Source organism: Macaca thibetana, chromosome 6 (genome assembly GCF_024542745.1).
Source record: "Macaca thibetana thibetana isolate TM-01 chromosome 6, ASM2454274v1, whole genome shotgun sequence".
NCBI classification, from domain to species: Eukaryota; Metazoa; Chordata; class Mammalia; order Primates; family Cercopithecidae; genus Macaca; species Macaca thibetana.
This window is the reverse complement of record NC_065583.1, coordinates 265,123-407,286: the sequence shown is the minus strand read 5'-3', so window position 1 is coordinate 407,286 and position 142,164 is coordinate 265,123. Positions and strand designations below refer to the sequence as shown.

Here is a 142,164-nt window from a genome sequence, read left to right as displayed (position 1 = left end):
AAAAAAAAAAAAAAAAAAAATTGTGTCTTAACTGTGCACTTATCAATATTTACTATAAAATGGGGGAAGGGGATGATGATAAAAGTTAGCAGAGGAGGGCCGGGCACGGTAGCTCATGCCTGTAATCCCAGCACTTTGGGAGGCCCAGGTGGTGGATCTCCTGAGATCAGGAGTTCGAGACCAGCCTGGCCAACATGGCGAAACCCCGTCTCTACTAAAAATACAAAAATTAGCTAGGCATAGTGGTGCATGCCTGTAATCCCAACTACTAGATGTGCTGAGGCAGGAAGATCGCTTGAACCTGGGAAACAGGTTGCAGTGAGCCGAGATCATGCCATTGTACTTTTGCCAGGGCAACAGAATGAGACACCATCTCAAAAAAAAAAAAAAAAGTTAACAGAGGAATGGAAGATTCTCTCTTTTCCTCAGCTTCAGTGTACTAAGACCCAGAAGCATAGGACATAAGTTTTTTCCATGGGATAATTTAGTTATTACTTTGGGTGAAAACATGGTGATAGGATTTGTCCTTAAAGTCAGACTAGTGTAACAGAGGTAGCAGTGATTTATGGTTAGATTTGTGTCTTAACTGTACACTTACCAATATTTGCTATAAAATGGGGGCAGGGGGTGATAATAATATCTACTATATGAAGCCTATAGGACAGTGTTCTGTGTGTTTTGACTGCAACTCAAAGTAAGCATATTTTTAGACTAAGTATACACATGTATATATATAACTTAAAAGTTTCATAAAGCAATACTTACCCTTACTATGTCCATGTGTTCTAATATTTTCTCTTATTTCATTTTGAGGTAATGCTAGGCGTGACCCATTTATTTTATTTTAAGACCCACTAATTGGTCAAAAAACTCAATTTGAAAACCACTGCTATAAGGAGAACAAGAGGAAATACATTTTATAAACTATAAAGCACTACTAAGATGTGAGAAACTGCTGCTGAATATCCAGGTCAACCTTTATGGGCCTGAAGACAACCTCTCTTTCGTTTGGGCACTGCCAGGAGTCAAATTTACCTAGACTTTTGGTAAGGAAGATGGTACTCATTGTCATTGAGACAATTATCTAATGCTTAGAAGTCAAGACTAGAAAGCAAGGCATTAACCATATCAGCACCCAAACAAGGGAAGACAAGTTACAAGAAAGCCAAGTAAAACAGTAAACATTTGTTTAGTGCTTTATGGTTAACATATGTGATCTCTTTTAATCCTTATAATCCTAGGGAAAAAGTGAAGCTCAAGGAGGTTGACACCTGTCCAAGACTAGACAGTAAGTGGCAAAGCCAGGTCACCTGATCCTAAATCCCACAATCCTTCCACTATGATAAAATACCAGGAAAGAAAAGTGATCAGGATATGAGGCACATTCTGATCCATCAAAGATGCTTTGCCTTGCTCTAGAAGGAAAACAGATCCTACTCAAGGTAGGATGCAATCCCAGACTTTCAGAGGAGGGTGTGGCCAGTTGCTACCAGTAGTCTAGGACTCACACCTGGCATTTCTTTCTACCAATATATCTATTTTGACACTGTTTGTGCTGAGGTCCCAAATGTCTATTATCTCCAAGTACTGTGGCTTTCTATTCCTATCTGTACCTGTCCCAGGGACTTGGTCAAGGACTCACATTAGAGAGAAATGAAGTACTGGGTATCTGTTACTCGTGTCCCGCGTACTTAGGTAGACAAGACAGTATTAGCAGTAGTGGTCCGCTTCCAGTGACCATCATATTATTTGTTCAGCTTCCTCTGGGGAAGCCAATCTGCCCCAGCCTTCATGGTTTTGTGTCTCTTTTTTTTACCCATATGACCATCTCTCTTCACTGTGTCTCCCTCATCAAATAAAGAGTTTAGCAACTAAGTAGCTGAGGAGGTGGGAAAGAATGCTACACATTCCCCAGCTCTCCTAGTTACCTTTCCACTCCCTTCAGCCCCCCACATTCCCTCATTTCTCTCACCTGGTACTCCTGAACCACCTCCTCCAAAGGCACCACACTGTGCTGTTTGTGGCTCCTGGATTCTCGGCACACCACACAGATGGCCTCTTTGTCCACCTCACAGAAGAGTTTCAGGGCTTCCTGATGTTTGAAGCACATGCCCTGATCATTACTCCGGTTCCCCCGACAAGGAGTGGGGCACATCTGGCAAATTATCTGGACCATGTTGGCCAGCTGCAAGTTGGGACGAAAGCTGCGACGTGTGAAGCTCTTTCGGCACTGGGGGCAGGTGAACTGCCCTGGAAGGGGCGAGGAAGGAGGCGGGTGGATGTCAGGATACAGCTCTTCATCTTCGTCCTCATCGTATGCTTCCAGTATTTCTTCTTCTCGGTAGACATCAATTCTCAGGTCAGGTCTCCAGCCTCCTAGGTAATAGTCCTGATTTTCCTCTTCTTCTTCCTCCTGGTCCCACATATGGTCTACGTTGTCCCAATTAGTTATACCACTGTCACCGAGCCAGAGTTCACCGTCCTCTTGGTCTTGGAACAACTCTTCGTCAGCATTCCCTCGATACAACACCTCTCGAATGGAGCCGTCCCATCCATCCACGGCCCCCACCGCTTCGCCGTCCTCCTCCTCCTCCCATTCATCTTCCTCCTCGTTCTGGTCCTCCTCGTCCTTCTTACCCCACAGCTGGGTCACACACCCTCGGCAGAAGTTGTGCCCACAGCTGATGGACACGGGGTCCTTGAAGTAATCCAAGCAGATGGCACACACCGCTTCCTCCTGAAGGGTCTGCATGGGGCTGGGAGTAGGGGCATAACCAGCCATCTTAATGCCTGCGGCAGGTGTAGTTACCTCAGCTTGGAGCTGCGGAGCGGGGACGCGCCTGCAGGCCTGCTCCAGACTACTCTGGAGAGCCGAGGCAGTCCTCAACCTTGCTCTTCCTTCTCGGCCCCGCAGGGCAGCTTTGATCCCCTCTCTCAGGGTTCGAACGCCCAGATCCAGACTCAGCCTCTCTCTGGGATCGGTGGGGACAGACCAGGCTGCAGCGCCCAGCTGCTCGGTCCAGTCACGTCTCTCGCTACCCTCAGGGTGTGCCCTACACTGCGGCGTCCGCCTCAGACGCAGCAGCCAGCTACCCGGCCCGAGGCGACGCAAAAGGACGTCTCGCTCACGCACACGCTCGGGAGAGACGCTCTAGGCTGGCGGAGGACCACGTCTCTATGGTGTGCCAGGAGCCGCGCCGGCCGGGAGTTGGGTGAGCTGGGGGGCGCCCGGGCCGCACCGCCCGCCCTAGCTGGGCTAGTGCTGCACATTCCAGCCAGCCCCCTCCCCAAGACCCCATTCCCAATCCCCTTCTCAGCTCCCTCGGGCCGGCAGAGCGGCTCTCATCAGGTCAGCGGCGGACGCCGGGAAGCGGCCCGGCTTGGGAGAGGTAGTTTGGTTGGTTGGCTGGTTCTGGATGGGGGGTCAACCCTCGAGGGGGACTGGGTCTCCGAGCTGTTGTCCGGCCTGAGCGGGAGCCCCGGGAAGTTTAGAGGGAAGGGGGATAAATCTCTCCGGGAAGCCCCGCCCGGGCCGGGGCCGAGTTGGTCCACGGCGGTGGGGAAGCTTCGGACACCACCCTGGTGCTGTCCCCTGTCCCGCCGTCCGCGCTTGGGGTGCCTTGGTGGGGATCCGGGCGCCCAGTGCCGCCCGCTGTCTTCCCGCAGTCGTCGGGCTGCAGCTCCACGCAGGCCTCGGACCCAGCCTACCGGCGCCCGGGCCTGTTTCCGCTTGCGGGGCCGCGGCTGCGCAGTATTGCGGCGTCTCCCAGCAAAGCTGCGCCCCGGGCGTGGGTCCCCTGAGGGGTCCGGGGCTTAAGTTCCCTTCGGTTCTGCCGCCTGCCTCGGGGTAGGGGTTCCGCGTTCCAGCCCTGAGCTCTGTGAGCTCGGCCGGGAGGGGGCTGGATTTGGGACCACACTTCCTCACCGCCGTGGTTTAGACTTGGAGAGCGGCTGGCCCCTCCTTCCTGTCCCGGTGTCCTCCACTGTCTGTTATGCCCTTTATTCCTGCCTGGGGAGGGAGGGCTGGGGGCGCCGTCTGGGTCTGTTTTCCACCCCAGCGGGGCCCTAGGGCAGTGTCATTTAGACCCCACTCTGTCACCTTTCCTGGAGAGGGGCCCTGATCCAGGGCTGAGAGATTTTTTTGAGATGGAGTTTGGCTGTCGCCCAGGCTGGAGTGCAGTGGCGTGATCTCAGCTCACTGCAAGCTCCGCCTCCCGGGTTCACGCTGTTCTCCTGCCTCAGCCTCCCGAGTAGCTGGGACTACAGGCGCCGCCACCACGCCCTGCTAATTTTTTTGTATGTTTAGTAGAAACGGGATTTCACCGTGTTAGCCAGGATGGTCTCGATCTCCTGACGTCGTGATCTGCCCGCCTCGGCCTCCCACAGTGCGGGCTGAGAGATCTTACAGTGTGAGGGGGAATGAGGCCTTGAAAGGCTTCTCAGGGGTTGTCTCCTTCTGTCTTCTGTCCCTCCAGGTAGGGACAGAACCAGGTCAGGCCTGGACTTGCAGTCCCGGAGAACAGAGGATGGAGATGGGGGCTGGTGCTCATGGGCTCTGTGTATGCCTTCTGTGTGGCCTGGTTCTGTGTATAAATGTTCCACCCCAGTGCTGAGGGCCAAGACACCCCCTTGGCTTTGGTGCTGGGGGCATCCTGGGGCAAGGAGTGTAGGCAGAACTCCTCAACGTTGGAGATTTGGGGAAATTGTGTCCCCTCCCTTTTAGACTCCTGTAGCCCCCTGCAGTGGCAAGATCTCAGCCCACGGCAATCTCCACCTCCTGGGCTCAAGCAATCCTCCCACTTCAGCCTCTGGAATAGCTGGGAACACAGGCATGCACTACCACTCCAGGCTAATTTCTTTAGTTTCTGTAGAGACCGGGTTTCGTCATGTTGCCCAGGCTGAAGCGCCATGGCTATAGTCACAATTATTGCACACTACCACCTCAAACTCCTGGGCTCAAGTGACCCTCCTGCCTCAGCCTGCAGAGTCGCTGGGACTACAGGCATGCACCACCATGCTTGACTTAACCATTCTTTTTTAGATTTTTTTTTTTTTGAGACAGGGTCTTGCTCTGTTGCCCAGGCCAAATGCAGTATTGTGATCATGGCTCATTGCACCCTTGATCCCTGGGCTCAGGTGAACCTCCTGCCTCAGCCTCCCAAGTAGCTGGAACTACAGGTGTGCATTACCACATTGGGCTAATTTTTATTTTATTTTTTTGTAGAGATGAGGTCCCGCTATGTTGCCCAGGCTAGTCTTGAACTCCTAGTTTAAGCAGTCCTATCTCAGCCTCACAAAGTGCGGGAATTACAGACCTGAGCCACTATGCTCAGCCCCATACAAGGTTTTTTGTTTTTTTTTTTACCTGCCCTTCAGTGAGAAGTACATTGCACATACTGATCCAATACAGACCTGCATATATATAACAGAAACAAAATTTCTGCAAACTCTTCTTTCCCTTATGACATCCAAGGCACTCTGATATTTTATTTCAGTAAAATGCTGTTGAAGACCCACGGACGTGACTGCACCCCTCACTAACTGGTCACTGGTTTGGGGAGGAACACCAATGTCCCAGTGGAACCTTGAGAACACCTTGGAGTCCTCCTCTTCCTCTCTGGACCTGAGCCAAACTGTGAGTGGCACAGGGCAAGGACCATATGTATTCTGTTCATTGTTGCATACTCAGTTCATTGACCACAGTGCCAAGCACACAGTGAGCACTCCCTGTGTATCTGCTAAGTAAATCAACGAACAAACCCAACACATTTCAGCCAAGTCCTGCTGATTTGTTTCTCCTCCGTTCCAGCCTTACTTCTGCCAGCCTTACTTACTTCCAGCCTCACCCCCATCAGCTTCAGACTGGATAAAAGGAAACCATTTCTCTAAAGGATCACTTGCCCTCTCACTTCAGGCCATCCTGCAGCCACCAGAACCTTCCACATGAAATGAAAGGCTTACCACTTCATAAGCTTTAAGGAAATTCTTGGCCAGGTGCAGTGGCTCACTCCTGTAATCCCAGTGCTTTAAGAGGCCAAGATGGGAGAATTGCTTGAGCCAGGTGTTTGACGCCAGCCTGGGCAACATAGTGAGACCCTGTCTCTAAAAAAAAAGAAAAAAACAATTGGCTGGGTGCGGTGGCTCACGCCTGTAATCCTAGCAATTTTGGAGGCTGAGGCGGGTGGATCACTTGAGGTCAGGAGTTCGAGACTAGCCTGGCCAACATGGTGAAACCCCGTCGCTCCTAAAGATACAAAAATTAGCCAGGTGGGGCGGCAGGTGCCTGTAATCCCAGCTACTTGGGAGGCTGAGGAGGAAGAATTGCTTAAACCTGGGAGGTGGAGGTTGCAGTAAGCCAAGATCGTGCTACTGCATGCACTCCAGACTGGGCAACAGAGTGAGACTCCATCTCAAAAATAACAAAAATAAATAAATAGCCGGGCGTGGTGGCTCACGCCTGTAATCCCAGCACTTTGGGAGGCCGAGGCGGGCGGATCACAAGGTCAGGAGATCGAGACCACGGTGAAACCCCGTCTCTACTAAAAATACAAAAAATTAGCCGGGCGCGGTTGTGGGCGCCTGTAGTCCCAGCTACTCGGGAGGCTGAGGCAGGAGAATGGCGTGAACCCGGGAGGCGGAGCTTGCAGTGAGCCGAGATCGCGCCACTGCACTCCAGCCTGGGCGACAGAGCGAGACTCCGTCTCAAAAAAAAAAATAAATAAAAAAATAAAAATAAAATTTTTTTTAAATTACCTGGGTGTGACGGTGTGTGCTTGTAGTTCCAGCTACTTGGGAGGCTGAATTGGGAGGATCATTTGAGCCCAGGAGGTCAAGGCTGCAGTAAGCAGTGATCGTGCCACTGCCCTCGGCCTGGGCAACAGAGCAAGACGCAATCTTTAAAAAAAAAAAAAAATCCTGGCCAGGTGCAGTGGCTCATGCTTGTAATCCCAGCACTTTGGGAGGCCGTGGTGGGTGGATCACGAGGTCAGGAGATCGAGACCATCCTGGCCAACATGGTGAAACCCTGTCTCTACTAAAAATACAAAAAATTAGCCGGGCACGGTTGTGGGCACCTGTAGTCCCAGCTACTCGGGAGGCTGAGGCAGGAGAATGGCGTGAACCCGGGAGGCGGAGCTTGCAGTGAGCCAAGATCGCGCCACTGCACTCCAGCCTGGGCGACAGAGCAAGACTCCGTCTCAAAAAAAAAAAAAAAAAAAAAATTAAAAAAAATAAATAAATAAATAAAAATTTTTTAAAAATTACCTGGGTGTGACGGTGTGTGCTTGTAGTTCCAGCTACTTGGGAGGCTGAATTGTGAGGATCATTTGAGCCCAGGAGGTCAAGGCTGCAGTAAGCAGTGATCGTGCCACTGCCCTCGGCCTGGGCAACAGAGCAAGACGCAATCTTTAAAAAAAAAAAAAAAAAAATCCTGGCCAGGTGCAGTGGCTCATGCTTGTAATCCCAGCACTTTGGGAGGCCGAGGCGGGTGGATCACGAGGTCAGGAGATCGAGACCATCCTGGCCAACATGGTGAAACCCTGTCTCTACTAAAAATACAAAAAATTAGCCAGGCGTGGTGGCGGGCGCCTGTAGTCCCAGTTACTTGGGAAGCTGAGGCAGGAAAATGGCGTGAACCCGGGAGGCGAAGCTTGTAGTGAGCTGAGATTGCATCACTGCATTCCAGCCTGGGCAACAGAGAGAGACTCCGTCTCAAAAAAAAAAAAAAAAAAAAAAAGCCAGGGGGAAGTCCCAACCCTGGGCTTGTCTTCTTTCTCCTCTTTGTGGAGAAGCTCACAGATCCGGGTGCAGCAGAAGTGTGACTGCAGCCCAGGCTGCCTCCCTGCGTCTTCTTACCTTCTCCTTGCCCTGCACTGCCACACCAGCGAACGGTAAGATCCACAGGAGCCACACAGCTTCCCCGCAAGGCAAACAGCTGGGGTCAGGGGTCAACCTGCCAGCTGCCCACGCCAAGGGGACAGCTGCCACACCTCACACTGGCCTGGGGCACCATCTTCTACTTGCCTGAGTCCTGCTAACCCTTCCCTCCCGGAGCAGCCTTTGGCCTGACTTCTTGTCCCCAAGGGTGGTCAGACACATGAGGCTGAGAGTGCCAGTCCCTCCCATTGCCAAGGGCACCGCTGTCCAACCTTGCCGTGTCTGTGCCTTCACTGGACTCTGAGCTCCTGGCAACTGCATGTAACTTCACCTGTTTCTTGTAATCGGATTTCCTTTGGAGGCGAGCCCAGAGTCCTGCCCATGGAACCACAAAATCCATTTGAGAACCCAAGGGACCCCAGAACATCTCCACAAGCCCCTGACAACCTGGACAACTGACAACTCCTCCTCCTGCCATCCCCAAGGTGGCCTCCCCGCCACAGAACTCCGTGTTCCTTGCATGACTGTCCTTTCTGTTCAGCCTGGGCTCTGCAGAGTGCATCACCCAGCCCCTCACTCCCACCCCGGCCTTCGCACATGCTGGTCTAAGTCGTCTGTGCCTGCAGACATTAAGGTGGAGGAACGTGATTCCACCAGCACCCCACAGCCTGTGAGGAGGTGAACCCAGGGATTGTGTGTCTAAGTCCACGGAGGGATGAACAGGCCCAGGAAGCAGGAAAATCCTCCTGCCCAGGCCTTGCTCCCACCCCCACTGTCTCCCTGCGTGGCACCTTCTGGTCAGTCAGCTCAGCCAAACACAGGCATTCTGGGCCCGGCTGGACTAGCCTGGACACCTGCCTCTCCCTTGGCTCCTTCCTCAGCCGCTCCTGTGACGGGACAGACGGTGAGCCTAGAGTGCGTGCCAAGGATGTGAGTGTAGCCTCTGGTGTGCATGCCACAGTCTCGGGAGTAGGCCAAGCAGCAGGCACGTGATGAGGGCTCTGAGCACCCTCAGGCGCAGAGAAGCAGCTTACAGATCCGGCAGGTCAGGGTGGCAGCTTGGCAGGACTTCTTCCTCCAGATCACAGACAGTGGGAAAAGCAGCCTCCACCCCACAGGTCACTGGCTTTGTGTCCTGACGCTCCTGGGAATGGATTCCCTCCCTTGACCCAGACCCAGGCGGCCTCACCTCAGCCCCAGGGATTCCCGCTGAGGGAGGCCAGGGCATGTCCCGCGTTGCAGAAGTGCTGAGTCAGATTTCTAGGCTTCAGGCAGCCCTGAGATCCACCCCACTTGGCACACACCTCTCCTGCTGACCTCTCTGGAGTTGGTCTCAAACCACCAGCTGCTAGCCTTCCCTTGAACCCAGCTGAGAGCCGTGCCGAGGGACTAAGGGGTCCTTGGAGCAGGCCCTTAGAGCCTACCTGGTGCTCAGGCCTCAGGTACCTCCTGTTCCAGAGATAGAATGTTCTGGAAAGAGCAGCTGCAGCGGGTGCACTCAGGGCTGGCTTTCCTCAGCAGTGTTGCTGCCACTGCATTTCTCAGGACTCTAATTTCAGAAATCGCATCCGTGGAAACTCACACCAGTCATCTTATGCTGGAGAAGCCTGCACAAGAGTCTACCTGTGATGGTTCAATTCCAGGTCATGGTGGGGAGATGAGCCCTTGCACACAGCCTGGGGACCGTTTGTCAGAGGTGCAGAGAGGCTGTGCAGCATGGCGGAGTCACACGGACATTGGCAAATCACAGCCAAGGGCCACCTCTGGCCCTCAGCTTCTTTCTGTAAGGCCCAAGAACTAAGAACAGTTCTTAAATTTCAAAAGTGTTGTAACAAAAGAAAACGAGGAATTGTAAACAAAACAAAAAGGAAGATGTGGACAGAGACCATATCAGGCCAGAAAAGTCTAAAATCTTTAGTATCTGACACTTGACAGAAGTTTGCTCACCCCAGGCTAGGAGGCTGGAGCAGAGGCCCCCTGAGTGCCTCTGATGTGGAGATTGAGCCTTATGTCTGTCGTCTTGTGCTGGGACATGGGTTGGTGACCCCAACGTGATCGCAGTTGTCATCCTGCATTCCCTCCCTCCCTTGTGCCAGCAAGTAGATGCACACTGGGGTTATTAATGAGTGCTGCTGTTCTGGTACAGGAGTCCCCCCTACTCCTCGGGAGATGTAGTCCATGACGCCAGCTGATGCCTGAAACCTAAGATGACACGGAACCCGAGGGCAATCGATCGAAATACGTTTCTGTTCATGTCCCCGCTCATACATGGAATCCCTTTTCCATCTGAACTGGGCACTTGCCATGTACTGTGGCATCACTTTGGCTGTTAGAGGCGTGGTAGCAAAACTAACACAAAGCCCTTTTTTCTTTATAATTTGAAGGACAGAAGGTCTGTTCTTACTGTAGATTTTTGCAACCTCAATATACAATTTTTTTCTTATTGAGAACATTCCCCTTTTCACTTAAAGGAGTACTTTATGGCTTCTCTTTGGCACACCCGAATTGCTAGCATCCCTACTGTGTGCGTTGGGGTATTATTAAATAAAATAAGGGTGACTTGAGCGGCGTTCTGCCGTATGCAGTTTGATAGCTGAGATGGCTGCTGAGTGACCACGGCAGGGAGGGTGGACAGTGTGGAGACCCCGGACACAGGGATGGAGCAGCATGGCGCCTCAGACCCCGGACACAGGGGTGGAGCAGCACGGCGCCTCAGACCCCGGACACAGGGATGGAGCAGCACGGCGCCTCAGACCCCGGACACAGGGGTGGAGCAGCATGGCGCCAGATGCCACACACCTCAAGATGGAGCGCCCTGTACAACTCAGGAACTGCTTTTTTATGGGATTTTCCATTTAACATTTTCGGACTTCAGTTGTTCCCGGGTAACTGAAACCTCAGAAAAGGAAACCAGATAAGGGGAAAGGCTGCTGTGCTGATTTTCCTCTCGAGACCCTGCATTGGGGGCTGGAAACAGATAAAGCAGCATTTCCTATCCTCAGATTGCTTATGGTTCCTGGGGGAATGGATGCAGTTGTCACACAGCTTGTCATGCAACGGACACAGTAATTCATGCCAAGATTAGTGTGAGGGGCATTCAGGAGTTACAAGCATCCTCCCCAGTCAGGTGGGTGTGGGGATAGGCTTTTCTGCAGAGCACCGAGGCTAACCATCATTCCATGCACCTTAGCGCCACTGCCATCCCACTTCTCCCATCTACATATATCTTTAAAATCAGCTCTGCTGGGCCGGGCGCGGTGGCTCACGCCTGTAATCCCAGCACTTTGGGAGGCCGAGGCGGGCAGATCACAAGGTCAGGAGATCAAGACCATCCTGGCTAACAGAGTGAAACCCCGTCTTTACTAAAAATACAAAAAATTAGCCAGGCGTGGTGGCGGCACCTGTGGTCCCAGCTACTCAGGAGGCTGAGGCGGGAGAATGGTGTGAACCCAGGAGGCAGAGCTTACAGTGAGTTGAGATCACACCACTGCACTCCAGCCTGGGCGACAGAGCGAGATTCTGTCAAAAACAAAAACAAAAAATCAAGTGAAGAGACAACCAGCAGAATAGGAGGAAATATTTGTGAAGTATTTATTCAACAAAGGATTTGTATCCAGAATACACAAGGAACTCAAACAGTGCAACAGAAACAAACCCCAAATAATCGGATTTTAAAACAGGCAAAGGAGCCGAATACACATCTCTCAAAAGAAGACATACCAGTAACCAATACGTATGTGAAAAAATGCTTAACCTCACTAATCATTAGGAAAATGCAAATTAAAATCACAATGAGATATCATTTTATCCCAGTTAGAACAACTATTATCAAAAAGACTTTCAGAAAATGACAGATGATGGTGAGGATGCAAAGAAGGGAGCTTTCATACACTGTCGGAGGGAAGGTAAATTAGTGCAGCTGCTATGGAAAACACTATCGAGGTTCCTCAAAAAACTAAAAACAGAGCTACAGTATGATCCAGCAATCCCACTACTGAAGACTTATCCACAGGAAAAAAAAAAAAAACTCTGTTTATTGTAGCACTATTCCAAACAGCCAAGATACGGAATCTACCTAAGTCCACACCAACAGATAAATGGTTAAAGAAAATATCATACATACACCCACCGGAAAACTATTTTATGCTATAAAAAGAATGGTGTCCTGTCATTCACAGTGACATGGACGAGCTTGGAGGACACCTTGTTAAGCGACATAAGCCAGGGACAGGAAGATAAATGCCACATGTTGTCACTCCTACGTGGGAGCTAAAATAGTTGATCTCATAGAAACAGTAGAATAGTGGTTACCAGAGGCTAGGAAGGATGGGTGGGTGGGGAGATAGCCAGAGGTTGGCTCACAGACACAAAAATACAGCTAGACAGGAGGAGTAAGTTCAAGTGTCCTGCACCACTGTAAGATGAGTGTAATTAACCCTAATTTAATGTATATTGTCAAATAACTAGGGGGGAGATTCTGAATGTTCTCAACACAAAGCAATGGTAAATGGGTGTCAGATGTGCTAATTACACTGACTGGATCATTACACATTGCATGCACGAATTGAAACATCACATGTACCTCATACACATGTACAATTATTAGGCGTTAATCTAAAAATAATAAGAAAACTGAAAAAAAAAAAAAAGAAAGAAAACAAAAAGAGGGAGGCGGAGGGAGACTCCATGACTGTCCGAGGGAAGGTGTAGTGCTGGGGAGATCCTGCCACTGCCCTGCAGAAGGAGGGACCCTGATCCCAGGAGTGCCACTGTGGCGCTGGCAAAGGCCAGGAGAGAGGGCTCCTTCCCAGCTCCGGAGGGAGTGCCCGTACCTTGGTTTCTGCTTAGGGGAACCCGCCTTGAACTTCTGATCCCCAGCACTGTGGGAGAATCAGCGTGTGGTGGTTTAAGCCAGCATGCTATGGTCATCTGTCACAGCAGCGGTGTGAAATGACCATGCATCCTACTGACCAAGGCCTGCTGCATCCTGCGAGTCCCAGGGCCACTTCAAACCTGTGAGCGCTGCAGGCCCTCCCTGAGCCAGGCAGGGAGGAGGAGGCCTGGTCTGGGAGGAAAGGCGGCCTCAGAGCTTGTGAGCCCACTATCTCTGGGCCACCACCGAGACAGAGGCCCAGGGGATGGAGAATGGCACAGGCACCCTGGTGCACCCTCCATGAAGCAGAGGTGGTAAAGGCACGCACATGCTTTCCCCAGGTGTGGGGAAGGCAGGAGGGAGCAGGTAACCCCAGGTTAGGCCAGGTGAGAAGGGGACAACACACACCCAGTTGTTCCATAGCTCACACCTGGGGACCACAGGGTGAGCTACACCCACCTAATTTTCATTTTTTAAATTTTAAAAAATAATTTTTTCTTTGAGACAGGGTCTTGCTCTGTGCCCAGGCTGGAGTGCAGCAGTGTGGTTTCAGCTCACTGCAACCTCCGCCTCTCAGGTTCAAGCAGTTCTCCTGCCTCAACCTCCACAGTAACTGAGAGTACAAGCGCCCATCACCATACCCAGCTAATTTTTAGTAGAGATGGGGTTTCACCCTGTTGACCAGGCTGGTCTTGAACTCCTGATCTCAAATGATCTGCCCACCTCAGCCTCCCAAAGTGCTGGGATTACAGGCGTGAGCCACTGCATTGCCCACCTAGCTAATTTTTAAATAATTTTTTCAGTTTTTAATTAATTTTTTTTTTACATTTTTGAATTAACTTTTTAAAAAAGTTTTAAACTAAGTAAACATAAAAAAATCTTCTTTCATTTTCCAACAAATTCCATTAATTTATATTTCAAGTTTCCACTTCTTAGATGAAAAAATAATCTAGTCAAACTTTGGGATTTCTCAGGCACCTCAGGTTTGAAAGTCACCTTCTGTGTTACCCACCTCTCCCCTTGCCTTCCATCCTGAGCTCCAGGGCTACAATGAGAATAGTGGATCCTTCTCACTGCTGGTTGGGGCCTGCTCTGTCATGACCACGGATCCTGGGTCCATGCTGTCCTTGGCAGGAAGTGCCAAGGGAGGGACCCTCTCAGCTGCTGGAGTCAATCTGTGGCACTCTGTGAGGCTGGACACGAGGCACCCCTGCTGGCTCACTCTCTGAGCTGCTTACTAAAGCTGTCAAGCAGGAAGTCTGGAGATGCTGGCTACATATTTTGAGAAGCCCTGTGCAAAATACAAATGCAGAAGCCCTCGGTGAGAAAAGCAGTGGGAAAAGTTCAGTTATACATACTCGACTATAAATATTTTTCTTGTAAAATATGTTATTATTTATAAAACATAATAGTACTGATAGGGCCGGGCACGGTGGCTCACGCCTGTAATCCCAGTACTTTGGGAGGCCGAGGCAGGCGGATCACCTGAGGTCAGGAGTTTGAGACCAGCCTGGCCAACATGGTGAAACCCCGTCTCTACTAAAAATATAAAAATTAGCTGCGCGTGGTGGCAGGCACCTGTCATCTTCTTCTCAGACACCCAACTGCCGGCTCCCGAGCCGGGGCAGCTCCCCGTCAACTTTTCACCGCCCCCCACCCAGCCCCAAATCCCTGATCTAACCCCAATCCGCGATCCAGCCCCCAATCCGCGATCCAGCCCAGTCCACCACAGCCTTCAGCAGCCTCCGACCTCTCAGACCCAGGGAGCCTCGCAAAGCCATTAGGCGCGCGCCTGCACCGCGGGGCCGCCCGGCTCCCAGAAGCCGCTCCCAGGAGGTGCGCGCCGGCAGGTGGGGCTGCAGCCCGGGGCAGGCGCCGCTGGGCTCGCGGGTTCTCCTGCGCTCCTCCGGGCAGCCCGAGGACCACAGGCGCAGGATCGCAGGCGCGCAGCCCGCCCGGCCTCAGGAGGACGGCCTGTCTGGCCGTGCGGCCCCACTTAATCTTAACAGCAAATAAAACTCAACAGTGTGCTGTGGTATATTCTACAATGATTCTACACAATTGTAGATTGCATTAGAATAAAACTTTTAAAAATTATTTTCTTGGCAACAAATGGACACTCGAAATTTTATTTAATTATTATTATACTTTTTAAACAGAGTTTCACTCTTGTTACCCAGGCTGGAGTGCGATGGCGCGATTTCGGGTCACTGCAACTTCCGCCTCCCAGGTACAAGTGATTCCCCCTGTCTCAGGCTCCCAAGTAGTTCGGATTACAGGCATGCGCCACCACACCCGGATGTATATATATATATACACATTTTTTTTTTTTGTATTTAGTAGAGACAGGGTTTCATCATGTTAGGCTAGTCGCATACTCCTGACCTCAGGTGATCCACCCGCCTTGGCCTCCCAAAATGCTGGGATTACAAGCGTGAGCCACTGCGCCCGAGGAAAATTTTATTTTTTAATAATGCCAAGTGATTTCATTTTAAATTAAACTGCACCATAAATTGGATTATTGTCCTGCACGTAGTACCTTGCTCTTCAAACAAAAACATTTTTTAAAGACCAAATATATTGCATACTTTTTTTAAAAAAGCTCTGGCTGGGTCATTGGCTTAGGCCTGTAATCCCAACACTTTGGGGAAGCTGAGGGAGGAGGATTGTTTGAACCCAGCAGTTTGAGACTGGCGTGGGAAACACAGTGAGACCCTGGCTCTACAATAACCTTTCTGTAAAAGTTAGCCAGGTGTGGTGGTGCACAGCCGTAGTCCCAGACACTTGGGAGGCTGAGGCGGGAGGATAGCTTGAGCCTGGGAGGTTGAGGCTGCAGTGAGCTATGACTGCTCTCCAGCCTGGGTAACAGCAAGAACCTGTCTCAAAAAAAATGTTCTTACTGTTTAAGAAATTATGAATGACATTTATTTTATGTTAAACCAGTGTATTTTATCTACAAAAGGAGTAAGAGATAATAATAGAAAAATTGGCACATAAAGGAACAAAAATGCTAAAAAAATTAAAATTTACCAATAATCCTATCACCTAAATTTATAATTCTTAATAGAATTAAATGTAGGATTTTAAAATAAATTGCTTTCAATTTACTTAAACATACAGATTATTTTTAGACCCTCTTCAGGCATCCCTCGTTGAGTAAGTTCCATGATTTACAGGCCTACTCTCTCTATTGTTAAATATTTTATTGCTTCCAATGAATAACTTTTTTTTTGAGACGGAGTCTCACTTTGTCGCCCAGGCTGGAGTGCAGTGGCGAAATCTCTGCTCACTGCAAGCTCCGCCTCCTGGGTTCACGCCATTTTCCTGCCTCAGCCTCCCGAGTAGCTGGGACTACAGGCGCCTGCTACCATGTCCAGCTAATTTTTTGTATTTTTAGTAGAGACGGGGTTTCACCGTGTTAGCTAGGATGGTCTCCATCTCCTGACCTCGTGATCTGCCCGCCCCGGCCTCCCAAAGTGCTGGGATTATAGGCGTGAGCCACCACGCCTGGTCAAATAACATTTTTTATAAACATTTTCACAGAAACATAATTTGGGCACATTGAGACATGTTTTCTTTTCAAAAAGTCCTACCACTTTAATTACTGTATAAAAAGATATTAGTGAATTTTCACACATATTGACTAACGTCCTACAAAATGTTGAATCAATTTATATTTTCAGTACCAATCAGCAAATTAATGTCCATTATGCTTTCCCTTCACCAAAACTGACACTTATATTTTATTTTGCTAGACAAAAATACATACTATTTTAATTTGCATAAGTGTAATAAAAAGATTAAATTTTTTTCAGATGTATCATAGGGCATCATTTTTTCTTGAGTCTGGTGGGTGCTTAGTTCCTTTAAAGCACTAATCACGTATACATTAATTTTATGTGCGAAACAGTCATTAAATACAATTGGAAATATGGAAAAATAAATAGCTATATTAAGAAAAAAACAAATAGAGCTTCTGGAATTGCAAAATTCACTAACAGAATTTCAAACCACAGTTGGAATCTTTAACAATAAACTAGACCAAGCAGAAGAAATAATTTTAGAGTTTGAAAACTGGTCTTTCAAAGTAACCCAGTCAGACAAAAATAAAAGAAAAAAGAACTGAAAAACAAAGCCCTTAAGAAATATGGGATTATGTAAAGTCACCAAACTTACAACTTATTGGCATTCCTACAACAGAAGAATAAAAAGTAACCAACTAGGAAAGTATATTTAAGGGAATAATTTAGGAAAAGTTCTCTAGTCTTGCTAGAAAGGTTGACATTCAGATATAAGAAATTCAGAGAACACCTGTGGGATAGTAAACAAGAAGCCCATTCCTAAGGCATACACAGTCATTAGAATAGCCTTGGTCAATGCAAAAGAAAATATATTAAAGGCAGCTCAAATAAAGGGCCAAATTACCTATAAAGTAAATTAGATTAACAATGGACTTCTCAGCAGAACCCCTGCAATCTAGAAAAGATTGGGGCCTAGCTTTAGCCTTCTTTTTTCTTTTTTTTTTTTGAGACGGAGTCTCACTCTGTCGCCCGGGCTGGAGTACAGTGGCCGGATCTCAGCTCACTGCAAGCTCCGCCTCCCGGGTTTACGTCATTCTTCTGCCTCAGCCTCCCGAGTAGCTGGGACTACAGGCGCCCGCCACCTCGCCCGGCTAGTTTTTTTGTATTTTTAGTAGAGACGGGGTTTCACCATGTTAGCCAGGATGGTCTCGATCTCCTGACCTCGTGATCCGCCCGTCTCGGCCTCCCAAAGTGCTGGGATTACAGGCTTGAGCCACCGCGCCCGGCCGCTTTAGCCTTCTTAAAGAAAAAAACAATGCCATCCAATAATTTCTTTTTTTTTTTTTGAGACAGAGTCTCACTTTGTTGTGGGGAAAAGACAGAGAGCTCAGCCTGTTACTGTGTCTATATAGAAAGAAGTAGACATAAGAGACTCCATTTTGTTCTGTATTTGAGATGCTGTTAATCTGTGACCCTACCGCCAACCTTGTCCTTGCAAGAGACATGTGCTGTGGTGACTCAAGGTGTAATGGATTTTGGGCTGTGCAGGATGTGCTTTGTTAAACAAGTGCCTGAAGGCAGTATGCTGGTTAAAAGTCATCACCAGTCTCTTAATCTCAAGTACCCAGGGACACGTACACTGCCAAAGGTCGCAGGGACCTCTGCCTAGGAAAGCTAGGTATTGTCCAAGGTTTCTCCCCATGTGATAGTCTGAAATATGGCCTCGTGGGAAGGGAAAGACCTGATCGTCCCCCAGCCTGACACCCGTGAAGGGTCTGTGCTGAGGAGGACTAGTGTAAGAGGAAAGAAGCCTCTTGGCAGTTGAGATAGAGAGAAAAGCATCTGTCTCCTGCCCGTCCCTGGGCAATGGAACATCTTGGTGTAAAACCCGATTGTATGTTGTTTACTGAGAAAGGAGAAAACCACCTTAGGGCGAAAGGTGGGACTTGCTAGCACAGTGCTGCTCTTTATGCACTAAAAAGGTTTATGAAGATGTTTGCATATGCATATCAAGGCACAGCACTTTTCCTTAAACTTGTGTCACAGAGATCTTTATTCATGTGTCTTACTGCTGACCTCCCTACGATGATCCTATTGTCCTGTCACTTCCCTTTTTCTAAGATGGTAAAGATAATTATCAATAAATACTAAGGGAACTCAGAGACTGGTGCACCGTGGGTTCTCTGTATGCTGAGCACCGGTCCCCTGGGCCCACTCTTTCTTTCTCTATACTTTGTCTCTGTGTCTCATTTCTTTTCTCAAGTCTCTCATTCCACCTAACGAGAAACGCCCACAGGTGTGGAGGGGCAGGCCACCCCTTCACTTTGTCACCCAGGCTGGAGTGCAGTGGCATGATCTCAGCTCACTGCAACCTCCACTTCCTGGTTCAAGCAATTTTCTTGCCTCAGCCTCCCCAGTAGCTGGGATTATAGGCACCCGCCACCAGGCCTGGCAAATTTTGGTATTTTTAATAGAGATGGAGTTTCTCCATGTTGGCCAGGCTGGTCTCGAACTCCTGACCTCAGGTGATTTGCCTGCCTCAGCCTCCCAAAGTGCTAGGATTACAGGCATGAGCCAATGCACCCAGCCATGCAAGAATTTCATAACCTGCCAGACTGAGCTTCATAAACAAAGGAAAATAAAGTATTTCCAGACAAGAAAATACTAAGGGAAGTCATTACCACCAGACTGACTCTAAAAGAAATGTTTAAAGGAGTTCCACTAGTGAAAATAAAAGAATGATACTTGCTACCATAAAAACATACATGAATACAAAAGGTACAGAACCTATAAAGTAATTAAACAATTGAGACTACAATGCAACAAGGCTATAAAAGGAAGAAAACCTAACATATCAATATTTAGCTTGAATGTAAATGGCTGAAATGCTCCACTTAAAAGACACAGAGTGGCAAACTGGATTAAAAAAACAAGACATTTCTGCTGCCTTTGAGATCCATCTCATGTGTAATGACACCAATAGGCTCAAAGTAAATGGATGGAAAAAGATTCATCACATAAATGAAAAACAAAAAAGAGGTATTGCTATTCTTGTATCAAATAAAGCAGACATTAAACCAACAACAGTAAAAATAAGAATACAAAGAAGGGCATTATATAATGATAAATGTTCAATTCAACAAGAAGACTTAACTGTCTTAAATATATATGCAGCTAACATTGGAACACCCAGATTTTTAAAATAAGTATTACTAGACCTAAGAAAAAGAGATACACAGCTGTACACTAACAGTGGAGGACTTCAACACCCCACTGACAGCATTAAGCAGATTATTAGTTGGGCAGATCATTAGGCAGAAAACTAACAATGAAACTGTGGACTCAAATTGGACTCTTGACCAAACAGTACTAATAGACATCTACAGAATACTCCACCCAGAAACCATAAAATATACATTTTTCTCTTTTGCACATGGAACATTCTCTAAAACTGACCACATGCTCAGTCATAAAATAAGCCTCAATAAATGTTTTAAAATCACAACTATATTATCTTTTCAGACCATTGTGGAATAAAATTAGAAGTCAATATCAAGAACTCTCAGAACCACAGAGGTACATGGAAACTAAACAATCTGCTCCTGAATGACTTTTGTGTAAATAACAGAATTAAGGCAGAAATTTAAAAAAAATTCCTGAAACAAATGAAAATGGAAACACAACATACCAAAATGTCTGGGATACACAAAAACAATGTTAAGAGGAGAGTTTTATAACACTAAATGCCTACATAAAAAAGACAGAAAGATCTCAAATTAACAAGCTAAAATAGCCAAACACACTAGAAAAGAACAAACCAAACCCAAATCTAGACGAAGAAAGGAAGTAACAAAGGTTAGAGAAGAAGTTAATGAAATTGGGACCAAAAAAACCGTACAAGGAATCAGCAAAATTAAAAAGTCGGTTCTTTGCAAGGATACATAAAATTGATAGATTGCTAGTTAGATTATGCAAGAAAAAAGAAGATTCAAATAAGCACAATCAAAAACGACAAATGAGACATTACAAAGGATACCACCAACCTAAAAAAAGATCCCCAGAGACTGCTATGAATATCTGTGTGTGCATAAACTAGAAAACCTAGAGAAAATGGATAAATCCTGGAAACACACAAACTTCCAAGACTGAATCAGAAAGAAACCAAAAGTCCACTAGGGCAGTGCCAACAGGAAATGTGGGATTGAAGCCTCCACAGAGTCCCCACTGGGGCACTACCTACTGGAGCTGTGGGAATGGGGCTGCCAGCTCCAGATCCCTGAATGGCAGAGCTATGGGAATCTTCCATCCTGAACCTAGAAATACACAGGCACTCAACTCTGACCCAAGAGAGCAGCCATGGTGACTGCACACTGCAAAGCCAGAGGCAGAGCCGCGTAAGGTCTTGGGAACCCACCCCTTGCACGAGTGTGCCCTGGATGTGGGACATGAAGTCAACAATTATTTTGGGGCTTTAAGGTTTAATGTCTGCCCTACTGGGTTTCAGATTCGCCTGAGACCTGTTGCCCCTTTCTTTTGCCCAACTTCTCCATTTGGGAATGGGAATATTTACCCAACACCTGTACTGCATTGAATATTGGAAGCAAATAACTTGGTTTTGATCTTATAGGCTCATAGGTGGAGGAACCTACCTTGAAGCTCAGATGAGATTTCAGACTTTTGAGTTGATGCTGAAACAACTTGAGATTTTTGGGGACTATTGGGGGAGGGTAATTATATTTTGCAATATGAGAAGAACATGAGATTTGGGGGTCATGGGGTGAAATGACACTGTTTGGACGTGTTTACCCTCCAAATCTCTTGTTGAATGTGATCTCAAATGTTGGTGGTGGGCCTAGTGGAAGGTGTTGAATCATGGGGGTGGATCCTTCATAAGTTGCTTAGCTCCATCCCCTTGGTGATGAGCAAGTCCTTGCTCTGTTGTTTCACATGAAAGCTGGTTGTTTAAAACAACCTGCCATGTTCCCCTTCTTGCTCTTGATTTCTCTCCTGACGTATGATACAGTGGCCCTCCCTTTGCCTTCCTCCGTGATTGGATGCTTTCTGAGGTCTCATCCAAAGCTGAGCAGGTGCTGGTCCCATGCTTCTACTGCCTGCACAACTATAAACCAAATAATTTTTCTCTATAAATTAAAAAAAATCTGAACAGATCAGTAGTTAATTATGAAATTGAATTTGTAACACAAATATTTATCAAGCAGAAGCCCAGGACTAGATGAATTCACAGCTGAATTTTACCAAACATACAAAAAAAATAGATGGTATCAATCTTACAGCAACTATTCTAAAACATTGAGGAGAAGGGATTCCTCTCTAACTCCTTCTACAAAACCAGTATCATCCTGACACTAAAATCTAGCAAGGAAACAACAGCAACAACAAAAACTACAGGCCAATATCTGATGAACATAGATGCAAATATCCTCAGCGAAATGCTAGCAAACCAAATCCATCAGCATATCAAAAATATAATTCATCATGATTACATAGGTTTTATTCCTGGGATGCAAGGACTATTTACCATATGCGAATCAATAAATGTGATTTACCACATAAACAGAATTTAAAACAAAAATCATATGATCATCTCAATAGATGCAGAAAAAACATTCAATAAAACTCAACATCCTTGCCAGGTGCGGTGGCTTACACCTGTAATCCCAGCACTTTGGAAGGCAGAGGTGGGAGAATCAACAGAGGTCAGGACCAGCCTGACCAACATGGAGAAACCCCATTTCCACTAAAAATGCAAAATTAGCAGGGCATCATGGTATATGCCTGTAATCCCAGCTACTCAGGAGGCTGAGGCAAAAGAATGGCTTGAACCCGGGAGGTGGAGGTTGCAGTGAGCCCAGATCACACCACTGCACTCCAGCCTGGGCAACAGAGCAAGACTCCATCTAAAAAACGAAACAAAACAAAACAAAACACAGCAAAACAAAATCTGAAATCATATCAACTATTTTTTTCTGACCAAAGTGAAAGAGTATTAAAAAATCAGTACAGGAGGAATTTTTTTCCTGACTGCCTTTGGCTCCCTCCCTCTCTCTGTCACCACCTTTTTCTTCCTCCATCTACCCCAAAACTTTTTCCCCACCATTTTTTCCCCATTGTCTTTTTGCAAAGCCTTCTATACTCTCCCGCTCACTACCGTTTTCCTGACCCATCTACCCAAAAACTTCTCCCCACGGTCTTTTCTCCCTCGCCCTGGCCACTTTTTCCCCCCTCCTGCTCTCATCACCCTCTTTTGCTCCTCCACCTTCCCAAAATCATTTCCCCCATCTTTTCCCAAAGCCTTCTCCCCACTCCTGCTGTTCGCCACCCTTTCCCCCTCCATCTACCCAAAAACTGTTTCCCCATCGTCTTTTTTTCCCTTCCTCCTTGTCACCCTCTTTCCCTTCTCCATCTACCCAAAAACATTTCCCCGCCGTCTTTTCACAAAGTCTCCTCCCTACTCCTGCTCACCACCCTCTTTTACCCATCTACCTCCCCAATTTTTGCCCACTGTCTTTTCACAAAGCCTTCCCTGCTTCCCGCTCGCCCTCTTCTTTCCTCTACCTTGCTTGCCATCCTCTTTTTGCCCTCCATCTACCCCAAACTATTTTCCCCATCGCCTTTTTTCCAACCCTCTTTCCCCACTCCCTCTGGCCACTCTCTATTCTCCTCCCATTTGCCACCCTCTTTCCCCCTTCTATCTACCTAAACACTTCTTACCCACTATCTTTTCTTTCTGCACTTTCTTTTCTGCCCATTGTCTTCTTGCAAAACCTTTTCTCCTTCCCGCTCGCCACCCTCTTTATCCTTCTGCTGTCCATTCTCTTCCTCCTCCATCTACCTAAAAGCTTCTCTCTTTCTTTTCACAGAACCTTCTCTCCCTCCCTCTCTGCACCCTCTTTTCTCTTCCCACTTGTCAACCTTTTCCCCCCTCCATCTACTCAAAATATTTTTACCCACTGTCTTTTTTCCCTTTCTTTTCTCCCAACCGTATTTTTGCAAACCTTCTCTTTCTCCTGCTCACCCCTGTTCCCTCATCACCACCCTTTCTTTCCCCCTTCCATCTACCCAAAAACTTTTTCCCCACTCTTTCCGTGAAACCTCTCTCCCTCCTGTCACCACCTTATTTTTCCCCCTCCATCTACCCCCCAATTTTTTTTCCCACCATCTTTTCCTCACCATCTTTAAGCAATGCCTTCTCCTGCTTCCCTCTACCCCTCCATCTATCCGAAAACTATTTTCCCCTTCCTACCGCTCCAGCCACACTGCAGTCTCTGTCGCCACCAACCACAGCAAGGCGAGCCGCGGTGCCGCAGACTACAGTCTCCAGCATGTGGCAGGGGATAGCCCTCGTCCTGGTCCTCTAAGCCGGGCATGAAGCAGCTCGGTGAGCAGACACAGAAGAGCCTGGAATGGCCTGACTCCTCTTCAGCACCATTTATATACTGAAGTTACGCATATGAGGTTTCTGGACTACACATTCCAGGATTGGATAAGAGAAAGCCCGGAGGCCTACCGGGATTGCACTTTATTATCATGTTCTGATTGGATAGAGCAAGTCTTAGGACAACCAATCAGAGTATGAAAATAAAGTCCAGCCCAGCGCGGTGGCTCAAGCCTGTAATCCCAGCACTTTGGGAGGCCAAGGCGGGGGGATCACGAGGTCAGGAGATAGAGACCATCCTGGCTAACACGGTGAAACCCCGTCTCTACTAAAAATACAAAAAAAAGAAATTAGCCAGGCGTGGTGGTGGTCGCCTGTAGTCCCAGCTACTCCGGAGGCTGAGGTGGGAGAATGGCCTGAACCTGGGAAACGGAGCTTGCAGTGAGCCGAGATCCCGCCACTGGGGGCGACAGAGCAAGACTCCGTCTCAAAAAAAAAAAAAAAAAGTCCAATCAGAGAAGACCTAGAGGTTTCTCTCACCCCATCAGAACACGTAGCCCAGAAGCCCTGCGCATAACCCCACGTGCATGCTCAGGGGGCCTCCCGCCAGTTTAGCCTCTCCTGTATCTCCCGCCGAGCTGCTGTGTTCCCGGCTTAGAGGACCAGGAGGAGGGGGAGCTGGAGGCTGGAGTCTGCAACACCGCCGCTCGTCTTGCTCGGGATGGTGGTGGCAACAGAGATGGCAGCGTGGCTGGAGCGTTAGGAGGGCGGCCAGAGTGTTAGCGCGGCCTGAGCAGTAGGAGGAGGGCCAGAGCGGTAGGAGGGGGCCGGAGCAGTAAGATGGCAGCCGGAGCAGCAGGAGGGGCCGGAGCTTTTTGATGGCGGCGAGGGGTAGGAGCGGGGCGGAGGGGTTTGATGGCGGCCGGAGCAGCAGGAGGGGGCCCGGAGCGGTTTGATGGCGGCCTGAGGGGTAGGAGGGGCCCGGAGCTTTTTGATGGCGGCCTGAGGTGCAGGAGGCGGCGGAGCGGTTTGATGGCGGCCCGAGGGGTAGGAGGGGGCCGGAGCGGTTTGATGGCGGCCCGAGGGGTAGGAGGCGGCGGAGCGGTTTGATGGCGGCCCGAGGGGCACGAGGGGGCGGAGCGGTTTGATGGCGGCCCGAGGGGCACGAGGGGGCGGAGCGGTTTGATGGCGGCCCGAGGGGTAGGAGGGGCCGGAGCGGTTTGATGGCGGCCCGAGGGGTAGGAGGGGGCGGAGGGGTTTGATGGCGGCCCGAGGGGTAGGAGGGGGCGGAGGCGTTTGATGGCGGCCCGAGGGGTAGGAGGGGGCGGAGGCGTTTGATGGCGGCCCGAGGGGTAGGAGGGGGCGGAGGCGTTTGATGGCGGCCTGAGGTGCAGGAGGCTGTGGAGGGGTTTGATGGCGGCCTGAGGGGTAGGAGGCGGCGGAGGGGTTTGATGGCGGCCTGAGGGGTAGGAGGCGGCGGAGGCGTTTGATGGCGGCCTGAGGGGTTTGATGGTGGCCTGAAGGGTAGTAGGGGGCGGAGTGGTTTGATGGCAGCTGGAGCAGCAGGAGGGGGCGGAGCGGTTTGATGGCGGCCGGAGCAGCAGGAGGGGGCGAGGGGTTTGATGGCGGCCTGAGGGGCAGGAGGGGTCCCGAAGCTGTTTGATGGCGGCCTGAGGGGCAGGAGGGGTCCCGAAGCTGTTTGATGGCGGCCTGAGGGGCAGGAGGGGTCCCGAAGCTGTTTGATGGCGGTCGAAGGGGTCGGAGGGGGCGGAGCGGTTTGACGGCGGCCTGATGGGTAGGAGCGCGGCCTGAGCTTCAGGAGGAGGTCCAGAGCCATAGTGAGGGGCCGGAGCAGTAGGAGGGTGGCTGGCAGCGGGAGCTGCTGTTGATCCGCTAGAGGTTTAGGAGAAGGTGGGGCCCGTGCCCGATGCTGGCGGCTGAAGCCTTGGCCACTGCGGCTCGCCTGGCTGCGGTTGGTGGTGGCGACCGAGACAGCAGCCCTGTTAGCGTGGTAGAAAGGCGCAGGGTAGGTGCGCTCTTTGCTGCTGCACTGCCCGCTTGCGGGGTGGTGGGGAGCAGGTTTGGTGTGCTTTTGGGGCTGCACTGCCTGCTGTGGGGGGCTGGTGGGTGGCGCTATCAGGCGTTGCATCAGGCTGGCGGTGGGGCAGGTTGGCTGTGCTTAGGGTCTACATTGCCTGAGGTGGGGGGGTTGGAGGCAGGTTGTGTCCACTGCCAGCGGCTCGGGGCGCGGGTTAGGGCATTATTAGCTGCTGCACTGGCTGATGCAGGGGGCGGGTTGGGTGAGCTATCCTGGGCTACAATGCCAGCAGCCATGCCGACTGGCAGGCAGTTGGGGGTGCTTTAGGGGAACTGTCAAATGCTGCACTGCTCCTGGGGGAAAGGGGAAAGTGGGGTGAGGGGTTGGTTGCGTGCACTAACCCGGGCGTTGACTGCCCGCGACAGGAGCAGGCTGGGGTGCTATCTGGGACTGTGTTGCTTGTGGTCGGGGCGTGGGGCGGGTTTGGTGGGGCTCTATTTGGTGCTGCAACGCCGGTGGCAGGGATGGGTTGTGGACACTATCAAGTGTTACACTGCCGGGTTCAGAAGAGTGGTTTGGGGGCGCTCTCAGGGTTACGCTGCCTGCAGCAGTCTCTGGGTGTGTTGTGGGCACAATGTGGGGGCTACGCTTGTTGGGCGGGGCAGGTTAGGGGTACTATCAGGGGGGCTGCTCTGCTGCTGCCAGCCGCGGGTTGTGGAGGTGGCCACGACAGTGGTGGCCTCTGAGGAAGGGCCCGGGCCGTTCTCCTCTTCCCGGACTCAAGGCTCTAGAGGGTGAACTTCTGCTCATGTTGGAGCGCAGAGGGCACACAGAGTTTTCGCAGCAATGCCCTGAACACTGCAGGGCCCACACACCCACCATGATTCCCCGACCCTTGCCCTCTTGCTCCGTGTTGTGGAGACCATTTGGGAGCCCCAGTCATGGGGTAGTAGGCACCACGGGGTCTCAGGGCCCTGTGGGTGGAGGAGTCAGGAATGGGAACTGGTACTTTGTTGGGCAGGACTGGCTGGGTCTGAGTTTCCGCTATTTTTGCTCCCCAAGGAGCCCCGGGCACTGTGGTGTCTCCAGTCCCCACCCCAGGTCAGGCGGCCAGCTTGGTCCAGGAGGAGAGGCTGGACTTTGGAGGGTGGGTGTGAGTGCCTTCGCTGAGACTGGCCCCTGCCACCCAGTGGCCAGCATGACAACGTGAGGCTCTGACACTGCCACTTTCTGCATCCCGTTGTAGATTTTTCTGGCTTTGCCTGCCCAGCTGCTCCAAGCCAGGCTGGTGAAGGAGGAGTCTCCTGTGGCGAGCTGGAGGTTGGAGCCTGAAGATGGCACAGCTCTGCAATTCATCTGTGGTTGTGGCGGTGACGGTGATGGAGACTGCAGCTCAACAGGAGCAGGAGGAGGATACCCATGGAGGCCAGGTGGTAGGAACCTTGGAGGGTGGACGGGTGCATAGAGCGTGACAGCAGAGCTGATTCCGTTGGCATTGGCGCTAATGGTGGCAACAGCAGCAAGTCTAGGGGCCAGGAAGGGGGAGTAGGAGAACTTTGGGGCCCAGCCTGGCCTGGAGTGGGTAAGAAGCTGCCGGTTCTGTACCCCAGGCCTCAGTGACAGTGGTGGAGGTGCAGCCAGGGCAAGGAGTCCTTCCCCTTCTCCTGCGGTCTGTGGAGGGTGCCCTCCTGCTGGTCTGAGCCAGGTGTGAGTGCCAGCATTGTCTCATTCTTAACAGAATTTAGGGGGCGACTATTTGTGTATTTTTTTGTTTTTTGTTGTGATAACCCTTAAGGGACAAAAGGCTGCTTTGGCTGGGTTTCGGTGTGGTGGGATCCCCCATGTCAGACAAAGGGTGCTTTCCTGGCAAGGTGTGTGTTGGAGGGAGTTCCCCAAAGGGAAGAAAGGGAACCTTCCAGGAGGGTGGCTGCTGTGGCAGATTCCCTGCTTCTGGGCACCCTTTGGGTCACCTGGTTTTCCCTGTGGAAGAGGCGAGGCTTAGACCGGCATCACTTGTACGGTCCAAGAGGCACCGTGGCTGGGCCAGTTGATTTGACCTTGCTGCTGCTTCAGCCCACCTGCCCGTGGTGTCACCTTGGGAAAGTGGAACCTCAGGCCACAGGGGCAGAGGCTTCTCTGGCAGGCTGATTGCTGTAGTGGATTCTGTTCTGCCTGCTGCTCAGAAGGGCTTCTATGGCCAGGAACTGATGCTGGGACTCTCCTGTTGGTGTCCTGCTACCTCCGTGTTGTCTCTGGGTTCTCAGGGACTCTCAGATCTGTGAGGACAAAAAGGTTTCCTGGCTAGTTTGCGTGGTGTGGTTGGGATCCCTTTTGCTACATGCCCCTCAAACACCCTAGTGCCTCTGGGGGAAAAGGGAATTTTAGATTTAATGGAGAATGTGTCTATGTTGGCTGCTTATTGTTAGCAAACTTCTGAACAATTCTAAGGTCATGGCAGAATGGTCGCCTCTTGTTGAGTAGACTCCAGCTCCATTGGAGAAGAGACGAGCTTACCTGGGCTGTGTTTTCTTGCTAGCTTGAGGGTTGGAAACACTAGGTTTTTGTCTCCTTTTCCAGTTGAGTTAGGGAAGTGCCATGCATTATCACGAAACAATTCCTTCAGTTCTGAAGTCCTTAGACTGTCATCTTATTAGCACTGTCCAGCATTCTCCTTTCAGTGAGATAATAAGGGAAGGTTCCTACTCTAAAGGGAAACGGAATGGTATTTTTATATTGTATGACAAGAAATACATAATAATTCTGAAAAATTTAGTCATTCTTCTTTTAAATTTAGAAACCCCTTGTTTATATTTATAATATTTAAAACTATTAAAAATTAAGATGTCATAATTAAGATAATCTTTTAATGTTTTATATGAATTAGCATTTAGCAGACGACCATAACAAATTATTTGAATTATGTGACATTAATTGCCAATTCAGATTTCTTTCTGATTATTACAAATCTGTTTGTAAAATTTTATTTTGTCATTTATTAAATTTTTGTATAATTAGTTGCTACATTGCAGGTATAGGAACTTCTAATATTAAGCGTGATTACAAATACTTCAGTTTTCATGTCTTTTTATTAATAGTCTAAACTTATGAAATGCTTTGTGCATTAGTATTGGTAACTTTTTTTAGTATGAATTATCATTTGAAAAATGTTAACAACATAGCTTTCCCATGTTATTTATCTTTTTGAGGTAGAGTCTCACTCTGTCGCCCAGGCTGGAGTACAGTGGCATGACCTCGGCTCACGGCAACCTCTGCCTCCTGGGTTCAAGTGATTTCTCCTTCCTCAGCCTCCTGAGTAGCTGGGATTACAGGCATGGGGCACCACAACTGTCTAATTTTTGTGTTTTTGGTAAAGAAGCGGTTTCACCACATTGGTCATGCTGTTCTCGAAGTCCTGACCTCAGGTGATCCACTTGCCTTGGCCTCCCAAAGTGCTGGGATTGCAGGCGTGAGCCACCACGCCCAGCCTATTTTAGATACAGGGTCTTCCTCTGTTGACCAGGTTGAAGTGCAGTGGTGTAGTCATAGCTCACTGCAGGCTCAAACGATCCTCTTGCCATGGCCTCCCAAAATGCTGGGATTATAGGCATGGGCCACTGCGCCTGGCCTGAATTGTAATAATTTTACAGTTTGCCTCAAACGAGGGCTGACATCTGGGCAAGGTCTGCCGGGGGCCTCCCCCATGCAGGCAGTCTCTGTGCTGTGCCCTCCACCAGCGCTGAGGGCCACTTGTCCACAGGCACCCCTCTCCTTTCCCCTGTGGGGAAGGCCAGAAGTGACTTTTGAGGTGACCTGAGGGACTTTGTCTGGAAAAGGGTGTGAAGCTGAAGCTGATGGCCTCAGTGCCCAAAGGGGAACACTTCACACTGGCGTTTGGAAGCCACAGGCCTGACAGTGGGTCCTGGTCTTGGGGGTCTCAGTCACCTGGCCACCCATTCCCCCCTCACCTAGCAGGCTGCCCACACCCCCTTCTATCTGTCTGTGCTCAGCCAATCAGGCAAGCCAAGGTTATAGCCCTCCCTGCCCTGGGCCCTGGCTCCATGAAGCACCATGGGCCTTGGAAGACCTCCCCAATTCATCCTGTCTCCCCAGTATCTTCCGCCAAGGCAGAAGTTTCCCTGGGCGCCTGCTCTGGCCGCTTCCTTGGCACAGTTTATAGCTGTGCCTGACACAGCCCACCTACCTGGCTTCTGTCCGAAACCTGCAGCCAGGCCATGTGACAGCCGCTGCCTGTGCCCAAACATTCATCCAGCCCCACCCAGGAGAGCCAGACAGGCACTCACACACCCTCACCCACACATCCTCACCTGCCTGGCCCTGCCGCGCCCCCACCCCACCCTCCCTCTAAACCTACTGGGGCAGCAGCTTCCCCTACATTCCTCTTGCTCCACCTCCTAGAGCTGGTTCACACACAGATTCCCATGCCCTTGGCAGGTTGGTCATGGCCCTGGCAGTTCTGAGGACAGGATGGGTACAGGACTGTGTGCACCATAGAAAGGTCAGGGAGTGCAGCCTCCTACTCTATGCCAGCTGCCAACCCCTGGAGCTTTCTAGGCTGATGGGGACAAAGAATGCACCAGAGGGGATAGTGACCATTGTCCCCGGGTTAGTCCACCATGGGACTGATGGGAGGTTCACAGATGTACTGAGTGCCCTGTTGCATTGGTCCTCAGGGGCAGGTGCTGAGATGGAGTTAGGAGAGCAAAGGAAGGGAGCTGGGCATGGTGCCTCATGCCTGTAAATCCTAGCACTTGGGGAGGCCCAGGTGGGAGGATTTCTTGAGGCCAAGAGTTTGAGACCAACCTGGGCAACACAGCAAGACCCTGTCTCTACAAAAAAAATTAAAAATTAGCCAGGCGTGGTGGCTCTATTCCCAGCTACTCGGGAGGCTGAGGTAGGAGGAACAGTTGAGCCTAGGAGTTGTCAATAGAAATCAAGTGTTGGGATATTGAGAATAGCATTATAATGAGGGTCCAGAGTATGTTATTAATACTAATGGTATAATTTTGAGCTTCTGATATATACACAAGCATATGTATAGCTACACCAGGGATTGTGCTCAAGATTTGACTTATATTAGCTTGTTTAAGCCTCTTCCACACACTGTTTGAGGCAGGTACTATTATTACTGTTTTATGGATGACAAAACTGAGAAGCAGAAAATTTAGGAAACTTGCCCAAGATCACACAGCAAAGAAGCAGACACCAGAACCAGAGCCCTCGGCTCACAGACTTCATTGCCTTCGCTCCTAGGCTCTCTGTTACTCTGACCATCTCTCAGCCAGGAAGTCACTCCCTATGGTTAAATATTTCTATTCTCAAAACATGTGAGAGAGGGAGCCTTGAGATTTGTTACCTAAGCCCTAAGGGTTTCTCCTGCCATTTCAGAGAGAGAGAAGCTTTTCTTTGCCCCTGAACTGTGACAAAGAAAACAGGAGGAAACAGCCATCAGAAGAGTAAAAATCTCTTATCTTCGCAAATAATAATTCACTCTAACTGAGCTCTTTTGCGTACAGCACTGGGAAAAGACCTTGTTTTTTATTCTATCAACTTCCCCATTTAACAATTTATTGAGAACCTGTTGTGTACCCGATGCACTGCTGGCGTTGGGCATGTAAAAATCAGTGTAGCGTGGTCTTTTCTCCAAGCAACTCAATCTACTGCTTGGTTCTCTTTTCTGGATCATTTTAATTATGCTTCTCCTTTAAGCAAAGGACAGAGAAGTAGCACTGAGTCAGATTTTTGCCACTAGTCTTATACAGGTGACCTATTTTTCTTAATGCTCCCCACACATGGGATCTGAGCCAGCTGAGCCCAGAAACCTCCCAGGTGGAGAACGTAGTGTGGCACTTCAGCACATGAGACTGTGCAGGAGTCGATAAAACTGGCATGTTAGCCACAGAAACCCTGCCAAGCGTTTGGGAATAGAAGGGGTGGACAGCAGCCCACCTGCTTTTCCTAATCTCATGGATATCAGGCACCAGGCAGCCTTGCGCCTGGAATGGAGACATCTCAGGTAGGGGTTGTCACTGTTCCAAGCTCCCCTTTGATGCCATTTTGATCCTGGGTGTAGAGTTGCCACATGGAGAGCGAAACCACCAGAATATGTAAGTGAGAAAGGAATGGAAAGATGGACAGATGCCTAGATAGATACATAGATACTTTGCTGAAGTCTGGGACAGTGGAATGTAGGAAGAGAACCTCAGATAGGGAGAGAACAGTAGGTTGATTGTGGTAAAGGGAAGGCTTCACTGTGTTATTCAATATACTTGTTGAATTGTTTAAACAATATGTATATCTTTATAATTAAAAGAGAATTTGGGGCCGGGCATGGTGGCTCACACCTGTAATCTCAGCACTTTGGGAGGCCGAGGTGGGCGGATCACAAGGTCAGAAGTTTGAGACCAGCCTGGCCAACATGGTGAAACACCATCTCTACTAAAAATACAAAAAATGGGCCAGGTGCGGTGGCTCAAGCCTGTAATCCCAGCACTTTCGGAGGCCGAGACGGGCAGATCACAAGGTCAGGAGATCGAGACCATCCTGGCTAACACGGTGAAACCCCGTCTCTACTTAAAAAATACAAAAAACTAGCCAGGCGTGGTGGTGGGCACCTGTAATCCCAGCTACCCGGGAGGCTGAGGCAGGAGAATGGCATGAACCCGGGAGGCAGAGCTTGCAGTGAGCTGCGATCGCGCCACTGCACTCCAGCCTGGGCGACAGAGCGAGACTCCATCTCAAAAACAAAATAAAACAAACAAACAAAAAACTAAAAAAGAGAGTTTGGGCTTTAGAATAAGACTGGAGTGTGAAGCCTAGCTTCCGCTATTTCTGAGAGCTATGTGACTGTGGGCAGATTGTTTCGGATCTCTAAACCCTCAATTCCCTTGTTTATGAAATGGAGGTCATGGGGATTGAATGAGATTAAGTCCTGTATAAAATGCTGAAGGAGCTGTCAATAACATCAGCTCTTTGTTATTATTAATAGCATTAGGCGAGGCTGAGAGTCAGCTACAGAGGAGACCTCTGTGGGCAGAAGAGAACCACAGAGGAGGTAGCTAGTAGCAGTAGAGCCGAGCAAGGAATGGGTTCCATTTAATGCGGTGTCAAGTGCCCCCTTGTTAGGGAGATGCACCTCCCTCCCTTCTCCACCTGCCAGCACTTGTTTTCTCCTCGGGAAACACCCAGGATGGCAAGCTTTGTATATGGTAAGGTGGCTAAGAGCATGAGCCCTGGCTTCATTAGTTTTCCATTCTAGCTGTGCCACTTACTTGCTCTTAGGTTCCTCACCTGTAGTATGGGAATGGTAATTGTATCTACCTCAAGAGTTGTTTCACCAATTAAGTGAGTTAATACATGGGAAAGGCTCAGAAGAGCCTGGCACAGAGCAAGTGATTTATAAATATGAGTTTATATTGTATACTCTGATTCTAGAGTAATCCTAAGACTTTCGAAGACCCTGAACACTTCCTTTTGGAGATTTCACCCAACATTTTATCAAACATACTGAAAGTCACCCACATTTCATGTTAATTATTATTATTATTTGCTGTAGTATGTTTAAAAGAGGTTTTAATGATTTTGCTTGTGGAAGTGGTTGACTGTGACTAACTCATAGCTATGAGGCCTTAGCAATCGCTGGACATGTTTGAAATCCCTTTCAAAGTGAGTAATTCTAAGGAACAAATTGTTTTTAAGTGTAATACAATTTTTATGAACATCAAACTTAACAATTAATGATGTTTACATAACTTTCCATTATGTAGACATTTAATTAAACTTTTTTTTTTTTTTTTTTTTTTGAGACGGAGTCTTGCTCTGTCGCCCAGGCTGGAGTGCAGTGGCTGGATCTCAGCTCACTGCAAGCTCCGCCTCCTGGGTTCACGCCATTCTCCTGCCTCAGCCTCCCGAGTAGCTGGGACTGCAGGCGCCCGCCACCTCGCCCGGCCAGTTTTTTGTATTTTTTTAGTAGAGACGGGGTTTCACCGTGTTAGCCAGGATGGTCTCGATCTCCTGACCTCGTGATCCACCCACCTCAGCCTCCCAAAGTGCTGGAATTACAGGCGTGAGCCACTGCGCCCGGCTTAATTAAACTTTTATCTATTTCGATTTTTCAGTTTTCTCTTTTTGTATTTTGAAGCCAAAAAAAAAAAAAAATGTGTTTCAGACGTCAGGTAAGGGAATAGATGAAAGCGGTCAGCCAGGGACCAGAAAGCCCTCTCAGCCAGCCTCCTGAAGCTGTGGTTCGGCAGAACCAGGCAGCACCTGGGTGCAGAAGGGACCTGTAACCTTATCCACCCCTGTTCTTCAATCTTATGAATGGAATAACTCATGTCCAAGAAGGGGAGTGACTTGCCCAGAAGATAGTGTAATTTGATTCTGAAATGCAGAGTCCTGAGCCCTTTCATACTTGTTGTCGTTTGTTTGTTTTACATGTTCCAAGATGATATTCAAGGAGTGGCTCTCAAAGCCCAGGGCAGTGACCTCATGAGAGATGAAGGTAGCTGATGTGGGAAGGCTCGTACAGGTCCCCCTGGGCTGCACGTCTGTGTAACTCAATGACCAAATCGACAGTGACTTGAACCCGCAGCCAGGGGCGTGTGGGTGAAGTACGAGCAGACATTTCCACCAGCTGTTAAAACCTAGCAGGGGCATTAGGAATCAATCGCAGACTGTGCCTCCTGTGACTTGGCAAACCTCCATGAGGAAGGTTCAAGGGAGGGGAAGAGCAGTCACAGGTCTCCACCAGCCAAGAGCAAATCCGAGCAGAGAGCTAAGCACTTTTGTGCCCTCTGGAGCAAGGCAACCCCATAACCTTGCAGAGATTTGGGAATGATGGAAGCTGAGGAGCTACATGGCCATGTCAGGAGGATGAAGAGATCGCCAGGCAGCTGCCATCAAGTTAGGATTCAGAGTGGTCCTGGAGGAGAAGGGGAGATGCCTCTGCCCAGGACCACACAGGACAGAAGGGTGTCTGGACAGTGCCAGGCCATGTTCAGAAAGTGAAGGGCCTTTCCAATAGGAAGGTTATGGGCCCAAACACTGAGTGCCTCTGTGTGGCTGGCATATTCAGTAAGTGTTAAAGGGAGGGAGAGAGAAACTGCGAGGGAAGAAAGGAGGAGTAGGAGCACTTGGACAGCACGTGCCGTCGCTCTGAGGCTCCTCCATGTCTACAGTTGGTGGCTTCTACCTTACATCTTTATACCTTTGAATTGGACGAAATGTATTTTCTCTTGGTCATTAGGGCACTGATGCACAATTTCAGTATGACCTTGTTGGTTCGTTCCACCTGGTCATTAAGGTTCTGGGGACTGTGTATGAAGCAGTATCATATAGGAGAAGAAGGCAGGCAAACCTGGTTTCGAATTTCAGCCTAGCTGCTGTATAGTGTGGAACCGCAGAGACATTCTTTAACCTCTCTGAAAGTGAGTTCCTTCATCTGGGCAATGGGCACTAAGAATTTCTGCTTCCTAGGGCTCTAGCAATGTGCTAACACAGTCCCTGCTACATCATAGCAGAGGCCCATTAGAGTTCCTTCTCATGTCTCATCAAGGTGGTCTTGCCTGAAACTAAGACATAGCTCATTGTACTGTTCAAGTCAGAGCAAGCCAAGTGTGCTTTGGGCAACTAGTGTGCCTAAGCCTGAGTCGTGAGAGTCCTAAAAAGGAACAAGGCGTGGCTCTGGACCTCAGGGAAACAGAGTCAGATGTGGGGGAGACATAGAAAAAAAAAAAAAAAGAGCACCAGGCTTGAGTTCTGGAGTCTAGGTTATCTTCCTGGCTTTGCCACTAATTTGCTAAGTGTCCTTGATGAAGTCACAGTAGTTCTCTGAATCTCAGTTTCCTCTTCTCTCCTGCAAGGGCAAAACTTGATGGTCTCTAAGATTCATCCTGGTTAAGCAAGTGCTAAGCTGCATGGCACAAATTTCAGATGCTTCTTTAAGTGTGTCCAAGAAGAAAATTCTCAGAGACATTTGGAGTGCCTGGGAGCAGCTAGAAAAAGTTAGGGAAATGATGCCAAGATTTAGCCACAAGTGATACTGCTAACTTAAGAGTCTGCCCCTGATCTCATGGGGTCTTAAATTCTTCCCTCCAGTCCTTCTCTCTTGGGTTGTATTAGAAAGATCACTGAAGTGACCTTAAGCACAACAGGTTGGATTCAGGTTAGATTTAAGGAGGGACTTCCAAACAAATGCTTTTGAAGGATGAGCTTGTAAGTGAACAGAGAGAAGGGCATCGTCTACTTTTTAGAAGCCTTAAGATGCTGGGTACAAGTATATTTTGCATTCCTGAAAAGCTGTGTGCTAAGAAAATACATTGAATCAGTCCTGCCTAAAATGCACCGGAGTGTTCACTATTTAGAGGCATGGGGCTGCCCTTAAATTCACCTGTTTATAAATACAGCTTTGTTTAGCCCGGTTTTTAAGGTGAAGGTTCCCTAGCTGGATCTCTCTCACAAAAAGTTTAAATGTGATCTTTCTCAGAGGCTGAGAAATAAATTCAGTTCATTCTCAAGGTTGCTTTCCGATCTATGGGTCCAGGAATGCATCAAATATAAGGAAAATGTTTATGATGTTTCTGTATTGGCCAACATTCCTGGTTTCTGTCCCTGGAGGACCTGCAGAACCAGCCGTCTCTTCCTTGCGTATGTCTCAGTCGTGAGCACCAGGCCAAACCACAGGAGCAGTGCCCCTGCTCTGGAGAGTTTCGTCTGGGGCCTACTGGGTGTTGAGTAGAAGTTGGAATCTGATTTGACTTCTATTTACTCTGTACCTTGTACTTTGCAGTAACAAGACTGTCAGTACCATGAGGGCAGGGACTGTGTGATTTGCTTCTCATTGCTTGGCACGGAACGGGTACACAATAAGTGATGATGTATGAATGAATGAATGAAAATGGACACATCAATTCTAGTTGACTTTCTGGCCTTTGGCCGGGTACTTAACTGCTCTGAGCCCCAGTTTCTGCATCTGTAGCATGGGGGATAGTAAGAGTTCCTGCATCGCAGGATTGTCATCAGGATTCAATGAGACAAAATATACGAAGTACTTAGCGCATTGTTTAGAGCGTAATAGGCACTCAACCAGTGTTAGCTTAGTATTACTTTTTCTATGTAAGATTATGTTGTCCTTTCCACAGCCCGGTAAGGGGAAGTATACCATCCCCACTGAACAGATGAGAAAACCGAGGCTCAGAGGTGTCAGTGACTGCCCGAGGTCACAGGTGGGACTGGGACTCCTCAGTCTGTCCTCTTTCTACTGCTCAACAGTCTGGTGAAACTACAGAAGGACTCATTCCTGCTAATGGGGCACTAAAGGCAATGCACGAGGAACTCTGAGGAGTATGTGGAAATTCTCCCGGGTTTTCCAGCTCCCGAGAGTACCCTGGCTTTATGGGGTGAAGTCCTTTGATTGTCTCAGGTTCCTGATCTGTTCATGACCCTGTTAGCCCAAAAGCTGGCAGAGCTGCATGTGGTGCTACTGTTCTTTTTGTCTCCTTGACTCTCCCCTGCTCCCCACCTGCATCGCCTTACGCATTTATGATTTCCTTAAACATGCCTATTTGCAGAGACACACGGAGCTAAGCAGCAAGAGTGGAGGTGTCCAGTGGGAAGTCCACTGTGAGGGAATAGGGTGTCAGGAGAGGTCCTACCAGCTCATCCTGACCAAGATGCTCGTATGCTGTGCTTTGGAAAACACAAGCAGCGCAAGAACATTTAAAATTCACTCAGTGGGTATTCTCCCTTTGTGGAACCGAGCAGACATGAGTGCAGCTGTGGAACGTGACGTCCATATGGACATAGAAGGACAAAACACAGTCTTTGTCAACTTGATTATCTGCCTGTGGTGAGACGTGAGGCCTGGCTGAATGGAGCATATCTGCCTGTGGTGAGACATGAGGCCTGGCTGAATGGAGCATATCTGCCCTGTGGTGAGACGTGAGGCCTGGCTGAATGGAACATATCTGCCTGTGGTGAGACGTGAGGCCTGGCTGAATGGAGCATATCTGCCTGTGGTGAGACATGAGGCCTGGCTGAATGGAGCATATCTGCCCTGTGGTGAGACGTGAGGCCTGGCTGGGAACATATCTGCCTGTGGTGAGACATGAGGCCTGGCTGAATGGAGCATATCTGCCCTGTGGTGAGACGTGAGGCCTGGCTGGGAACATATCTGCCCTGTGGTGAGACGTGAGGCCTGGCTGAATGGAACATATCTGCCTGTGGTGAGACGTGAGGCCTGGCTGAATGGAACATATCTGCCCTGTGGTGAGATGTGAGGCCTGGCTGAATGGAGCATATCTGCCTGTGGTGAGACATGAGGCCTGGCTGAATGGAACATATCTGCCTGTGGTGAGACATGAGGCCTGGCTGAATGGAACATATCTGCCCTGTGGTGAGACATGAGGCCTGGCTGAATGGAGCATATCTGCCTGTGGTGAGACGTGAGGCCTGGCTGAATGGAACATATCTGCCTGTGGTGAGACGTGAGGCCTGGCTGAATGGAACATATCTGCCCTGTGGTGAGACGTGAGGCCTGGCTGAATGGAGCATATCTGCCTGTGGTGAGACATGAGGCCTGGCTGAATGGAACATATCTGCCTGTGGTGAGACATGAGGCCTGGCTGAATGGAACATATCTGCCCTGTGGTGAGACATGAGGCCTGGCTGAATGGAGCATATCTGCCTGTGGTGAGACATGAGGCCTGGCTGAATGGAGCATATCTGCCTGTGGTGAGACATGAGGCCTGGCTGAATGGAACATATCTGCCCTGTGGTGAGACATGAGGCCTGGCTGAATGGAGCATATCTGCCTGTGGTGAGACATGAGGCCTGGCTGAATGGAGCATATCTGCCTGTGGTGAGACGTGAGGCCTGGCTGGGAACACATCTGCCCTGTGGTGAGACGTGAGGCCTGGCTGGGAACACAGGGAACCTGGAAACTGCTTTGCGAAAAGAGGCATCTACCCCATTGACACTTTACTGCACTGCTAATAGCAAGGAGCTTATGAAGCTATTAGATACGGTCTTTGCTGCCTTTCGTGATTCTAAGCTTGGATTTCTGGGGACAGTGAAAAGCCCCAAAGGTGGGAAGAGCAAGAGGAGGGCAAACAAAGTCTGCAAATTCCATCATCCGAATAACAGGGCCGATGGTTTAGAGTGCTCTGCTTGAAAAGCTTGTGTGCGTATTTAAATTACAGCTTTCCACACACAGGGCAGCTGTGCCCTTTAGCCCAGCCCCCTTTCCCTCTTATTAAAATAGGGCAAAGGGGTGCTTATTTTTCCTGGGTTTCTTTTTTGGTATGAATTTACAAAATGTGGTTTAAATACTGATTTTATAGGAACAATGTCACATTTTAAGATTCAGTGTTAGGCATGGAGCTCTCTTAAAGATTGTTAAGAAAGAATTAGTGCCAGGAAAGAAGCTGGTGTGCAGCAGTGTCCAGCAGTAGAGGCCCTTCAGACAGGAGAGGCTGTCATTCATCGGCTGCCCGGTCACCCTCATAATTGGTTGAGGGCAAAGGGGTCTCACCTTTTCATGCTTCTCTGTTTTGCCAAAAATACTTAAGATAATGGGGGAAAAATCTAGTATGCTTTGTTCTCTGAAAGATAATGTTTTATTAGCCTTAGCAACTCATGGTTGGTTAAGGAATGAGGCAGATTCCTAGAATCCAAATCAAACAGCTCCCATTAGTAAATTACTGACTTATAAAATATTTAGGCCTAGGACTGGGCAGAAACAATATATGAAAATGTAGGTAGCATGGCAGAATATTCTGATGAATAGAAATCATGTATAAAAAGCCCAAACTGACCGGGTGCGGTGGCTCGTGCCTGTAATCCCAGCACTTTGGGAGGCTGAGGCGGGCAGATCATGAGGTCAGGAGATCGAGACCATCCTGGCTAACATGGTGAAACCCCTGTCTCTACTAAAAATAGAAAAAATTAGCCAGGCATGGTGGCGGGTGCCTGTAGTCCCAGCTACTTGGGAGGCTGAGGCAGGAAAATTGCTTGAACCCAAGATCGCGCCACTGCACTCCAGCCTGGGTGACAGAGAGAGACTCCATCTCAAAAAAAAAAAAAAAAAAAAAAAAAAAAAGCACGTACTATTCCAAACAACTCTGGGGGAATCAGAAGATCCAAACAACTTTAGGGGAATCAGAAGATCATTCTGCAGAAGCAGAACTAGTGCGATGGCTTAATGTTACTAAAAACAAGTTTATGGATCAACATAAGGAAGAACCTTCCAACAATTCTGATAATCCACAGGGTGAGGGAATTTCTGATTAGATAGAGATTTCTCCCTCTCTGGAATCTTGCAAGCAGAGGTCACTGGATCTTTTATTGGGAATACATCAGAGAGGATCATGCATAAGGGTGAGTGTTAGACTAAAGGACCTTAGAGAGTCTGTCCAGTTCTGAGGCCCCCGACTGTATGTTACTTGGCCTTGACTAGATACTTTACTAACAGGTGCCATCCTAGTTATTCCACATCCTTAGAGTAATTGTAGATACAGAAAGATCTGGAAGTAGTTCTGTGGAGACCAGGTAGAATGCTCAGAGGGCAAAATAGGAAATACAGTAGGATGGAAAAGTTTGGCCAGGAAAAGAGGACACAAGCATTTTAGAGAGCTGAGCCTGCAATAGTTGGAAGGAGTGCAAACAGCTTGTTTGGTCTCTGCTGAGGTCCAGATAAGAGTAAATAGGTTAAATGAAATTTAACCAATGTAAAGCTAGATCATCAGAGACAGAGTATCAGATCTCAGGCTATCAGTCCCTCAAAGAATTGTCTTTATCGAAGGTAGATGAGGGAAGGGTCAGGTTGAGCAGCATTTTATGCGTTTGTGAAACTGATTAGGGCAAGGTCTGCCCTGCTTTTCTTAAGTTCTTTTATAAGGACCCATGATAAATTTCCACCAGTGCGTAGTTCCAGAGAAGAAAATAATGTGGTTCCTACAGAAAACTATGTATGCCTTCCATGTCAAAAGGTAAAAACTGTGTACATTGGTACCTTTTATTTTCTTACGTGTTAGAGAATTCAGAAACAGATCCTTGGGTATTTATATCTGCTCAGTTATGGTGCCTGAAAGGTGCTGTTTCTGCTGCTTGTAGCAGATGAACTCTTTCCAGGCCATTGATAATATTAATATGTCTTGTTTTTCAGCCTGTCATTCATCTCACATCTTTTGGGAAGTGAGTCAGCTCAAATCTCATATACTCAAGATGATATGGAATAAAAAAACTTATTGATTGGAAAGAAACATGAGGTTCTAGGATAGGTTTTCAAGGTGGATTAGAGGATTTCTGTCACTTAAAATGATCAATAATGGAGGGCCAGTCATCTGACTCCACATTCTTGGCCTTCATTAGTCACCGCTACTGGTGTTGTGCTGTATTTGAGCCTCTACATTGTTGTCCATTCCTCGCACAATCCGTGGGTTTAGTTTCCATGGTTTGTTACTTGCAGTCAATTGTAGTCCAAAAATATTAAATGGAAAACCCACAGATAAATAATTCATAAGTTGTAAATTGTGCACTGTTCCGAGTCATGTGCTAAAATCCTACTCTCTCCACCTGGGATGTGAATCACCCCTTTGTCCAGTATATTCACACTGTACAGGAATGCATGTATAGGAAATATCATGGTATATAGAGGGTTCAGTATAGGCTATGAACTGAATATATGTACTAAGGTCCATAGTCTATATGGATTCACTCTCCATGGATTCGGGCATCAACTGGGAGTCTTGGAACATATCCCTGAGGACTAAGAAAGGTGACTGTAACTGTCAAGGTAAACACCCCAGTATATTACATGAGTGAGTGATGGCAGTGAGACACTGTTTATGTCAACCTGGTGCCCATTTGCAATTTCATGCATGTAGGCAGATCAGTCATATGTCCTATAGTTGTCATTGGCCATAGATGAGGGGGCATAAATGAGTAGCCCCCCAAGGGCAATTAACAGATCATCATCATCTCTGATGTTTCCACACCTAGGATAAAGGCTGTCAGAGTTCTGGTATCTGTGAAGGTTTGTGGAATTAAAAGGAATGGAATATAATTGAAGTGACTTGAACTGCACTGAAAATAATTAAATTGAATTGCCTAGTCTTGCCTTGCATCAAGGGAATGTCTTACCTTTGCTGGCTCATCAACTCTAACAACAGAGCAAGAATAAGCATAGCATGCTAGAGTGCAGTGGCGCGATCTTGGCTCACTGCAAGCTCCGCCTCCCAGGTTCAAGCCATTCTCCTGCCTCACCTCCCGAGTAGCTGGTACTACAGGCGCCCGCCACCACGCCCGGCTAATTTTTTGTATTTTTAATAGAGACGGGGTTTCACCGTGTTAGCCAGGATGGTCTCGATCTCCTGACCTCGTGATCCGCCCGCCTCGGCCTCCCAAAGTGCTGGGATTACCGGCGTGAGCCGCTGCACCCGGCCTAAATGTGTTCGTTTTAAAAGTATTGACTGTGCACCTTTTACATCCAGGCACTGTTTTATGCTGGGAAAATGTGATGGACTAAGCAGACATTTCTCTGCCTCGAGGAGCTCCACCTAAGGAAAGGACACAAGCACTAAACAAGTCTTGCATAAATAAATATCTAATTAAAATTGTGACAAGTGCTAAGAAGGAAACTTTAAATAAAGTTTTGTAAGAATAGAAGCAAGGCCAGGCGCAGTGGCTCACGCCTTTATAATCCCAGCACTTTGGGAGGCCGAGGCGGGCAGATCACTTGCGGTCAGGAGTTCAAGACCAGCCTGGCCAACATGGTGAAACCCTGTCTGTACTAAAAAATAAAAAACATTAGCTGGGTGTGGTGGCGGGCACCTGTGATCCCAGCTTCTCAGGAGGCTGAAGCAGGAGAATTGCTTGAACCTGAGAGGTGGAGCTTGTGGTGAGTGGAGATTGCACCACTGCACTCTAGCCTGAGTGAAAAAGCAAGACTGAAGAATAGAAGCCAGAACCTACTAGAACAAACCAGTTTGTCCACCTTGGAGAAGGCCGGTGTGTCGGAGTGGAGTGGTGGCTGATGAACCTGAGCTAAGAGCTTCACGCTTTATTGTGGCTGAGTAGAGATGTGAGTGATAGGACTGGGTTTTTAGAAAGTCTACTCTGGTTGCTCCCTGGAGGGGAGGGAGCAAGATTGGAAATGGAGGACAGTTAGGAGGCTATTGCTGTAGGGTAAGGGAGACATGATGGTGGACTGACCTGGGGTGGAGAGAAAAGGAGAGAGTCTGGCCATGTTATAGGTGCAGTCAGAAAGAACTTGGTCAAGAGTTGGATGTGGCCAGAGAAAGTGGTAAAGATGTCAAAGGTTTCCATAGAGGCAGCTGGAAAGTAGGGGAGGATGGAGGTTCCATTTCCCAAGAGCAAGAAGAGAACCAGGTTTGGGGTGAGTGAAGACGTGAAGGTGAAGAACTCCAGCCGAGCATCTTGAGTTTGAGATGCCTGCGGACATGCCACCTGGAGTTGTCAGACAGGTAGTTGTGTCTGTCACTCCATCTGCAAGAATGTGCTGAAAGCCTGATATGTGTCAGGCCCTGTGGTGGGTGTGAGATGAAGAGGTTAGACAAGATTCCTAACCTCTAGGAACATAACTGTCTATTGTTTGAAATGACCTGTTGGAAATACGGAGACAAAAAGTAGGGAATGATAAAAACCATGAGAGAGAGAGGAGGAAATAACTCCTACCATAGGAGTTGAAAGGGGAAGGAAAGCTCTTTGTTTCGAGATGGCAGATGTCAAGGTAGACATCAAAATGAGAAAGCATATTGAGGCCAGACTGGGGATGAGGCAGAATTCTCCTTGCCCAGAACAGAGAAAGCCTTAGCTCCCCTGTTCCTGCCTGGCTGTATTCTGCAAATACCCCTAGGCCAGGTGTGGATGGGAAGTGGAAGGGTGAAGGTGAAAGCTCTAGCTGGGCCAAGGCCAAGGGTGGGAGAATTGACATTTTGATACTTAAGTGGGGCTTTGGGACTGTCTTTACAGTTACAGCTCCCATCCCTGAAATATCCACTGGGTTCCCCTGGAATATGTGTATCAGGAAACAACGCCTTCCGCTCCTCTGCTCTGTGTTCGTTAGGTGCTGTCACCGAGAGAGTCTGGGAGGGCCTGAGGATGCTCTTCGTAATGGTGCCTCTTTAAAAGGTCCAGCTGGGCTGGGTATAAGTTTATGTCCATGAACTGATGAGATGGATGATGACAGATCCCTTATTTTCTCTAAATCAAATTAAATCCAACCCACAGCAGCCCTGACCTGACTTGGCTGGCATTGACAGGAACTCAGACTCACCTTCGATTAGGCCTCCGTCTGTCCGTCCCTGCTCCCTCCTGATCCAGAGAGTCATACAAAAGTCCCTGGGGACCTATGCTTAGCAGTGCGTTCATGGTGACTCCTCTGGTCCTAGGCACATTGTGGTCACTGCTGATATTCTCCTTGTAAAATTGTGCATGTCCCTTAGAGCTGGAGGCTTTGCTGGTTTGGTAGTGCTGGGCCCAGGGGCCAGCCATCGTAGGGGCACTTACACAGCCATTCCCCTCTGGGGCACATCAAGGCAGGAGTTACTGATCTTTGCTACCCAGAATCTTAACCCACCCCCTCACCCAGTCTTGGGAGTCTCTTTTCACCCTTTCTTTGCTTCAGTTTCTGCCTCTTCCTCCCTACCAGCAGCATTTGTTCCTCTTCCTTCACCCTAGCATCATTCACTCACTAGAGATGCTCTCTAAGGCCCTGGCGCTTACCTTTGAGCACCCAGCAGAGTCCTGGGAAGGCTGGTTAAACACAGACTGCTGGGTCTGCCCCCAGATGCTCCGATTCAGTGGGTGTGGGGTGGAGCCTGAGAATGTGCATTTCAAACAAGCTGCCTGCTGCTGCTGCTGCTCCAGGGCCCACAGAGAGAACCACTGCTCCAAGGGGCAGGAACAAAAGTCCGACCCCCGTGGAAGTGGCAGGATAAGATGGGGGAGAAGGGGAGGAGAATTACAGGAAGGTTGAGCTACAAATCAATATTTCCACCAGCTTCCCTGCCATCCACCACCATGTGTCGAATGATGAAAGTCTGCTGACCACAACATGATTCAGATGCAGATTTGGGGGAATTCGTCTGTGTGCAGAGGGAGACCCGGGGGAATTATGTTTTGTGCTTTATCCCCGGTGACCATATGCCTTTTCTTAGCCTGGAGTACAGGACTTCCGATTTGGGACTTCCAGACTGTCCCACATCTGGCAGTTTCCAGAAAATGGCTCCACCCCCATCCCCAAGCTCAGACTATAGATTTCTTTTCTGTTGCTCCGGCCTGTCACTGAGAAGACTCGAATCTGCAGAATGTATGTGCAAGTAAAATGTTGAAGCAGCAGGGGAGAGGCCTGGGAGGGGACAGGTAGACGCGGTGAACTGTGTCAGACAGGTGGCCCACAGGAGCTGGCAGCCCTCTGACCAGCTCTTCTGCTGGGAATAGAAACCCAGCATCTCTGCCTGCAGGGCTTCCTTTTGTCTCTTGTCTCAGTCCCCAGAGACAGGGCCACCCTTGAAGGGCCGGTGGTCAAAGATGGTAAGCCAGAAGTCAGCCCTTCTGCCTCATCTCCCAGTAGCCAGTACTACTGTGTGGTCAGGCTGGAGCTGTCCTGACTTTAGATCTTATGGTGCCATGTACTAGCTGAGTGTGGTATTAGATGAGCTGCTTCTCCCCTCTGAGCCAAAGTGTTCTCATTTGTAAAAGGTGGATAATAATGGCATGTACTTTGCAATGTTGCTTGGAGGATTCAAAGGGGAGCTGCTTGTGAATTGCTTAGCTAGTATCTGGCACATAGCACATGCGCAAATAAAGGTGCGTCTCCATCACTCATGACTGTTATTCTGTTCTGGATGTTGGCATTCGTATCTTAGTTTTCCTCATGGACCAGGAGCTCCTTGAGAGGAGGAGCCAGGTTTGATTCCCTTTTGAATCAAGCCATTCCATCACCAAACACCTGTTGAGGTCCTACTGTGTGCCACTTACTGTGCTCGGGGCCCATCATCCACTGCTGCGCATAGTGTGTGTGACTTGATGGTTAATGAGTGAAGGGGAGGATTGTGGAGAAGGCTAACAGAAGATAGATTTTATTGAATACCTACTGCGTGCTAAGACAGTACTTCTTAAACTTCCATGGGCCTACTACCCACCTGGAGATCTTAGAATCAGATTCTGATTCTTAGATGTGGGCTGGGGCTTGCGACTCTCCAGTTCTAAGAAGCTCCCAGGTGATGCTAATGCTGCTGGTCTACAGGCCACACATTGAGTAGCAAGATAGAGACTGCCATGCATTATGTTACTTATTGCTTGCCGAACCTTACGAGATGAGCTTAGAAATGAGAGTTTATAGAGATTAAATAGCTTAAGATCACACAGCTGGCTAGTGTTGGAGTCAGGTCAGCGTGCCTCATTTTTGTCTACTGAGCTCACTCACCCTTAAGAGCAGTGGTTCCCAGTGTTGCCACGTATTAAGATCACCCAGGGAGCATTCAACATCCCGATGTCAGGAGAGCTGGGTGGCAGATAATTCTAATGTGTGGCAGAGTTTTAGAACCAAGGCCTCAGCGCCCAACCTCATCTGAGGAACAAGAAAGGAAAGGAAATTAATTTTGACATCCATCGAATTTCAGGTACCAATTATAGACTTCCAGAATTTGGAGGTCTGGGTCTTTTTATGATGTTACAGATGAGGAAACTGAGGCCTATGGTGGTTAAAAGGTGCACCCAAAATCACTTAACTCATTGATGGCAAAGTTAGGACTAGAACTCAGGCCTCTGGGCTTTCACTTTTGACGTGGTTCCTCTGCTGGAGGAGGAATCCAGGGACAGAGTATCCATTGGAAAGGCATCTCCATGCTTCTCCACCAGCTGGGACCTCGGAGACTCAGAGGAGACCTAGGATGAAACCGGGAAACATTCACTGACCTCAGAAGAGCAGGAAGGTTTCCTTCGCAATATTCCGCCAATCTTGAAATGGCAGTATGCAACAGAACATACCTTGAAGTTCTAAGGCCTTTAAAATTCCAAGATGAAACATATAATCCCATTTTGGTAGTAGCATAATTGGTGGCTTGATTGAGTGCAATAAGGATTTACTGTTTAATCATAACATAATGTACATTGGTTGTGTTGGGGGATCAGACCCAACATGAGGTCATGGGGGTGACGAAGTCCGGTGGAGTCAAAGGACTGAGAAAAAGACAGTTTGAGAGACAGTGGGACCAGGGGGCCATCGCGGATGTGGAGGCTGTGAAGATCTGGAGCTCAGGAACCCCAGACTATTTATTGGTGATCAAACAGAGAAACAGGTGGTGAGAATGTGGGGGTTGAAAGGGCAGGTGCAGGATCTACAGCTGTGGCAGTTGCCCATTTATACGGAACATGTTCTGCTACTTGAGATAATGGGAATACAATTGATCTAGGAGCTTAGGAGGGCAAGAAGCAAGGAGCCAGCAAGTCCACACACGTTCCAAAGGCCACGAGGGGTTTTGTGCCCTGAGCCCGGGAGTCTTATGTGCAGGCCTACCTCAGCTTCTCCCAGTACTCACCAGCTTTCCCCACAGGTGGGTTGCTTCATTACAAAGATAGAATGGGCTACAAATGTGCACAAAAAGGTTTTTTTTTTTGTGGGGGGGGGTCAAGGGAAAGGCATGACTCAGAGTTAAACAGCCCCAAATCTTAGCTATGCCTGTGTAGCTTTACCATATAACCCATTGATAACTTAGTCCTATGGTGAGCTGGTATGCTTCAGTGTAACCATTTGTTGAGCACTTATTCTGTGAGCAGAGTGGCATTATCCACTTAAGGAATGTAATCACATTTAATCTATATACGATCCCCATGAAGTCAGCATTACTTACAGAGGCCTGCACAGTAGTAATTGGAGGAGCTGGGATGCAAATTCAGCTGTGGGTGAATTCACATCACCACACTCAGCATAGGAGCTGGTTCCATACCCTTATATTACAGGTGAGGACCAGACAGGAAAAGCAACCCATCCTGGGACACAGGGACAGCAGGTGGCAGGACGGAGCTGAGACTGTGGTCTCCTCACTCTGGGACCAGTGTTGTTTCCTACTACGTCCGTGGAAAATACGGCAAGAAAGAATGGCCAGTACTCCACATGCTGTTCCCCTTTCTGCTCAGGCTCAAGCCATCATGCAGTGAGGAAGTTACTTTCCATACAGACCAGGCTTGTCTAATTTTTTTTGAGGAACCTATTCGATTAAAGAGAGCCCTTCACCAATCCATGTCCCATCAAATTGGACTTAAATGAACACATGCTACGTAGATACACTTTCCCAGTCTATGTCCCACTGAATCTTCCATCTGAGATCATACTATATATCCATTTATTGAGCAAGCAATGGTGAAGTAACTCCTATGTGCCAGGCACTGTGCAGGTGCTGGGGATAAAGAGATAAGGAGAAAGTAGGACACTGAGCCAGTCTCTGCCTTCCCAGTCTTGAGGTCGACAGATAAGGTGAGTTCCTGAAAACTGCCATCATTGCCATGAAAGTGATATGCACAGGGACACGAGAGCTCAGAGGAGGGCCCCCATTCCTGCTAGGAATGGAGGAAATCCCAGAAGCTTTTCCAGATGAAGTGATTTCAAATACGGGCCCTGAAGTTCAGTAGAGGTGACTAGGTCAATCGTTAAAAGGTAGGTAGATGTGTGTGTTGGCTCAGATGGAGAACAATGCTTCTGGTAAAGGGAACAGCATGTGGTCAGGCTGTCAGTGGTGATCAGAATATGATTTGGATATGCAGATTGGAGGGGAATTAGTACAAGTTCTGTGTGGCCGGATGGTAAAGTTTAAAGGGAAGAGTAGGAAGAGTGGAGGAAATGAGGCTGAAAAGGGAAGAGGGGCCAGGTCATGCAGGGAACTGAACACCATGCTAAGAGGTTTGAATTTTGACTCTCTGAGTAAGTGGGATCCATTTAAGTAGGAGTGAGACTTAGTCTCATTTCCATTATAGAGAGCTCACACTGACTGCAACAGGGAGCATCGATTAGAGGAACCAGAGTGGGAGGCAGGGGGTGCATTTAGGAGGCTGCTGCAATCATCCAGGTAGTCATGACAGTAGCGTCAATCAGTGCAGTAGGAGTGTGGGGAGAGAAATGAACAAATTCAAGATAATTTTTTTTTTTTAAATTTCAAGACAAATTTCTAAATCCCCAGGGCTTGGTGATTTATTGAGAGTGGGAGGAGCAAAAGAAAGGGTGGAACAAAGGACTATGGCTGGATTACTGCCCTGGCCAAAGTGGCTGGGTGTGAGAAGGAGCACGAGAATGAGGAAGAAAGGTCTGAGGGGAAGGATCATGTTGACATGTTAATACGAGCCGCCCGTGGGGTGGAAATGTCCAGGAGGAAGTTGATGCTGGATGCGTACGTCTGAAGATTGAAGGAGAGAAAACCTTCCTAGAATCCTCTTTACTTACCAGAAAAGACCCCAACGCTGACAACAGTTTGTAATCTCATGATCAATGGCTGAAAGAATTAGAGCTTGACCCCAGTTGTAGACTGGTTGTTTCAGCTTGTCATACGGCTCAGGGCACTCGGCTAAGCTTCAGTGTCCCTGTGAGCACTGGGACAGCTGAGAAGATCTTTGTCCTTTAAAACCACAGCAAATAAGGCAGTCCTCTAACCTCTTTGATGGGAGTCCAGCACTCCCTCCTTGGTATATTTTTACTGAGTGCTTTCTATGTTGCAGGCATCGAGGATACAGGATTGGGAAGAAGGTTGCTGCCCTTGAGTATCTCCAGGGCCACTGGGGCAGACACATCAGCGTAGGATTAAGATACCACGTTACAGGCAGAAGAAACTGGGGGTCAGTGTTCAGCGGGTCCAGGTGTTCTTCGACTTCGGCGTGGTAAATACCACTGTGGAGTTGGTGCAGAGAATTGTGGGATGGTTTTCGTTTTTCACTTTGGTGAATGACGTGCAAAGCTCCCAACTGCAGAGAGACTGAGACTTCAACTCAGCTTCGAAATCTTCACAGTTTTCAATTTTATCACAATTTTGACTCCCTCTAGTTATTGGGAAGGGTGCTCCCTGGGTCAGCTCACTTGATGCTGTGTTAATGGTGATGAGCAAAGTAAAAGGAAGAATTGAGTATGTTTAGAACACAGACAGACTGCCCTGTTCTACCTGGTACCGGGAGAATAGCGAAGGCTTCCCAGGGGAAGAAATGGCACTTGTGTGGGTCCTTAAAAATGAATTCTGCACTTTAGGAGGCCGAGGCAGGAGAGTCACTTGAGTCCAGGAGTTTGAGACTACCCTAGATAACAGCGAGACCGTGTCTTTACAAAACATTAAAAAAATAGTTTGATCTGGTGGCATGTGCCTGTGGTCCCAGCTTCTCTGGAGGCTGAGGTGAGAGGATTGCATGAGCCCAACAAGTCAGGGCTACAGTGAGCCATGATCACGCCACTGCACTCACCCTGGGTATCAGAGCGAGGCTCTGTTTCAGAAAAGAAAAATGGCCAGGAGACGGTGGCTCAAGCCTGTAATTGCAGGACTTTGGGAGGGTGAGGCAGGTGGATCACTTGAGGTCAGGAGCTCAAGACCAGCCCGGCCAACATGATGAAACGTCATGTCTACTAAAAATACAAAATTAACTGGACGTGGTGTTGGGCTTGTAATACCAGCTACTTGGGAGGCTGAGGCAGGAGAGTCTCTTGAACCCAGAAGGTGGAGGTTGCAGTGAGCTGAGATCGCGCCACTGCACTCCAGCCTGGGTGACAGAGTAAGACTCCATCTCAAAAAAAAAAAAAAAAAAAAAAAAGAATTGGACTTCATTTGTGTCAGCATCCATGGCTTTTACAAATGCCAAGGAGTGAAGAGAAGTTGAGAGTAGGTGGTATGTAGGAGAGTGGGGAGAATTCTCAGAGCGGACAGCTTTGCATGTTGTTCTGCAGAGGCATTCCCCAGAGGGGAGTGGCGGAGGCTGTAGGGAAGAGGTCACACGTGCAGTGTCCCCAGGTTCCAGGCAGATAACATCAGTGAGAGAACTAGGTGGGGTGACCAACTGTCCTGGTACCTAGGACTGAGGGGTTTCCCAGGAAACGTCCCCCAGCCGACCAAGATGAGTTGGTCACCTTGGAATGAGGCCAGGCCTTGCCTGCCTAGAAAGGGCCTGCTCTCTCCATGGGCAGCTCCTTGGAAAGGCTGGGATTGCTGGATCTTCCAAATGTCCAAGAGAAACTGAATATCCAAAATTTAATGCAAGTTCTTCTGGTTTTTAAATGTTGACAGCAAATTCAAATGTTTTAGAAACATGATGCTGGCCAAACCAAACATTTCTGTGGGCTGCGTGAGGCCTGCAGTCTGTCCTTTTGAAGATCTCTGGCTACAGTGATGAAAGTGAAGCCTCGCATGTCCCACCCTGTTCCTGCCCTGAGGCTCCTTAAAGCCACATCCAGACGATTTTCATTATGCAGAGTGATTTCAGTGATCAGTCATTTGGTTTTTAATTTGATGTTCCTAACCAGATTTGGATGCTGTGCACAGAATGTGATGGACAAAGCGGCAATGGATAGTGGTAATGGGGACATGCATTCCATTTGTTTTGAAAGATAAAATAATTGCTGAATGGCTTGTTCTGCCCCAAATCTGGAAACCTATTTGGTCAGAAAAATAAGAATGTATTTTTCGAATATCAGCCTTAAGGTTCATGTATCTCGGGCACCTGGACAACCCTCTGGCAAAATCAGGCTGGGAGAGAACAATCCCTTTGTGGGAAACTTGGAGGTTCAGGGAACTGCTGTTTGAAGGTGGTGGAGGGTGATAAAGTCAACTCGACACGGTGATCGCATGCCTGGGTTGTAATGTGACTGTGGGGAAACCCCCTAACCCCTGTGGTCCGGGGTTTCCCCATCTGTGTGGCAAGGAGGCTGGCTTGCAGGATTGTTCCCAAGAAGCATCCACCCCGTCAGCTCTCTAACTCTGAGCTTTAACTTTGATGAGACTTGCTGGGATTTCTCTGGCCCTGCCAGGGCGACAGAGTCAGGGGAGATTTTGAGGAACAAATCAGTCTAAACAACTTTGACATCTTTTTTTTCTAGGTGGAATTAGTAGATATGGGGCTTTAATAAGTTGATCTGATGTCTGGGCTCCACCAGGCCAGCTCTCTGAATGGCATTTTTCACTGTGTCACTTGACTTTTCTTTGAGTGTGGCTCAGAATATAGATACGGGAGCTGGGTGCAGGAAGAAACCTTCAAAGGCAGGGGTTTTGCAGTCAGGGAACTATACGCTCCAAGAGATGGGGGGTAGGGCATGTCGGGGAGGACCTGTATTCATGCCAAGCCGCAGTGTCACCTTTATTAATGATGACAGGGAGAGGGAGTCTGGGGACTGCAGAGGATGGTCATCGGCAGGTGTTACTACTTTTCCAAAGGACAGGGAAGTGGGACAAACAGGACTTTTAAGAGGTGAGAGGTGAACAGAGGGAGATAAAGGCAAAAAAAAAAAAAAAAAAAAAAGAAAAAAGAAAAAAAGTTGAGTATGATGTCATCTGGAAAATGGCAAACAGATGAATCCATGAAGTGTCATTCCCAGAGCAGGGAGGAAGCTTCCAGAGGGGAGCCAGCCTGCTGGGGAGCTGAGGCCTGAAAAGTGTCATTCCCAGAGCAGGGAGGAAGCTTCCAGAGAGGGGGCCAGCCTGCCGGGGAGCTGAGGCCTGAAAAGTGTCATTCCCAGAGCAGGGAGGAAGCTTCCAGAGGGGAGCCAGCCTGCTGGGGAGCTGAGGCCTGAAAAGTGTCATTCCCAGAGCAGGGAGGAAGCTTCCAGAGAGGGGGCCAGCCTGCCGGGGAGCTGAGGCCTGAAAAGTGTCATTCCCAGAGCAGGGAGGAAGCTTCCAGAGGGGGCCAGCCTGCCGGGGAGCTGAGGCCTGAAAAGTGTCATTCCCAGAGCAGGGAGGAAGCTTCCAGAGAGGGGGCCAGCCTGCCGGGGAGCTGAGGCCTGAAAAGTGTCATTCCCAGAGCAGGGAGGAAGCTTCCAGAGGGGGCCAGCCTGCCGGGGAGCTGAGGCCTGAAAAGTGTCATTCCCAGAGCAGGGAGGAAGCTTCCAGAGGGGGCCAGCCTGCCGGGGAGCTGAGGCCTGAAAAGTGTCATTCCCAGAGCAGGGAGGAAGCTTCCAGAGGGGGCCAGCCTGCCGGGGAGCTGAGGCCTGAAAAGTGTCATTCCCAGAGCAGGGAGGAAGCTTCCAGAGAGGGGGCCAGCCTGCCGGGGAGCTGAGGCCTGAAAAGTGTCATTCCCAGAGCAGGGAGGAAGCTTCCAGAGGGGAGCCAGCCTGCCGGGGAGCTGAGGCCTGAAAAGTGTCATTCCCAGAGCAGGGAGGAAGCTTCCAGAGGGGGCCAGCCTGCCGGGGAGCTGAGGCCTGAAAAGTGTCGTTCCCAGAGCAGGGAGGAAGCTTCCAGAGGGGGCCAGCCTGCCGGGGAGCTGAGGCCTGAAAGGAAGCACAGGCTGGGTTGGCTTTGCAGTGCCCTAGCCAGGGGTCAGCCACAGCTGGCACGTGAGCCCGGGCGTGGACTTCCACTTTCTTCTGGCCCTTTCTGCCCAGAGCCCCCTTTTGTTTTTTCATGAAAGACATCAGATGGAATGCTCTATCTAGAAGGCTCTTTACAAGAGCTCGTTTATGTGAACCATTGGAGTCAGCTTTTTAAACAGTTATCTCTGAGTTCAGCTTCGTAGGATTTTTCTCCTCATGGGGATCAGCTTCATAAAAGCCAGAGCATGATGATTCTGCCAGTTTTTGCTGTGAGCAGATGAAATAGTACTCCCTTTATGAAAATGAAGTGCAGTGACTTCGGGTAGCTTTGTTTCCAGGCATTCACGGCCGTCCTCATCGTGATCCGTTTCCGTGTGCTGTCCTCTTGTGGCCAGCCTGGTTGGTCACTGCTGCTTCCACTGGGTTTTCCCAGCCCAGGTTTTCCCAGCTTCCCTCACTGGGACCAATGCAGGTGTTCACAGCTTTGCACATTGGGCCCAGGCCATGGGTTCATAGCCGTCTTCATCAGAGAAATCCAAGGTGTTCACAACTGTCCTTTCCGGGTGCAGCTGAAGTCGCCCTCACTTGGACCCAGCCCAGGTGTTAATAGTCGTCCTCAGTGGCGTTAGCCCAGTTGTTCACAGCATCTTTCTCGGGGTGGGTTTAGGTGTCGAGAGCCATTCGTCTTGGGCCCAGCCAGCTGTTCATAGGCATCCTCATGGGGGCAGGCTCAGTCGCTCGCAGTGGCTCTCACTGAAACCAGGGCAGGTGTTTTTGGCTGTCTTTACTGGGCCCAGACTAGACATTCATAGCTGTGCTCATGCGACCAGCCACAGTGTTTACAGCTGTCTACATGGCAATCGTCCCTGGTGCCACAGCTGTCCTTACTGGCTTAGCCCAAGTGTTCTCAGCTGTTCTCTTTGGACCCAGGCGAGGTGTTCACAGCTGTCCTCGCTGGCCCTGCCCAGGTTTTCATGGCAACTCTCACTGGGCCCAGCTCAGGAGTTCACAGCTATTTACTTAGGGCCGAGCCCAAACACTCCCAAGTTGTCCTCGTAGAGCCCAGCCAAGGCGTTCACAGCGGTCCTCCTCGGTATCTAGCCCAGGTGTTAGTACTTGTCCTCACTGGGCCCAGGCTACGTGTTCACAGTCATCCCCATCCAGGTCAGCCCAGGTGTTCACAGCCTCCCTCGTTTGTGTGAGCTCAGCTCTTTATAGCAACAGTTTTTTATAGCTATCAGTATCAAGGCAAGCCCAGGAGTTCACGCTTCCTCTCAATGACATGAAGCCCAGGGTAAGAACCATTTTCATTGGCCTGAGGCCACCTGTTCATTGCCATCTTCATTATGTCCAGCCCAGGGTTTCCCAGCTGTCTTCATCCAGGCCTGAACCGGTGTTCACAGTGGTCCTCATCTAAACCAGCCACGGAGTTCTCTGTCCTTCACATGACAGCCAGCCCAGATGTTCACAGCCGTCCTGATCGGGCCAGCTAGTTTGTTCACATATGTGCTAATTGGTTCCAGCCACCCTCATAGAGGCCATCCCAGGTAATGACAGCCATCCATACTGGGCCCAGCCCTGGTGTTCATTGCTTTCCTCACAGGACTTCTCCCAGTTGGTTCCAGCAGTTTCCATGGTCCCAGGCCAGGGCTTCCCAGATGTCCCCCATGGGGACAGCCCATCCGTTCACCATCGTCTTAATTAGGCGCGGTGCAGATGTTCACAGCTGTCCTCATTCGGCTCAGCCAAAATGAACAGAACTGTCCTCCTGAGCACACACCAGATGTTTCTAGCTGTCCACGTTGGGGTCAGCCCAGGTGTTGATAGCCATGTGTTCTGGGCCCATCCCAGTTATTCCAGGCTGTCCCCTTGGGCCCAGCCCAGGTGTTCACAGCCATCCTCATTGGTCCGGGCACAGGTGTTCACAGCTATCCTCCTTCGCCCCAGGCCAGATATTCACATTCAATCTCACTGGGCCCAGCCCAGGTCTGCAATGCTTTAATTACTGGGAGTAGCTCGTGCTTTCACACCCTTCCTCACTGGTGCCTACTAAATTTGTCAAAGCTGTCATTGGCCGCTGCCAGGGGTTCCTTCAGAACCTCATCCCCCAGGAGCTTGCTACAAGTGCCAGAAATCTGGCCACTGGGCCAAGGAATGCCCGCAGCCCGGGATTCCTCCTAAGCCGTGTCCCATCTGTGCGGGACCCCACTGGAAATCGGACTGTCCAACTTGCCCGGCACCCCCTCCCAGAGCCCCTGGACTCTGGCCCAAGGCTCTCTGACTGACTCCTTCCCACACCTTCTCCGCTTAGTGGCTGAAGACTGATGCTGCCCCATCGCCTTGGAAGCCTCCTGGACCATCACAGACGCTTTGGATAACTCTTACAGTGGAGGGTAAGTCCGTCCCCTTCTTAATCAATACGGAGGCTAGCCACTCCATATTACCTTCTTTTCAAGGACCTGTTTCCTTTGCCTCCCTAACTGTTGTGGGTATTGACGGCCAGGCTTCTAAACCCCTTAAAACTCCCCAACTCTGGTGCCAACTTGGACAATACTCTTTTAAGCACTCCTTTTTAGTTATCCCACCTGCCCAGCTCCCTTATTAGGTCGAGGCATTTTAACTAAATTATCTGCTTCCCTGACTATTCCTGGGCTACAGCCACACCTCATTGCTGCCTTTTCCCCCAGTTCAAAGCCTTCTTCGCATCCTCCACTTGTATCTCCCCACCTTAACCCACAGGTATGGGACACCTCTACTCCCTCCTTGGTGACCAATCATGCACCCCTTACTATCTCATTAAAACCGAATTACCCTTAGCCCGCTGGATGCCAATATCCCATCCCACAACACGCTTTAAAAGGATTAAAGCTTGTTATCACTTGCCTGTTACAGCATGGCCTTCTAAAACCTATAAACTCTCCTTACAATTCTCCCATTTTACCTGTCTAAAAACCAGGCAAGTCTTACAGGTTAGTTAAGGATCTGCGCCTTTTCAACCAAATTGTTTTGCTCATCCACCCTGTAGTGCCCAACCCGTACACTCTTTCGTCCTCAGTACCTTCCTCCACAACTCACTATTCAGTTCTTGATCTTAAAGATGCTTTTTTCACTATCCCCCTGCACCCCTTGTCCCAGCCTCTCTGCTTTTACCCCAGACTGACCCTGACACCCATCAGTCCCAGCAGCTTACCTGGGCTGTGCTGCTGCAAGGCTTCAGGGACAGCCCTCATTACTTCAGCCTCCAAGCTCTTTCCCATGATTTACTTTCTTTCCACCCCTCTGCTTCTCACCTTATTCAATATATTGATGACTTTGTAGTCAAAGACTTTGTACTTTGTAGCTCCTCCTTTGAATCTTCTCAACAAGACACCCTCCTGCTCCTTCAACATTTATTCTCCAAGGGATATTGGAGCCCTCCAAAGCTCAAATTTCTTCTCCATCCATCACCTACCTTGGCATAATTCTACATAAAAACACCGTGCTCTCCCTGCCGATCATGTCTGACCAATCTCTTAAACCCCAACACCCTTTTTCTACAAAACAACTCCCTTTCTTCCTAGGCATGGTTGGATACTTTCGCCTTTGGATACCTGGTTTTGCTGTCCTAACAAAACCATTATATAGACTCACAAAAGGAAACCTAGCTGGCCCCATTGATCCTAAATCCTTTCCTCACTCCTCTTTCCATTTCTTTTTTTTTTTTTTTTTTTTTTTTTTTTTTGAGACGGAGTCTCGCTCTGTCGCCCAGGCTGGAGTGCAGTGGCGCGATCTCGGCTCACTGCAAGCTCCGCCTCCCGGGTTCACGCCATTCTCCTGCCTCAGCCTCCCGAGTAGCTGGGACTACAGGCGCCCACAACCGCGCCCGGCTAATTTTTTGTAGTTTTAGTAGAGACGGGGTTTCACCGTGGTCTCGATCTCCTGACCTTGTGATCCGCCCGCCTCGGCCTCCCAAAGTGCTGGGATTACAGGCGTGAGCCACCGCGCCCGGCCCCTTTCCATTTCTTAAAAACAGCCCTAGAAGCTGCCCCCACACTAGCTCTCCCTAACTCATCCCAACCCGTTTCCATCACACACAGCCGAAGCTGCAGGGCTGTGTGGTCAGAATTGTTACACAAGAGCCGGGACTGTGCCCTGTAGCCTTTCTGTCCAAACAACTTGACCTTGCTGTTTTAGGCTGGCCCCCACATTATTCCTGATACCACACCTGACCTCCTTGACTGTATCTGTCTGATCCACCTGGCATTCACTCTGTTTCCCCATGTTTCCTTCTTTCCTGTTCCTCACCCTGATCACAATTGGTTTATTGATGGCAGTTCCACCAGGCCTAATCGCCACTCACCAGCAAAGGCAGGCTATGCTACAGTATCTTCCACATCTATCATTGAGGCCACTGCTCTGCCCCCTCCACTACCTCTCAGCAAGCCGAACTCATTGCCTTAACTGGAGCCCTCACTCTTGAAAAAGGACTACGTGTCAATATTTATACTGACTACGCCTTCCATATCCTGCACCACCCTGCTGTTATATAGGCAGAAAGAAGTTTCCTTACTATACAAGAGTCCTTCATCATTAATGCCTCTTTAATAAAAACTCTTTTCAAGGCCGCTTCATTTCCAAGGAAAGCTCGAGTCATTCATTGCAAAGGCCATCAAAAGGCATCAGATCCCATCACTCAGGCATCAGATCCCATCACTCCCATCACTCAGGATCTTATCTTATGCTGATAAGATAGCAAAAACAGCAGCTAGCTTTCCAACTTCTGTCCCTCAGGGCAGTTTTTCTCCTTCTCACTTGGCCACTCCCACCTACTCCCTCACTGAAACTCCACCTATCTCTTCCTGCACAAGGCAAATAGTTCTTGGACCAAAGAAAATATCTTCTTCCAGTCTCACAAGGCCATTCTGTCGTCATTTCATAACCTCTTCCATGTAGGTTACAAGCCGCTGGACTACCTCTTAGAACCTCTCATTTCCTTTCCATCGTGGAAATCTGTCCTCAAGGAAATAACTTCTCAGTGTTCCATCTGCTATTCTTCTACTTCTCAAGAATTACTCAGGCCCCCTCCCTTCCCTACACATCAAGCTCGGGGATTTGTCCCTGCCCAGTACTGGCAAATTGACTTTACTCACATGCCTCCAGTCAGGAAGCTAAAATACCTCTTGGTGTGGGTAGACACTTTCACTGAATGGGTAGAGGCCTTTCCCACAGGGTCTGAGAAGGCCACCGCGGTCGTTTCTTCCCTTCTGTCAGACATAATTCCTCAGTTTGGCCGTCCCACCTCTATACAGTGCAATAACAGACTGGCCTTTATTAGTCAAATCACCCAAGCAGTTTCTCAGGCTCTTGGTATTTAGTGGCTCCTGGTTTTACCTCAATCTGCCACCCTTAAGTCTCTCTTGAAGTGGATAGATCTTCAGTGGTAAGGTACCCTCCGATACTTTCACCCTGATGAAGTCCTATTCTTTACTTTTATACTTACTCTTATTCTGGTTCCCGTTCCTATGCCACCCTCTACCTTTCCCCAGCCATCTCCACCACACTATCAAACTTACTCTTTCCTAGGCGTTTCTAATCCTTCTTTAACAAAAAAATGCTGGCTTTTCATTTCTCTTTCCTCCAAAATTGCTGAGGCCTCGACTTACTGCTGAAAAAAGAGGACTCCGTATATTTTTAAATGAAGAGTGTTGTTTTTATCTAAATCATTCTGGCCTGTTACATGACAACATAAAACTCAAGGATAGAGCCCAAAAACTCACCAGTCAAGCAAACAATAACGTTGAACCCCCTTGGACACTCTCTAATTGGATGTCCTGCGTACTCCCAATTCTTAGTCCTTTAATACCTATATTTCTCCTCCTCTTACTTTATTCGGAACTTGTGTCTTTCATTTAGTTTCTCAGTTCATACAAAACCGCATCCAGGCCATCACCAGTAATTCTATACGACAAATGCTCCTTCTAACAACCCCACAATATTGCCCCTTACCCCAAAATCTTTCTTCAGTTGAATCTCTCGCACTGTAGGTTCCTGTGCTACCCCTAATCCTGCTCGAAGCAGCCCTGAGAAACATCGCACATTATCTCTCCATACCACCCCCCAAAATTTTCGCTGCCCCAACACTTTACCGCTATTTTGTTTTATTTTTCTTATTAATATGAGAAGACAGGAATGTCAGTCCTCTGATCCCAAGCTAAGCCATCATATCCCCTGTGACCTGCACGTATACATCCAGATGGCCTGAAGCAACTGAAGATCCACAAAAGAAGTGAAAATAGCCTTAACTGATGACATTTCACTGTTGTGATTTATTTCTGCCCCACCTAACTGATCAATGTACTTTGCAATTTCTGCCACCTTTAAGAAGGTTCTTTATGATCTTCCCCACTCTTAAGAAGGTTCTTTGTAATTCTCCCCACACTTGAGAATGTACTTTGTGAGATCCACCCCCTGCCCCCAAAACATTGCTTTTAACTCCACTGCCTGTCCCAAAACCTATAAGAACTAATGATAATCCCACCACCCTTTGCTGACTCCTTTTTTCGGACTCAGCCCGCCTGCACCCAGGTGAAATAAACAGCCTTGTTGTTCACACACACACACACACACACACACACACACACACACACACACCTGTCGTTGGCCAGACCCCATTGTACACAGTCATCCCCATTGAGCACAGCACAGGTGTTCACAACTATCCTCATCGGACTGAGCCCAGTTGTTTGTTGCAATCATTACTTGGGGAAGTCCAGGTTTTCTCATATGTCCTAATTGGGGACCAGCCCAGAAGTTAATAACTCTTTTCATCTGGGCCAGCCCGCCCAGGTATTCACAGCTATCCTTGTCCTGATCAGTCCATCTGTTCAAAGCTGCCTCCTGGGCCCAGCCTAGCAGCAGTTTTCAGTGGGCCCAGGCCATGTGTTCATAGCCGTCCTCTTCTGAGAACACCCAAGTTTTCATAGACATCCTCATTGTGTCCAGCTGATGTTGTTCCCGGGGCGGGGGGGGGGGGGGGGTCAGCCCAGGTGTTAATCATCTTCAGTGGGATTAGCCCAGTTATTCCCATTGATCTTCACTGGGATGAGTCCAGATGTCTGTCAAGAGTCATCCATATTGGGGTCGTTGAGGTGTGTGTTCATAGCCATCCTCCCAGCACAGGTCCATGACTTCCCCTTGTTAGAGGTGAATGTGATCCTGGGCATCATTTCTTTGGGGGAAAAATTGGCCTCTCTGGGGCTCCTGCTGCTGGCTCTCCTAGGCTTCCAGTAGCACATCGCACTTCTCCTGTGTAGAGGGGGCAAGGGCACCCCCTTCACACTTTCCCCATGAAGCTGAAAGTAGCCAAATTCTCCCTTAGAAGAAGTTTACTGCTTCTTTGAGTAAACATAGAAATAGATCCTTCCAGTCTCAAAGAAAGTTCCATTTGTTTCACTGGAGTTGGTTTCTCCACCCAGGCCGAGTGGAGTGTGGAGTGGCCCACACCCATGTCAACCAGTGGCTCTGAGTTGTTGATGGGCAACACCACTAAGGTGCTCACGGTCACTCTGTGTCCTCCTAGTTCCTGCTGAGGATCCCCTGGAAGGCCTCGCCAGTGAGCTCAGATGAGGATGCCCATGGCATTTGAAGGTCAGGCCACCTGGTTTTATCTGAGAGAAAGTTATTTTCTTATTAAGATGTGATCATATGTATCATAGGTGACTTGTATGGTGTCGTTGGTGGGGGAAGTTCTGAATGAGCGTCTGTTCCCCACTGAGGCTTGACTTAAGGCAGCAGGAGAAAATGACAGCATCAGCCACACACTGAGTGGCCGTGAGCTTTTCCCTTAGCAGCTTGATTCTCCCCTTGGGGCAAAATCACTTCACTGCCAAGCAACATGTCCTTGAGAGGAAACATCCTCCAGGAAAAACTTTAGCATGAGCCGGTTCGTTCTATTCTTCTGTGTTCCTTTGAACACGATTTCCCATCTGGTTTTCTAATGTCACCAAGTGAAGAAAAGACGTGTGCACACAGGACACAGGATGGTCTGAAGCTAACAGTGTCTTTCTTTCTGTAAATGCAGGCCGACAAACGCGCCAAAGAAAAAGGTGTGTGTTCTAGAAGCACGGATTTCTAAGGAGAGATCTTTAGTGTTGCCAAAGGTAGCACCTCCTAGCCTGCTTTTGCTGGAGAGCCACTTCAGTTTGAGCTTCCTGACAGAAGTGAGGTTTGGACAGTTCGGTGTGAAAAACACTGAGTCCAATAAAGAACTGTGACCATCCATTGGAGTCTAGGGAGGCAGGATTGTCAAGTAGATGGAATAGTGTGTGCACAAGGTGGGGAGGGAGGCAGGATTGTCAAGTAGATGGAATAGTGTGGTGTGCATCGGGGTGGGGAGGAGTGATTGGGAATGTCTTGGGAGTGCATGTGCATTTCCCCAGAAAGCATGTTTCCCCGTGCAGAGCACAACCCAGGGAGCACTTTTCTTAAAAAATTGCATCACCACTGCACACTTCACATAATTAACCCATTGATCCTCCACCACAGCTGTCTCTGAAGGTAAATTTTACATCCACACTGCTCAGAGGTGGTACAGAGATGAGTTTCCCAGGCGCTCGATCTCGTAAATGGAAGAGGCGAATGTGAACTCAGGAATGGATGGAGGATTGATGCAATGGGCTACTGTTGTGCACTCACCAGCCAGCCCTGGTGTAACTCGTCATGCCAGGGAATTCCGGCATCTGTCTGTGTGTGGAAGGATGAGAGCCTAGACAGGCCCCAAACACTGTCGGTGTAGGGAGGTCTCAAAGGTTCCCTAACCCAGGGTAGGAATAGTTACATTTTCCACTGGACTTTGGTGTGATCATTAATGTGAAACACACATAGAGAGCTCACAGGCTGTCAGCAGCAGTGGTGGGGTCATTTCTCAGTTCGTGGTCAAAAGCAGAGAATAATCAGGGACCTGCTCTATTGTGTTTAATAACAGGATCATCACAAGCCTCAGAAATGCTCCAGTTGGCCAGGTGGGTGGCTCACGCCTGTAATACTAGCATTTTGGGAGGCTGAGGCAAGAGGATGGCTTGAGTCCAGGAGGTGGAGATCAGCCTAGGCAACATGGTGAGACCCCGTATCTATTTAGAAAAAAAAAAAATTAGCTGTATGTGGTGGTGCACCTATAGTCCCAGCTACCTCGGAGGCTGAGTGGGGAGAATCACTTGAGCCCAGAAGGCACAGGTTCCAATGAGCAGAGATCATGTTACTACAGTCCAGCTTGGGTGACAGAGACCATCTATCAAAAAAATAATAAAGAGGAAAAATAAATGCTTTAGTTGAGGAGTAAACACAGTGAAGACCCAGCACCGAATATGGTTTCAAGGAACAACTTGGGTGTTAGCCTACCACCCATCTCCCCTGCACGGCTGGGTTGGGGAGGGTCCGCACCCTCACCTGCTGCCCCCATGATGGACTGTCCCAGTGTCAAAGCCCCTGTGAGTGTGAGCAGCAACGGACTCCCGACCCACACACACACATTGCATTGAGAAGGCTGAGTGCCAGGACAGATAGCACTTGCTAAGTAGGAATTATCTTTAAATGAGAAGATAACTTCATATTTTCAAAGCTTTGTTTTATTATCTTTAAAACAAAAGATTAGTGAATATATAGAATATTTTGGCTAGAATGAAATGTTCTCTTAAACAACAGTTTCTTTTTACCAAGTATAAAATATTCTGGAATGACAGATACACACAGAAGCACCACAGGTGGATTCTAGGGAGGAAATGACCTTGGAAGGATGCAGGAAGGGAGGGCAAGTGAGCTTGGGTCCGATTAGGAGGCAGGAGCCCTGAGAGGCTGCAGGGACGCCCAGCCTGCCCTGGGTGCTGTGCCCTGTTCAAGATGTGCTGTTTTACCTGATGAGGCGGCCTGGGGCTAGAAAGCTGTTTTTCCTGCTCCTCCCTGCACCTGCTGATGGTCACACTTTGTCTTCCTAGATTCCACCGAGGACCCAATGGAGGAACACCTCAGGGAGAAGAAAAAGGAGGCCCCATGGAAACTGAAGGTCAAACCCCTGCATTTGTCTGAGGAATACAGTTGCTTTCCTAGCTTTATCTTTCTGAATGAGCCTACGAGATGAGAATCTGACCGTATGTATTATAGGCGACTTACACTGTGTCCTTGGTCGGGTGAATTCTGAGTAAGAGCCTGTTCCCCAGTGAGGCTTGCTTTTGAATAGCAGGATAAAATGACAGCGTCAGCCACGCACTGTGTGGAGTGAGCTTTTTCCTTAGCAGCTTGATTCTCTCCTTGGAACAAAATTACTTAATTGCCAAGCCACATGGACTTAGAGGAAACATAATTCAAGGAAATTGTGTCTGTAGCGTGAGGCGGTTTGTCCTGTTCTTTTGTGTTCCTTAGACTTTAACACAGTTTTTTATCTGGTTTTCTAATGTCACCAAGTGAAGAAAAGACCTGCGCACACAGGACACAGCACAGCCTGATGCTCACAGCAATATGTTTTCTGTTATTACAGGAAGTTTCAGGAGTCAAGGAGAACGGTGTATGTGGGGCAGTCCCTCCCGTGTGGACGAAGAATCCAGGTGATGAGGAATGTGCCGCTGTGTCGCTGGCTTTCCTGCACACAGGCAGCCGGAGTGGAGCTTCCTGTTGTGATGAGGACCCGGGCTGTGGCGGGAGAAGTGGTTGCTCCAGGTAAGGAGAGACGGGCACATTCTGCAGTCCCTGGGAGCCGCCGCGTTCTCTCTACGTGGGGTGGCGCTGTGTGCATGGGGCTGGTGTGTGTTGGCCAGAATCCTATTTAACTGGAGGGAGCCTCACAGCTCCTGGCCAGGGCAGCTGCTTCACACTGGTTGCAGCAGAGGTGGGAGAGGATCCAGTTCCAGTGTAGGATGAGCTAAGCAAAGGGAGGGGCTGCCCCAGAGGCCAGTTGTTCCTTGCAAATCTCCCTTGTGACCCATAAGATGTCACTTTGCTTGTTTCTCTGAGATAGGCTTGGACTCATCAGTGCCAAAGTCTGTGACCTGCCACCCATGGGTGGAGGGATCCTGGCCATGGCTGGTCACTGTGAGGGTAGGGGTCGTGTCCTCCTTGTTCCTTCTCATCCCAGAGCTCAGCCCCGGGCAGCCCATCTTGGGGCCCCAGTGATGTTCTGATGCACACAGCCGAGTGCTGAGATAGACCAGAAGTGTGAAAAGGCTTCCTGCTCACCCTCCGCAGTCTGCTGAGCCCCACACATTTCCAGGTTCCTGTGTGGATTCTGATTCAGGGTCAGGGAGAAGTGCCTGGGCTCCCCTCTCTGTCTGCTGTTATGGTCCTGTCTGCTCCTGGATCGTGAAATTAAGGATTAAAATAGTAAATATTGTGTGTAGCTCACCATATTTTAAAGTCCATTAAAATAACTGCAGTAGGAGCATAGGTATTTTTAGGAAAGTTAGATGACGTAGTAACATTTTTACAAAAAAGAGGATATTTACCAGGCCTCTTTCTGTGAGGAGACCCTGTCCTGGAGTGATGTCCTGCATTTGTGTGCTGCCTGTGTGAACACACTGCCTACTTCACAGTGATGAGTGTGGCTTAGCCAGAGACCCAAGGCTGTGTCTCCCAGGGCTCTCCTGATGGTCTCCTCTGCCTCCTTCACCACCAGGGAGGGTGGCCCAGCAGCAGCTCGGTTTGTGCTCTCACCCACCTCCTCCACACATGCCAGCCCTGTTCCTCAGCACCCAAGGCTGCCAGAGGTCCTTCAGCAGCTCCCATGGCTGACAGTGACTCTATGTTTCCTAGCGACGGTGGCCAGTGAGATGTTTCCAGAAATGACCCTAGCTCTTTGCCAGGTAAAGTCTTCTTTCTTTGTCTAAGATGGGAATTTTATTTCTCTTGGCTTCTTTCCATTTTATTTGCATTATGATACGCAAATCTCACCATGGAAATTATAGATGAATTGCAGAATTTCTTGGTGAGCAAATATAAGAGTCCATTACCAACTAAGCCCTGATTCAAGATGGCACCCGCAGGTGACAGCTTCAGGGACGGACTGCATGGCAGAGAGCATTTTCCTCATGAGAAACGCTGGCTTTTAAAAAGAATGTAGAATTTGCAACCAAAAGACGTTGGTCTAGATAGAAGCAGCTGGACCCCACAGTGTGGCATGTGTTCGTTTGAACATTCTACGGTGACCTGCCACGGAGGTCGTCTGAAGATAGAGCCCTTGTCTACGGCCGTAGCACCCTGAGTGCACCCGCTGTCATCTCATGGTGAAGGTCCTGCCTCCGTCCCAGCTGCCACTCTGTGAACTGCCGTTTCACACTGTGCAGAGCCAAGAGACCAGTGATCACGACGGGAGGCGACCTTTGCTGCTGTTCTCAAGATGTGCTCATTTCCCTCTTCTTACTGCAGTTTCTTCAGATCAGCCACTTGTACTTAAAATGTCTCCCTGATTTTTTTTTATTTCCCCAACTCTAGTTTGTCTATAGATGTTCAAATTTTAGAGTTTTACGACTCAATTTGTGTTCTTGATTTTTCTATCAAGATTTTTGCCTTAAACATTTTCCTCTATTTAGGAAAATGTCCTGTTTCCCGTGCCAAGTTTATGCAGGCTTTTCGCTAGAATAGATCCAGAAGGAACACAGCAACACTGCCTTCACCAGATCCGGAGAATCTTGATACCAAGTGCGGTATGAGACAGCCCATGAGAGGGAGATTACAGGCCAGTCTTCTGAATAGAGACATCCAAAGCTGAAACCAAATATTAGAGCAGGCTAAATGCAGAGACTGCTACAAACAATGATGAGTTATTTCATGATTTGAAACAATATTGCCTCGTTTAAAAGTTTTGGGGATTGTTTTAAAGAAAAATTTAAAAGATAAATACAACTGAATGAATGTAAACAGTTATAAAACAGAAAAAGTTATGGGGTGGTAAAAGGCTTATGAAACAAATGTTTTATAACCTCATAATTTCTAATCCCAATCAAAACTGGGATAGATTTGTTTATAAGGTCTTATTAAAATTAGCTACAATTTTAAACATATGCTAATATCAAACTAGAATTTTGGTTGAAAAGTAAGCTGTTCTTAAGATACAAATTTGTTCTCAATGAGAATACAAGAGGTAACAATTTTTCATTCTGAAATCTATTTCTTCTTAAAACTTCTCAGACTGATGCCTCAGAAGTTCGACCTTTACTGTGTTCTTTACATGTAATTTACAGGTCACACATCATTGTCTTCTATTTCTTTTTTCTGGGAAAAGTTGCATCTTTATACTTGGCTGGGATGAGAACTCTCCTTTTCTTTCTTTTTTTTTTTTTCTGTTTGTTTGTTTTTTGAGACGGGGTCTCCCCCTGTCGCCCGGGCTGGAGTGCAGTGGCACAATCTCGGCTCACTGCAACCTCCGCCTTCAAATTTTCATCAGCTCTGTCACCTTCCCCCAGGTTCTAATTCTGTCACTGTAACACCAACACGCTTGCCTTCAAGGTCTAAAAAGCTGACATTGGTCTGAGCTGTCACATGGTTTTGTGCTCTTGGCTTTTGGTCTATCTGGGTTGTCTCCTGTAAGCAGGCGGAGGCACTCGCTTTCCTGCTCACGGTCCTCCTTTCTCTTTTTCCTCTCCTTTCTCTGGCCAGAAGCTTCACCAGGTTTACCTTGGCCCATTTCACAAGTGAGGGAACTGAGGCATCCATGGTCAATGAACTCTGGTGCTGAGGGAAAGGACGCAGGAGCTCACCAGCCTGGGTCCTCTGGTTTGCTCCAGCCCCTTCTCTGGGCCAGTGGTGAGGGTCCAGGGGTGGGGCTGAGGAGGGCTCCCAGACGAGGGAGGTGGCCCCAAGCCTGCCCATTCACAGGTAAGGCATCTGCCTCAGGCTCCAGTGCCCTGGGGACAGCCTGGCCCAGATACAGGAGTGACACGTGGAACTGTGCTCAGAGGCTGAAATAGGAGCCCCGGGGTCTCAGCTGCTTTCTCAGGTAGAACCCTTGCTTTAGCTGATGTCAAGGAGTGTGGTGGGTCTGGGGACCAGACGAGGCATGGCCACATCAGAGGAGGCCTGAGGGAGGGGTGGGAAGACATCTGTGCCAGGGGTGGTACAGGTGTGTGGCGAGGAAGTCAGGCTATGGCCCTTGCAGCCCGTGTTTGCCTGCCTGGAGATCTGGCATCTGATGGAAGCTGCTGTGCTGGGGACAGGGTGGAGGGTGCAGGGTGGAGGCTGTGCGGCAGGGGGCAAGGGGTCAACTGTGTTTCCTTGTCCAGAACAGGGCTCCTTCCCACGTCCCAGCTCACCCTGGGAGAAGGAACAGGGGCAGAGTGGAGCACAGCCCAGCCCTCACCTTGACGCTTCTCTCCATCCTTTTGGAGTGGAGGGGGCTGCGTGTCTATTGTGACAGCTCCTTCCAGGGGGTGCCGGGAGACCATTTCCTGGTGCTAGAGCTGTGCCCCCAGCCCCCACCCTGGTTGTGCCCTCTGTCCACCCCACCTCCCGCCTCTCCACAGCTTTTTCCTTGTGAGCGACTTAGGAGAATCTACGGCAGCACCTGTGGGCAGCCCAGGAGCACTCCTGGGGTAGCCTCAGCTCCTGCCGGTCTGTGCTCACCCTGGGGAGACAGCAGCAGAGACCTCACAAGCTGTCACCTGGCAGGGAGAGGCAGCAGTCAGGGCCCTGTGCGGTGACTTCTTCCACACGCCTGTGTGGTGAGGTGCAGGAGATTGAGAGCTGGCTACCGGACAAGGAGCGTAACGTGGCCACAGGGGACTACAGCAATGGGGCTGTCTCTCCCTGACCATCTGTGCCTGGGCCTGCCAGTGCCATCCTCTGTGCTCTGTGGGGTGGGGTCTTTGGCCCCTGGGAGGCCGTGGGTCAGTGTGACTCAGAAAGGTCAAGCTCACAGGTCCCCTGGGGTCTCTCACCCAGGCACTGTGCCCCTGGGGGCTGGGAGGGGTGAGAAAGTCCCAGGCCTCCCAGAGCCCACCTGGCTCCCCCACCAGAGTGGCAGCCTGGCCCAGGCTTGGGGCTGAAGGAGGTGATGCTGTGCCCCCTGAGGCGGGCTCCACCTCCCCCAGGAGACCTTGGAGGACAGGCCCTCTCCTGACCCAGGCGCCAGGACACTTGGCAGTGCCTGAAGTCCTGCCTTTCCTCCCCACTTTGGTCTTACCTCCCTATGGTGAGGCCCAGGCACATGGATGACTCTGAGCAGACCTGGACCTCCATGGAGCCCCAGCCTCATAGGTGTATGATCTTGGGGGCCTCAGGGACCCCGTTCTCCCCTTCCCCAGAGCCTGGAGGCTGTGAATCCTGTGGATCCCTGAGCTGTCCTCTCTGAGACCCCAGGCGAGGAGGGAATGCGTGAGAGCGGGCAGCAAGGTCTGTGTTCCCGCAGCTCCTCTGTGCTTGGCTTCTGCGTCCTAGAGAGCCGGCGGCAGGGAGATGGCACAGGCAGGACCTTGAGGGCGGCAGTTCAGGTGGCAGCACAAAGTACAGCGGCCCAGGCACCACCTCAGAAAGGTCACCTGTGCCCCTGGACAGGTGTGCGCCCACCTGGCGGGATGGTGGATGCATGCTTTTCTCCCTCATACTGGGGATACCCGGAAGGCCTGGGGCCAGCTCAGGGAGATGTCTGTGGCGTGCAGGACTAGGTCCCAGGGCCCTGGAGCTGCCTCTCAGATTCAGCTGCTGGCTGTGGCACTTCCATTCCTGGCTCTGGGCTCTTCTATGCCCTGGGCTGCTGACGTCTGTGCCCTGTAGAAGCCCAGGGTTCCAGGGAAGTGGCTGAGGGTCAATGTGGTCCCGGGCAGGAGGCAGGACAAGGGCCATCCAGGTTGCTTCCAGTTCCCTCCTGTGCCTCTGTGACTCCAGGAAATTCTCTCCCTTGTGTTTCAGAAAGAGAAAAAGAAACCATGTTATTTCCTAGAATTTAATGAATGAGCTGGGAGATGCTGGGGCAGGTGAGCACACCAGGTGCCAGGACCCAAGGGTGAGTGAGCTGGGGGTGCAGCAGGACCTGGGGTGGGCGTCCAGTGGAGGGAGAGGGCTCACTGGGTTTCTTGCCACTAAAACCAGTACAGACTCAGCAGCCAGGGGCTGGTCCTGGGAGGGTTGGGGGCTTCCTGGTCTGCTCTCCTTCCTGCTGCTCCACTATTGCCTGTGGGGCATCTGCAGTGCCCAGGGAAACCTGAGCCCCCTTCCAGTCACTTAGCTGAGGCAGGGCTCTGGGTATGGCCCTCCTCACCTGGGGAAGCAGGGTTCACAGGCACTCAGACATGGGCATGATGCTCTGCCATCGTGAGGGGTCAGCCTGGCTGTGTGACCCAGCACCAGTGGGCAGCCCACAGGTGATCTCTGCAGGAGACTCCTGGCAGGTCACAAACAGGACGCCCCACAGAGCCTTGGAACATCGTGACTGAGGAAGGGCTCACATCATGTTTACTCCCCAGCCTCCCCACCACCTGCATCTGCAAGGGTAGGTGAGACCGAACTGGGTGGCAGAAACGCTCCCGGTCTCAGGGGCTTAGCGCTGTCCACTGTGTCCTGCTTGACGCAATGGCACAGCCTGGCATGTCTTCCAGGCCCTGGGGTTGGTGGCCACACCTTCCAGCTCGTGTGACCAGCCATTTGCGCAGAAGGGGACAGAATTTGAGGAGGCTGAGGCTTGAGGAGCTTTGAGGCCTGGAAGGGGGGCCACCATCACTTTGTCTGTGTTTCACGGGGTCCTGTGTTTCACGGGGTCCTGTCACATGGCCCTTCTCACTGCCAGGGAGGCTTGGAGTACAAAGGACACAGGGGTGGGCCGTGGGGGAGGGGTTCGCCTGCACACGCTCCTGCCCGTGGGCTCTTCTGTCCTTGTCCTCATGTGAACAGCAGGAGCTGGCGATGGGCCCAGCAGCTGGGGTGCAGAGAGGGAGAAAAAGTGTGTCAAATAATTATGGGTTCTTTTTTTATTTAGATGAAATTCACATAATGTAAAACTAACTTTTTAAAAAATTTGGTGGCATTTAGCCCTTTCTCAGCCTTGCACAGCCATCACCTCTACATAGTTCCAAGACATTTCCATAACCCCAAGAGGAAACCCCATGCCCATTAAACAGTGGCTGGCCACTCCCCTCCCCTGGACCCTGATAACCCCCAGTCTGCAGTTCCGTCTCTGTGGCTTGGCCTCTTGACATTTCATCTGCATGGGCTTTTGTCTGGCTTCTGTCACTCAGCATAAGATCTTTAGGGTTCCTCCCTGCTGTGGCCTGTGTCAGGCCCCCTTTCTGTTGGGGTGAATTGTCCATCACGGGATGGACACCTGGGTGCTTCCCACCCTTTGGTGGTCATGAAAAATGCTGCTGGGCACACTCTTGTTAGAAATATCCAGGTCCCTGCTTTCAGTGCTTTGGGGTCACAGGTATGAAATTGGCTGCCAAACTGTTTTCCACGGTGGTTGAATGACGTTCCATTTCCAGCAGAGGTGCAGAGGGTCTTCCTTTATCGGGTCCTCAGCACCATGTGTTATTCTCTGGTGTGCCTCACCTGGCCGTCCAGTGGGTGCGCAGTGCTATCTCTTTGTGGCTTTGATTTGCCTTTCCCTGGTGACAGTGTGGCTGGGCATCTTCTCCTGTGCTTGCCGGCCAGTGGCCTCTCTCTTTGGAGAAGCTTCCTTCCGAGCCCGCGATCCGGCTGTCTCGGGTCTCCTGTCGTGTGGCTGACTTCACGTCACATCTGCGCCCAGGGCTGCTGAGCAGCGGTTTCATCTCAGGCGGCCGTCCCGCAGTGGAGCTGACTTCGCTGTCGCAGCGGCACCCGGGTTTCTCAGAAGCAGCTTCATCCAGGGGCATCCCCGTCAGTACCTGAGCCCCAGGTCCCTGGTGGGAAGGACGTGGGTATATCTGTGTCCTAATGTGGGCATTGAGTCACCACACCCTCAGGTACCCTGAGGACGTTGTCAGAAGACCTGACCCCGAGGACACGTTGAGTGCAAACATCCTGGAAGCAATGATGTTACCACTCCTGTGTGAGAAGGGGCTGCTCAGGAACCCCCTTGGAAAGGATGGGGGTTGGGGAAGGTGCCAGGGACCAACGCCATGATGAGGCAGGGCTCAGCTGCGTGGGAAAGCAGGGCTGCCTTCTCTTGCTCCCCCTCTGTCCAGACTCTGACAATAACCGGGCAGATCCGGTGTGAGTTGGTTGCTGTAACTGCTGTGGTGAGATGACATGCCGCCAGCCCTGAGCCACTTTCCTGGGAGAGTGGTGCTTGCACCCAGGCAGCTCTGGAGGCCAGCACAGGGGTGGGTTCCCACAAATCTGATGGCTGGGGTGGGAGAACTGGCATCCATAGGCAGACACTCTGTGCTCCCGGGGAGGAGCTCCTGTCCCCATTCACAGCTGGGAACAGGGGCAGGCCTTGTGTCCAGCTGTGGCATACAACAAAGGGGTACAGAGGCACGGGATGGGCTGCTCTGCCTTGCTTGTCTGCTCCTTCCTGTCACTGAAATCGCTCCTTTGGACTAGGCTCACATCTTCTTGCCTCGTGGTCAGTGGCCTAGGAGGACACTTGTGGTTCTGGCCCTATTTTCGCCCCTTGTCCCTCACCCCCAGGGGGCCACCTAGGCCAGGACCCATCCTGATTTCTATCATGCCCACAGGCTCCTTGGACCCTGGTCAGAAGTTCCTTTGGTGAATGATCCTGCAGACATCACACGGGCTCAAAGGGCATCAGAACCCCAGCTGAGAGGAGCCTCAGCATCAGGTACAAACCTCTCATTTTACACATGGGGAAACTGAGGCCCAGAGGGAGGCATGAGTTGTCACACATGGGGGCAGCATCATTGGAAACTTGGTACTACCACCCTTCCTGGCACAGCCACCCCACCTTGGGCTTGGATTCCTTTTTGCTCTTGAAGTTGAGGTTCTGAGGTTGGATAGCAGTGTCCAGATGCGGGTGACTTGTGCCCCAGCACTGGACTGCCTGGCTGTGCCCTGGGCTTGTCTGAACCCCAGTCTGTGCTGGGCTGGAACCTGCTCTAGAGGTTCCCAGCTCTCTTCCCTTCACCCTCCACCCTAGCAGACCCTCAGGCCTTTTTTGTGCTCACCCCCCAAGCTCCCCTTGGATTCTGCTCTGGAGTCCAAGGCAGCTCCACCTGGGACCTGGGCTGCCACTTCACCCCCATTGCTCCTCTTAGTCTGTGATGAGGATATGTCCAGACCCCTCCCTTCCCCAGAGCTGCAGTGGGTCTCAGAGGAGCCCAGCTCTGCCCCATGGGCTACCCTGGGGAGGTGGAGACCCATCTGATACTGTCACTGCAGGGGTTGCCCCATGTGGCAGCTGCTCGGCCAGGGCTGCCCTGACCCATCCCCAGCTGTAAGTCCCGTGTCACGTCACTGGTGTGCACAGGCACTAAGCTCCAGGGACCCCTGGAAGCTCAGTTAATTCTCTATGTCCAGCAAGGACGGGTGTGGGGCCTTGAGCGCTGAGCGTCGGGGAAACCACCTGAGGTGTTCCTCCCAAGCAGGCGCCCATGGCGGTGCTGTCCCTGCTGGTGGGCACTGCCTGAGCTAAATCCCCGTCTCACCTTCCCGGACCTTCACCTGGCTTCAGGGCTCCTCAGCCACCCGCATGCCACTGAAACGTCAAAGAGCTTGTGAGGAAGCTTCTGGGGCACCTGCCTTCTAGAGGAGGCTGAGGGCAGCTGTGGACAGTTATTTATGGGGATGTTTTTGGCCTGGGCCGCAAGCCAGGGTGGGTAAGTGGCCCAGGGATGGCAGCTCAAGGTGCCCTGGCTTCTCTGCATGCCTGTCACTGAGTGGAGGAGCGTGGACCTGCCACTAGGCTCTGTCCTAGCTTATTCTCTGTGTGTCCTCAGGTGGGGTACCCACCCTGTCTCTGCCTCAGTTTCCTCCTCTGGGAGACGGGGATCCTAACAGGTCCCCCCTCTGACAGTGGTTTTGATGAAGTGCATGATGTGGGTGAAGCACCCAGAGTGCGCCCACTCTCGAAGAACGCACCACAGACTCTCAAGGTTCATGTTGAAAGGGGGCTGGGGCGGGGCAAAAGTGGGCAGGCCATTTCAGCTCCAGGCACCTGGGCTGACAGATTGGGTTAAATTAGCATGTGCCTTGCTGAGTGCACAGGGGACAGTTGCCCAGGCCAGAGGCACCAGGTCAAAGCTGGTGATGCCTTGGCCTCGTCACCCTGGCAAGGGCCAGTGCATGATGTAGTCGGCCAGGGGTGGGCTCGAGCCTTGCAGCTGAGGGGGCCTGGTGACCCTCACAAGGTCGTTCACAGGCCACTGGGGTGGCCTGTTCTTTTCCAGCCAGGCCTCACTCTAGGAAAAAAAAACGGATGGTTACCTCGTTGGCAGTTTCCTTTGCGTGGAAGTGGGAAGTCACTGCTAGCGAGGCTGGTGATGAACTCCGCAAAAGCTGGGAAATGTGGTTTGAGCAGGAGCGCCTGTTATCTTGGCCAAGCTGCTGCAGCTGGGCTGGCGGGTGTGGAAGTGTGGGTGGTGCCGTGGCACTGCTCGGGGCCAGGCCCCTCAGAGCAGAAGACCGGGCCTGTGTGCACCTTGGGGTGCTGGCTCCCCCAGTGCCCAGTTGCTGATGAAACCTCAGCCATGCCCCGACCCCTTCCCACCCGTGGCAGAGGGCTGTGTGTCTTCTAAGGGTGTCAGGAGGCCCAGGTCCTGGTCACAGTTCCAACATGAGTGTGAGAGGCAAATTCGGGGCCTCAGTGTCTCAGCACAGAGTGCGGGGAGAGATGTCTGTGTTCTCCAGTGGGTGGCTCAGGCGAAATCTTGGAGGAAGAAGCTCCAGGAAGATAGGACGATGCAGAGATGGTGGCACCTTCAGGGCCAGGGCCAGCTCCCGTCTCTGCTCCTCCTCTCGCGGCTCCTCCAGGCCACCCCTCTCCCGGCTGGGGGCCCAGGAGGAGAGGAGTCTGCAGGGGCCCTGCACCCCACCCTGGGTCCCCTGCTCTACATTTTGGGAAGAAGGAATTGAAGTCTGGGACTCAGGCTGCACTGCCATGATCATGACAGTCGTCCTCATTGGACACCAGGGAGGTAGCTGCCCTTGGCATTTATTGAGTGCCCAGTGTATGCACTAGGCTGTCCATGCATCTCCAGAGACCAGTGTTTTCTTGACAACTTGACAGAGAGATGCTTAAACTGAGGGCACTAGGAACGGGACAGGCTGTCGGAGTTTCCAGATGGAGGGACTGACTCGTAAGTGAGTGCAGCTGGGCTGTGGGGCCATGAACTGAGGCAGTTGGCTCCCAAAATGAGGCTCCTGTGGACCACTCAGTCCAGCCTGCTCCAGGCCTTTCCTCCTCACCGCTCAGTGCCGGGCATTGGGCCATGACGGGCTGGGCGATTTGATGCCATGTTATGCCCCTTCCTTTTATGTTTAGACGCAGCCGCCCAGCCTGCCTGCTGCAGTAGAGATCGTACGACTGACAGAACGGAAGCTTTGTGACACCGAGGTACCAAATTACAAACAGCACCTAAGGCCATGCCAGGCAAGGGTGGAGTCACACACGCCTCGACTTAAGGAATAAACTGTTCTGATTGCCACAGGGCTTTCTTTTTCTCTAGCAGCTAAATAAGCACTGTTAAAACCATGGTAGCTCAGCACCAGGCACTGACTGACTGGCCCCCAACCCCTGTTCTAGCAGCCGTAACTACAGCTCTGGTGGGACAGGAGATTGTTTTTAGTAACTTTCTTTTATTAAGAGCCCACCCACCATGGACTGATTGTGGCCGGTTTACAGAGGCTGTGCACTTGTGTGCCTGTGTGTCCTGAAAAGACCTTTTGAGGTAAAGAGCCTAATTGTAACACATTTACATATTGTCTTCACCCCAAAGTGAACATGGGTCGTGTGTTACACACATGTTTGGTCGGTACACGTGCATCAGGACCACTGTCATGAATATTCCTGGCTCCTCCTGTAACCTGTTGAAAGTTTGTTTAGCCAGCTTGTCCAGAGTAAAGCTCCTGCCCCAACTCTTCCTCCTTCCACATGCCAGGCTCTTACCTCGGTGGGAGGCACACTTCCCAGCCTGCGGGATGGCCACTTTGTGGGCTGTGTGCAACCTTTTATGAGAAATAAGGTCTCTTTGCTGAGCAGACGCTCTTAGGTCCAATACCAAGCCTCAGCAACACGCGGTTTCCCCATGTAACAAGCCTGCACACGTACCCCTGAATCTAAAGTGGAGGAAGAAAGTCTCCTCTCCATTTCCAAATGCATAGATGTTGTGAACAGAGTGGATGAAATGGTTTCTTCGTAGAGCAGCATAGCAGGTCTACATCACCTTTCGTTACCTGTTTCCCTGTAACGCGCTTTGGTTAGTTTCCCTGAATGTTTGTATTCACTTGTCAATCAACTCACAGTGGCTAATGCGTAAGTGAAACCCACACTTAGCTTACCCTTGGCCGGTGCCAAAGAGTGACAGGCCCTGTCTCACATATCTGAGAGGTATCTCTGCACTGGAGATTTTTAAGCTGGAATATGCACGTGGCTTTTAACACGTTTGCAGTTTCTTTGCTATTCTCCTTTTGAGAGGTGGCGTCTCTGCCCACCCTCACTGGTTAATCAGACTTGACACTAGTGCTTGCTTTTCACTGGCAGATGATGTGGAAGTGATGTTGTGTAACTTCCACAATTATGTTAGAAACGCCATGAGTGTCTGCCTGCTTCACTCGGGACACTCACCAGTGAAGCCCGTGGCCACCAATTCAAAGCTCTTGAGTGTCCTGAGACTGCCTGCTGCTTGGAAGCCCAGGGAAGTCCTGTGTGTTCTCCAGCCAAGCCCAAGTTCCTCTGCAGACCTGTGCATGACGGCACATCCAGAAGATTCCAACCCCCTGCTGTGAATTTAATCCCACTCCATAAGACTTCTCTGCAGTCCCCAGACATCAACAAGCACCAGTAAGCTCTCTGTTCTGTGTCCTGCCTGAATTCTTGTCCCTGTGAAGCATTAGCAGATTGAAGTGTTTGCTTTCTACCAGCATTTGGGGGTTTAATTTTTTGGGGATAACATGCTAGTAGAACATTTACAAGGCACAGAAGACTGCACACTGACATCTGGACTTGTCTTTCCCTCTTCTGCGGCCTGCCAGCGTCTGCCTCTGGAAGTAACAACTGTTAAGTTTCTGCATATCTTACCAGATTTATTAATTGAACAATCATATAGCAGTGACACCACCACAAAGCTTTTTAAAAGGGCTTTGGCTACCAGGGTAAAAGGCTCATTTATTTTCATTTACTGTGAACACTTAGGTGACACCAGGAAGGAAAGCCTTAGGCTCATTCCTTTTTATTGTTCCTAATATATTCTGTTTTTAAAAATGCCTGTCCCAATTTAGCATTAAGAGATATAAATCTGTGGTCTAGTGTTTTTTAACTAAGTTTTCTCTCTCTCATATGTATGTGTATCTTTATATGTGCACACCTGCACAATTTTCAGTTGTTGAGAATTAAAATTCTCCATTTACACAGGTAATATGTGTTCCTTCCCAAATCCTGCTAACCACTCCGTCAATTAGATAATCCCTGAAAAAATTGCAACATCTATATTAATGCAGTTTTTATTCCTCATCAATGACCCATTTGATTTAATAGTTCTTAAAACTTGTGACGAATCAACAGTGATGGAAATTTGTACTGAATCATTTTGTATCTTTTTTTATTACTATGAATTCTTAGAGATTGGCTTTAAAATTGAACTTACACTAATGCATTTTAAATTGAATTTGGAACTAGTTTAGAATTGTTGAAGCTAGGACTCTCTAGTGACTCAGGAATAGTAGAAATGGGTGGGGAAGGCATTTCACATCTAGCCTGGAATCTGCCTTTATTCTCAATGTATTAGCTTTTCTTATCTTCACCCTGAAATGTTCACTATGAAATATATTGGAGAGGCAGATCTTTTTCCTCTTTTAATGTTTGTTTCATTCACATAGAATAATACGGTATGTCTGGGATTCAGATTTTGAAACAAAACATGGAGTCTAAGTGACCCCTTGTCAAAGTGACCATGGACTGGTCTAGGTCACAGCAGTTGGGCCCCATATTGTGACACGTATGCTTGCAAAAATTCTACTGTGACCTGTCGCTGAGGTGACCTGACGATGTAGATCTTGCCTTCATTTTCGCTGCCATTCTCGCAGCTGAACGTTGGCAGTTAAAGCAGCTTAGTTGTCTCAGGCCTCACGATGGGGAATAGTTCCAGTGGCTGCCTCAGGGGTATGTATGTTCATTTCTATCTTCTGACTGCGGTTTCTTCAGATGGGCCAGTTTTCCTGTATGTTAAATGTCATTCTGATTTTTTAAAAAATTTCCCCAGCTCTTATTTGTCCACATGTTTATAAATATGTTTTAGAATTTTATTACTCAATTTGTATCTTTTATTCTTCTATCGAGGTTTTTGCCTTAAATATTTTTCTCTAAAAAAATTTGTTTCCCATGCCAATTTTTTTTGTTTGTTTTTTTGAGAGTCTTGCTCTGTTGCCCAGGCTGGAGTGCAGTGGCATGATCGCGGCTCACAGCAACCTCCGCCCTCCTGGGTTTAAGCGATTCTCCTGCCTCAGCCTCCTGAGTAACTGGAATTACAGGCATCCACCACCACGCCCGGCTAAGTTTTGTATTTTTAATAGAGACAGGGTTTCATCATGTTGACGAGGCAGGTCTTGAACTCCTGGCCTCCTGATCTACCTGACTTGGCCTCCCAAATTGCTGGGATTACAGGCATGAGCCACTGCACCTGGCCTAAGTGCTTCTTTTTTCTTCATGTATCAATGAATAGCCAGTCTTCGATATATACATTGTCAGAGAAATCCCTCAGTAAACTCAGAGATTCAGAAATTAGTAAGTATACAAAGTTAGTTGCTTACAGAGAAAAACTAGGTGTAGTATACATAACTGATGGGAGATTTTTAGAATTAGTATGAATTATATTCTTAGCGTTTGGCTTGAAAATTGAACTTACACTACTGCATTTTAAATTTAATTTGGAAATACTTTAAAATTGTTGAACCTAGGACTGTCTGGTGACTCAGGAGTAATAGAAATGGGTAGGGATGGCACTTCAGGTCAAGCATAGACTCTCCCTTTACTCTCAATGTTTTAGCTTTTCCCCTCTTCACCCTGAAATTTTCGCTATGAAATATATTGGAGAGGCAGATCTTTTTCTTCTTTTAATGTTTGTTTCATTCACATAGAATAATACGGTATGTCTGGGATTCAGATTTTGAAACAAAACATGGAGTCTAAGTGACCCCTTGTCAAAGTGACCATGGACTGGTCTAGGTCACAGCAGTTGGGCCCCATATTGTGACACGTATGCTTGCAAAAATTCTACTGTGACCTGTCGCTGAGGTGACCTGACGATGTAGGTCTTGCCTTCAATTTTGCTGCCATTCTCGCAGCTGAACGTTGGCAGTTAAAGCAGCTTAGTTGTCTCAGGCCTCACGATGGGGAATAGTTCCAGTGGCTGCCTCAGGGGTATGTATGTTCATTTCTATCTTCTGACTGCGGTTTCTTCAGATGGGCCAGTTTTCCTGTATGTTAAATGTCATTCTGATTTTTTAAAAAATTTCCCCAGCTCTTATTTGTCCACATGTTTATAAATATGTTTTAGAGTTTTATTACTTAATTTGTATTTTTTATTCTTCTATCGAGGTTTTTGCCTTAAATATTTTTCTCTAAAAAAATTTGTTTCCCATGCCAATTTTTTTTGTTTGTTTTTTTGAGAGTCTTGCTCTGTTGCCCAGGTTGGAGTGCAGTGGCATGATCGCGGCTCACAGCAACCTCCGCCCTCCTGGGTTTAAGCGATTCTCCTGCCTCAGCCTCCTGAGTAACTGGAATTACAGGCATCCACCACCACGCCCGGCTAAGTTTTGTATTTTTTTTTTTTTTTTGAGACGGAGTCTTTGCTCTGTCACCTAGGCTGGAGTGCAGTGGCGCGAACTCGGCTCACTACAAGCTCCGCCTCCTGGGTTTACGCCATTCTCCTGCCTCAGCTTCCCAAGTAGCTGGGACTACAGGCGCCCGCCACCTCGCCCGGCTAGTTTTTTTTTTGTACTTTTAGTAGAGATGGGGTTTCACCGTGTTAGCCAGGATGGTCTCGATCTCCTGACATTGTGATCCACCCGTCTCGGCCTCCCAAAGTGCTGGGATTACAGGCGTGAGCCACCGCGCCCGGCCAAGTTTTGTATTTTTAATAGAGACAGGGTTTCATCATGTTGGCGAGGCAGGTCTTGAACTCCTGACCTCCTAATCTACCTGCCTTGGCCTCCCAAATTGCTGGGATTACAGGCATGGGCCACTGCACCTGGCCTAAGTGCTTCTTTTTTCTTCGTGTATCAATGAATAGCCAGTCTTCGATATATACATTGTCAGAGAAATCCCTCAGTAAACTCAGAGATTCAGAAATTAGTAAGTATACAAAGTTAGTTGCTTACAGAGAAAAACTAGGTGTAGTATACATAACTGATGGGAGATTTTTAGAATTAGTATGAATTATATTCTTAGCATTTGGCTTGAAAATTGAACTTACACTACTGCATTTTAAATTTAATTTGGAAATACTTTAAAATTGTTGAACCTAGGACTGTCTGGTGACTCAGGAATAATAGAAATGGGTAGGGATGGCACTTCAGGTCAAGCATAGACTCTCCCTTTACTCTCAATGTTTTAGCTTTTCCCCTCTTCACCCTGAAATTTTCGCTATGAAATATATTGGAGAGGCAGATCTTTTTCCTCTTTTAATGTCTGTTTCATTCACATAGAATAATACGGTATGTCTGGGATTCAGGTTTTGAAACAAAACATGGAGTCTGAGTGACCCCTTGTCAAAGTGACCATGGACTGGTCTAGGTCACAGCAGTTGGGCCCCATATTGTGACACGTATGCTTGCAAAAATTCTACTGTGACCTGTCGCTGAGGTGACCTGACGATGTAGGTCTTGCCTTCATTTTCGCTGCCATTCTCGCAGCTGAACGTTGGCAGTTAAAGCAGCTTAGTTGTCTCAGGCCTCACGATGGGGAATAGTTCCAGTGGCTGCCTCAGGGGTATGTATGTTCATTTCTATCTTCTGACTGTGGTTTCTTCAGATGGGCCAGTTTTCCTGTATGTTAAATGTCATTCTGATTTTTTAAAAAATTTCCCCAGCTCCTATTTGTCCACATGTTTATAAATATGTTTTAGAGTTTTATTACTCAATTTATAATTTTTATTCTTCTATCAAGGTTTTTGCCTCAAATATTTTTCTCTAGAAAAATTTCTGTTTCCCACGCCAATTTTTTTTTTTTTTTTTGACAGAGTCTTGCTCTGTTGCCCAGGCTGGAGTGCAGTGGCATGATCGCGGCTCACAGCAACCTCCGCCCTCCTGGGTTTAAGCAATTCTTCTGCCTCAGCCTCCTGAGTAGCTGGGACTACAGGCGCCCACCACCACGCCCGGCTAATTTTTGTATTTTTAGTAGAGACAGGGTTTCATCATGTTGGTGAGGCAGGTCTTGAACTCCTGACCTCCTGATCTACCTGCCGTGGCCTCCCAAAGTGCTGGGATTACAGGCATGAGCTGCTGCGCCTGGCTTTTTATGTTATGTTATGTTATGTTATTTATTTATTTATTTATTTATTTATTTTGAGAGAGTCTCGTTCTGTCACCCAGGCTGGATTGCAGTGGCATGATCTCCGCTCTCTGCAACCTCCGTATCCCAGGTTCTTGCAATTCTCCTGCCTCAGCCTCCCAAGTAGCTGGGATTTGGGTTCCTGCCACCATGCCCAGCTAATTTTTGTATTTTTAGTAGGGACGGGGTTTTACAATATTGGCCAGGCTGGTCTTGAACTCCCGACTTTGTGATCTGCCCTCCTTGGCCTCCAGAGTGCTGGGATTGCAGGCGTGAGCCACCGCGCCCGGCCTTTGTGTTTTGTTTTGTTTGTTTTTTGTTTTAACACACTCTCCCATTGACTAGATACAGAAGAAACCACTGAAAACTCAACTGGGGTGCCACATTTTCAGTTCATTCCCACTAACTGCTTGTCGAGGGTGATTCAGTTGAAGGGAAGTTCATTCTTGGCACAGCCATCAAGGGTAGTTAGTCTGGAATGTCCTGTGTTCCGAACCAGCTTGGGGGCCAAGCAGAACTTGGTCCCTTGGTGTGGTCAGTTGGTTGTGGAGGGCTGCTCACTGCCAGACAGCTGACAATACGGGCGCTGGGTAGGATGACCAGACGTTTTCATTTGTTCCTCAGAGAGGCTTCGTTTGCAGGAAAGTGCCATATTTTAGCCCAGGTGTTAAAACCTAGAGACAGGAGTTATGTTTTGTTTAATGATTTGAGCTTTTTCTGGACTCAGCACCTCTTCCAATACCTCGACCTTCCTGAAGAGCCATTGGTGCAGGAGGATTGAGAAAGGGAGTGGAAAGAGCTCCAGGTCCAGGGTCCGGGCCATGATTTAGAGGCCTCAGGTGTTCAGGGATCTCTGTCCCCGGAAAATCAACCAAATTCCTGTCTCAGATCTATCATTGGTCAGTGTTGGGACTCTGGGCAGGTTGCTTCAAATCTCTTCATTTCACTTCCCTGAACTGTCACCTCTGAGTGGCACCCCCTGCTCTGCCCATCTCTCTGAGCTGATGTGGGCCCCACAGGAAATTCGAACAGAAACTTTTCACGAGTTCTAAAGCATAAGACACATGTCAAGAATGAAGAGAATTTTACCCTCCACTGCCCTAGAGTCCCCCAAGTGCCTTCTCTGTTAACCACTACCAAGGGCCTGACTTGTTCTTGCAGACATGAAATAATTGAATTCAACACTCTATGGCACTTAGGAAGCACCCGTCTTAAGGCTTTTGGTCTGTTTAGCTGTTTTTACCCTTTTAACATAACATGGGCTATTATCAGCATTTCCACATTCAGACTAAGGATCGGAGGCCCAGAGGGGTCTGTAGAACTCCCTCAGATTCTGGCAGCTTCTCAAAAGTCCTCGAGCTCAGATTCTCTGCACCAGACCCTACGCTCTCGGTCAGTCCAATCTGCCTTTCTGTAACGTCTCATCTCAATACAGGCATTTGCCTGCCCCGTTGTAAGTGCAACCCACAGTGCAAGTTCTTTCTGAAGCCAAACTCAGATTCAGGGGACTTTGCTCTGCAGATGATGAACAATGGGATCAAACATGTAAGCTGTGAATAAATAATGACTCATTTATCTGATCTTCTGCAGCAAGATATCAACAGCTGTCTTTATTTTAATTCACTTCCCAGCATGTTCTGTTGAAGATCCAAGAGCGGGTCCTGGGGTGCCCAGGGAGTCCTCCGTCCGCCGCCGCAGGCGTAAGAAGCGAAACCTCCGTCGCTGGTGTCCCAGCTGTGTGCGCCCTAGAGTCATACCAATGGAAGGTACCGTGGAAACTCAGTCGTTCAGTTCATTCACGATAGGATTTCTAGATTCTTCAGTGTCATATTTCAGACAATTGTAAAATTGCTACACTGTATTCTTTGTTTCACGTGTACGTGTTTAAATGTATTAAGTCAGTCACTAGTGCTGCAACTATAGCAGTAAAGGTGTATTTCCATTCCCGTTTTGGGTTTCCTTTTAATAGTAAAGAACATCTCAGTGCAAATTGTAGACATTTTGCTGATTGTTAAACATTAACTAACAAGGATCTTTTTCTGAGACAGTGTTGCCAGGTTTGTAAAGTGATGGACATCACTTCAAACTGTTTGGAAGTAACCTAAAAGTGAAGGAAGTGGTACCAAAAATTTCCATATACCCACCTTCCTCAGTTTTGTGATCCCATCTTACGTGAGTGTGATAACGCTTGTAACAATGGCTGAGCCAATAGTGACATGTTCTTATGAACGGAAGTCCGGGGTGAGCATCAAGGTTCACTCCGTGTCGTCCAGTCTATGGGTTCTGACAAACTCACAATGTCCTTTGTCACCCTGACAGAATAATTTCACATCCTAAACATGACCTGAGCTGCATCTACTAATTCCTCTCTTTTCTGAGAATTCCTGCCAACCATGGATGATTTTACTGCCTCTATAGGCTTCCTTTTCCAGAATTTCATAGAGTTGGAATCATGTCGTATGTAGCTGCTTATGACTAACTTATTTTACTTAGCAATATACATGTAAGATCTTTTGTATCTTTTTGAAGCTTAACAGCTTAATAATTCTTATCAGTGAACAATAGCCCACTGGTTTCATCGAACAGTGTTAATATATATTTTCTTTGTGATTAGCCTGGTTGGAGGTTTACCAATTCTATTGATCTTTTCTAAGAAGCAGCTTTTGGTTTTGTTGAGTTTCTTTGTTTATTTTGTTATTTCTATTACATTGATTTCTGCAAATATTATTATGTTTTGGGGGAGGGGGGGTTGTCTGGTTTACATTACACTACACTTTTTTCTCTAGTTTCTTAAGGTGGAAAGTAAGACATCTGGATTTGGATTATGTTTAACTTAACTGCACAGAAGTGTGAATGGCACTGATGACCCTGAAGTGTGCACTTGATTATTAAAATAATAAATATGATGTATTTTGGCCACATATTGATTTTAAAGCCACTAAAATGAATGATAAGTGCAGGAGGAGCATGTGTATATCCAGGAAAGATAAATGACATTATAACATTTGAACAACAAAAGGAAATTTACCAGGCCTCAAAAACACACAAGGTGTGTTGGGACACTGTCATGGAATCAGCAGTGCATCTGTGTGTCACCCTGTGTGAACACTGCCTATTTCCCAGTGGTGAGGTGGCTGAGCCAGAGAACCAGGCCCTGACTTCTGTGGCTTTCCTGATGGTCTCATTTGCCTTTCCTTATCACCAAGGAGGGTATCCCAGTGGTAGCCAAGTTTCTCCCCTTAACTCACCTCCTTTACACATGCCATCCCCCTGTCCCCAGCACCCAATGCTGCCTACGGGATTTCTTCTGTGGAACCAACATGCTGACAGCTACTCTGTGTTTTCTAGATCACGAGGACCTGGCACGGGAGCCTTCATCTGAGGATGTCCCAGGCGTTCACATGGTAAGTTCTTCTTTATGTTTCTAAGATGGAAATTTTGTTGCTCTTGGTTCTTTTTATTTTATTTGAAATGAGATATGAAAATCTTGCCGTGTACATCATATAGATGACTTACAGAATTTTTTGGTGGGAAAATGTGAGCGTTCATTACCAGGTAAGAAATGATCTCAGTTGAGCGCGGTGGCTCCAGCCTGTAATCCCAGCACTTTGGGAGGCCGAGGCGGGCAGATCACGAGGTCAGGAGATTGAGACCGTCCTGGCTAACATGGTAAAACCCCGTCTCTACTAAAAATACAAAAAATTAGCCAGGCGTGGTGGCGGCGCCTGTGATCCCAGCTACTCGGGAGGCTGAGGCAGGAGAATGGCGGGAACCCGGGAGGTGGAGCTTGCAGTGAGCGGGAATTGCGCCACTGCACTCCAGCCTGGGTGACAAGAGTGAGACTCCATCTCAAAAAAAAAAAAAAAAGAAAGAAAAATGATCTCAGATAGCATTCTTAGATGACACCTTCAGTTACGAACTATATGGTAGAAATATATTTTTTTAGGGAAAAAGCTTTCTTCTTATAACATTGTGACTATACAACCAAAACAATCTTAAATGTCTTGCATAAAAATCTTGTGCCTTTCCAGAAGTGTCTTCTAGGCTTTATTTTGGGACCCTTGCCTCAACCACTGTCTCCCATCTGCTTTTCTAATATCACCAGTAAAGACAAGACCTGTGTGGTGAAACCCCATCTCTACTAAAAATACAAAAATTAGCCAGGCATGGTGACCGGCAACTGTAATCTCAGCTACTGGGGAGGCTGAGGGAGCAGGAACAGTTGAGCCCAGGAGACGGAGGTTGCAATAAGCCAAGATCATGACACTGCACTCCAGCCTGGGTGACAGTAAGATTCCAGCAAAAAAAGAAAAGAAAAACCTGTGCACACAGGACACGGCATGGTCTGACCCTTACAGTGTTTTATTTTTCTCTAAATGCAGGTGGACAAAGCCACACAGACAAAGAGTACGTATTCTGGGATCACCCCTATGCTGAGGAAAAATTCTAGTGTTGACACAGGTGACACTTTCTTGCCCCATTTTTCTGGAGAGCCACTCTGGTGTGAACTTCCTGCCAGAAATGTGAGCCACTCTGGTGTGAACTTCCTGCCAGAAATGTGAGCCACTCTGGTGTGAACTTCCTGCCAGAAATGTGAGCCACTCTGGTGTGAACTTCCTGCCAGAAATGTGATTCAAGCACTTTTGTCTTAAGAAGTGAAGAACCCGGTCAAGAAATGTGACCATTGACTCTAGTGCCTGGAAGGCAGAGTGTCATTTGGAGAGAAGAGTGTGCTGGGCATCAGGGTTGGGAAGTATGGAGGAATGAGTCAATGTGGAGTGATTGTGAATATCTCTGCGAGTTTGTGTGCTTTTCCCCAGAAAATATGTTCCCATGTGCAAAGCACAACACAAAGATTGATACTCTGAACCCAAAATGTCATCACCACTGCACTTTCCAAAAATCAACCCATTCATTCCTCATCACAGCTGTAGTGGAAGGTTAAGTTTAATATCCCTAGTCATCACATGGAGATGATGTAGAGATAAATTTTCAGGCTTTTGGTCTCCTAAATGGAAATGGCATAGATGAACTCGGGAATGGGTGGAAGGTTGATGCTGTGGGCTACTAGTCTGAAGTTATCACGTGGCCCTGGTGTAACTTGTCACCCTGTCAGAGAGTCCTTAGCATCTGTGTATGTGGAAGTGTGTTGGCCTATAAAGATCTCAAGCACTGTGTACCACAATAGAATGGTCTCAATGGTCAGCTGACCCAGAGTTTGAGTAGGTTCATTGTACAATGGACTTTGGTGCGGTTGTTAGTATGAAACATACAGAGAGAGTTGCCAGGCATTTGGTCTTAAGTGATGGGGTATTCCTCACCTCCTGGTCAAAAGCAAGGAACATTCAGGGACATTCTATTGTATTTAATGACATCGTCACCACAAACATTAGAAATGTTCCAATTCAGTATCACACATACCTAAGACACAGGACCTAACAAAATTTCAAGGAGCCTGTTGGCTGTTATTCCGGTGCCCATCTCCTCTCCTGGAATCTTCCGCACAACTGGGTTAGAAAGGGTCAGCACCCCCGCCAGCTGCCCCCCAGGAAGTGCTGTCCCAGTCCTGGGGCCAGTGTGAGCATGAGCAGCAGCGGACCCCATGACACACACACGTTGACAGGAAGAGCAGAAGGACAAACATCACAGGCCAAGGAGGGGTCATCTGTAAATGGTAGGATAATTCAGTATTTTCATCTTGATTTAGTCTTCTTTAAAACAAAAGGTTACTGAATGCATACAACATTTTGGCTAGAATTAAATCTCTTCTTTGAAGAAATGTTGCTTTTTATCTTGTTCAAAATGTTCTGGCCGGGCATTTTGGATGGCCAAAGCAGTCGAATCACTTGAGGTCAGCAGTTCAAGACCAGCCTGACCAACATGGAGAAACCCAGTCTCTACTAAAAATACAGAATTAGCTGGACATAGTGGCGCATGCCTGTAATCCTAGCTACTCTGGAGGCTGAGGCAGGAGAATCGCTTGAACCTGGGAGGCTGATGTTGCAGTGAGCCGAGATCACACCATTACACTCCAGCCTGGTCAAGAAGAGAAAAAGTCCGTCTCAAAAAAAAAAAAAAATTGTTCTAGAAGCGATGAAAAACACAGCAACAGGACATGTGGATCCTGCGAAGAAAATGATCTCAAGGGGATCAAGAAGGGAGGGCAAATTAGCTCAGGTCAGATTAGGAAGGAGGAGCCCTATAGGGAAACACTGTGTGGTGTAACCGGTTTCAGAGGGGTTAGTTCATGTGCAAGACGTTGCCTTAGCTAGAGGACCAAGGCCCTGTCTTCTGTGGCCATCCTGATGCCGTCCTTCACCATTTGCCTTCCCTCACCACCATGGAGGATGGACCGGCAGAGGCTGAGCCTGTGCTGTGAACACACCTTTCCACACACGCCAGCCCTGGGTCCACAACTCCAAGACCACCTGAGGGATTCAGTCAGTGGAGCTCATGTGCTTATAGTGACTCTATTTCCCAGGTGACAAGGAACATCTAGAGGAGGATGTGCCAGGACAGACATCCTCGGAGGAAGCCACAGGGGTTCACATGGTAAATTCTTCTTTTTTCCTCTAAAATGGAAATTTTATTTCTCTCTGTTTCAGTTGAATTAAGATGTATACATCTTACCATGTACATTATAGGTGACTTACAGAATTTCTTGGTGGGCAAATGTCAGAGTTCATTATCACCAAAAAAAATGATTTCAGATGGCATCCACATTTGCAAACTGTATGTCAGCAGGCATTTTCCTCAAGAGAAATGCCTTCTTCTTGAGAAGTATTTGGAATTGTCAAACAAAAACATTGGAAAATCTTGCAGAAAAATCTTGTGCGTTACAATGAATGTCTTCTAGATATTGGGGCCATTGTCTCAACCACTATTTTCCATCAGTTTTTTTAGTGTCAAGTTAAGAAAAGACCTATGCATGCAAGAGTCAGCATGGTCTGACCCTCATAGTGTTTTCTTTTTCTCTAGATGCGGGTGGACCCAACCACACTGGCAAAGAGTACGTATTCTGGGGTCATCTCTTTGTTGAGGTTTGAAATCCTAGTGTTGCAAAGGTGGCACTGTTTGCCCTAGGGTGTGAGTGGCAGGGCGAGCACTTGCCTTCCTAGGAGAATGGAGGGTGACTCATGCATTACGAGGTGGGGAAAGACAAATGTGACTGTGGTACAGCAGAGGCTCCAGGATGTCCCCATTGAACCCACTGTGGACAAAGGTTGGTTGGCTGCTTGTTTCTGAAGGCTTTTGCAAAACAAGTGAATGCATTTGGTTTTGGTCAATAGGAATAGAACCTGAACAGTACAGCCTGTGTTTTTTCTTGGAGTATGCGTTTGGTGGAAACTTATGTGTATATATTGAATTTAATTGCTGTGTAGGTGTCAATACTTATCCCACATTTTAAAACAATCAGGCTGGTGTGATTTTAAAATGTCCCTCGCTAACCTCAGAAACTTATCTCTTCATAACCCAATTCTCCTAGTCATGTTTAATCTCTAGAATACAGTTTCTGTGTGGTACTCGGGGGCTTCCTGCTGAGTGATTAAAGGTAGAAATCTGTGTTACCAACATTGAGGCCCTAAGAATTCACAGGCAGCTGCCCACTGGGCTCTATGAGGGAGAGAGCAGGCTACAGCCTTGGCCTGGGTCTGCAGAGGAACATGATTTGGAGGAGCAGAAGGAAGGCATGAGGGCAGCAAAGCCATGGGGGACGCCGAGGTGCAACATCAGGAGAGTCAGTTCTACATCATCACCTGGGCGTGGGCGGAATGTTCACGCCTCATCTGAAGGAAGAGTTGAGCTCCGACTTCATGGCTGGCCTGAATATTGGCCGTCTTCCTAAGAGCCTGGTCATAGGAGCTCCTTCCTTGTTTCTAGTCTTCTCCATCTTCCTGTGTATTGAGGGCAATGGCACCACCAGAGATTAGTGAGAGACAGAGAACAGGAGTGAGTTCCTGTAATGTTCAACTTAGCCCAGAGAGGACATGATCAGCAGGGACGGATTGAGGGTCAGGCCAGACACGGATTAGTTTCCATGCTTGATCTCCCTGTGGCTGGGACAAAGAACAGCTTCTGGGAGTCTCTGGACAGCTGGTCCTTCTGTAGCTATTATTGGCCAAGAGTGGCCTGGCCCAGAGTTCCGTTTTACTGGAGGGAAGCCTCAGCTCCCAGGCTGAGCAGCTGCCCAGTGCTGGTGTCAGAGGAGGTGAGGAGACCCTGCTCTAAGGCAGGCTGAGCCCAACAAAGGGAGAGGGGCTGCCCTGGCGTTAGGTTGTCCTTTCTACTTTCCCATGTGACCCATAAGACATCAGTTTCTCTGTATCTCTGAGACAGCCTTGCAATCATCAGTCCAAAAGTCTATTGTCTCCTACTCATAGGTAGAGGAATCCTGGCCATGGCAGGTTACGGGAGGGCAGGGACTGTGTCCTCCTCATTCCTTCTCATCTCAGAGCTCAGTCCTGGGCATCCCATCTTGGGCCCCAGTGATGTTCTGATGCCAGCATTCCTGTTCTGAAATCTAGCACATGTTGTAAAGGCTTTCTGCTCTTTTTCTGTAGTCTCTGGGTTCCCACGCTTACCCAGGAGCCTGGGGTCAGGGGAGAAGAGTGTGGGCTCCTCATGCAGTGAGGTTTTCTCTTCTCTGCTCCTGCGGTTCTGCTCATGTCTTTTCCTGAAGTGGGCACGGAATGATTACAATAATAAATTTTGTATATGTTTTGCCACAATAATGTCTCAAGTTCAATAAAAGGGATGGAAAGTGAAGGAGAAGCATATGTCGACCCAGGAAAGACAAATGACATTGTCACATTTCAACAGGAAAGTGGAAATTTCCCAGGCCTCTAAATGCGTAGGGGAAGGATGAGACACTGCCACGGCATCGGCAGTGCGTGTCTGTGCTGCCAAGGCTCTGTCTTTCATGGCTTTCCTGATGGTCTCACTGACCTTTCTTCATCACCAAGGAGGATGTTCTGGCAAGAGTTCCGTTTTTGCAGTTAACCCCCCTTGTCTACATGTGCCAGCCCCGTGTTTTTAGCACCCGCGTCTCCCTGACGGGTTCCTTCAGTGCACCCAACATGCTGACAATGACTCCGTGTTTCCTAGAGCGCGACGAAGACTTGTTGTGTGAGCATCCACTCAAGATACTATCTGAGATGTTACTAGGCTCTTTTGAGGTAAAGTCTTTTTTGTTTATCTGAGGTGGGAATTTTGTTTCTCTTGGTTTCCATATAAATTGAGGTAAGATATGATAATCTTTCCACGTACAGTATGGATGACTTACAGAATTTCTTTATGGGCAGCTGAAGATGAGACTTTATTACCCAGAAGAATGAATTCAAGATAACATTTATAGGTGGCAGGTTCACCTAAAAACTCTATGGCAGTAAGCATTTTCCATGGAAGTTCTTTCTTCTTGTAAAGAATGGTGAACATGCAGTGAAAATAAACTTGAAAATCGGGCACAAAAATCTTGTGCCTTTGCACGTGTCCTCTAGGCTTTATTTGGGGACGTTGTGTTGACTGTTTTCACTATTTCCATTGGGTTTTCTAATGTCAGCAAGTGCAGTAGAGACCTGTGCACACAGGACACAGTGTGGTCTGACTCTTGTCATGTTTTTCTTTTCTCTAATTGCAGAAGAGCATTGACGTAGAGACAGAAGGTATGTAATCTGGGATAGCTTTTTTAAAAATTGTTTTTATTTTACTTGGAAGTCTGGGATGCATGTGTAGAACGGCAAGTTTGTTATATAAGAATAAATGTGTCATGGTGGTTTGCTGCACCTATCAACACGTCATCTAGGTTTACTGCTCAGCATGCATTACGTATTTATACTAATGCTCTCCCTCCCCTTGCCCCCCACGCAGCAGGAATTACTTTTTTGCTAAGGTAATATCTTAGGTGCCACTTTTTTCTGTGCATTTGTTGGAGACTTTCTCTGGAGCTTCCTAACAGAAATGAGGTTTTAGGCAGTTTGGTATGAAAAACAGTAAGACTTTGGTACAGAATTATGACCATCTTTCTGTAGTCTCTGCAGGAAGTGGTGTCCCGTACATGAAAGAGGGTGGTGTGCATCAGGTTTGGGAGGTGTGGAGGAGAGAGTCTGTGGGCAGTGAATGTGTCTTTGGGATTTTTTGGGCATGATCATAGCACAACACAAGGATTAATTTGTTTTTTTTAAGACTATTCCATCACCCTGCACACTTTACATAAATCAACCTTTTCATTCTCTACCACAGTTGTCTGAAGTTAAGTTTAATATCCCCAGTCATCAGATACTGGTTGGGCAGGGATGAATTTCTCAACGTCTGGCTTTCTCTGTAGAGGAGGGAAATGGGAAATCAGGAGTGGGTGGAAGGTTGATTCTATGGGCTACTGTCCAGTATTGATCTCACAGCCCTGGTATAACTCATCAGTCTGCAGACTTTGAGCACCTAGGTGTGCATGTGGAAGTTTTCTAGCGTATAGACATTCTAAGCACTGTCTGTCCTCATAGGATGGTCTTAATGGTTGCATAACCCAGAATTAGAGTTGGGATATTTTAGAGTGGACTTTGGTGTGGTCAGAAATGTGAAACACACATGGCGAGGTCACAGGCTTTTCGTTCAGTGGTCGTGTTATTCCTCAGATCCTGTTTAAAAGCAGAGAACAGGCTGGGTGTGGTGGCTCACGCCTGTAATCCAGCACTTTGGGAGGGCAAGGCGGGTGAATCACTTGAGGTCAGGGGTTTGAGACGAGCCTGGCTAACACTGTCTCTACTAAAAACACAAAAATTAACTGAGTGTGGTGGCAGGTGCCAGTAATCCCAGCTACCCAGGAGGCTGAGGCAGGAGAATCACTTGTACCTGGGAGACAGAGGTTGCAATGAGCCTAGATCATACCACTGCACTCTAGCCTGGGCAACAGAGTGAGATTTTGTCTTAAGAAAAACAAACGGAGGAAATTCAGGGACACAGTCTATTCTATTTAATAACACGATTGCCACAAGTGTCACATATGCCCTAATTCAGCCCACACAACCAAGACTCAGTGCAGAATAGGAACTCAAGGAAGAACTAGGGTGTTATTCTGACGTCCATCTCCCCCGGAGGAATTTCCTGCATAGCTAGTTTGGAGAGTGTTAGCGTCCCCACCTCCTGCCCCCCATGATGGGTTGTCCTGGTGTTGGAGCCAGCGTGAGCGTGAGCAGCAACTGCTTTCACAGACACATACATTGTGTTGAAAAGGAAGAGCGGAAGGGCAAATATGCTAAGTGTGTGTCATCTTTCAATGATAGGATAGTTGACTATTTTAAAATGTTGGTTTAATTCTCTTTGAATCAAAGGTTCAGAGAAGTCCTAACTTTTTTGACTAGAATTAAATTTTTTTTGAAGAAAGGTGGCTTTTTATGCAGCACAAAATGTTTCGGGTTGGAGGATGATGATCAGCAGCACCCGTGGATGCTGTGGGGGAAATGACCTCAGAAGGGATCACGAAGGGAGGGCAAGTTAGCTCAGGTCAGATTAGGAAGGAGGAACCTGACACGCTGTAGGGAGGGTCGCCTGCCCCGTGTCCTGTGCCCTCTTTGAGATCAGCTGTGTCTCATTGCTGAACTTGCCTTAGCTAGAGGACCAAGGCTCTGTTTCCCATGGCTTTCCTCATGGTCTCATTTGCCTGCCTTCACCACCAAGGAGGATGGGCCTACAGCTCCGTCTGTGGTAACCTACCTTCTTCACACATGCCAGCCTCATGTCCACACCACCCAATACAACCCGAGGAATCTTCTCAGCAGAATCCATGTGGTGACACTTACCCTATGTCTCCTAGATCCTCAAGAGGACCTCGCAGCAGAACATCCATGTGAGGCACCCGTTGAGAGGGTCCTCTCTGTTATCAACGTAAGTTCTTCTTTCTTTATCTGAAAGGGGAATTTCATTTTCCTAGGTTTCTTTCAATTTCACTTGAATAAAGATAGGAAAACCTTACTAACATGTACATTATAGATGCCTTAGAGAATTTCTTGGTGGGAAAATGTAAAATGAGAATTCTTTACCAACTAAGGACTAATTCAAGATGGCATTCTTGGATGACAGCTTCAGTTACAAACTATGTCAGCAAGCACTTTCATCAGGAGGAAAACCTCCTTGAAAATACTGAACTTACCACCAAAATTAACTTTAAAATCTTGCACAAAATCCTGGTGACTCTGTACAAGTGTTTTCTAGGCTTTATTTTTGTGGCCGTTGCCTCCACCAGAATTTCCCATCTGGCTTTCTAATAGCACTAAGTTAAGAAAAGACCTGTGTCAAGGACAGCACGATCTTACCCTCACAGAGTTTTCCTTTCTCTAAACTCAGGCGGAGGCATTCACAGAGACAAATGGTACGTATTCCGGGATCACCTATTTGGTAAGGAAAATTCTTAGTATTAAGAAAGGTGACACATTCTTGCCTGGCATTATCGGGAGAACCATTCTCCTTGGAACTTTCTATTGGAAATGAGGTTAGGGTAGAACTTACTGAGTGTACTGAAGAGGGGTGACCATCCTACGTAGTGCCTGTTAGCTGCAGTGTCGTTTTTATGACATCGAATGAGGTGCATCAGGGTGGGGGGTGTCAGGAGTCTGTGTAGAATGATCATGAGTGTCTTTGGGAGGATGTGTACATTTCTCCAGAAAGCATGTTTCCATGTGCACAGCTCAACACAAAGATGAGTGTGGTAAGTAAAAATCCCATTACCACTGCACACCGTGCGTCAATCAGCCCATTGGTCCTCCACCACGGCTGTAGCTGAAGGGCAGTTGGAGATCCCCAGCACTCAGGTGGAGATAGTGCAGAGATGAATTTGCCAAGCTCTTTATCTCCTCAGTGGAGGAGGCAGAGGTGCACTCAGGAGTGGGTGGAAGGTGATGCCATGGGCTCCTACTCGGCAGTAATCACGTGGTTCTGGTATAATTTGTCATTGTGGCACAGAGCGTGAGCACCTAGGTGTGCACATGAAATCTGGATAGCCTTCAGAATTCCCAAATACTGTCTCTCATGTAGGATTGTGTCAATGGTCACATAACTCAGTGTAGGGATAAGTACATTTTACAGTGGACTTTGGTGTGGTCACAAATGGCAAACAGACATTGAGAGGTCAGGCTTTTGGCTGCAGTGCTGTGTTAATTTTCTCATCTCCTGGTGAAAAGCAGAAAATGATCAGACATGTTATATTGTATTTAATGAGATAATCACCACAATCCTTACACGTGCTGCAGTTCAGCACACACACCCAAGACACAGCAGCAAATAAGAACGGAAGGAACAACTTGGGTATTATCCTGGTACTCATCTTCTCGCTGGAATCTTCTACAGAGCTGGGTTAGAGAGGGTCAGCGCCCCCACCTGCTGCCCCCCAGGGTGGGCTGTCCTAGGGCTGGAGCCAGTGTGAGCATGAGCAGCAGCAGGCCCCACGGCACACACACACATTGTGTTAAAAGGAAGAGCGGAAGGACAAACATCACATGCCAAGTAGGAGTCGTCTGTAAATGGTAGGATAATTGAGTATTTTCAAATCTTGGTTTGGTCTTCTTTAAAACAAAAGGTTAGTGAATATAGAGAATATTTTAGCTAGAATTGAGTCTCCTCTTTGAAGAAAGGTTGCTTTTTATCTAGTACAAAATGTTCTGTCCGGCCACGGTGTCTGACACCTGTAATCCCAGCATGGTGGGAGGCCCAGACGGGTGGGTCACCTGAGGTCGGGAGTTCGAAACCAGACTGACCAACATGGAGAAAACCCGTCTCTACTAAAAATACAAAATTAGCCTGGCGTGGTGATGCATGTCTGTAATCCCAGCGACTCAGAAGGCTGAGGCTGGAGAATCGCTTGAACCTGGGAGGCTGAGGTTGTGGTGAGTTGAGATTGTGCCATTGTACTTCAGCCTGCGCAATAAGAGCAAAACTCCATCTCAAAAAAAGGAAAAAGTTCTAGGAGGGACAAAACACACACAGTAGAACATGTGGATCCTGGGGAGGAAATGACCTCGAGGGGATCGAGAAGGCAGGACAAGTTAGCTCAGGTCAGATTAGGAAGGAGGAGCCCTGGATGCTGCAGGGAAACACTGTGTGGTGGGCCCTGTTTGAGATGGGTTATTTCATGTGCAAGAGGTTGCCTTAGCTAGAGGACCAAGGCCCTGTCTTCTGTGGCCATCCTGATGCCGTCCTTCACCATTTGCCTTCCCTCACCACCATGGAGGATGGACCGGCAGAGGCTGAGTCTATGCTGTGAACACACCTTTCCACACACGCCAGCCCCGGGTCCACAACTCCAAGACCACCTGAGGGATTCAGTCAGTGGAGCTCATGTGCTTATAGTGACTCTGTTTCGCAGGTGACCTGGACGATCTGGAGGAGGATGTGCCAGAGCAGACATCCTCGGAGGAAGCCTCAGGGGTTCACATGGTAAAGTCTTCTTTTATCCTCTGAAATGGAAATTTTATTTCTCTCGGTTTCTCTCTGTTTTAACGGAACTAAGATGTATACATCTTACCATGTACATTATAGGTGACTTAAGGAATATCTTGGTGGCAAATGTCAGAGTTCATTATCAACTAAAACATGCTTTCAGATGGCATTCACATTTACACACTGTATGTCAGCAGGCATTTTCCTCAAGAGAAATGCCTCCTTCTTGAGAAGTATTTGGAGTTGTCAAAAACAATGGAAAATCTTGTAGAAAAATCTTGTGCCTTTCCACGAATGTCTTCTAGATATCGGGGCCATTTTCCCAACCACTGTTTACCATGTGTCTTTTTAATTCAACAAGTGAAGACCTGTGCACCCAGGAGACAACATGGTCTGACCCTCATGGTGTTTTCTTTTCTCTAGATGCGGGTGGACCCAACCACACTGGCAAAGAGTACGTATTCTGGGGTCATCTCTTTGTTGAGGTTTGAAACCTCAGTGTTGCGAAGGTGGCGCTGTTTCACCTGCATTTGCTCAAGGGCTTCTCTTGTTTGAGCTTCCTTTAGAAATGAGATTTGGGAAGTTTGATTTAAAAAATACGAAGAGTCAGGCCGGGCGCAATGGCTTATGCCTGTAATCCCAGCACTTTGAGAGGCCGAGACAGGTGGATCATCTGACGTCGGCAGTTTGAGACCAGACTGACTAACATTGGGAAATCCTGTCTCTCCTAAAAATGCAAAATTAGCCGGGCATGGTGGTGCATGCCTGTAATCCCAGCTACTCAGGAGTCTGAGGCAGGAGAATCAGTGGAGCCCAAGAGGTGGAGATTGTAATGAGCCAAGATTGTGACATTGCACTCTAGCCTAGGGAACAACAGTGAAATCTGTCTCAAAAAAAAAAAAAAAAAAAAAGGACCAAAAACTAAGAGTCCAGTAAACGACTCTAACCATGGTACGGTCATTCCAGGAAGCAGCAGTGTCATGTAGGGTGAGGTGCTGCATCAGGATTTGGAGAGACAGAGGAGCGAGTCTATATGGAATGATTGTGGATGTCTGGGAGTGTGTGTGCATTTCCCCAGAAAACATACTCCCATGTTCACAGCACAACACAAGCATCAATGTTCAAGGACAATTCCATCACCACTGCACAGTTTGCATAAATCAACCCATTCATCCTCCACCACAGCTGTTCCTGAAGATAAATTTAGCATCCCCAGTCCTCAGATGGACATGGTGCAGAGACGAATTTCCCAAGCTCTTGATCTTTTAAATGGAAGAAGCACATGTGACCTCGGGAATGAGTGGAATGTTAATGCCATGGGCTACTACCTGGAATTTGTCACAAAGCCCTGGTATAATTTCTTGCTAGGCCAGGTGGTTCCAGCACTTCTGTGTGCGAGTGGGAGAATGAAAACCTATTCAGATCCCAAACACTATCATGACTGGATGGTGTCAGTGCTCAGCTCACCCAGGGTTGGTTTGAGCAGGTACATTGTACAGTGGGCTTCAGTGTGATCATTAACGTAAAACACACAGAGTCCACAGGCTTTTGGTCTACAGCAGTGAGGTCATTCCTCAGCTCCTGTTGGAAAGCAGACAATGATGAGTGGCATATTCTATTGTATTTAATGAAATTATCACTGCACGTCTTAGAAATTCAGTAGAACCCAATCCCAAGACACGGCTTCCCATAAAATCTCAAGGATCATCCTGGGTGTTAGCCTGGCACCCATTTTCCCTGCTGGAATCTCCTGCATAGCTGGGCTGGAGAGGGTCAGTGCCCGGCCCCCGGCCCCCTCGCTGCTCCCATGACAGGCTGTCCCGGTGCTGGAGTCAGTGTGAGCATGAGCAGCAGTGAACCCCACGGGGCACACACTTTGCGTTGAAAAGGAAGAGTGGAAGGACAAATCTCACAGGCTAGGTAGGGGTCATCTTTAAATGGTAGGATAATTGGGTATTTTCAAATCTCGGTTTAATTGCCTCATCACAAACAGTTAGTTAATGAAATCTTTTGGCTAGAATTAAATCTCTTTCAAGAAAGGTTGCTTCTTATTCAGTACAAAACCTTCTAGAAGGGGTGATATACAGAGCAGCAGCACATGTGCGTTCTGAGGAGGAAATGACTTTGGCAGGGATCAATAAGAGGGCACTTGAGCTCAGGTCAGATTAGGAAGGAGGAGCCCTAAGAGGCTGCCAGGGACACACGGCCTGCACTATGTGGTGTGCGCTGTTTGAGGTTGGCAATTTCACGTTTACGAGGTGGCCTGGAGCTAGAAAGCCAAAGGCCCTCATTCCCTTTCTTCCCTGCCTCTGTCCTGCTCTGCTGTCCTCCTCCCCCACCCACCTCAAGCAATGTTTCTGAATTGTTCGTGAGCAACAGCACCAAGGTGCTGACGGTCACTGTGTGTCCTCCTAGTTCCGCCGGGACATCTGCAGGCGTGGTCCAGTGACAGCGAAGACGAGGAGGACCCAGAGGATGTGGAGGTCAGGCCACCTGGATTTGTCTGAGAAAAACTGCTGCTTTCTTAGCTTTATTTTATTTGGGTGAAATTAAGATACGAGAATGTGACAACATATATCTTAGATTAGTTACACAATGTCCTTGGGAGGAGCTTTAAGTGAGAGTCTGTTCCCCACTGAGGGTTGACTTAATACAGAGGGAGAAAGTGACAGCATCCACCACACATTGTGGGGCAGTGAGCTCTTGTGCCTTTACCAACTTGGTTCTCTTTCGAACAAAATCACTTACTGGCCAACCAACATGGACTTGAGAGGAAACGTCCTCTGAGAAAAATGTGTCTTTACTGTGATTCGATTTGCTCTGTTCTTCTTTTGGGTTCCTCTGAACACCGGTGTCCATCTTGTTTTCTAATGTCACTAAGTGAAGAAAAGTCCTGTGCACACAGGACACAGCAGGGTCTGATGCTCATAGCAATTTACTTTCTGTCATTACAGAGATCCTCAGGAGTTACAGAAAAGGGTACGTATTGCGGAAGCCCTCCCATCCTGATGAGTCCCCCAGATGATGAGGAATGTGCCACGGTCTCGCTGGCCTTCCTGTGGACAGGCAGCCTGAGTGGAGCTTCCTCTCATGGATGAGGACCTAGGCTGTAATGGGAGGGAGGGATGGTTGTTGCAGATAGAGCATGATGGTCACATTCTGGAGTCCCCGGGAGCAACTGCATTCTCTGAGCATGGGGTGAGGTTGTGCGAATTGATTTGCTGCGTGTCTTTTTGAATTCATGTGGTGAGTGTCCAAAATACGTAATGTCAAGATCATGTAGAGGCCCAGCCTCTATCCCTCAGTCTAGTCTGGTTTCCGTGTTCTGTGCTCAGGAAACACAGCAACATGAAAAGGTAACCGAAGGGCTTGCCCTAGGGTGTGAGTGGCAGGGCGAGCACTTGTCTTCCTAGGAGGATGGAGGGTGACTCATGCATTACAAGGTGGGGAAAGACAAATGTGGCTGTGGGACAGCAGAGGCTCCAGGATGTCCCCATTGAACCCACCGTGGACAAAGGTTGGTTGGCTGCTTGTTTCTGAAGGCTTTTGCAAAACAAGTGAATGCATTTGGTTTTGGTCAATAGGAATAGAACCTGAACCAAGTACAGCCTGTGTTTTTTCTTGGAGTATGCGTTTGGTGGAAACTTAGGTGTATGTATTGAATTTGATTGCTGTGTAGGTGTCAATACTTACCCCACATTTTAAAACAATGAGGCTGCTGTGATTTTAAAATGTCCCTCGCTAACCTCAGAAACTATCTCTTCATAACCCAATTCTCCTAGTCATGTTTAATCTCTAGAATACAGTTTCTGTGTGGTACTCGGGGGCTTCCTGCTGAGTGATTAATGGTAGAAATCCGTGTTACCAACAATGAGGCCCTAAGAATTCACAGGCGGCTGCCCACTGGGCTCTGTGAGGGAGAGAGCAGGCTACAGCCTTGGCCTGGGCCTGCAGAGGGACATGATTTGGAGGAGCAGAAGGAAGGCATGAGGGCAGCAAAGCCATGGGGGACGCCGAGGTGCAACATCAGGAGAGTCAGTTCCACATCATCACCTGGGCGGGGGAGGAATGTTCAAGTCTCATCGGAAGGAGGAGTTGAGCTCCAACTTCATGGCTGGCCTGAACATTGGCCGTCTTCCTAAGAGCCTGGACAGAGGAGCTACTTTCTTGTTTCTAGTCTTCTCCATCTTCCTGTGTGTTGAGGGCAGTGGCACCACCAGAGATTAGTGAGAGACAGAGAACAGGAGTGAGTTCCTGAAATATTCAGCTTAGCCCAGAGAGGACATGATCAGCAGGGACGGAATGAGGGTCAGGCCAGACACAGATTAGTTTCCATGCTTGATCTCCCTGTGGCTGGGACAAAGAACAGCTTCTGGGAATCTCTGGACAGATGATCCTTGTGTAGCTATTATTATGGCCAAGAGTGGCCTGGCCCAGAGTTCCGTTTTACTGGAGGGAAGCCTCAGCTCCCAGGCTGAGCAGGTACCCAGTGCTGGTGTCAGAGGAGGTGAGGAGACCCTGCTCTAAGGCAGGCTGAGCCCAACAAAGGGAGAGGGGCTGCCCTGGCGTTAGGTGGTCCTTGCACCTTTCATGTGTGACCTATAAGACATGAATTTCTCTGTATCTCTGAGACAGCCTTGCAATCATCAGTCCAAAAGTCTGTTGTCTCCTACTCATAGGTGGGGGGGAGTCCTGGCCATGGCAGGTCTCTGGAGGGCACGGACTGTGTCCTCATTCCTTCTCATCTCAGAGCTCAGTCCTGGGCATCCCATCTTGGGCCCCAGTGATGTTCTGATGCCAGCATTCCTGTTCTGAAATCTAGCACATGTTGTAAAGGCTTTCTGCTCTTTTTCTGTAGTCTCTGGGTTCCCACGCTTACCCAGGAGCCTGCCTGGGTTCTCATCCAGGGTCAGGGGGAGAAGAGTGTGGGCTCCTCAAACAGTGAGGTTTTCTCTTCTCTGCTCCTGCGGTTCTGCTCATGTCTTTTCCTGAAGTGGGCACGGAATGATTACAATAATAAATTTTGTATATGTTTTGCCACAATAATGTCTCAAGTTCAATAAAAGGGATGGAAAGTGAAGGAGAAGCATATGTCGACCCAGGAAAGACAAATGACATTGTCACATTTCAACAGGAAAGTGGAAATTTCCCAGGCCTCTAAATGCGTAGGGGAAGGATGAGACACTGCCACGGCATCGGCAGTGCGTGTCTGTGCTGCCAAGGCTCTGTCTTTCATGGCTTTCCTGATGGTCTCACTGACCTTTCTTCATCACCAAGGAGGATGTTCTGGCAAGAGTTCCGTTTTTGCAGTTAACCCCCCTTGTCTACATGTGCCAGCCCCGTGTTTTTAGCACCCGCGTCTCCCTGACGGGTTCCTTCAGTGCACCCAACATGCTGACAATGACTCCGTGTTTCCTAGAGCGCGACGAAGACTTGTTGTGTGAGCATCCACTCAAGATACTATCTGAGATGTTACTAGGCTCTTTTGAGGTAAAGTCTTTTTTGTTTATCTGAGGTGGGAATTTTGTTTCTCTTGGTTTCCATATAAATTGAGGTAAGATATGATAATCTTTCCACGTACAGTATGGATGACTTACAGAATTTCTTTATGGGCAGCTGAAGATGAGACTTTATTACCCAGAAGAATGAATTCAAGATAACATTTATAGGTGGCAGGTTCACCTAAAAACTCTATGGCAGTAAGCATTTTCCATGGAAGTTCTTTCTTCTTGTAAAGAATGGTGAACATGCAGTGAAAATAAACTTGAAAATCGGGCACAAAAATCTTGTGCCTTTGCACGTGTCCTCTAGGCTTTATTTGGGGACGTTGTGTTGACTGTTTTCACTATTTCCATTGGGTTTTCTAATGTCAGCAAGTGCAGTAGAGACCTGTGCACACAGGACACAGTGTGGTCTGACTCTTGTCATGTTTTTCTTTTCTCTAATTGCAGAAGAGCATTGACGTAGAGACAGAAGGTATGTAATCTGGGATAGCTTTTTTAAAAATTGTTTTTATTTTACTTGGAAGTCTGGGATGCATGTGTAGAACGGCAAGTTTGTTATATAAGAATAAATGTGTCATGGTGGTTTGCTGCACCTATCAACACGTCATCTAGGTTTACTGCTCAGCATGCATTACGTATTTATACTAATGCTCTCCCTCCCCTTGCCCCCCACGCAGCAGGAATTACTTTTTTGCTAAGGTAATATCTTAGGTGCCACTTTTTTCTGTGCATTTGTTGGAGACTTTCTCTGGAGCTTCCTAACAGAAATGAGGTTTTAGGCAGTTTGGTATGAAAAACAGTAAGACTTTGGTACAGAATTATGACCATCTTTCTGTAGTCTCTGCAGGAAGTGGTGTCCCGTACATGAAAGAGGGTGGTGTGCATCAGGTTTGGGAGGTGTGGAGGAGAGAGTCTGTGGGCAGTGAATGTGTCTTTGGGATTTTTTGGGCATGATCATAGCACAACACAAGGATTAATTTGTTTTTTTTAAAGACTATTCCATCACCCTGCACACTTTACATAAATCAACCTTTTCATTCTCTACCACAGTTGTCTGAAGTTAAGTTTAATATCCCCAGTCATCAGATACTGGTTGGGCAGGGATGAATTTCTCAACGTCTGGCTTTCTCTGTAGAGGAGGGAAATGGGAAATCAGGAGTGGGTGGAAGGTTGATTCTATGGGCTACTGTCCAGTATTGATCTCACAGCCCTGGTATAACTCATCAGTCTGCAGACTTTGAGCACCTAGGTGTGCATGTGGAAGTTTTCTAGCGTATAGACATTCTAAGCACTGTCTGTCCTCATAGGATGGTCTTAATGGTTGCATAACCCAGAATTAGAGTTGGGATATTTTAGAGTGGACTTTGGTGTGGTCAGAAATGTGAAACACACATGGCGAGGTCACAGGCTTTTCGTTCAGTGGTCGTGTTATTCCTCAGATCCTGTTTAAAAGCAGAGAACAGGCTGGGTGTGGTGGCTCACGCCTGTAATCCAGCACTTTGGGAGGGCAAGGCGGGTGAATCACTTGAGGTCAGGGGTTTGAGACGAGCCTGGCTAACACTGTCTCTACTAAAAACACAAAAATTAACTGAGTGTGGTGGCAGGTGCCAGTAATCCCAGCTACCCAGGAGGCTGAGGCAGGAGAATCACTTGTACCTGGGAGACAGAGGTTGCAATGAGCCTAGATCATACCACTGCACTCTAGCCTGGGCAACAGAGTGAGATTTTGTCTTAAGAAAAACAAACGGAGGAAATTCAGGGACACAGTCTATTCTATTTAATAACACGATTGCCACAAGTGTCACATATGCCCTAATTCAGCCCACACAACCAAGACTCAGTGCAGAATAGGAACTCAAGGAAGAACTAGGGTGTTATTCTGACGTCCATCTCCCCCGGAGGAATTTCCTGCATAGCTAGTTTGGAGAGTGTTAGCGTCCCCACCTCCTGCCCCCCATGATGGGTTGTCCTGGTGTTGGAGCCAGCGTGAGCGTGAGCAGCAACTGCTTTCACAGACACATACATTGTGTTGAAAAGGAAGAGCGGAAGGGCAAATATGCTAAGTGTGTGTCATCTTTCAATGATAGGATAGTTGACTATTTTAAAATGTTGGTTTAATTCTCTTTGAATCAAAGGTTCAGAGAAGTCCTAACTTTTTTGACTAGAATTAAATTTTTTTTGAAGAAAGGTGGCTTTTTATGCAGCGCAAAATGTTTCGGGTTGGAGGATGATGATCAGCAGCACCCGTGGATGCTGTGGGGGAAATGACCTCAGAAGGGATCACGAAGGGAGGGCAAGTTAGCTCAGGTCAGATTAGGAAGGAGGAACCTGACACGCTGTAGGGAGGGTCGCCTGCCCCGTGTCCTGTGCCCTCTTTGAGATCAGCTGTGTCTCATTGCTGAACTTGCCTTAGCTAGAGGACCAAGGCTCTGTTTCCCATGGCTTTCCTCATGGTCTCATTTGCCTGCCTTCACCACCAAGGAGGATGGGCCTACAGCTCCGTCTGTGGTAACCTACCTTCTTCACACATGCCAGCCTCATGTCCACACCACCCAATACAACCCGAGGAATCTTCTCAGCAGAATCCATGTGGTGACACTTACCCTATGTCTCCTAGATCCTCAAGAGGACCTCGCAGCAGAACATCCATGTGAGGCACCCGTTGAGAGGGTCCTCTCTGTTATCAACGTAAGTTCTTCTTTCTTTATCTGAAAGGGGAATTTCATTTTCCTAGGTTTCTTTCAATTTCACTTGAATAAAGATAGGAAAACCTTACTAACATGTACATTATAGATGCCTTAGAGAATTTCTTGGTGGGAAAATGTAAAATGAGAATTCTTTACCAACTAAGGACTAATTCAAGATGGCATTCTTGGATGACAGCTTCAGTTACAAACTATGTCAGCAAGCACTTTCATCAGGAGGAAAACCTCCTTGAAAATACTGAACTTACCACCAAAATTAACTTTAAAATCTTGCACAAAATCCTGGTGACTCTGTACAAGTGTTTTCTAGGCTTTATTTTTGTGGCCGTTGCCTCCACCAGAATTTCCCATCTGGCTTTCTAATAGCACTAAGTTAAGAAAAGACCTGTGTCAAGGACAGCACGATCTTACCCTCACAGAGTTTTCCTTTCTCTAAACTCAGGCGGAGGCATTCACAGAGACAAATGGTACGTATTCCGGGATCACCTATTTGGTAAGGAAAATTCTTAGTATTAAGAAAGGTGACACATTCTTGCCTGGCATTATCGGGAGAACCATTCTCCTTGGAACTTTCTATTGGAAATGAGGTTAGGGTAGAACTTACTGAGTGTACTGAAGAGGGGTGACCATCCTACGTAGTGCCTGTTAGCTGCAGTGTCGTTTTTATGACATCGAATGAGGTGCATCAGGGTGGGGGGTGTCAGGAGTCTGTGTAGAATGATCATGAGTGTCTTTGGGAGGATGTGTACATTTCTCCAGAAAGCATGTTTCCATGTGCACAGCTCAACACAAAGATGAGTGTGGTAAGTAAAAATCCCATTACCACTGCACACCGTGCGTCAATCAGCCCATTGGTCCTCCACCACGGCTGTAGCTGAAGGGCAGTTGGAGATCCCCAGCACTCAGGTGGAGATAGTGCAGAGATGAATTTGCCAAGCTCTTTATCTCCTCAGTGGAGGAGGCAGAGGTGCACTCAGGAGTGGGTGGAAGGTGATGCCATGGGCTCCTACTCGGCAGTAATCACGTGGTTCTGGTATAATTTGTCATTGTGGCACAGAGCGTGAGCACCTAGGTGTGCACATGAAATCTGGATAGCCTTCAGAATTCCCAAATACTGTCTCTCATGTAGGATTGTGTCAATGGTCACATAACTCAGTGTAGGGATAAGTACATTTTACAGTGGACTTTGGTGTGGTCACAAATGGCAAACAGACATTGAGAGGTCAGGCTTTTGGCTGCAGTGCTGTGTTAATTTTCTCATCTCCTGGTGAAAAGCAGAAAATGATCAGACATGTTATATTGTATTTAATGAGATAATCACCACAATCCTTACACGTGCTGCAGTTCAGCACACACACCCAAGACACAGCAGCAAATAAGAACGGAAGGAACAACTTGGGTATTATCCTGGTACTCATCTTCTCGCTGGAATCTTCTACAGAGCTGGGTTAGAGAGGGTCAGCGCCCCCACCTGCTGCCCCCCAGGGTGGGCTGTCCTAGGGCTGGAGCCAGTGTGAGCATGAGCAGCAGCAGGCCCCACGGCACACACACACATTGTGTTAAAAGGAAGAGCGGAAGGACAAACATCACATGCCAAGTAGGAGTCGTCTGTAAATGGTAGGATAATTGAGTATTTTCAAATCTTGGTTTGGTCTTCTTTAAAACAAAAGGTTAGTGAATATAGAGAATATTTTAGCTAGAATTGAGTCTCCTCTTTGAAGAAAGGTTGCTTTTTATCTAGTACAAAATGTTCTGTCCGGCCACGGTGTCTGACACCTGTAATCCCAGCATGGTGGGAGGCCCAGACGGGTGGGTCACCTGAGGTCGGGAGTTCGAAACCAGACTGACCAACATGGAGAAAACCCGTCTCTACTAAAAATACAAAATTAGCCTGGCGTGGTGATGCATGTCTGTAATCCCAGCGACTCAGAAGGCTGAGGCTGGAGAATCGCTTGAACCTGGGAGGCTGAGGTTGTGGTGAGTTGAGATTGTGCCATTGTACTTCAGCCTGCGCAATAAGAGCAAAACTCCATCTCAAAAAAAGGAAAAAGTTCTAGGAGGGACAAAACACACACAGTAGAACATGTGGATCCTGGGGAGGAAATGACCTCGAGGGGATCGAGAAGGCAGGACAAGTTAGCTCAGGTCAGATTAGGAAGGAGGAGCCCTGGATGCTGCAGGGAAACACTGTGTGGTGGGCCCTGTTTGAGATGGGTTATTTCATGTGCAAGAGGTTGCCTTAGCTAGAGGACCAAGGCCCTGTCTTCTGTGGCCATCCTGATGCCGTCCTTCACCATTTGCCTTCCCTCACCACCATGGAGGATGGACCGGCAGAGGCTGAGTCTATGCTGTGAACACACCTTTCCACACACGCCAGCCCCGGGTCCACAACTCCAAGACCACCTGAGGGATTCAGTCAGTGGAGCTCATGTGCTTATAGTGACTCTGTTTCGCAGGTGACCTGGACGATCTGGAGGAGGATGTGCCAGAGCAGACATCCTCGGAGGAAGCCTCAGGGGTTCACATGGTAAAGTCTTCTTTTATCCTCTGAAATGGAAATTTTATTTCTCTCGGTTTCTCTCTGTTTTAACGGAACTAAGATGTATACATCTTACCATGTACATTATAGGTGACTTAAGGAATATCTTGGTGGCAAATGTCAGAGTTCATTATCAACTAAAACATGCTTTCAGATGGCATTCACATTTACACACTGTATGTCAGCAGGCATTTTCCTCAAGAGAAATGCCTCCTTCTTGAGAAGTATTTGGAGTTGTCAAAAACAATGGAAAATCTTGTAGAAAAATCTTGTGCCTTTCCACGAATGTCTTCTAGATATCGGGGCCATTTTCCCAACCACTGTTTACCATGTGTCTTTTTAATTCAACAAGTGAAGACCTGTGCACCCAGGAGACAACATGGTCTGACCCTCATGGTGTTTTCTTTTTCTCTAGATGCGGGTGGACCCAACCACACTGGCAAAGAGTACGTATTCTGGGGTCATCTCTTTGTTGAGGTTTGAAACCTCAGTGTTGCGAAGGTGGCGCTGTTTCACCTGCATTTGCTCAAGGGCTTCTCTTGTTTGAGCTTCCTTTAGAAATGAGATTTGGGAAGTTTGATTTAAAAAATACGAAGAGTCAGGCCGGGCGCAATGGCTTATGCCTGTAATCCCAGCACTTTGAGAGGCCGAGACAGGTGGATCATCTGACGTCGGCAGTTTGAGACCAGACTGACTAACATTGGGAAATCCTGTCTCTCCTAAAAATGCAAAATTAGCCGGGCATGGTGGTGCATGCCTGTAATCCCAGCTACTCAGGAGTCTGAGGCAGGAGAATCAGTGGAGCCCAAGAGGTGGAGATTGTAATGAGCCAAGATTGTGACATTGCACTCTAGCCTAGGGAACAACAGTGAAATCTGTCTCAAAAAAAAAAAAAAAAAAGGACCAAAAACTAAGAGTCCAGTAAACGACTCAAACCATGGTACGGTCATTCCAGGAAGCAGCAGTGTCATGTAGGGTGAGGTGCTGCATCAGGATTTGGAGAGACAGAGGAGCGAGTCTATATGGAATGATTGTGGATGTCTGGGAGTGTGTGTGCATTTCCCCAGAAAACATACTCCCATGTTCACAGCACAACACAAGCATCAATGTTCAAGGACAATTCCATCACCACTGCACAGTTTGCATAAATCAACCCATTCATCTCCACCACAGCTGTTCCTGAAGATAAATTTAGCATCCCCAGTCCTCAGATGGACATGGTGCAGAGACGAATTTCCCAAGCTCTTGATCTTTTAAATGGAAGAAGCACATGTGACCTCGGGAATGAGTGGAATGTTAATGCCATGGGCTACTACCTGGAATTTGTCACAAAGCCCTGGTATAATTTCTTGCTAGGCCAGGTGGTTCCAGCACTTCTGTGTGCGAGTGGGAGAATGAAAACCTATTCAGATCCCAAACACTATCATGACTGGATGGTGTCAGTGCTCAGCTCACCCAGGGTTGGTTTGAGCAGGTACATTGTACAGTGGGCTTCAGTGTGATCATTAACGTAAAACACACAGAGTCCACAGGCTTTTGGTCTACAGCAGTGAGGTCATTCCTCAGCTCCTGTTGGAAAGCAGACAATGATGAGTGGCATATTCTATTGTATTTAATGAAATTATCACTGCACGTCTTAGAAATTCAGTAGAACCCAATCCCAAGACACGGCTTCCCATAAAATCTCAAGGATCATCCTGGGTGTTAGCCTGGCACCCATTTTCCCTGCTGGAATCTCCTGCATAGCTGGGCTGGAGAGGGTCAGTGCCCGGCCCCCGGCCCCCTCGCTGCTCCCATGACAGGCTGTCCCGGTGCTGGAGTCAGTGTGAGCATGAGCAGCAGTGAACCCCACGGGGCACACACTTTGCGTTGAAAAGGAAGAGTGGAAGGACAAATCTCACAGGCTAGGTAGGGGTCATCTTTAAATGGTAGGATAATTGGGTATTTTCAAATCTCGGTTTAATTGCCTCATCACAAACAGTTAGTTAATGAAATCTTTTGGCTAGAATTAAATCTCTTTCAAGAAAGGTTGCTTCTTATTCAGTACAAAACCTTCTAGAAGGGGTGATATACAGAGCAGCAGCACATGTGCGTTCTGAGGAGGAAATGACTTTGGCAGGGATCAATAAGAGGGCACTTGAGCTCAGGTCAGATTAGGAAGGAGGAGCCCTAAGAGGCTGCCAGGGACACACGGCCTGCACTATGTGGTGTGCGCTGTTTGAGGTTGGCAATTTCACGTTTACGAGGTGGCCTGGAGCTAGAAAGCCAAAGGCCCTCATTCCCTTTCTTCCCTGCCTCTGTCCTGCTCTGCTGTCCTCCTCCCCCACCCACCTCAAGCAATGTTTCTGAATTGTTCGTGAGCAACAGCACCAAGGTGCTGACGGTCACTGTGTGTCCTCCTAGTTCCGCCGGGACATCTGCAGGCGTGGTCCAGTGACAGCGAAGACGAGGAGGACCCAGAGGATGTGGAGGTCAGGCCACCTGGATTTGTCTGAGAAAAACTGCTGCTTTCTTAGCTTTATTTTATTTGGGTGAAATTAAGATACGAGAATGTGACAACATATATCTTAGATTAGTTACACAATGTCCTTGGGAGGAGCTTTAAGTGAGAGTCTGTTCCCCACTGAGGGTTGACTTAATACAGAGGGAGAAAGTGACAGCATCCACCACACATTGTGGGGCAGTGAGCTCTTGTGCCTTTACCAACTTGGTTCTCTTTCGAACAAAATCACTTACTGGCCAACCAACATGGACTTGAGAGGAAACGTCCTCTGAGAAAAATGTGTCTTTACTGTGATTCGATTTGCTCTGTTCTTCTTTTGGGTTCCTCTGAACACCGGTTTCCATCTTGTTTTCTAATGTCACTAAGTGAAGAAAAGTCCTGTGCACACAGGACACAGCAGGGTCTGATGCTCATAGCAATTTACTTTCTGTCATTACAGAGATCCTCAGGAGTTACAGAAAAGGGTACGTATTGCGGAAGCCCTCCCATCCTGATGAGTCCCCCAGATGATGAGGAATGTGCCACGGTCTCGCTGGCCTTCCTGTGGACAGGCAGCCTGAGTGGAGCTTCCTCTCATGGATGAGGACCTAGGCTGTAATGGGAGGGAGGGATGGTTGTTGCAGATAGAGCATGATGGTCACATTCTGGAGTCCCCGGGAGGGAGCAACTGCATTCTCTGAGCATGGGGTGAGGTTGTGCGAATTGATTTGCTGCGTGTCTTTTTGAATTCATGTGGTGAGTGTCCAAAATACGTAATGTCAAGATCATGTAGAGGCCCAGCCTCTATCCCTCAGTCTAGTCTGGTTTCCGTGTTCTGTGCTCAGGAAACACAGCAACATGAAAAGGTAACCGAAGGGCTTGCCCTAGGGTGTGAGTGGCAGGGCGAGCACTTGTCTTCCTAGGAGGATGGAGGGTGACTCATGCATTACAAGGTGGGGAAAGACAAATGTGGCTGTGGGACAGCAGAGGCTCCAGGATGTCCCCATTGAACCCACCGTGGACAAAGGTTGGTTGGCTGCTTGTTTCTGAAGGCTTTTGCAAAACAAGTGAATGCATTTGGTTTTGGTCAATAGGAATAGAACCTGAACCAAGTACAGCCTGTGTTTTTTCTTGGAGTATGCGTTTGGTGGAAACTTAGGTGTATGTATTGAATTTGATTGCTGTGTAGGTGTCAATACTTACCCCACATTTTAAAACAATGAGGCTGCTGTGATTTTAAAATGTCCCTCGCTAACCTCAGAAACTATCTCTTCATAACCCAATTCTCCTAGTCATGTTTAATCTCTAGAATACAGTTTCTGTGTGGTACTCGGGGGCTTCCTGCTGAGTGATTAATGGTAGAAATCCGTGTTACCAACAATGAGGCCCTAAGAATTCACAGGCGGCTGCCCACTGGGCTCTGTGAGGGAGAGAGCAGGCTACAGCCTTGGCCTGGGCCTGCAGAGGGACATGATTTGGAGGAGCAGAAGGAAGGCATGAGGGCAGCAAAGCCATGGGGGACGCCGAGGTGCAACATCAGGAGAGTCAGTTCCACATCATCACCTGGGCGGGGGAGGAATGTTCAAGTCTCATCGGAAGGAGGAGTTGAGCTCCAACTTCATGGCTGGCCTGAACATTGGCCGTCTTCCTAAGAGCCTGGACAGAGGAGCTACTTTCTTGTTTCTAGTCTTCTCCATCTTCCTGTGTGTTGAGGGCAGTGGCACCACCAGAGATTAGTGAGAGACAGAGAACAGGAGTGAGTTCCTGAAATATTCAGCTTAGCCCAGAGAGGACATGATCAGCAGGGACGGAATGAGGGTCAGGCCAGACACAGATTAGTTTCCATGCTTGATCTCCCTGTGGCTGGGACAAAGAACAGCTTCTGGGAATCTCTGGACAGATGATCCTTGTGTAGCTATTATTGGCCAAGAGTGGCCTGGCCCAGAGTTCCGTTTTACTGGAGGGAAGCCTCAGCTCCCAGGCTGAGCAGGTACCCAGTGCTGGTGTCAGAGGAGGTGAGGAGACCCTGCTCTAAGGCAGGCTGAGCCCAACAAAGGGAGAGGGGCTGCCCTGGCGTTAGGTGGTCCTTGCACCTTTCATGTGTGACCTATAAGACATGAATTTCTCTGTATCTCTGAGACAGCCTTGCAATCATCAGTCCAAAAGTCTGTTGTCTCCTACTCATAGGTGGGGGAGTCCTGGCCATGGCAGGTCTCTGGAGGGCACGGACTGTGTCCTCATTCCTTCTCATCTCAGAGCTCAGTCCTGGGCATCCCATCTTGGGCCCCAGTGATGTTCTGATGCCAGCATTCCTGTTCTGAAATCTAGCACATGTTGTAAAGGCTTTCTGCTCTTTTTCTGTAGTCTCTGGGTTCCCACGCTTACCCAGGAGCCTGCCTGGGTTCTCATCCAGGGTCAGGGGAGAAGAGTGTGGGCTCCTCAAACAGTGAGGTTTTCTCTTCTCTGCTCCTGCGGTTCTGCTCATGTCTTTTCCTGAAGTGGGCACGGAATGATTACAATAATAAATTTTGTATATGTTTTGCCACAATAATGTCTCAAGTTCAATAAAAGGGATGGAAAGTGAAGGAGAAGCATATGTCGACCCAGGAAAGACAAATGACATTGTCACATTTCAACAGGAAAGTGGAAATTTCCCAGGCCTCTAAATGCGTAGGGGAAGGATGAGACACTGCCACGGCATCGGCAGTGCGTGTCTGTGCTGCCAAGGCTCTGTCTTTCATGGCTTTCCTGATGGTCTCACTGACCTTTCTTCATCACCAAGGAGGATGTTCTGGCAAGAGTTCCGTTTTTGCAGTTAACCCCCCTTGTCTACATGTGCCAGCCCCGTGTTTTTAGCACCCGCGTCTCCCTGACGGGTTCCTTCAGTGCACCCAACATGCTGACAATGACTCCGTGTTTCCTAGAGCGCGACGAAGACTTGTTGTGTGAGCATCCACTCAAGATACTATCTGAGATGTTACTAGGCTCTTTTGAGGTAAAGTCTTTTTTGTTTATCTGAGGTGGGAATTTTGTTTCTCTTGGTTTCCATATAAATTGAGGTAAGATATGATAATCTTTCCACGTACAGTATGGATGACTTACAGAATTTCTTTATGGGCAGCTGAAGATGAGACTTTATTACCCAGAAGAATGAATTCAAGATAACATTTATAGGTGGCAGGTTCACCTAAAAACTCTATGGCAGTAAGCATTTTCCATGGAAGTTCTTTCTTCTTGTAAAGAATGGTGAACATGCAGTGAAAATAAACTTGAAAATCGGGCACAAAAATCTTGTGCCTTTGCACGTGTCCTCTAGGCTTTATTTGGGGACGTTGTGTTGACTGTTTTCACTATTTCCATTGGGTTTTCTAATGTCAGCAAGTGCAGTAGAGACCTGTGCACACAGGACACAGTGTGGTCTGACTCTTGTCATGTTTTTCTTTTCTCTAATTGCAGAAGAGCATTGACGTAGAGACAGAAGGTATGTAATCTGGGATAGCTTTTTTAAAAATTGTTTTTATTTTACTTGGAAGTCTGGGATGCATGTGTAGAACGGCAAGTTTGTTATATAAGAATAAATGTGTCATGGTGGTTTGCTGCACCTATCAACACGTCATCTAGGTTTACTGCTCAGCATGCATTACGTATTTATACTAATGCTCTCCCTCCCCTTGCCCCCCACGCAGCAGGAATTACTTTTTTGCTAAGGTAATATCTTAGGTGCCACTTTTTTCTGTGCATTTGTTGGAGACTTTCTCTGGAGCTTCCTAACAGAAATGAGGTTTTAGGCAGTTTGGTATGAAAAACAGTAAGACTTTGGTACAGAATTATGACCATCTTTCTGTAGTCTCTGCAGGAAGTGGTGTCCCGTACATGAAAGAGGGTGGTGTGCATCAGGTTTGGGAGGTGTGGAGGAGAGAGTCTGTGGGCAGTGAATGTGTCTTTGGGATTTTTTGGGCATGATCATAGCACAACACAAGGATTAATTTGTTTTTTTTAAGACTATTCCATCACCCTGCACACTTTACATAAATCAACCTTTTCATTCTCTACCACAGTTGTCTGAAGTTAAGTTTAATATCCCCAGTCATCAGATACTGGTTGGGCAGGGATGAATTTCTCAACGTCTGGCTTTCTCTGTAGAGGAGGGAAATGGGAAATCAGGAGTGGGTGGAAGGTTGATTCTATGGGCTACTGTCCAGTATTGATCTCACAGCCCTGGTATAACTCATCAGTCTGCAGACTTTGAGCACCTAGGTGTGCATGTGGAAGTTTTCTAGCGTATAGACATTCTAAGCACTGTCTGTCCTCATAGGATGGTCTTAATGGTTGCATAACCCAGAATTAGAGTTGGGATATTTTAGAGTGGACTTTGGTGTGGTCAGAAATGTGAAACACACATGGCGAGGTCACAGGCTTTTCGTTCAGTGGTCGTGTTATTCCTCAGATCCTGTTTAAAAGCAGAGAACAGGCTGGGTGTGGTGGCTCACGCCTGTAATCCAGCACTTTGGGAGGGCAAGGCGGGTGAATCACTTGAGGTCAGGGGTTTGAGACGAGCCTGGCTAACACTGTCTCTACTAAAAACACAAAAATTAACTGAGTGTGGTGGCAGGTGCCAGTAATCCCAGCTACCCAGGAGGCTGAGGCAGGAGAATCACTTGTACCTGGGAGACAGAGGTTGCAATGAGCCTAGATCATACCACTGCACTCTAGCCTGGGCAACAGAGTGAGATTTTGTCTTAAGAAAAACAAACGGAGGAAATTCAGGGACACAGTCTATTCTATTTAATAACACGATTGCCACAAGTGTCACATATGCCCTAATTCAGCCCACACAACCAAGACTCAGTGCAGAATAGGAACTCAAGGAAGAACTAGGGTGTTATTCTGACGTCCATCTCCCCCGGAGGAATTTCCTGCATAGCTAGTTTGGAGAGTGTTAGCGTCCCCACCTCCTGCCCCCCATGATGGGTTGTCCTGGTGTTGGAGCCAGCGTGAGCGTGAGCAGCAACTGCTTTCACAGACACATACATTGTGTTGAAAAGGAAGAGCGGAAGGGCAAATATGCTAAGTGTGTGTCATCTTTCAATGATAGGATAGTTGACTATTTTAAAATGTTGGTTTAATTCTCTTTGAATCAAAGGTTCAGAGAAGTCCTAACTTTTTTGACTAGAATTAAATTTTTTTTGAAGAAAGGTGGCTTTTTATGCAGCGCAAAATGTTTCGGGTTGGAGGATGATGATCAGCAGCACCCGTGGATGCTGTGGGGGAAATGACCTCAGAAGGGATCACGAAGGGAGGGCAAGTTAGCTCAGGTCAGATTAGGAAGGAGGAACCTGACACGCTGTAGGGAGGGTCGCCTGCCCCGTGTCCTGTGCCCTCTTTGAGATCAGCTGTGTCTCATTGCTGAACTTGCCTTAGCTAGAGGACCAAGGCTCTGTTTCCCATGGCTTTCCTCATGGTCTCATTTGCCTGCCTTCACCACCAAGGAGGATGGGCCTACAGCTCCGTCTGTGGTAACCTACCTTCTTCACACATGCCAGCCTCATGTCCACACCACCCAATACAACCCGAGGAATCTTCTCAGCAGAATCCATGTGGTGACACTTACCCTATGTCTCCTAGATCCTCAAGAGGACCTCGCAGCAGAACATCCATGTGAGGCACCCGTTGAGAGGGTCCTCTCTGTTATCAACGTAAGTTCTTCTTTCTTTATCTGAAAGGGGAATTTCATTTTCCTAGGTTTCTTTCAATTTCACTTGAATAAAGATAGGAAAACCTTACTAACATGTACATTATAGATGCCTTAGAGAATTTCTTGGTGGGAAAATGTAAAATGAGAATTCTTTACCAACTAAGGACTAATTCAAGATGGCATTCTTGGATGACAGCTTCAGTTACAAACTATGTCAGCAAGCACTTTCATCAGGAGGAAAACCTCCTTGAAAATACTGAACTTACCACCAAAATTAACTTTAAAATCTTGCACAAAATCCTGGTGACTCTGTACAAGTGTTTTCTAGGCTTTATTTTTGTGGCCGTTGCCTCCACCAGAATTTCCCATCTGGCTTTCTAATAGCACTAAGTTAAGAAAAGACCTGTGTCAAGGACAGCACGATCTTACCCTCACAGAGTTTTCCTTTCTCTAAACTCAGGCGGAGGCATTCACAGAGACAAATGGTACGTATTCCGGGATCACCTATTTGGTAAGGAAAATTCTTAGTATTAAGAAAGGTGACACATTCTTGCCTGGCATTATCGGGAGAACCATTCTCCTTGGAACTTTCTATTGGAAATGAGGTTAGGGTAGAACTTACTGAGTGTACTGAAGAGGGGTGACCATCCTACGTAGTGCCTGTTAGCTGCAGTGTCGTTTTTATGACATCGAATGAGGTGCATCAGGGTGGGGGGTGTCAGGAGTCTGTGTAGAATGATCATGAGTGTCTTTGGGAGGATGTGTACATTTCTCCAGAAAGCATGTTTCCATGTGCACAGCTCAACACAAAGATGAGTGTGGTAAGTAAAAATCCCATTACCACTGCACACCGTGCGTCAATCAGCCCATTGGTCCTCCACCACGGCTGTAGCTGAAGGGCAGTTGGAGATCCCCAGCACTCAGGTGGAGATAGTGCAGAGATGAATTTGCCAAGCTCTTTATCTCCTCAGTGGAGGAGGCAGAGGTGCACTCAGGAGTGGGTGGAAGGTGATGCCATGGGCTCCTACTCGGCAGTAATCACGTGGTTCTGGTATAATTTGTCATTGTGGCACAGAGCGTGAGCACCTAGGTGTGCACATGAAATCTGGATAGCCTTCAGAATTCCCAAATACTGTCTCTCATGTAGGATTGTGTCAATGGTCACATAACTCAGTGTAGGGATAAGTACATTTTACAGTGGACTTTGGTGTGGTCACAAATGGCAAACAGACATTGAGAGGTCAGGCTTTTGGCTGCAGTGCTGTGTTAATTTTCTCATCTCCTGGTGAAAAGCAGAAAATGATCAGACATGTTATATTGTATTTAATGAGATAATCACCACAATCCTTACACGTGCTGCAGTTCAGCACACACACCCAAGACACAGCAGCAAATAAGAACGGAAGGAACAACTTGGGTATTATCCTGGTACTCATCTTCTCGCTGGAATCTTCTACAGAGCTGGGTTAGAGAGGGTCAGCGCCCCCACCTGCTGCCCCCCAGGGTGGGCTGTCCTAGGGCTGGAGCCAGTGTGAGCATGAGCAGCAGCAGGCCCCACGGCACACACACACATTGTGTTAAAAGGAAGAGCGGAAGGACAAACATCACATGCCAAGTAGGAGTCGTCTGTAAATGGTAGGATAATTGAGTATTTTCAAATCTTGGTTTGGTCTTCTTTAAAACAAAAGGTTAGTGAATATAGAGAATATTTTAGCTAGAATTGAGTCTCCTCTTTGAAGAAAGGTTGCTTTTTATCTAGTACAAAATGTTCTGTCCGGCCACGGTGTCTGACACCTGTAATCCCAGCATGGTGGGAGGCCCAGACGGGTGGGTCACCTGAGGTCGGGAGTTCGAAACCAGACTGACCAACATGGAGAAAACCCGTCTCTACTAAAAATACAAAATTAGCCTGGTGTGGTGATGCATGTCTGTAATCCCAGTGACTTAAGAGGCTGAGGCTGGAGAATCGCTTGAACCTGGGAGGCTGAGGTTGTGGTGATTCGAGATCATGGCATTGCACTCCAGCCTGGGAAAGAAGAGCAAAACTCCTCATAAAAAGAAAAACAACGAAAAAAGTTCTAGGAGGGACAAAAAACACACAGCAGGACATGTGGATCCTGGGGAGGAAATGACCTCAAGGGGATCGAGAAGGCAGGACGAGTTAGCTCAGGTCGGATTAGGAAGGAGGAGCCCTGGATGCTGCAGGGAAACACTGTGGTGGGCCCTGTTTGAGATGGGTTATTTCATGTGCAAGAGGTTGCCTTAGCTAGAGGACCAAGGCCCTGTCTTCTGTGGCCATCCTGATGCCGTCCTTCACCATTTGCCTTCCCTCACCACCATGGAGGATGGACCGGCAGAGGCTGAGTCTGTGCTGTGAACACACCTTTCCACACACGCCAGCCCCGGGTCCATAACTCCAAGACCACCTGAGGGATTCAGTCAGTGGAGCTCATGTGCTTATAGTGACTCTGTTTCGCAGGTGACCTGGACGATCTGCAGGAGGATGTGCCAGAGCAGACATCCTCGGAGGAAGCCTCAGGGGTTCACATGGTAAAGTCTTCTTTTATCCTCTGAAATGGAAATTTTATTTCTCTCGGTTTCTCTCTGTTTTAACGGAACTAAGATGTATACATCTTACCATGTACATTATAGGTGACTTAAGGAATATCTTGGTGGCAAATGTCAGAGTTCATTATCAACTAAAATATGGTTTCAGATGGCATTCACATTTACACACTGTATGTCAGCAGGCATTTTCCTCAAGGGAAACGCCTTCTTCCGGAGAAGTATTAGGAATTGTCAAACAAAAACAATGGAAAATCTTGTAGAAAAATCTTGTGCCTTTCCACGAATGTCTTCTAGATATCGGGGCCATTTTCCCAACCACTGTTTACCATGTGTCTTTTTAATGTCAACAAGTGAAGACCTGTGCACCCAGGAGACAACATGGTCTGACCCTCATGGTGTTTTCTTTTTCTCTAGATGCGGGTGGACCCAGCCACACTGGCAAAGAGTACGTATTCTGGGGTCATCTCTTTGTTGAGGTTTGAAACCTCAGTGTTGCGAAGGTGGCTCTGTTTCACCTGCATTTGCTCAAGGGCTTCTCTTGTTTGAGCTTCCTTTAGAAATGACATTTGGGTAGTTCGTTTTAAAAAATACGAAGAGTCAGGCCGGGCGCAATGGCTTATGCGTATAATCCCAGCACTTTGAGAGGCCGAGACAGGTGGATCACCTGAGGTCGGGAGTTGAGACCAGACTGACTAACATTGGGAAATCCTGTCTCTCCTAAAAATGCAAAATTAGCCGGGCGTGGTGGTGCATGCCTGTAATCCCAGCTACTCAGGAGTCTGAGGCAGGAGAATCAATGGTGCCCAAGAGGTGGAGGTTGCAATGAGCCAAGATTGTGACATTGAATTCCATCCTGGCAACAAGAGTGAAACTCTGTGTCAAAAAACACAATAACAAAAAACTAAGAGTCCAGTAAACGACTCTAACCATGGTACGGTCATTCCAGGAAGCAGCAGTGTCATGTAGCGTGAGGTGCTGCATCAGGGTTTGGAGGGACAGAGGAGCGAGTCTATATGGAATGATTGTGGATGTCTGGGAGTGTGTGTGCATTTCCCCAGAAAACATACTCCCATGTTCACAGCACAACACAAGCATCAATATTCAAGGACAATTCCATCACCACTGCACAGTTTGCATAAATCAACCCATTCATCCTCCACCACAGCTGTTCCTGAAGATAAATTTAGCATCCCCAGTCCTCAGATGGACATGGTGCAGAGACGAATTTCCCAAGCTCTTGATCTTTTAAATGGAAGAAGCACATGTGACCTTGGGAATGAGTGGAAAGTTAATGCCATGGGCTGCTACCCGGAATTTGTCACAAAGCTTTGGTATAATTTCTTGCTAGGCCAGGTGGTTCCAGCACTTCTGTGTGCGAGTGGGAGAATGAAAACCTATTCAGATCCCAAACACTGTCATGACTGGGTGGTGTCAGTGCTCAGCTCACCCAGGGTTGGTTTGAGCAGGTACATTGTACAGTGGGCTTCAGTGTGATCATTAACGTAAAACACAGAGTCCACAGGCTTTTGGTCTACAGCAGTGAGGTCATTCCTCAGCTCCTGTTGGAAAGCAGACAATGATGAGTGGCATATTCTATTGTATTTAATGAAATTATCACTGCACGTCTTAGAAATTCAGTAGAACCCAATCCCAAGACACGGCTTCCCATAAAATCTCAAGGATCATCCTGGGTGTTAGCCTGGCACCCATTTTCCCTGCTGGAATCTCCTGCATAGCTGGGCTGGAGAGGGTCAGTGCCCGGCCCCCGGCCCCCTCGCTGCTCCCATGACAGGCTGTCCCGGTGCTGGAGTCAGTGTGAGCATGAGCAGCAGTGAACCCCACGGGGCACACACTTTGCGTTGAAAAGGAAGAGTGGAAGGACAAATCTCACAGGCTAGGTAGGGGTCATCTTTAAATGGTAGGATAATTGGGTATTTTCAAATCTCGGTTTAATTGCCTCATCACAAACAGTTAGTTAATGAAATCTTTTGGCTAGAATTAAATCTCTTTCAAGAAAGGTTGCTTCTTATTCAGTACAAAACCTTCTAGAAGGGGTGATATACAGAGCAGCAGCACATGTGCGTTCTGAGGAGGAAATGACTTTGGCAGGGATCAATAAGAGGGCACTTGAGCTCAGGTCAGATTAGGAAGGAGGAGCCCTAAGAGGCTGCCAGGGACACACGGCCTGCACTATGTGGTGTGCGCTGTTTGAGGTTGGCAATTTCACGTTTACGAGGTGGCCTGGAGCTAGAAAGCCAAAGGCCCTCATTCCCTTTCTTCCCTGCCTCTGTCCTGCTCTGCTGTCCTCCTCCCCCACCCACCTCAAGCAATGTTTCTGAATTGTTCGTGAGCAACAGCACCAAGGTGCTGACGGTCACTGTGTGTCCTCCTAGTTCCGCCGGGACATCTGCAGGCGTGGTCCAGTGACAGCGAAGACGAGGAGGACCCAGAGGATGTGGAGGTCAGGCCACCTGGATTTGTCTGAGAAAAACTGCTGCTTTCTTAGCTTTATTTTATTTGGGTGAAATTAAGATACGAGAATGTGACAACATATATCTTAGATTAGTTACACAATGTCCTTGGGAGGAGCTTTAAGTGAGAGTCTGTTCCCCACTGAGGGTTGACTTAATACAGAGGGAGAAAGTGACAGCATCCACCACACATTGTGGGGCAGTGAGCTCTTGTGCCTTTACCAACTTGGTTCTCTTTCGAACAAAATCACTTACTGGCCAACCAACATGGACTTGAGAGGAAACGTCCTCTGAGAAAAATGTGTCTTTACTGTGATTCGATTTGCTCTGTTCTTCTTTTGGGTTCCTCTGAACACCGGTTTCCATCTTGTTTTCTAATGTCACTAAGTGAAGAAAAGTCCTGTGCACACAGGACACAGCAGGGTCTGATGCTCATAGCAATTTACTTTCTGTCATTACAGAGATCCTCAGGAGTTACAGAAAAGGGTACGTATTGCGGAAGCCCTCCCATCCTGATGAGTCCCCCAGATGATGAGGAATGTGCCACGGTCTCGCTGGCCTTCCTGTGGACAGGCAGCCTGAGTGGAGCTTCCTCTCATGGATGAGGACCTAGGCTGTAATGGGAGGGAGGGATGGTTGTTGCAGATAGAGCATGATGGTCACATTCTGCAGTCCCTGGGAGCAACTGCGTTCTCTGAGGATGGGGTGAGGTTGTGCGCATTGATTTGCTGCGTGTCTTTTTGAATTCATGTGGTGTGACTCCAAGTGTCCAAAATACATAATGTCAAGATCATGTAGAGGCCCAGCCTCTATCCCTCAGTCTAGTCTGGTTTCCGTGTTCTGTGCTCAGGAAACACAGCAACATGAAAAGGTAACCAAAGGGCTTGCCCTAGGGTGTGAGTGGCAGGGGGAGTACTTGCCTTTCTAGGAGGATGGAGGGTGACTCATGCATTACGAGGTGGGGAAAGACAAATGTGGCTGTGGGACAGCAGAGGCTCCAGGACGTCCCCATTGAACCCACCGTGGACAAAGGTTTTTGTTTGCTCCTGAAGGCCTTTGCAGAAAACAAGTCAAGGTGGTTGGCTTAAGGTCATATGAAAATAAAATTAACCCAGTTCTGGACTGAGTTTCTTTCGGGAGCCCGCGTTTGGTGGAAATACATTGTATGTGAGTTGAATTTGATTGCTCTGTAGATGTCCATACTTAACCCACATTTTAAAACAATGAGGCTGCTGTGATTTTAAAATGTCCCTAACTAACCTCAGAAATTATCTCCTCATAAACCAATTCCCCAGTCATCTCTTATCTTTAGAATACAGTGTTTTTGTGTGTGGTATTCGGGGCCTTCTGCTGTGTGTGATCAAAGGCACACATCAGTGTTACCAACACTGAGGTTCTAAGAATTCCCAGACAGCTGCCCAGTGGGCTCTGTGAGAGAGAGAGCAGGTACAGCCTTGGCCTGGGCCTGAAAAGGAACAGGATTTGGAGGAGCAGGCATGAGGGCAGCAGAGCCATGGGGGGCAGCCGAGGTGCAACATCAGGAAGTCAGTTCTTCGTCATTACTTGGGTGTGGCCGGGATGTTCATATTCCAGCTGAGGGAGAACGGGTGGAGCTCCGACTTCATAGCTGGCGTTAGCACTGTCTGCCCGTCTTCGTGAGAGCCTGAAGAGACAAGCTACTTTGTTGTTTCTTGTCTTCTCTATTTCCTGTATGTCGATGGCAGTGGCACCACCAGAAATTAATGAGAGGCAGAGAACAGGAGTGAGTTCCCGAAATAGCCAGTGTGGCCCAGAGAGGACATGATCGGCAGGGATGGACTTCAGGGTCAGGCCGGACACAGAGTAGTTCCCAGGCCTGGTCTCTCTGGCTGGGACAGAGATCAGCTCTTACTTTTCACCTGGTTCTGGGCGTGGCCTGACAGCTGGTCCTCGTGTAGTTGCTGTTAGCCAAGTGTGATTTGGCCGGAATCCTGTGTGACTGGGGGGAGTGTCAGCTTTCAGGCAGGATGGCTGCCCCACACTAGTTGCAGGGAAGGTGAGAAGGGACCCTGTTTCAGTGCAAGGTGAGCTCAGCAAAGGGAGCGGAGTCCAGGTGGTCCTTGCAGCTCTCCCGTGTGACCCTTGAGACATCACTTCGCCTGTTTCTCTGAGATAGTCTTGGAATTATTAGTCTCAAACTCTGTTTTGTTTTACTCATGTGTTGATGAATCCTGGCCGTGGCTGGTCACTGGGAGGGCAAGGACTATGTCCTCCTCGTTCCTTCTCATCCCAGAGCTCAGCCCTGGGCAGCCCATCTTGGGCCCCAGTAATGATCCAGTGCTTCCCACCCCTTTGCTGAGATCCAGCGCCAGTGTGAAGAGGCTCTCTGCTCATCTCCTTCAATCTGTTGTTTCTCATGGTAGTCTGGAAACCTGAGTGGGTTCTGATCCAAGGTCACAGGAGAATGGGGGGCTCCTGAAGTCACTGAAGTTTCCCCTCATTCTACTCTGGCTGCCTCGGTTCAGCTTTTCTCCTTGCAGAAGATGCTCTCTTTCTGTTGATGAGTCCTCCTTTGCTGGACCAGGCGTTTTTATTCTTGTTGTGGCATCCCTGCACTTCACAGGGGACCTGGAGCTTGTTCCTGTGCCCCTCAAGTACCCATCCATGAATGATCAGATCAGAGCAAACCACTCTGCCAGGAATCAGCAGCGGGGAGAGTCACATCTCCCTCACCTTTGGGTTGAGACCTGTGCATTCCAGTGTGGTCCTCCATGGCATATGTGCCCATTCATGTTTAAATAAATGAAAAATTCATAACCTCCTCACAAGAGCCATACTATAAGTTCTCAGCTGCCAAATGTCTGCTCTTAAGAGAGCATCTCCATTATCCCTGAATCACCTGGGAAGCAGCTGCTGTGAGTCTGGCCCAGATTCTGTTCACTGCACTCACCTGACTCAGTGCATGTGCATCAAGGCTGGAATCTCGGGTTCTCAGATTGGAGGTAAGAGATGCTCTGAGCCAGTGTCGGTGAACAGTTGAAAGGGATTGTTCGGGTTCTCTGTCTCACCTGAAGGCTCACAACTGTGACCAGGGCCCTCCTAACAGCCCCTGAGTTCACAGAGCCCAGGGAGAATCACCGTGGACTGAGCAGTAGTGCCGATGTTTGTGTCTCTGTACTTGGGCTCATGGGCACCACCTCTGGATCCATCCAGGGGGAAATAGACTGGTCAGGTAGGGACCAACACTGCAGGGTTGACCAGTGGGGAGGGTTCTTGGGGATTGGGTGACACTTGTTTTGGAGCCTGGGATGGGATCAGTGAAGTGACTAAATATGAAAGGAAATAGGTGTAGAAGTGTGATTTGGTTTATGTATCTTAATGAGAAAGTTGTAAGAGTTTTGTTCTCATGAGCTTTGTGTGAGTTGTGTTGTCACCATCATTTCTTGCTCTGGTGTTTAAAGATTACATTTTGCAAAGACCAGATCATTCCTGCCTTTGCCACAGCAAGCACCAGAGCCCTGGGTTTGATGAGGCAGCGTTTTGTTGTGAATGGAGATGACAAGATGAGTATGCAGGTGTAACGTTGAGTGTCGGGGGGACACAGCCCCTCACAGGTGCTACGTGATCCTGACGACAAAGTCCTTCATCCGTGTGCCAGGAGCTGAAAGGAGCCCACCCTCTTTCTCTACACTCTCGGGACCTGCAACGGCACCTTCCCGTCCTGTCCTCAGCGTCTGCTGCTGCTCTAAGGGTGCTCCCTGGGTGGGATGACACAGGGAGTCCTTCCTCTGGGATTGCTGCGTGTGCCCCGGCATCCTGGAGCCCTCAGGGCGGAACACTTGACTGAGCACATTTTTGGCCTCCACTCCTCACCCAATCCCAAATCCGTGGGCTTTGAATGAAACCTACATTGGCTTTCATTGGAGAGGCCCGAGTCCAGCTGTGGCTCAAGGCCCTCTGTGGCTAGCAGGAATCCTCGGGGATATGTGTGGAGGGGCTGCTGTGTTGCTGTAGGCAGTGGCTCTTGCCCTCCCTATAGCCTGGTCCCTGGAATCCACTGGGCTCAGGGCAGAGCCTCTTGGGTCACTTGTCTTGTGACACCCTCCTCTCTGGCCCAACAGCCTCGTCCTGCTCCCCACACTCCAGTCAGGCCCAGCTTGTTCTGTGTCAGGCCTGCCAGGTGCCCACCCTCCTAGTCTTCCCACAGCTCAGGCAAACCCTCATTTCAGTGCTGACAACTGCTGGCCTCACCTGCAGATTAAAGCAACTGGGACAAGAGGCTTTATCTTGAATTCTGTTCCATTGTTTCCAAATACTCAGAAGCTGGTGGGATTCGTTTGACGACTGAATATTTTCCAAGTCTCTAGGGTCATTCCAGGCATAGAACAGTCACTGTATCTGTGACGTCATTCATCATCAGCTCCCACAGCCCCCAACACAACCCCAGGCCTGTGGACATCGGTCATGATCGCCTCTCACGGGCCCCAACACAACCCCAGGCCTGACTGAATCTGTGGCATTGGCCATCATTGCCTCCCACAGCCCCCAACACAACCCAGGCCTGGGCAGGTGCTGCCAACCCAGGGTGCGATCTGTGTGTTGACTGGAGGCTAGCAGTGCAGCCTTGGCCTTCTTTCCGATGTTCTTCTATTGGAGACCAGTAGGACTGGTGGAGGTCCACAAGGAGGAAGGAAATGGGATTCATGAAGGAACAGAAGCAGGCCCTACAGGAGGAGGAGGGAGGGAATTCCACGTCATGCACAACATTGTGAAGAGGGCGGCCGCCTCTTGGAGGAACAATGACACAGCTTCCCCTCCCTTGGCTGTTATGGAATGTGAGGGCTGGGAAAGTGTGTGGGAAGTCGGAGGTCCCTCCCTCGTAGCACAGAGGAAATGATACGGGCTGTGGAGAAGTCTCCAGAAATGGGCACATCAGAGGCTCTGGGATTGGCTCCACAGCCCGGGGACAGCAGAGTCTGAGGGGTTCTCTCGACAATAACTCTCCCCTTTCCTTCTTATGGCCGCCCCATCACTGCTGCTCCTCCGGACACTCTGATGCTTGCTTCCCAGAACTGGAAGACTCCACCATGACAGGCAGCCGCCAGCAGGTAACTGATCTCCTCTCATATGCTCTCTCTCTTTTATCCTCTTTCTGACTCATGAGCTCCTTTCTTAGCTCTGGTCCTTTTCCTCTTTCCTGTCTTGTGATTGTTCTGAAGGACCTGGTCTTATCCCACAGTTGACGTCCTTGGGTCTTCAGTGTCGATAAAACCCCTCCCCAACCCTCCTGCCCACTACCTTGGCGTTGCCCTGTTTACTGGCCCCCAGGCTGCAGCTTTGAATCTTGCTGAACAACCCTTCAGGGTCCAGGGAGGGGCTGGGCTGGGGTCGGATGAGCTGGACCCCACCATGCTGGAGGGACTCCCAGTGACATCTGGGTCTGCTCTGGGCACCCCCTGCCCAGATAGGACTTTTCCTGCACTGGCGTCTCTGGACATACACAACTGTTCTCCTTCTCACAGATGTCAGCAAGTTCCTCCTCTGCACCTGCAGAAGAAGCAACAGAAAAGACAAAAGTGGAAGAGGAAGTGTGAGTGTGCGGCGGGCAGAATGAGGGAAGCAGACCCGTGCCTGTGTTCTTCATGGCTACGCTCACTTTCTTCTTGTCCCATCAGGAAAACCAGCAAGAAAACCAGGAAGCCCAGGAAGAAAACCTGGCGGAATGTCCTGAGCCGTTGGGACATTTTTAATATATTTTAGAGACCTCTGAAGGTAAGTGAAGGATGGCCTGAGACCATCCTCCAGGAAACAGACACCCACTCCAGAGCAGCCCCTGAGCCTGCTGGGCTGAGCCCTCCACAGGCTGCTTAGTGAGGGAGACACTGAGGTGCTGGTCGGACCACCGTGTGCAGGATACCAGGGGCTGTGCACTGTGTTATTTGCTGCAGTGACACTTCAACTCACCAGCATCTCATTTGGGGGGACCCAGCTCTGTCCCACCAGCCCCTTGAGGCCAACAGGGAGTATCACTAGTTCATCCTGAGGAGGACTAGGGTTGACCATGAATCGCCCCCAGTTCAGGCCTCCTGGGAAAGGTGTGAGAAGGATGGAGGTACCCCCAGGCTCCTTGTCACACGAGCACGCAGCCCACGCGGCCCAGTATTGCCCAGTATTGAGGCCAGCGGGCACTCAGTAGGTCCTGGCATCGAGCAGGGGACACGGCAGGATCCAAGAAGCACTGAAATGTGCCCAGTCCTAGGGGTCCTTCAGCCTCTGTGGGGGCCTGGGGACCTGGGGTGACCTCATGGCCCCATTTTTCAAAATGAGGTTGGAGGCTTCTGTATGTAGAGAGCACTGGCTTGGGTGTCAGTGATTCTGTATCTGTGCCAAATGCCAACAAAACAAACCCCTGAAGACATTTCAGGGCCATGCTCACTTGGGAGGGGTTGAGGGCATGATTCAGGGAGCCTCTGTTTTTTAAATCTATTTTCCAATCTTGAAATCAGGCACACATATAAACGTGTGTTTGTGTGTATCTATACACTGTTTTTCACTCTTTCATATGTATGTCTTCTGTAACCCTATTATTATAGAATATACTAAAGTGAGAAATTTGTCTTACCAAAGCGTAATTTTAAAAATTACAATACAAAGACAGGTCTGGTGGGGATGTTAGAAAGACCAGGTCTTACTAGGCAATAACAATGACGTGCTCCAGGCAGCTGTGCATATTCAATGTGCAGCTCTTCTGTCTGGATGGCCCAGAGGATCTGGGTGGCAAGGCGGGGTCACCACCCCCACCCTGTGTCATGAGACCTCCTGCTCCCCTTAGGGCCCAGGGCTCTGCCTGTTGATCCTGGAATCCTCAAAATTCCCCCGTTTCTCTGTGTCTGTTTTACTCTCCAGGGAACCAGCCCCCTGAAGGTGCCTGTGTGAGCACCCAGGTTCAGTTCTTCCTCCATGACACTTACAGACACTGTCTGTGGACAGATAACCCCTCAGCAGACAGCAGCACACAGGCCTCAGTGCCTTGGCATCTGAGTAGACCTGACTGTGGGGAGCTCAGGGGCCCAAGGTCACCTTCCAGGGCCCGAGGAGCTCTCTGAGACCTGCACGACCCCAGGGAGCCCCTCCTCCCTCCGCCTCTGGGCCTCCGCAGTGACCCTTGCACCTCTGTCTGTGTTGCAGATTCCACGAACACCAGGAAGGGGCCTGATGTGGGGATGTCAACTTGGCTCAGACTTGATGTGGATCGTGATTGTTTCAGGAACTGTGTTACTCCGAAAACTTTTATAATCTTTGCTTAATTTGTTTTTAAATATTTTCCTGGCTGGGCACGGTGGCTCGTGCCTGTAATCCCAGCACTTTGGGAGGCCGAGGCGGGTGGATCACCTGGGGTCAGGAGTTCGAGGCCAGCCTGGCCAAGGTGAAACCCCGTCTCTACTAAAAACACAAAAATTAGCTGGGCATGCTGGCGGGCGCATGTAATCCCAGCTACTCGAGAGGCTGAGGCAGGAGAATCGCTTGAACCTGGGAGGCGGAGGTTGCAGTGAGCCGACCGAGATCATGCCACTGCACTCCAGGCTGGAGACAAAAAAAAAAAAAAAAAAAAAAAATTCTGACTTTAACCTCTGTTTTTTAGAGGGCAAAAATTGTTCTTTTGTTGTTTCTATTTTACATTTTTTTCCTGAAGTTATATTCCAATTGTTTTCATTCTTTTTGAAGTTTTGTTCACTCAGTTTTGAGTTTTTGTAATTTTGATAGACGACTTTTGTGCTTTCATTTTCTTAATTACTTTTACCTCATTTTTAAAACAAATCCATAGTATGGTAAGTTACATCAAGATGGAGTATTTTTGTTTTGTAGTGGTTGATATTCTGGATGTATTTTACATATATAAGTGTTAATGGCCTGGTGCAGTGGCTACTGCCTGTGATCTCAGCAGTTTGGAAGACCAAAGGTAGGAGGATTGCTTGATCCCAGGAGTTTAAGACCAGCCTAGGCAACATAGTGAGACCTCATCCCTACAAATAAAACTTTTTTAATTAGCTGGGCATGGTGGCATCTGTCTGTAGTCCCAGCTACTTGGGAGGCTGAGGCGAGAGGATTGCTTGAGCCCGGGAGGTTGAGGCTGCAGTAAGCCATGACTGCACTCCAACCTGGTGACAGAGTGAGACCCTGTCTTTAAAAAAAAAAAAAAAAAAAAAAAAAAAAGTTTATTAATATCAGTTAGAAATCTAGTTGTTCATTGCAGAACTAAACCAGTTTATAGCAGACATGAGCACTGGGAGGGAAATGTTACGTTTTCACTCCAGGCCTTGAATCCTTAGCCAGCAGCTGTGTGTCCTTCAGGGTTCTGTGGTTCCTGGTCCCAGAGAAATCACTCGCTCCAATGTAACGAGCGAAGAGTTCTTTAGGTGATGGCCGCTGGGCCCAGCTTTGCTGTTGTCTTTGCTGTCTCGTAAGCCTCGTGTTGCTCACGTTCAGTTGTGTGTGAGTGCACTGACTGTACCATGAGCTTCTCCAAGCACGTGCAAGCAATTTGAGAGGATGTTTTATCGGGTGGGTCAGGTGAGGGAGATAACGGGGCAAGAAGGAAAGTTATTAATTCACGTGAAACTACCAGCCCTTCATCGCCTAACTTGTGATTTACAGACACTGAGCACACTGCAGGTTGAGAAGGTGCTTGGTCCTTTTTGTAGCCTTACCCTGTGCTCTTTAGAGCTGTGAGTGTGCGACTTTTTCTCACCATTTTGTTTCTTGTAGATTGTTGTCCTTGATACTGGAAAACATTTTGAAGACAAGACTCTAGACTCTGAACAGTGGCCTATGCCACACTAGTTTATTGGAAAATGAGAAACTTACATTACTGACAAGCTTGGAAGATTTTTCTGTCCTGCAGTGGCCTGTGTTTCCCTGGTCTTTACCTTGCCACTCTGCTTTATTCTCTTTTTGTGTGGCAGTAGTTATGATGCCAACTTTTGGGGTTTCTTTGTCCTCCTCTTTTCTTCCTACCTGCTAGCATTCAAATGGCCACTTCTATTAAGTGATGGAATTCAGGAATGTATTTCTGTGTATTAATCCTGATACGGTTTCACTCATCTCTCTGTTTAACGTTTAGGGTACAAAGTAGTCACCGGGAGGTGCCACTTAGTATACAGCACTGTGTTTAGAAATTGAGGGAGCCGTGAAATACTGAGCCTCTGCTCTCTGAGACCTCAGCCAGGTGCAAAGAAGAGATGCAGAACCGCATTTCAGGTTGTGCTATGTACACCCAGCAGCACCAAAATGTGCCTGGGAATCATGGCGGTCAGAAATTTTGAGGCAGGTATGGCTGAGGCTTTATGAAAACAGATGGGGTCTGTGCCAGGCCTTAGATGTGGGAGAAGGAGGATGTGTCAGGAAGCAGAAAGAGCATCACCAAAGTGCTGCTGTGGGGCATGTGGGCCGTGTTTGGGGAACAGCAGCGGCTTTGTGTGTCAGGTTTGCCGCACCTGTGGGAGGCTGCGTTGGTAAATAAGCCCCACGAAGTAGACTGGGGTCACTTAAATTAAAATTAAAAGTATGTATGGCTTTGAAGGCCAGCTGAGTGATATAAATAGAAACTATAAACAGTATCACATTTATTGAAGACAGCTTTTGCTGCCAAAGGAGTTTTTGAACTTTTTTGGATTGTGTAGTTGGTGGGTAAAGAATTATTGACCTAAATGTATCCGATCTTTGAGTGTTTTAATATGCTAGATTATTGGAGGTGAAATGGCTAAGTCAAAGGTGATGAGTGTTTTTGAGACTCTTAATGTTAATTGCAAAATGAACCTCTAAAAAGGCAGTGCCAGCTTAGACCATGACTGAGAGCTCTTGTTTTATCTTGTCCTGCTGAGCTGGGTGTTACAACATTGAAACCTTCTGCAGTGTGTTCTTTCTTTCTCTCTCTGTCTCCTCCCTTCATCCCTTCCTTTCTTTTACTTCTCTTAGGATAGGCTCATCTGTACTTTTCTGATAGAGGTAACTATTTGTCACACCATTTTCCCTAGGGCCTGCTGTCTTCCCATTCATTGGTGACGGCACATTTATCCTACCGTAAGCTTTGATAATGTGTCAGGATCTTTCTGTCCTGTCCTCTCAAAGAGGTTAAGTATTTTTTATAATGACTTATAACTAACTGAAGTTATAATAGTTTTCTAATGTCAAATATAAAAATAGGCTGGGTGCAGTGGCTCATGCCTGTAATCCCAGCCCTTTGGGAGGCCAAGGCGGGTAGAACGCTTGAGTCCAGGAGTTTTGAGACCAGCCTGGACAACATGGGGAAACCCCATCTCTACAAAACAAAAACAAAACAAAAATTATCCGGGTGTGGTGTTGCAGGCATGTAGCCCCAGTTACTCAGGAGGCTGAGGTGGGAGGATGGCTTGAGCCTGGGAGGTGAAGATTGCAGTGAGCTGAGATCACACCATTGCACTTCAGTCTAGGCAACAGAATGAGACTCTGTCTCAAAAAAAAAATATATGTACACTTTATTGACTCATTTATGTCTGATCGGTATTTTTGATTACTAATTGTTTAGCCACTACTTTAAAGCTTGCTTTATTTTTTTCTGAATTTTATTGACTCATTTATGTCTTAGTCTTTTTTATTACAAATTATTTATTGTTTAATCACTACCTTAGAGCCTGTTTTATTTTTTCTGAATTTTATTGACTCATTTAGGTCTTAGCCCTTTTTATTACAAATTATTTTTTGTTTACTCACTACAGCCTGTTTTATTTTTTCTGAATTTTATTAAAGGATGATATTGATGATGATATGTCTTATGATGAACATTTAGAGGTTTATTTTGAACAACTGGCAATTCCAGGAATGATGGAATAAAACATATGAAGTAGAAGGACTGGAACCTCCATAAAAAATACTTTGTTACCTGCAAGTGATCCTAGTCAGGTATGTTACAGTCTTAATGGCTTTTCAGAAATTTGACAGAAAATTACTATTGATCTCATTGGATGTTTACATGAATTTTAAGCCTTTGGTTTTCTTTTAACTCTGTTTTTTACAGGTATAAATTGACAAGAAATACCTGCACCTTTCCTCCTTCCTATCTTTCCCTTGCCTACAGAAAATTGAAAAGTAAAACAGTGGACATCTACATATTCTTCATTCAGATTAACAAGTTGCTAGCATTTGCCACCTTTGCATTTTCTTTCTCTTTCTGTAAGTACTTTCTTCTCTGAATCATTTGAAAGTAAGTTGCAGAGAGCATGATGTTTTACCCCAACACTTCAGCATTTATCTCTTGCGAATAATGACGTATTTCTACATAATTACAATTCTACCATCTAACTATAATACAGTAATTTAATGTACAACCCATATTCAGATTTACCTAATTGTCTCCAAAATGTTCTTTATTTTTGGTTTACACCCACAGTTTAATGAAAGATTAACCTTGCCTTTGGTTGTCATGTCCCTCTCTTCTTTTACTTTGGAGTAGTTCTTTCAATACATGAAACATTTTGGAAAATCTAGGCTCTTTGTTTTGTAGAGTGACCCATAATCTGATATGTCTGATGGTTTTCTTCTTCTCCTGACTAGAATAGATTGAGCATTTTGGCAAGAATACCGATTGAACAGTGTTCTCATGAGTGGATTCAGATTAAACAGAGAATAATGCCTAATCCAGATGAGGCAGTGTTGGGTACTTATTGCCTCACACCGGGGGATGTTTGAGTCTGTTTGTCCCACGATTGATGAAGCTATGTTTCGTAATTTTGGTTGAGGTGGTGTCCACTGGACATCTCCTTGTGAAGGGAGCTTTCCCCTTTGTTCTTAGTCATCTGTGGGACGAGACATCAAAGCACTGTGAACGTTTTATTCCCCGGCAACCTTCATGAGCTGGTTTCAGTGTCATTGCTGAAGCCTCTTGGAAACATCGATTACACCTGTGGTTCCAATGGTGATTTTTTCTCATTCCTTTTACATTGATTACCTGCCTCCTTCAATGAGGTAGATGTTGTCTGCTCCCCATGTTTTCCCCTTCAGAATGTTTAATTTTAATTTAAATGATTAATACAGCTAAGTTATTTCAACAGGCAAATGAAAACAGTAAAGTGTCAGTTTCACCCGGAAAATAACAGCGCTGGTTGCTCATGGCTCACACTCTTCTGAAACGACTCAGGAAGAGCCTGAGGAAGGCCATGTTGTTTGTCTACCTGGGACTAATAAGTATAGAAATAGGATTCCTTTGTTCTTAAAGTCTACTTTTGACTTTACTTTTAAAATATAATTTCTTTGGTATGATTAAGCTCATGCCTGTAATCCTAGCATTTTGGGAGGCCAAAGAAGGAGAATTGCTTGAGCCCAGGAGTTTGAGACCAGCCGAGGCATCATAGGGAGACGACACCCCCACACACCCCCACACACACCCCCCGGGACTGGTGGCATGCAACTATGGTCCCAGCTACCTGGGAGGCTGATGTTGGAGGATCATTTGGGCCCAGGAGGTGGAGGCTGCAGTGAACTGGGATTGTGCCACTGCACTCCAGCCTGGGTGACAGAGCAAGACCCTGTTTCACAAAAGAAGAAGAAGAGACCGTCTGTTAGTCGTCTTGATTTTTGTAAAATGTGATATGTGATGGTTGATAAGCTTTATGCATATGTCAGTCTGTGGCCGTTTAATTTTGAACTAAGGGCTTGTTCTATTACAGCACAGTAATCATTTTACTAATTAGTGACTATTTGTCATTGAAAACAATACATTTAGTTTTAATACAGTTGAGTACTCACATATTTCTGGGGAAACTTGGTCAGGACATTTCAACTGAGAATTGTCAGGCACCTTCTCACTGATAAGCGTGCTGCTCGGTGGTGCAGCTCACGTACAGATGACTCCCTTCATGTAATTTAGTAGGAAAATAACAGAAATACTTGTATATAAAGTAAAGAAAAATTCTGGTTATTGAATCACAGCACCTACTGAAGGAAGTTCTCAAGTTCTGATTGAGTTCTAAAAGTTTTTTGAAGATTGGAATTCTTCATATGTAAGTAAAAACAATTTCTGATGACCCATTTCTAGTCCATCTTCTAAAGAAGTATTTAATCTAGGCCGGGTGCGGTGGCTCACACCTGTAATCCCAACACTTTGGGAGGCTGAGGCAGGTGGATCATGAGGTCAATAGATCAAAACCATCCTGGCCAACATGGTGAAACCCCATCTCTACTAAAAACACAAAAATTAGCTGGGCATGGTGGCACATGTCTGTAGTCCCAGCCGCTTGGGAGGCTGAGGCAGGAGAATCACTTGAACCCGGGAGGTGGAGGTTGCAGTGATCCAAGATTGCACCACGGCACCCCAGTCTGGTGACAGAGCGAGACTCCAACTCAAAACAAAGACAAACAAACAAAGTATTTAATCTGAGCTGGGCATGATGGCTCACTCCTGTAATCTCAGCACTTTTGGAGACCAAGGCATGAGGGTTACTTGAAACCAGGAGTTGGACACTAGCCTAGGCAACAAAAGCAGGACCCCATCTCCACAGAAAACTTAAAAATTAGCTGTGCAGGAGGCTGAGCTGGGAGGATCACTTGAGCTTAGGAGTTGGAGGTTACAGAAAGCTGTGATCATGCCACTGCACTCCAGGCTTGATGACAGACAAAACTAACAAAGTGTTTAACCCATAAGATGACCACATTTATAGGCGCCTCCTGGCAGTCTTAGCCTGGAGCCATGAAGGAAGACAGCATGTGAAGGCAAGTGCAGGCTGGCCTCCGGCCGCTGAGGATCAGGACAGGATGTGGAGTGAACATCTGCATCAAACTTTATTGCTTGGATTGGAAAAAAAATTCCTATCTGTAGATCAGCCTTAAAATACATCCTTCCATAAAATATTATCTTTCCCATATTTTGAGGCCATGCTATTGGTGCTACCTGAGGGAACAGTATTGTGTCCTTGATTTGATGAGATCAGTAGCTTTCTTATCTTACTGAATGACATCCACAGAACTCAGGAACCCACAGAACTCAGAAACAGAAGCTACATATTAAGTGAATTTGTATCTTACTTGTTATAATATTACTGTGTATAAGAAATAGAGATGGTGGGCCGGGCACGGTTGCTTACACCTGTAATCCCAGCACTTTGGGAGGCTGAGGCGGGTGGATCACGAGGTCAGGAGATCGAAACCATCCTGGATAACATGGTGAAACCCTGTCTCTACTAAAAAAATACAAAAAATTGTATAAAAAAATACAAGAACTACAGGCACCTGTAGTTCAAGCTACTCGGGAGGCTGAGGCAGGAGAATGGCGTGAACCCGGGAGGCGGAGCTTGCAGTGAGCGGAGATCTGGCCGCTGCACTCCAGCCTGGGCGACAGAGCAAGACTCTGTCTCAAAAAAAAAAAAAAAAAAAAAAAAAAAAAGATGACCAGGTGCTGTGGCTCATGTCTGTAATCTCAGCACTTTGGAAGGCTGAGGCGGGCAGATCACAAGGTCAGGAGTTCGAGACCAGCCTGACCAACATGGTGAAACTCCGTCTCTACTAAAAAAATACAAAAATTAGCAGGACCTGGTGGCATGCACCTGGAATCGCAGCTACTTGGGAGACTGAGACAGGAGAACTGCTTGAACCTGGGAGGCAGAAGTTGCAATCAGCCAGATGCCACCACTGGACTCCAGCCTGGGTGATAGAGCAAGACTCTGTCTCAGGAAAAAAAAAAAAAAAAAAAGGAAATAGAGGGTTTTCCCCCAACTGACGTCAGCTGGGGGGAGTTTCTGGTGCTTGGTGCTATCAGGTGTTGAAAGTGCTCCCTACCTAAAAAGGAAAAATCTCAAAAATAAAATTATCAAGGGAATTGTAGGTATCAGCTTTATATTTGTATAAGTTATTATAGAGTTGGATTTTAAGAGTTTTGCCTGCTTCAGACTTCTCCCATTGTGTGTTTTTTTTTCTTTTACGTATATCTTACTACCTATTATTTCATAAACATTATTCACCTATTAGAATCTGTCATTGTCCTCTGCTGCATTTCTTCAGTGGTCAGGACCATCCATGGGTTCCCCACCATCCAGCATTTTCTTCTAATACTGTTATAGTTTTACTAATTACGCTGTGAGTTTTGCATGTGGGTTACTTTTTTCTCACTCAGACCCACTTTTCCAGTATTTACTAAAAGAATTCTTACTTTTTTGCTTTATTCTGTACATCTCTGTTTTGCACACATTAGATTTTAAATTTTAAATTGTAAAGTATATGTAACATAAACTTTACCAGCTAATCATTTTAAACGTACAGTTGAGTGATGGTAAGTACATTTTTCAGGGTGGTTCTGTGTTTTGGCTTCTTTGGACCACATTGAAAGAATTGTCCTGGACCACACATAAAATACACTAACACTAATGATAGCTAATGAGCTTCAAAAAGAAAAAAGCTGTATGCATACATCTCATATTTTGTTTTGACATGAGCTTTGGTGGACACATTTCAACGAACCTAGCAGTCAGATCTAAGATTCCCAGTTGAAAGGATTTCCCCACTTAGTACTTCGAATTAATCAACCCTGCTGCCTTCTGGCCTCCAGGGTTTCTGGTAAGGAACCTACTGATAGCCGGGCATGGTGGCTCACGCCTGTAATCCCAGCACTTTGGGAGGCTGAGGTGGGTGGATCATCTGAGGTCGGGCGGTTGAGACCAGCCTGACCAACATGGAGAAACCCCATCTCTACTAAAAATACAAAATTAGCCAGGCGTGGTGGCGGGTAACTGTAATCCCAGCTACTCGGGAGGCTGAGGCAAGAGAATTGCTTGAACCGGGGAGGCGGAGGCTGCAGTGAGCTGAGATTGTGCCCTCGCAACAAGAGTGAAACTCCATCTCAAAAAAAAAAAAAGACGGTCTCAGTCACCCAGGCTGAAAGGGCTCAAGCAGTCCTTTCGCGTGAGCCTCCTGAGTAGCTGAGATTGTATGTGCACACCACCCTACCAGCTTTTCATCTTAACTATGATTTTTTCATAGAGACAGGGTCTCACTGTGTTTCCCAGGCTGATCTTGAATTCCTGGCCTGTAACAACCTTCCACCTTGGCCTCCCAGAGCACTGAGTGTACAGGTGGGAGCCCCCATGCCAAGCCTTGGATATTTATAATGTCTTAATATTTTAAATCGAACTTGGGAAGTTTCTTAGATTTTCATTATTTCTTCAGATGTTCTTTTCTTCCCTCTGTTCTGTGATTCTTATAAACTGATTTGGTCCACTTGATGCTGTCCCACAGGTCCCTTAAGATCAGCTGATGTTCCTGCAACCATTTTCCTTCTGTTTCTGATACAGGATTATTTCAATTGTTTTGTCTTCAGATTTGCTAATTCTTTCTCTGCTTGGTCAAATCAATCCCTTCTAGGAATTTTTTTTTTTTTTTTTTTGATATGGAGTCTCACTCTGTAGCCCAGGCTGGAGTGCAGTGGCGCAATCTCTCTGCAACCTCCGCCTCCCAGGTTCAAGCGAATCTCCTGCCTCAGCCTCCCAAGTCACTGGGACTACAGGTGCCGCCACCACACCTGGCTAATTTTCATATTTTTAGAAGACACGAGGTTTCACCGTGTTGCCCAGGCTGGTCTTGATCTCCTGACCTCATGATCTGCCCACCTCGGCTTCCCAAAGTGTTGGGATTACAGGCGTGAGCCACCGTGCCTGGCCCCTTCTAGTAATTTTTTTTTTTATTTCAGGTATTTTAATTTTTAATTGCAAAATACTTTTTGATTTCTTTTTATAATTATCTCTTTATTGAGGTTCTTATTTTGCTCACAGGTAATTTTCCTTTAGTATCCATGTCTTTCTTAAGCTCTTTGGGCATCTTTAAGAGTTGTGGTTAAGTTTTTGTCTAATAAGTATGTCTAATATCTGAGTATCCTCAGGTATATTTTATATTCACTTACTTAGTTCCTCTGAATGGGCCATACTTTCCAGTTTCTTTGTGTGCCTTGTGATTTGTTTTTGTTATAAACTGGATGTTTCAAACTTAATGTGATAACTCAGGAAGTCAGATTCTCCTTTTACTCCAGGTTTTCCTTGTTTTGAGACGGAGTCTTGCTCTCTCACCAAAGCTGGAATGCAGTGGTGCAATCTTGGCAAGAATTCAGGATTGATTCTCTGGAGCCAAAGGAATTGTTGATAAATTTTGTGGAGGAAATGAGGGTTACTGGAGGGAATGTTTATTAGAACTGTTTCACTAAGAGTCTGATTTTGACATACAGATGTAAGAAGTCACAGTTAATTTTTTTTTTTTTTTTTTTGGACTTAACTTTGGAAGTGAAATGTTATCTTGTTCAGTGTAGTGAATTTTTTTTAAAATAAAAATACTTAGGAGAGGTGGATCTTCCTTTCTGGATTGTTCAGGACTTTTGAGAGTATGACTGAAGTTGAAGAGTAACTGACTTATTTATTAAACAGAGGAACAAGACTGAATCATGGAAAAATGATCTGTTATTCAGAAGTTTTATTTTGGTATAAGTTACAAAGTTTTATTTGCATTCACATTACTGGATCTAGGGGAGACTTAATAAAAAGCTGAGTGTATTTCCTGAGTTGAAATTGTAGGTGTGTCTTGTGACAGTTTGTAAGAAAGACAAGTGCAGTCTCCTCTGCTTCAGCAAAGCTGCTTGAACACGAACCTTCCTGAAACTTTCATGCACGTTGGTGGGAGCATCCCTGAGCGTCACACGGATTTTCAAGGATGTGTCTATTCTGTAAAGTAAAGTGCTGTTACGCTGTAAGTTTCAGGAGGCAGGAGTTTTTCTCTTTTGCTTATTAATATGTCACTGGTGGTTAAACAGTATGTAACACAGAGTAGGTGTTCAGTAATAATGAAAAAATAAAATGTCATTTCTGTGTTGTTTTAATTTGGATTTATTAGTAAGGGCAACATATTTGACTATTAGTTCTGATGATTAAAAGCTAGTGAGCATTGAGGAAAGAAAGGGTTCTGCGTGGACTCTGAAGGTCGTCTCTATCATTTGAGGTTGAATGGGAAGAATAGTTTTGTTGACGTCCTTTAGCTGTGTTATGTGTTATGAGTACTTTTTTTTTTTTTTACTCAGGCAAAAGAAAATGTGTGTGTGTTAAATACAGTCAGCCCCCTTTATCTGTGGGTCCTGCATTCTCACTTTCTGGCAACCTCAGATCAAAAATACTCCAGAAAAAAAGGATGGTTGTATCTGTACTGAACATGTACAAGCTTTTTTTCTTGCCATTATTCTTTATGCAATAAAGTATAACAACCATTTATGTAGCATTTCCATTGTATTAGGTATTGTGAGTAATCTAGAGGTCATTTGAAGGATATTGGAGGGTGCGTCCAGGCTGAAGGCAAGTACTATGGCATTTTATGTCAGGGACACCTACAGATTTTTGTGTCCAGCCATAGATCCTGTACAGTTTAACATTTCCACACGCTGAGGGTGTGATGGGTCTGGGTTGGGTTGGGCCCCCATGTTCAAGGAAGTGTGCCCATCATGATTGTAGACCCTTGTCATAAACTTTGGATATGTCTATTTTGATATTTAAAACATTTTCAGATTAAGTCTGAAAATGCCAATATATTAATATTTTAAAATGGAATTGAGAAGTCATTATTTATAATAATAGAATTCATTATTAGAACTTTCTAATAGTAGAAAGGAAGTCTATTTATTTATTTATTTATTTATTTATTTTTTGAGACGGAGTCTCGCTCTGCCGCCCAGGCTGGAGTGCAGTGGCCAGATCTCAGCTCACTGCAAGCTCCGCCTCCCGGGTTCACGCCATTCTCCTGCCTCAGCCTCCCGAGTAGTTGGGACTACAGGCGCCTGCCACTGCGCCCGGCTAGTTTTTTATATTTTTTAGTAGAGACGGGGTTTCACCGTGTTTGCCAGGATGGGGAGGTCTATTTATTTTATAAAATCGTCAGTTCATCTTAAGATCTAATAGTCTTTTGCAATTAACAGCAACTTAATTCAGACTACCTCAAAAGAAGAATTTAACATTGATTTTTGTAGAAAAAAAGCAATTTTAAAGTAGTCTGGGAAAACTTAGGTAAGTTTTCCTTAATCCTGACTCTTAATTTGTGGCTAGAAGTGGCAATGATATGAACATAAGTTGTGCTATTTATTAATTTATTGCTTTTCATAAATCAGCCCCTTTTATGTAATTAGGTAAAAAGAGAAAAATACATTCTTGATTTTGGTGACTAGAGTTGTGGACGCCGGAAAGCTCTGCCACTAAGATTGATGAACCAGACGCATGTCACTGGCCAGTCACAGATTCTTAATGCCGTAAGTATGAACATATAGTTAAAAAAAAAATCTGTTGATAGAATACATCGTCTTATGAAATGAAAAGATTTGGTTAAGGAGTTTTTGAACAAATTTCACATTACACTACTGGCTTTACTAAATCTGAGTCTTGTATTTCTGAACAGGGCACCGTGGCCTGGCACTGTCACGTTTTCCAGGGAACCTGCCCGAGCTCCTGCAGAAGCTGCTCCTCGGGCCTATGGAGTCCCTTAGCTGGTAGGCCCTTCTTTAGTCACCACAGGATGCCTGCTGTTCATGAACAGGAAGGAGAGGATGGGCTTTGAATAAAACACAGGTAACTAAGTTTCCCAACTGCTTTTCTTTGATTAAGATTTCAGTCTTGGCTGGGCATGGTGGCTCACGCCTGTAATCTCAGTATTTTGGGAGGCCGAAGTGGGCAGATCACGAAGTCAGGAGATTGAGACCATCCCTGGCCAACATGGAGAAACCCTGTCTCTACTGAAAAAATACAAAATTAGCCGGGCGTGGTTGCGCATGCCTGTAACCCAGCTACTCAGGAGGCTGAGGTAGGAGAATCACTTGAACCCAAGAGGTGGAGATTGCGGTGAGTGGAGATCACGCCATTGCACTCCAGCCTGAGCAACAAGAGCAAAACTCCTTCTCAAAAAAAAAAAAAAAAAATCCTCCGAGTTGCACATGGCTTGTCCGCTTGTCCGCTTGTCCCTGCTTGGCTACAGACTGTGTGCTCAGTCTGCTCCTAGGACCTTTACGCAAGTGTCTGGCCTGCATCAGTGTGAATGCTTGTTCTTGGAATGCTTGCCCACAGCTCCCCTGGGTTGACTTCTTTTGGGAAGCTCTTGAGTAGCTGGGATTACAGGCATGCACCACCACGCCCGGCTAATTTTCTGTATTTTTAGTAGAAACGGAGTTTCTCCATGATTTTCATTTTTTAAATGCTTTTTTGAGATTTGTTTTGTGGCCTGAAATGTGGTATATCCTGGAGAATGTTTTGGGAGCTGATGAGAAGAACGCAGGTTCTGAAGTTGGTGGGTGAAATGTTCTGTAATTACCTGTCAGGTCCCTCTGACTTCTATTTTGGTGTGTAAGTCTGGTCTTCGTTGCTTTTCTGCCTAGAGGGTGTGTCTGTTGCTAAGAGTGGGTGTTGGAGTCCCCAGCTATTGTTGCCTGTCTCTGTTTTTCGATGACTCTTACTTTAATAACTGGGGCTCCTGCGTCAGCTGTGTTTACATTGACAGCTGTTCCACCCTCTTGCTGAATTGATCCCTTTATCATTTTATAATGACCTTTATTTTCTATTTTTGTGCTTTGTAGACTTAAAGCCCATTTTGTGTGACAAGCATAGCAGTGGTGACTCCTTTCCTTTCTGATCTTCACCGAGCCTCGCTTCTTCACATTTACCGAAATGTCTACTTAGAGCCACGGCACCTCTTTGAATTGTCACATCTACTGCATGGTGATGGTAGATTTCCTTTTCATCTGTACTCTGAAGGAATCCGAAACAGGCATTTTTACAAGTCTAGGAAGGAAACATAAATCTATGTGTCAAAAGAATGAACATGGAAAATAATGTGTCCTGGTTAACAAAAGTTCTCATTGTAAAGTGTTATGCACAAGATTATGGAATTTTATGTGCCATAAATGAAGTTGTCTTCATTTGTCTAAAACTACTTTTAAAAATTACATGTTACTTTAATAAAGGTATTTTTGAGAATTTGGTGACTTCTTATTTCCTAGACCTCTTTAATTTCATATTAAATTCCAGCATATTTTGTTTTTGTATTTGGCTTTCACATCATAACTTAGTTTATAATTAAACATTTTGAATGGATCTAATGGATTGTGTGGTTGTCTAAATGTTAAGAGTCTGAAGACCTCAAGTGGGCAGGAGCTGGGCAGGGGGAGGATCATGGTGCAGGCAGGACCAGGGTGCAGTGTGGATGGGCTCCAGCAGGAGCGGGGTGCTGGTGGGGCAGGGGTGGGGGTAGGTGTGGGGGGCGTCAGAGCACGGTGCTCCTAGGAGTGGGGTGCTGGTGGGGTGGGGCACAGTAGGAGCAGGGTGTGGGTAGGAGCAGGGTGTGGATAATACTGAGGTGCTGGCACGGCAGGGTGTGGGTAGGAGCAGAGGGCGTGTAAGATTGGGCTTCTGGCGAGGCGCGCGTGGGTAGGATGGGGTGCTGCAGGACGGGTAGCAGTTGGGTGTTGGCGGGGCGGGGCGTGCGTAGGACCGGGACGCGGGTGGGTGGAGAGTGACGGCAGGGCAGGGCGTTGGTAGGAGCGGGGTGCCAGTAGTATGTCCAGAATGGGTGGGTTCTTGGTCTCGCTGACTTCCAGAATGAAGCTGCAGACCCTCGCGGTGAGTGTTACAGTTCTTAAAGATGGTGTGTCAGGAGTTTGTCCTTCAGATGTTCAGATGTATCTGGAGTTTCTTCCTTCTGGTGGGTTCCTGCTGTGGACCCTGGAGGTGAGTGTTACAGCTCTTAAAGGCTGCACATCTGGACTTGTTCCTTCCTTCCAGTGGGTTAGGGGTCTTGCTGGCCTCAGGAGTGAAGCTGCAGACCTTCGAGGTGTTACAGCTCATAAAGGTGGCGCAGGCCCAGAGAGTAAGCAGCAACAAGATTTATTGCAAACAGCAAAAGAACAAAGCAACCACCGGGTGGAAAAGGGGCCCCAACGAGTTGTGGCTGTTGGGGCGGGCAGCCTGCTTTTATTCTTATCTGACCCCACCCACATACTGCTGATTGGTCTGTTTTACAGAGATCTGATTGGTCCGTCTTGACAGAGAGCTGATTGGTCCGTTTTACAGAGAGCTGATTGGGCCGTTTTACAGAGCTCTGATTGGTCCGTCTTGACAGAGTGCTGATTGGTGCGTTCACAAACCTTTAGCTGGACGGAAAAGTTCTCCGGGTCCCCACCTGACCCAGAAGCCCAGCCGGCTCCACCTCTTAATAGCAGTCGCCCCGGACTTTGCGCCACCCAGCCCGGGGACTCCGGCGACCCAGAGGTAGCTCTTCCCTCCATCAAGCCCAGCAGGCCACAGCGAGGGCCCGGCACACACAGCCCGCGCCCACCGGAACCCGCGCCGGCCCGTGAGCCCCACGCGCAGCCTGGCTTCCCGCCCGCGCCTCTCCCTCCACACCTCCCCGCGAGCAGAGGGAGCCGGCTCTGGCCCTGGCCAGCCCCAGAGAGGGGCCCTCGCAGCGCAGCTGCGGGTTGAAGGGCTCCTGGAGCGCGGCTAGAGCAGACGCCGAGGCGGAGGAGGTGCCGAGAGTGAGCGAGGGCTGCTAGCACGTTGTCACCTCTCGGTAGGAACAGGGTGCAGGAGGCGGGTTGGTTCGGAAACTGATGCTGGAAAGGCCACCAGTAGTCTGGGTCCCAGCACCTCTGCAGGCGCAGCCGCTTGTTTCACCTGGTGCGCCATCTTGCAGTTCCTGAATTTGCCCCTTTTGGCTGCACAGAGAGGGCAAGGAAGCCGCGCACGAATGCAAGGTCGGAATGACTGGGGTGCGACCCAAGGGGACTTGGAGAACCGCCCTTCCTCCCCAGGTTCCGCAGGCAGAGCCCACCACCCACCACCCCCGCAGTTTTTCAGAGGCCCAACTGGGCCTCTGCGGAAGGGGTGGGGGCAGGGCAGAGACAGGAGGAGGGAAAGAGCTGTGCAGGGAAGGGGGCCGGGAGAGCCTCTCTC

At 48.0% G+C, this 142,164-nt stretch overlaps 2 protein-coding genes and 1 long non-coding RNA gene across 36 annotated transcripts in view; 2 read left to right on the top strand and 1 right to left on the bottom strand.

Moving 5' to 3' along the window:
- TRIM52 (tripartite motif containing 52) overlaps positions 1–3,731 on the bottom strand; it is a 6,530-nt gene extending 2,799 nt beyond the window's left edge. The window contains exon 1 of one of the 2 annotated variants that reach the window (XM_050794598.1): positions 1,973–3,731. In XM_050794598.1, the coding sequence (XP_050650555.1) occupies positions 1,973–2,782 (810 nt within the window). In that variant the 5' untranslated portion in view covers positions 2,783–3,731. The remainder of the gene's footprint in view (positions 1–1,972) is intronic. The other variant, XM_050794599.1, reaches the window with a different exon arrangement.
- A 23,220-nt stretch (positions 3,732–26,951) lies between these two features.
- Positions 26,952–63,831, top strand: LOC126957116 (uncharacterized). 6 transcript variants are annotated; one of them, XR_007726650.1, is made up of 6 exons: positions 26,952–27,133; positions 54,581–54,773; positions 55,538–55,619; positions 62,189–62,319; positions 63,195–63,262; positions 63,734–63,831. It is a non-coding gene; the product is annotated as an uncharacterized LOC126957116 (long non-coding RNA). The 6 variants fall into 6 exon arrangements; XR_007726649.1 differs by having other exon boundaries at positions 26,952–27,136; XR_007726654.1 differs by lacking the exon at positions 26,952–27,133 and adding an exon at positions 52,352–52,424 and having other exon boundaries at positions 53,192–54,773.
- On the top strand, positions 63,824–140,235 carry LOC126957112 (protein FAM153A-like). 28 transcript variants are annotated; one of them, XM_050794579.1, is made up of 44 exons: positions 67,428–68,574; positions 69,091–69,155; positions 71,835–71,938; positions 74,597–74,668; positions 76,013–77,431; positions 82,450–82,584; positions 84,167–84,222; positions 85,201–85,225; positions 87,300–87,370; positions 87,797–87,827; positions 89,924–89,994; positions 90,456–90,480; positions 92,625–92,695; positions 93,155–93,179; positions 95,169–95,239; positions 95,666–95,696; positions 97,658–97,725; positions 98,197–98,221; positions 100,662–100,732; positions 101,194–101,218; positions 103,364–103,434; positions 103,894–103,918; positions 105,908–105,978; positions 106,406–106,436; positions 108,394–108,461; positions 108,933–108,957; positions 111,397–111,467; positions 111,929–111,953; positions 114,098–114,168; positions 114,628–114,652; positions 116,647–116,717; positions 117,150–117,180; positions 119,129–119,196; positions 119,668–119,692; positions 124,256–124,293; positions 124,708–124,775; positions 124,861–124,957; positions 126,374–128,513; positions 129,971–130,123; positions 130,239–130,393; positions 132,149–132,219; positions 138,339–138,476; positions 138,623–138,792; positions 139,791–140,232. In XM_050794579.1, exons 5-37 carry the CDS (start codon positions 77,401–77,403, stop codon positions 124,943–124,945), a joined length of 1,701 nt encoding a protein of 566 aa, XP_050650536.1. In that variant the 5' UTR covers positions 67,428–68,574; positions 69,091–69,155; positions 71,835–71,938; positions 74,597–74,668; positions 76,013–77,400; the 3' UTR covers positions 124,946–124,957; positions 126,374–128,513; positions 129,971–130,123; positions 130,239–130,393; positions 132,149–132,219; positions 138,339–138,476; positions 138,623–138,792; positions 139,791–140,232. The 28 variants fall into 28 exon arrangements, with proteins under 28 accessions (XP_050650537.1, XP_050650536.1, XP_050650532.1 ...); XM_050794575.1 differs by having other exon boundaries at positions 69,091–69,670; XM_050794578.1 differs by having other exon boundaries at positions 67,428–68,736.
- Positions 140,236–142,164: the final 1,929 nt, after the last annotated feature.

What these genes read in the sequence shown, in the direction of transcription:
- LOC126957112 (XM_050794580.1), top strand. Translation starts at nt 77,401, where the DNA reads ATGGGGAATAGTTCCAGTGGCTGCCTCAGGG. An exon ending in CAAAGCCACACAGACAAAGA is followed by an intron (nt 85,226 to 87,299) that starts GTACGTATTCTG and finishes TCTATTTCCCAG; the next exon opens with GTGACAAGGAACATCTAGAG. An exon ending in CATTGACGTAGAGACAGAAG is followed by an intron (nt 101,219 to 103,363) that starts GTATGTAATCTG and finishes TATGTCTCCTAG; the next exon opens with ATCCTCAAGAGGACCTCGCA.